The following is a 144,179-nucleotide window of genomic DNA, read 5'->3' on the forward strand; positions in this document are numbered from 1 at the left end:
GCAGTTACTCTTCCGTATTCCTCACATTCCAAGCAAAATTTCTGAGCATGTTACTTAGGTTCTCCTGATGGTTTGTTTGTGGCCCTGGCAATGATTGTATCTGGAATGATCTTCTGAACTATCATGGATATTGATACTGCCAGTATTATCTCATGGAAACCAGAGAATGTTTAATGACTCTTAATCATGGCAGCAGGGTTCTCTACATAGGGGGAAAGTTAACACAGTTTCTGGTAGTTACAATAAGGCGAAAGGAACACTCTTCGCTGCTACTGTTTTCCTTTCTCTCTATTTGCTGCTATTCATGAATGTCTCTTTATTTCTTCTGACCCTCTTGCTATGAGGGATGTCTTTTTGCTTAATCTCATGGTTTGAGGCTCCTTAATAAAAGAACAAGATACCCTGCAATAGAAAAATGATATACTTTATACTCTTCACCTCCAAATCCATAGGGACTTGGATTAAACAAATTAGGGTTTAGTTTGGCTCTTGGGGACTAGAACTGGGTAGAGAGGGGAAGTTACCAGCAAGAGTGAGAAAAGTCAGAGGGTACTTTTGATCCACCATCTTGGGGAGTATGGAGACTTTAAACACTAGCACACTCAAATGCTGCCCTTAAATTCTAGGGCCACCTTTAGGTTGGTGGTTGGAAGGCAAAGTCAAGAGCTAGGAGCTGGGTATACCAAGTGATGTCAGGTCAGGAGCAACAGAAGAAAGTTAGGAACAATAGTAAGACTGAAGCTGGAGTGTGGAACTTGCCTTTAATTGGTCATCAGCTGGAGGAAGTCAGCTTGCTGAGCAATTCAATAATGTTTTGTCTCCATTTTAGAGGTTGGGAGGTGGTAAAATAGATTAAAAGTACAGCAGGGGTGGCGTAGGTCAGATGTATGGCCAGATTGGCCATATGGAAGGGACCTTTGGACAAGGAGCACATCTGCTCTCATATCTCTAGCTATGCACACCACTGAAGTGGACAAGGTACACAACCAGTTTGATCAAGGAAATTCAATGGCAGCAGGTGAATTTACTCTCTCACCTTAGCTTCTGCTCTGTTGGGTGATATGCCCATTTCACATTTGTGACTTTGCATTTACTACCCAATCTGTACACACACCTTGGCCTGCTCTCTCCATAGGCAAAAAGCCAAAGAACCCTGGTTTCACACTCTATTTCAGAGAATTTCAGGCTCCCTTGGGTAGGAAACCTCCTTTTCTTGTTTCCAATACGGTAATTTTTCAGCTCAAAGGCTGGGTAGGGAAGTGCTATTTGGCTAATGTCAAATTTGCTCTGAACTTTGGCAGCTTTGATGTTTGTGTTGTGGAAACTGCAGCTCTTCCCATGGTTTGGATATTTCACATCTACACATTACATTCAGAAAGCCAGAGTTCAGGCTCATGGAAAAAAATAGCTAAATTGATGACTAATTTGACATCAGAAGCTTCCAACCAGAGAAGTAGTGTGCTACACCCTACCTCTGGACCCCACCCTTTGCTTGGAGAGAGGAAATTTTCAAGTGTCTCCTTGAGAGAGGGTGAAGAAACTGCAGAATGGAGGTGCAGCTGCAGGAACCCATGTGGAACACAGTCCACTCAGAACCCAGGCAGCTTGATATTACCATGCACAGGGCACTGCAAGCCAAGGTTGCAGAGTGACAGCCACTTGTCACAGCAAAGAGGATTGTTTGGGAGAAGAACAGGATTTTTTTCCTTAATATATCCTTATTAGAAGGTCACAACCCATTTTCTTATTGTCCATATTTTTAGTTTTACACCATAAGGAAAAATTTCTATCTCACTCTCCCCGACTCCTTTACCAGAACATATCCAAATGTCCATGTTTAAAATGAAAGGCTTTTGTTTTCTTGGCTGAATATCAAGATTTTTCCAGATTGTCAACTCAGTAAGAGGGGAGAAGCATAAAACCCAGCTGTAGAAACCCAGAAGTGACCTAACATGATCCAGGTGTTTCTAGTTTTCTTAGGAAAGGAGGCGAATCTATATGCAATGCCCGATCGACCATGTCTGAAGGACACTGCCTGATAGCATTAGGGGCTGATCGCAGTTTTGATAGTGGGTTGTAAGTGAGCACTATGCAATAGCTATATCTGATTTGTCAAAATTGGTTTTGTAGTGCTATTATGAAAGTTGGTGACCTTGCATTTATCTTACTTCCATCTTGTTCCATGCACATAAAAAGGATTTTAAAGCAGTAAACTTGTAAAGACAACATGGTGGTACAGAAAATGCAGGGAGACAATGCAGAAGGGAAATGGGTTTAGCCTCAGTTCTACCACTTGCTAGCCATGTGTCTGTGGCAAGTCTTCCATCTCTGTGATTCTTATTTTTTGTAAATCCATAAAAGAAAGTATAGGAATGTCTGCTCTTAATGCCTTACCATAAAATTAAAGCATAGGAATGTCTACTCTTAATGCTCTACCATAAAATTAAAGCATTGTGTTGAGACTGATTTATATGAATAATGTGAGCAAAGCTAGAGATACATGTGCATTTAGTGTCTGCAGACTTGCCGGTTAAGTCTGTAGTAACATTCTGACCCCCCATTCATTGACTGGATATAGTCTACCATATTTTTAGGTTGTATTGTTTAGTGAGTTAAAACTGAACTAGTTTGGCAGAATAAAGCAATTTCCTAGAATCAATACCAAGCCACCTGCCAAAATCACATCTACTCTCAAATACCATGTACTTCTCAAAGCACTACCATACCTTCGAACCCAGAACGACTTCCTAGTTCTTTTAACCCGGAATGACTCTCTTTCAGACCCTGTGCTTTTCCAGTGCTGATCATTCCTGTGGCTGCTTGCATGTGAAGTGACGGCTATGGATTATGGCCGGCCTGTGAACATGTCTGTCTTCTCCCAAGGATGGGACCTAGTTTTAGTTGGCTTTGTTTCTTCTGTAGAGTAAGCATTGGGGAAAATGGTAGGGGCTGCAAGGAGCACCTGGTTTTGATGGAGGATGGCATAGGGAGAGGAAATCAAGGAAGAGTAGAGAACTGGGCTTAGTGAATGTTTTGCTACTGTATTGTTGTAAGCAGCCTCAGATATGACACTGAATTCCCTGGGGCTTTGCTGCCTCCTCTTTATAAGGGGGCAATAGGATGAGCTGGCTTTTATGCTCCCCACAGCACTGTTCCTGACATTTCCTGCTTTATGCCATTTTCATCTGAAGTAAGATGCTAAGAAGAATGTCAAGTAAACCAGAAAAAGTTCAAAAATGAGTATCACTTATGTGAGTGATTCCAAGGTAATGAGCATCTATTCTATTTTGAGTGTTAAGGATGGTAAGGATTATTTTATATAAACATGGAATTCAGAAAAAGGAATTTATTAAAATGTATCTGTGCATGTCTCAGAAGATGATTTAAAATTAAAAACCAGCCCAAGAGAAATAATCCACTTAGACTATTGTGGAGATTGCAAAGCACATTATATGAAAAATAAATATAGATTCCAATTTTTAGTCTTTGAATTTTGGTGATTATTATTATTATTATTATTGAAATTTCATCACATTCTTTCTTCATATTTTCATATCAGAACAGTTTGGAGTTATCCCTGAAGAGAAATATCTTAAAATAGTATTATATGAAATGTATTTTGATTATGTAAAAGGCTAGAACTATTTCACATGTGTTGAGCTAGTTTCAGTTCCAAGTGGCAGAGCCTTTTCTTGCAGAGTTAGACCAGAGTTGGCAGGTACCTAATTGTACTCTAGGGTAGGGCAGTCTGCACCAGATTATTTTATTACCGGGTCCTTTGTAAGTTGTTAAGACCATTATGATATGAACTTGCATGATGTTGGTTTATACACATATAAACTTTTCAGTTCTCTCTGTATTGATGGTACCAAACCCACAACATGAATTTAGTGACCCGTCAACTCTGCAATCTATTTTTATTAAGATTGACTTTCCCTCTATCTTCTCGGGGACCAAGAAAGAAATGTAATAAATTTCAAGGCAAGGCTCTTTTTTTCTTGTCTCTTAAATGCAGTGGAATATTTACCAGATGAAGTCACTCCTTAAAGAAACGAACTATTTCCATTGTCCAGTTGTTCAAGTAAATGTAAAGCAGAGAGCATCTTTGATAGCTTTGTTAATGTAACGCTTTTATTTTTTCCCAGCTGGTAATTCAGGTATAATTGAGGGCTAGTGTTGAGCTTTAAATATGTTCTTAAGACTTGCAAGGAAGCTTGGTGAGGCGTGTATTGGAGCATAACCTCTCAATTATTCACACATATCTAGGACTGTAATCACCAGGGTCTCTTGTTGTAAACGTTATGAACACTTTTATAACCAGACATTGATATAAGCTAATAGATGGTGAATTACAACTCAAATGATGAAACTACAACTAGCAATAAGAGTCTGGTCAGGGTCATCAATCATAATTAACATCATTGTGTAGTTCTAAAGTTTCTGATGTTGTATTTCGGTATTAACTAATTTCTAAAAGTTCAACTTGTAAAGGCAGACATGCTTGAGAATAATGCTGGAACCCCAAAACTGCTCACTGCCTTAGGAACACAGCCTTTTTTGTGTCTTCCTATTTTAGACTTAAGTTACTTAGAAGTTCTCTGCCTAGCATACAGCATGATCTAATGGCTGTTTTTAGATTCTAACATAGAATTCTGCTAGTAACCAAAAAAGAAAAATCATGCAAAAATGTGATTAGTAACCTTTACTTTGTCCTTTCTTCCCTTCCTGCCTATCAATAATTAATTGAGTCATTCAAGAAATGTTAATTGAGTCAACCTGTGCCAAGCACTGCACTGCATTCTGGGGAAACAATTCGAGCATGTAATCCCACTGCCTTGCAGAACTTGGGTTCCAATGCTATCAGGGAAATTCTAAGATATTCTCAACTTAGCTTATCCTGAACATAATTTGTAGGTAATTAAAAAGAAAAGAGCAATGGGTTGACATGTATTGTGTTAGAATAAGTCTGGGTGACCCATGTTCTTTTCTTTCACTGGTAGTTTGACAGTAGGGTTGTGAGCTAGAAGACTGCTGTTTATTGTGTTTCTTTATGCCCATGTGCCCATTCTCCATGATGAATGCAATCATTATGTACTGCAAAAAAAATTTTTTTTGGTACCGGAGGTCAAACTTGGGACCTTCCGCTTGCAAGGCAGGTGGTGGCACCACTGAGCTAAATCCCCAGCCCTTAAAAAAAATTTTTTTAAAGATATAGTTGGGAGATGGCTGAAAAATAAGGGACTAGCCAATTACTTAAAGCAATACTTTTAAAGAAAAACTACAGAAAGTCTTGCTGTGCAGTTTTTCTACTTGTCAAAAGCTCTTGGGAGGAGCAGCAACAGAATTATCAATTGATAGCTTAAATGGCCCAGGGAGATATATGTATAGCTTCTGCCATGGAATGAAAACCATATACAGTACAGTTTATTATACATCTAGTTAAAGCATGCATAATTACGGTAACAAATAACCAACAAGAGCATAACCAGGTTTGGACATTCTTTTCTTCTTTCCTCTTCCCTCCCTCCCTCCCCTTCTTGTAGTACTGGGGATGGAACTCAGGGCCTTCACACTGAGCTCCAGCCCCAGGCCTTCTTCTTTAATTTTTTATTTTAAGTTGCTAAGTTTCTTAGCCTGGGCTCAAACTTGTGTTCTTCCCACCTCAACCACCCAGAGTGCTGGGATTACAGGCTGTCATACCTGGTTTTGAATATTCTTTTACAAATTCCTTCTTACTATGGAAGGTTGAAAACCCCAGACTGAGGATGGCTAATGAAAGACTGATACTGATGCTGCAAATAGTAGCTGATACTCTGTTTCCTGACTTTGAGATTCTGTTTGGGTTTCTGTTGGTTGCTGATCCTCTTCTATATCATTCTTACTCTTTTCTGAAATATTCTGCCACAGTCCTTTCCACCTGTTATAGCTCTGAGAGTATTTGCTCCACATTTCTTTGAAGTATGGTTTTGCTCTTTTGCTATCTAGTTTAGCCAATTTTATTTCCAAGGGTACCTTCCTCCAACCACTTCTGTCTGAAGAATGCTTGTCTCTAGTTACTTATTAGCAGGGAATGCATTCCTTTTTTTCTGTGCACTCCTAAAATCCAAGGGTTTTATTTGTTTTAATAAAAGATACAAGGGAGAAGACTTTTTCTTCTGAATTGTTTCCAGATTGAAGTGCAAATGGAGGCCCCTAATGATTGGAAAGACAGCCACCATCCCATGTCTTGTATCTGCTCTGGTGTCCTTGCTGAGAGCAGTGGCTCACTGGTGCCATGGTTGGCTGTTTTCATGCCTGCTGTGTTGTGAGCTGGCTTGGCCACCTTCCCTTTTGGACCTACTGAGTCAATGACTCTATTTTCCAGCAATACCAGAGCAGATTTCTGGGACACACATGATCCCAGGATGGCCTGCCCACAGAGTTGCTGATGGTACCTGAGTGAAAAAGAGGCGATATTCTCTCTTTGCTGTGGTGTTAGAATTTAGAATAGGGAAATTCAGAGAAGGGGAGGTTAGTTTCGGAAAGTGACTCTGGAGACTGCCAGGTAGGCTTGGAGCCAGGGCAGTAATTGCAGGCTGAAATCATGAGAATGTGGACAAAGAGAACGGGAGCAAATAAAGTAGATATGTAGTGAGAATTTGTGAGTAGGTGGTCAGTGCAGTCTCTGAGGGAAAGGGAGAAAGACACCCCCCCACACACACACGTTCATAAGCAGATTCATAACAAAAACCTGGCTGCTTGGTTTTGTAACTTGTTTACCCTTGTCTCTTACCTTGGGACAACCTGAATAGTCTTTTTCTGCCCTCATGACTAAGTGAGTCTTGAAAATATCAGCGAAGTTTGATGAACTTTGGCTGACTATTGTGCTGCTACGATTAATTGTATTGTACCAATTAAAGGAGTTAATGAAAAGTTAGCTAATAGTATCGTTGCCCTCTTACTACCATTTCCCAGGCATCAAGATTTCTTTCAAATGCTTTGACATTAGAATGCAGTTAAAAACCACCATAAATTGATTTCTCCCTTGTTACCAAATTCTTCAAAAACCCAGATACTATCACTATTGGAACTCAAAGGTCCATATTGTTTTTATTATTTTATCTTTATTATTTTATTTTAATAATGCTTTTTGGAACTAGTAAGTTGTTATGATGTATCATATAACAGTTGGCTGTGATGCAGTTTTATACCAAATACATGGGTTGGAAACCACCAGTCACTTGTGTTTCAATGTCATACCTAGTGTGCGAGACGTCATTCAGTTATTCTTGGTATGGAATGCCACGCTCCGATGGTGGCTATCTTCTTGGGTTAGAGGAAAAGAAATATGTTTGAGAGTGTTTACATGTATAAACATCTTACTGTTCATTTGTGTCATTGCTTCTCTGAGGAATATGGTTTGGCAATGGGTGTAACGAAGTTTTCATTTTGGCAAGTGTCGAGTATCACTCCTAAGTAAAGCAGGTCTCCCCAAACAAGTTGCTATATAAAATTTAAAGCATCTGTGTTCACTCCCATGTTTTTCTTACATAGCGTGCTTCTCTTCTTTTATTGGCTGGCCACGCATTTGTCATTGTTGTTCTTTCCTTCTTTGGTGCTCCCCTCAGTTGCCCTGGTAATAGTGGATGACTCAGTTAGGAGTGGAACATAACGCTATCTGTAAGCTAAGATAAATCTTCTAGGAACATAGTGCCTGTGGTCCAGCGGGGGACAGGCATTCCTGTGGGTTACTAATACTTATGTGTTAGGTCTATATTGTTGTCTATTTCCTCTTGGAGCCCTCCACCTAGACACACACACACACACACACACACACACAATTACCCTAATATTAACTGAGTTGGAAACTGAGTTTTGTGTTTAGTCAATGGGAAGGGAAAAGCTCCTGAAGTAGGATAATTCCCATGGTAATTTTTTTCCTTGATATTTTTTCACTATGGTAGGTAGGCAGGCATACTGGATTTGGTGCTAGAGGCAGCCGTCGTACAGTGCTGAGATATTGCTTGAGTCACTAGCACCGTGGGAGTGCCATGAAAGGGTCCATGACCTAGAGCCCATCTTGCTTTAATAATGGCTTAACACTCGTAAAAGATTTTTAATGGCTGCACGAGGCATATTTAAATATTAAACGCCATTCCTCTTTGTTGATTCACAGACCCCAATGAATAGGACTCTGTCGCTTCCAAAGTTGGAGAAATGTGCCTGCTTTCTCACGCTAGTAAGTGAACCAAACAAACGCATGAACGGAAACACCTCAACTCTGCCCTGCTGACCCGTTTGCAAACCTGAGAACTACAGACCTCTTGCTCTTCTTGGCTGCCTGGAGCTCTCTGACTCGAAAACAAAATTTTAATGTGTTTGATACCCGTTTCTAATCTTGTGCTGGGAGAATTAAGAAAATATGGCCACATACATGTAATGAGGCTTTTGCTCTGAACACAGCTTTTGGCTTTCATCATAGTTTAATTCATTTGCTTTGGTCTTTCATTCACAGCATCACTCTACTTAAAGGAGCATCCTGTTCTGATGTTTAAATTTGGACAGACCAATGTTGGCTAGTTCATGGTATATTTAGATTTCAGGAAGGACTCAATGCTGACACCATGACTATTTGCCCAAGCCCTTGTCATAGAGTGTAACATTCCATGAGAACGGATGCTGCTTGTTTAATCAGCCACCCCAGCACCTGGTACCTTATTGCCTAATTGTAGAAAAGTCCTGTGTGGAGGACAGGACCCAAAAGAATTGTATTTACATTCCTTTCTTTCCTTATGCTGTAGATAGCAGGCTGATTTTAGAGATGCTTTTATTTACAGAAGGGAAAATTGAATTAGAGAGGTCCTATCCTGTTGCAAGTAGAGCTGCTTTGGGGGGAAACAGGTATTCTCAAGTATCCTCCACTACAGAGCTAGGATGTGTGAGCCCAGAAGCACTTGGGGTTTGGCAAGTTTTTGTAGTATTTTTGAAATATTTGGGGTTCAGCAGAGCACAAATGTATTTTGCTCAAAGCACCATTTCCATTTAATTTTCTCAAACCATGTACATTGAGGGAAATTTAATCTGCGTATTTTGGAATCATTTAACTCTTATACATCAAAATATTGCATGGTAAACACTAGATCTGGATTCAACAAACCTCTGGAGTGCTTTGGTGTTTTTGGGTTTTTTTGTTGTTGTGGTTATTTTCCCCCTTTGAATATGAGAATGAAAGTTTACTTTGCATGAATCCAGAGTAGTACCTACTTCTCAAGTAGAAGCCTACTTCTCAAGTTATCCTAGCCACTGTGGGGAGATTTACATGTGTCTAGTATAAAACAGTGCTGGGGACAAGGCTTTTGGGGGGCAAGTCTCTCAGGAACAAGCCTTGCCCATTTAAGGGATTTTCCATGAAGGCTTCCAAGCACCCCATTTGGCTTAGACAGGATTCAATCTCTTTTGATGCAGCCACAGCCCAAAGTTAATTCCAGCCCACAAGTCAATCCTAGGTCCAGATGTTTCTGAACCTTATAATCCTGTCTTTGTTTAAAATTAATTTTTTGCTCATCATGGGGCTTTAAGCATTAGTTTTTATGGTAAAGCAGTACATTGAAATCTTATTTATCTTGATTATTGAGGTTTTTGGCATGTTAAGTTTTGTGCCTAAGCAAGTGTCCTGGTGGCCTCACACTTGGGTCCCCTGTCCTCTTTACTCCTGGGTGGGGCATGTGGGCTGAGAACTTCTGCTCTAGTTCAGGTGTGACTTTTGGCTCAGCAGAGCTTTCTTTTCTTGGGCTCAGGTGCCCCATACCCAGTGTGTCTCCTTGTGTGCTTCTTATCCCATGTGTCTCAGAGTTAGTGCTGAGGCCACAATTTGTGAGTTTTTTTCTTGTCACAAACTTACCTGTATGCTGCAGGATAAGAATAAAAATACTCATTTCTAAGACATAACTTTGTTCCATCAAAATGATTATTTTATTTTAATCTCATACAGATTAGAAACAAGAAACATCTCATTCACTCTATTATTCATCCCAGTGGTACCCAAGTGTGGATTTTAAACCAAAGGAAGTGGAAGACATTGCTTGAGGTCACACAGAGCCTTGTCATGATCAGCTTTAAATTCAAGTCCTTGACCAGGGATTTAGCTCAGTGGTGCTGCGCCTGCATTGCAAGTGCAAGGTCCTGAGTTTGATCCCCAGTACTGGAAAAAAAGGCCTTTATGTTCACAGTTCAAGGCTTACTTATAATAGCTATTGCAAGCAATGACTGAATAGCGCCAGAACCTACCTTGAACATCTTCTTCACTACACTGTCATTTAATCCTTACAACAGCCTCATGTTGGAACTATTATGCTTATTTTACAGATTCAAAAATAGGCTTAAAGATGGCAATGTCTCCAAGATTACTCAGCCAGGCAGTAGTGGAACCCAGTACTTTCTAACTCAAAGATATGCTTCTTCTCCATTGTTCTGCATACCTCCTGCCCCACGGTACACATATCGGGAGAAAGTCAGTTTCCATCTTTTATGGAGCATGCTGATAAGAATGTCTTCCACATTAAGACAAAGAAGGAAGAAAATGCAATAATGCTTTCATTAAAATTTTGGCCTCTGTGTCTGTTCAGATTATAATGAAAAAAGTCCTCGGCATCTAAATCAAAGCGCAGCCAGGTTCGTTTCCTTTCCCATGTCTCAGGCTTCATAACGCTTTTCTTCTAGGGTTCAGAAGCCAATGTTCATCAGAACAGCTGCCCCTGCTCTGGTTTCTGCAAGTGTAGATGGAGTAGGACAGATAGCAACGTACTGTAAATGTTTTGGGATGAGTTGATGGATAGGAAGCGCTAAAGAATTCACATTCATTTGGCAATGACAAGAATGTCTGTCTGCTATCCTTAAACCTTGGACCTAGACCTACAGAGCATTCTTTGCTGGCCCCTGTTCTGATCACGCTGAGCACTCTGTGAGGAATTCCTGGCAGATCTGCCCAGTCATTCTCCCCTGGGCAGGCTTTTCACCTGGCCTCCAAAGCTCCATTAAGAACTCTCCCTAGATAACTACTTCACCCAATGCTCAGGTCTATGGATTTGACCTGTTTCTTGGACATCTGATCTATACAACATGGTGCCATGGGCACTGCCAAGTCCTGCCCTGACCTTGGAAGGTTCAAGCAAGGCAGCTTTTTAGGAGGAGCTCTTAGCTAAGGAGGCAGCTTGATGGGCTGAGACTCAAAGCTCTGGGGCCTGTGTCCAGGACTAGTTATATAAGAGAACTTCCAAGAGAGGATAGGACATAGTTTTCAACAAATAAATAAGGCAAAAAGGCTGCTCTCACTAGTGCCACAGCTGGGAAGCAACTATGAGCAATGAATTTCTCATGCTAACAAATCCAAACTCTTTGGAAAACAGATGCTGAGCTCTGGGACTGGCACTGGATCAGAGATGGAAGGGTATCTAGAGACCATTTGTTCATAAACACAGCTGAGGGCCAGCAACCTGCTTTCCTGCCCTGCCTGACGGCTCCCTTCCATGCAGCATTTCCAGGAGGAAGGAAACAGACATGCAAGGCTTCTGCAGCCCACGCTCTAGAGAAATAATTAAACAGTTTTTCTTAACCTCTTGAACTTTTCATTTATTATTGCCATCCATTATGTCTACCTTCTCAAATCACAGAATCCCAAAACTGAGCTCCGGGGTCAAAGGTTTATTGTTTAATGGAGATAGAACATTTTGTAAATTGCACGAAGTCACAATGTTTATAATAGTAGCTTCTGGTGTACTGACTCTTTTCCATTTAACAAACAGTGAGCTTTGACATGTGTTCTTCCTACATAGCAAGAAATCTGGGGTAAGTGCAGTACTGGCATGAATGCGTTACCAAATCCTTCCTGTAAACCAAGTGACATCTGCAGTCAAATAAAAACATTCCTTCCCCCAAATACCAGGAAATGCTAAAAGTATCACTATTCTTCTAAGGTCATGCTAAACTGAAGTTTTGGCTTTTAGAACACAGAGTAAGGATGAAGAAGGCCAACGTTTTTGTCCAATACACATTTGTTGCTACAAGTCCTTGGGGGAAACCTCTTGTTTCAAATGTGAACATGTGTATGGAGAATTTTTCCTTGGATTCAACCTTTGAATGAAAAGTGTAAATATTTTAAGAAAACATACTAATGTTAAAAAATATTCCTGTTGTCTTTGTTTTTACTAGAATTTGTACTTTCAAGTCAGAGACAGATTTGCTTGAAATAAAGCAAACATCCCCCAAAACGTACTCAGCCAAAATAACCAATGTATAAATACCTAAGATTAACAAAATATGAATATTCCTTAGCTAAGAAACTTAACCAGGAATTTTAAGTCCTTGGGACATGATAAAAAAGAATGCCTTAAAACTAAAATTTTTAACCCTTTATGTTGGAGGTCTAATCAATATTTTTAAAGGAAACAAATGTTCATGTAATATTCTCTTATATTTCTTTTTCAGACTTTATTGAGTTAAAGCTACATACATTCTTTTGGGCCATAAGTCTAGTTGATGAAAACCATTGTAAAAGGTGACTTTTCCATGAGTAATTAGCATAACTATTTTCTTGAGTCTTAATAATTGGTTCATAGTACAGAATGTACTTTTGGCTTACTTTTCTGAGATAACAATATGTACAGTGTTTACATTTTATATTAATAGTGATTCAGGCAGGTTTCCCTGCAAAGGTCCTCCCCCTCATAAGCTGCTCACTCCATTCTTCTCACTGTCTAAGTTTCTAAAAGAATTTTATAGTATTTAATATTTGTTTCAATGTGCTCATTTGCTTTCTATGGCTCCCATTGCTGGAACTCAGTCTGGTCATTTATGATTAGCCAGCAGGTGTCACTGTGGGTTTGGGTGGTAACTCAGTTGACCATAGAAAAGAATGACTGATGAGAGGGAGTAAGTGGAGAAAAGGGAAATATAAAAGCAGGTTCTTAGAGAAAGAGAACAAACTAATTAAAAATATCTTGTTTTCACCCCCCTTTTCATTAGGATCTCAGAATTTTTGTAGCACCTTCTCAGCTCCTGTAAGTCCAGAAATGAACTCATATGAGATCTGTCAATGCTGTATTAGTGATGGAAGGAAACTTCACTATATAAAATAGCAAAAGAAATGGGCAAAGCTGAGAAGTGGATTCTCCTAGCCTGTTCCTAATGGCTGAAGCCCCATCCCTGTGCTCTGTAGCTATTCATCTTCTTGAACCATACACGCCTTTGCTTAACCACAAAAATATGCAGCATCTTCCAGTTACTGGTAGGCCATAAACTCATGGCCCAGAAAAAGATTTTGGCTATCCTCAATCTCAGTGATAAAATAAATTCTATTTCATTTCTTGAAGGAGCATCTTGACCTGGAAGTTTTTTCCTTATACCTCCCAAAGATCTGTATGGCTTCTTTTCAATAAGGCTAACTTATGATAAATCTATCTATCTATCTATCTATCTATCTATCTATCTATCTATCATATATATATTCCCTAGTGCATGGGATTTCTTAATAAATAAAATTTTCAATTGGTAAAATTAACACATATTTCTTGAACAACTGTCAATTTTAAAAATGGATGGCCATAAAAATTCCCTGCACATAGAGGAATTCACAGCTGGCCTAATTTGAATAACAGGCTGTAAATTGATTTCTTCTTTGGCTTGATATGTGAAAACAATGTCCATATTGTTGGTGCAGAGAGCAGGGAATTTGTTAAGAAAAGATACATGGCTTGATTTCTCCAAATAAGGCTTAACATGTTTAAAACCTAGTTTAGTCAAGTTCTGAGAAAAAAAAGCAGAGAAGGGTTTTAAAGAAAAATAGAAATACTTCTACATTCTCTGTCTGTCCAGTCTCTACTCTTGTCACTTGTTGCACACCAAGGATCAGCATTTCATCTGGAGATCATAGCCCCTTGTTGCTAGAGGCTGAACCCAAGAGAGTGAAAAACAGAAACAATTTCAGCTTGTGAACATCCTGCAGTTTCTGATTTTGATTCTTTCACCTTTGTATACATTAAATTCTCTAATGACACAATGGCTTATTTTAGTACTGATTCTAATTTTAAAAATAAAATTATGAAGTTCAGAAGAAAGAAATGAATTACATTTTCAGGTTTCAAAACAGAAAATTGATCTACAAATTATGAATACTTAGTTACAATCATTACAACCTATAAGTTGTCTCTTCATGAAGATAAGTAGGTGCAGTGGGCTGATTTGACTCCATGGAAGATACAGTAATCAAAAAGATGGCATATAACTCGTAGTAAAAGTTCTTTGGAAAAGCCATGGATTTATATCATATATGTCCCTTTCCCAATTCCCGAGAAGCCATTTCATTTGTACCTAAGAGTGTGTCATTGATGTAACATCATTTACTCTGGTGTCCAGAGATTAAGATTCGCTTTTGGTTAGGCTTTCTGGCAGAACATGTAGGAATCATAGCAACAGGCACTATAAGCACAAGCAGCTGAAGGGCGTGGGGTGGGGTAAGTAGAAAAAGAAGGAAGAAGGGCGTTAAGGTATGAAAATATTTATCCAGGGTAACAGAGCATCAGCAACATTTTCTTTTCAATTACATATATACATCTGTGAGAAATGGAATTCTTGGCCATTGGTTTATCCTTTGGAATAACCATTTCCATGACAACTTCTTAGACTGTTAAAAATAATAGTGCTCACAATTTCCTCTGAGCCACTCTGCCCTTTGTCTATTGTGACTGCTATTTGGCCCTGATCACATAGGTTTGGGCGGTTAGTTTCTGTATAAGTTTGTGTGTACACATACTTGTGTATCTTCCCAATTGGAGTCTAATTTCTCTGGGACAAGAATGGCATGTTATATATCTCTTATGAATTAAAACTGCTGTCTTACTGCAAAGCATTGGTGGGAGTTCAATGAATCTTTGTTGAATGAATGAAAATTACAAAGGATACTTTTGTTTGGCAAGCATTGGTAATGCTAGATTACTTTTATGTAGTTCATATAAATAATTCACTTCTTGTGGTTCCATATCCTGATGTGAAAATTATGCATTTACTATGATATTAATGGGGGCTTTTAAAGAGAGAAATTGTTTCTAGGTTGGTGGTCTTAGGCCTGGTATTGAATGAAAAAGACTTGAAGTAAATTTTAATTGTGAAAAGAATAAAACTGGAGGCATTAGTCTGTTAAAGTTCAGTAGTTTGTGTGTGTGCATGATATTTTTCTATTATTTCATAAAGAAAAACAAAAAGATGTTGATTTTCTTTAATTTTATTATTCAACACATAGAAGAAAATAGAGTGGAGTATAAAGAGTTAGAAACGGCCAATCTGTGATTGAGATATTTTTCTTCCTTAACATCAACACTGTTTTTGTTTAAGAAGGGCAGCAGCTTGAAAATGAAACTATAAATATGATGATCTAATTAGAAAATTTAAAGAAGAAATATTATATTTATACTTTGGTACATCAGGTTTAGTTATTATGAGCCAGATGGTATTATGTTTCTGTTGGGAAAACATTTTTAGAAGCTATTTAAAGAATTATAGAATGAAGCAAATCAAATCATTACTTACATTATTGTTTTTAGGAGGGGAGGGCAGTGTAAGGAAAATGTGCAGAAAAGACTAATGTTTATGTATAATGATTTCATTATCATATTTCTACTCTCTTTGTCATCCAGGGTAAACTCTAAGGACATGTCATGAATTCCTGAGCCACAATAAATCTGTGAGTGTCAGACTCTGTGTGTGGGTAAAATGGATAATTTTCTGACCTTTAGTAAGCTTTCACTAGAGCAAAGGAAGTCCCTCAACATAATGTTTCCCCGCTACAAAATACTGGCAGGAAGCCAAAGTATGCCCTTTGGCAAACTTCCAGTCTGGATGGCTTTCCTACAGCTAGAAGACATTCATGAATCTGCCCAGCACTGTGATTTTTTCCCCCTCCTTTGGAAAATCTTCTGGAAAGACCTTTCCAATGTGTAACCTGCTGAGGGAGACGCGAGAACACATTAATCATGGTTTTCTTCAAAAGAAACTTGGGACTGTCCTCCTTTAATTTAACAGGCCGATCTTCCTGCTCAGTGTGAGCTGCAAGACTGTCACAAAGATGGTGACAGATAAATTAGAGATGGATCTAGTTGAAAACTGAAGTTATGGTAAGAATAAAATTAGCATGTTCTGATCTTTGGGTGTGAGGTTTGGCCATGGTTAGATTTGCTTCTGAAGAATAAAACTAATAGCTATGAAAATACATGAGTAAATGTGGTTTTCTTCTTTTTTATATGAAAACTAAAATTATTCCCATTACTGTTTATAATTAACCCTGTTTTTGTCTTACATCATTCTAAGCTAGAACTGTCTAGGAGAAGTAACACATGGTTAGCCTCCTTCTTACCAGCTTTGGATGTGAAGTACATTTCCTTTTCATGGTTATTTCATCATCTCTTCTGTTCATTATGTGAACACTTTTGGAGAGCAGTAGAAATTTAGTCACTCATATACCACAAACTTCTCTAAAATTTTTCCTTTCTTAGATGGATATTCATAACGTGACCTTCCCCTTTTAACACACACACACACACACACACACACATTTAGGGATCTCTCAGAAATGCTTAGGTATACTTAACCCTTTTAATGGGCTTTGGGCATTTCACTATCACCTTGGTGTTACAAACCATTATAACTGCCAAGATGATTTTCACACATGTCTATGGATAATCTCTATCTTTTAAAAATGGCAGAATCAAATGAAAAATATGGAGGTCCACCAATAAATAATTGGCCTGAAGTAGAACTACTTTTGGAGAAAATGAAATAAAATTAAGTATTCAAGAATATGATAGTGTTTTTCTTTTAATATGCAGGTGTCTTGGTAGTTGAAATTTGCTAAAACCTTTCCAGAAGCTGACCATGAACCTACCTTTTGGTATTACTTTCACCATTCTACAAATTTACCCTATCAGCCAGCTAATTTTTCTCAGGTTTGAATTTGTTCACTAAGTTTATCTGAGCCCTGTTCATCGCTTGGACCACAGATAATTGCATCTCCTCCCCAAAGCCTTCTGCCCCACCCTGGGTCTAAGAAAGGCTCAAGTGTTCCAACTCTTGGGGTACCTTGGGTGATTCCAACTGTAATGACACCATTTTTCCTTGGACCAGAATTAATTTTTTTGTATGACATCCAATGAGAAGTCAAGTTTCTTGACACTAAAGACTAATTCTCATTTAGGTCTCTATTCCTATGATGTTTAGTACAGTTTGCTCAACTAAAACTTGAGATTAAGATTTGAAATCATCTGGAAGATTGCCAATGAAATCATCAGATTTCTTCTTTAAACATAAGCAGTCCTGTAGAGAATATGATCTATAGTCTTGTTTTTTGCCTTTTTATCACTAACTTTTCATTTTGTTATTCATGTTTCAGTGTATTTGATTGACTTTTAAGAGGGTAGCACCCTAATTAGGGCAAAGTGGAAGTAAATGGAAGAAGACTACAATTAAAATTAATACAATAAAACAAACTATAAATGATGTGAATATTCTAACAACAACAAAGAAGTGAAGCAGATACCGTGCCTGGGGACTGCACTCTGGCTTTTGTTAATTGCTTGTGGCCTTTCTTGGTGAGCCGGTGGCATCAGAGCTCCCTTCTCCTGCCTCCCCACTGTGGGGGATGCTGTGTAGTTTCCCAGGTCTTCCTCGAGGGATAAAGGACTGAGTCTGGATGCTGGGAGGATTGTCAGACCTCTTTCCAGATGGCCTCCATCTAGAGTTTGGTGGTGGATGTACTTTCTTGCCTGATTCAGGGAAAGTCTTAAGGATGGATGCATCCTCAGAACTCACTGCAGGCTTCCCAGCTTCCTACTGTGACTGTGATGCAGCTTGGCTTCTCCCTGGACCCAAGCCTGTCCTGCTCTCCTCTTCCCTTCCACAGTGGTTTCCCCTCAGGAGCACTCCCAGTAACCTCCTGCCTGCTACTCTCCATCTAGGGGTTCACCTCCTCCGGCTGCCCACCTTGGCTCCTCCTCACACTCTCTCAGGAACTGTCATCCTACCACACTGAGCCAAGCTGAATTCCCACCTGTGGCAAGATGCAACTTCCTCTAAACTTACAGGTGGGAACCTGCCACATGTTCTAAGTTAGGAAGGGATGGCAGGAGTGTCCAAGCAGGAACCAGAAACTCAGACCATGAGCAGGCAAGAGAGTGCCAGGTGATGTCAATCACAGAGGGACAGCTTGGGATCAAGCAGGCAAAATAGGTTAGACTAAGGAGGTGGGGAGACAGGCTGTTACCAACAACAGGAGACAGAAAACATGGCGATATTAGTGGTTAAGTGTGGTCTTACAGGAGTGAAGGACTCAATTGATAGGAAAATGATGTTGAAGGTGGCTGTATCTCTTTGTCGTTCTGGGCAAGAATTTGTGGCATTAACCAGGGTTAATTCGTTGTACAAGAAATGATGGCAGGAGTGCTGCCCTATGACATGAAGATGTAAAACCAGAAGCCCCTTGTGGAGATTTGCTTAGAAGCCGGCAGTGTGAAGACTTTTCAGAACATTATACCATCTCAGGTAAAGCGTTAACTACAGTATGAACAATAAGTCATGCTCAGTCAGATTAAATTGCCTATATTTGACCTACAAAAGTGATACATTCCTATACTTCAGCCTAATGTGTTAATTAAGTCTGCCTTCCTCCACCGCAATGCAGATTTTAATTTGTTCACATTGCTGTACCACAGTATCTAGTACAGCATCTAACAAAGTACTGTAGATACTCAATAAAGGTTTTAGATAAATTAATAAATGAATTACTTAGTCCTCAAATATTTTTGGCCATAATTTACTTATTACTTAATATTCTTTTAATTATGAAGAGCAGAATTCCATTTTAGATTAGGTAAGCAAAAAAGAGAATTCATTGGCTCACACAATTAGAAATTCCAAAAGTATCTAGTTTCAGGTATAGCAATATCCAGGAGCTTGAATAATGTCATAATGATTGGATCTCTTGCCATTGTTCAACTTAGTTTTTTTCTCTATTGGCATTGTTCTCAGATATATTTTCTCAATTCCCTGATTCCTAGCATCTCCAGGCTTACTAGCTTAGCAAACTTCAGAGAAAATATAAGTACGTCTTTTCTAATAGTTCAAATCAAAACTCTTAACTTTGAATCTCTCAGAATCTACTTTGGCTATGTGTGAAAAGCCAAGCAGGGTGTCAGGGCCACCTGTCAGCTGGACTGAGAGAGAGGGAGATACTGGTTTCTTGAGGGAGAATCTTGATGCCAAAATAATTATAATAACAGATGGAACTTATTAAACAGTTGTTACCAGGCACTGTTATAAAGGCAAGTCTGTAAGCAAAGCACTACTATTATCTCGATTTTATTATTTTTCTTGTTTTATTAGTACATATTTATAATACATAATACATTCACTGTGAAAGAGTTGGTACATATACATACCACATCATTTTGTTTTTATACATACCACATCTTGGTCTTTTTTATTTATTATTTCCATTTTATACTTAAGTAAACTGAAGTAGAGAGGTGAAGTAACTTACTCCAATGCACATAGCTTGGAAGTTAGAGCCAGTATTGAAACACAGCCAATCCAGCTTGAAAGATAGACAATTACAACCCATTCCTGTAACTCTGCTACTTGTAAAAGAGCTTAGGAAGAATGAAAAATATAGATGCCCACTCTCTTTAGCATGTTCATGTTTAGATCCAATGACCTGGTAGCTCTAAGTCACAATGGCCTAGAGAGAGTTGCTGATTCACTTGTTGTTGGAACATTGGCAAGGACAGTATTCTCTGAGATTCTGCCCCAGAAGTTCTAAGAAAAGAATTCCTCACAGCTACAGCTCTTTCTTTTTGGTTTCCGCCCACATCTTTCTCCACAACTTGATGACTTCCACTAGTTAATTTGATTTAATTCAAAAATGTATTGTTTTAGAGCATCTTCAGGGAACTCAAAGAACACTCTGTGGTTGTTTAACAAATATTATTCAACAATGAGTTGTGTTATATTTTAGTCTCTTCCAGCTTTGACATTAAAGAAGGCTTGGGGTATATTTGTGTCATCCACACTCCGGTTGGTCCTCTGAATGCTGGAGTTGACTTTCTGGTGATGCCAAAGCCACCCTCTATGTTCTCTCATTCCTCAGCCACCTCGAGAGTAATGTAGCATAGGTAACTGCCAACAGCTAAGTAGTCATGGGGGCTTGGGTATTCTACTTTCCCTTTAAAATGGTGGACAGTGCTTGGTTGAAGGATTCTCTGGGGGAACTAGAGAAAACAGAGGCCTAAAAGGCAGCTGGCCCCTTTGTTTGGTGTGGAGGGAACTTGTCTTAGGGTAGAATGTCTGATCAGCTTTACTTTCTGTAGAGTGGGACTAGAGTTAGATGAAGGATTTAGATAAAGATTCTTTCCTGTAAGGCTCCTGCTTGGCTGACCTATGCACATGCAGCTACAAGATGGGTGGATGTGATCACTTTTTCTCTGCGCATGTGTTCCTGTCTCTTCCCTGCATAGAAGGATCCCCTGTCCTTCTGAGTTTCTGTTTTCTCTTGGTATTGGCTCTCGACCAGGTGCTGCCTCTGGCCTAGGCTCTCCTTGACCTGATAGCTCTCATGCTTACCATGTCTAAGTGACCGATCTCAGTTAGTTCAAAGTCTTAAAGCTCTTCTGGTTTTTCCCATAATATGAATGAATTCCATGCTACATCAGTGAGTTCTTCTCGTCCTCCTATCTGTGGCAGAGGCAAGATCATGTGGTACTTAACACAGACCCAGGACTGCTCCTTCTGGCTTGTGAGTGGTGAGTGATTTCAAGAGAGGCTGTATGTGAGCAGGGGTATGGGTGGGTGAGAGTTAAGAGTGTGGAAATATCTCTGCTGTTACATTATCCTAAACTGTCCCTTGTCATAGAACAAAGTAATTTCTTGACTGGAATAGCCATAGGGAAAACACAATGAGAACTGGTTTTCGTAGTGATGATCTGTAGGGCACAGTTAATCCTAAGTGATTTTTGAATTGTCATACTGACTATTCCACATTCTTGGTGATTACTGCTAAAGACCAATACCCTCCTCTGTGGAATCAGCACTCTATGGCACATTGCAGGCTCTGTCATCAGATGGGTTGCTCTTTCCTCAAGGAAGATCCATCTCTCTATTCATGATTACTACAGAAGACCGATTAGTTAGTTTGTTTTCTGCTTTTTTGAAAATGAGGACCTGAATATGACAGATAACTCACTCTCCAGTAACCAGAGCACTGAATTATTCCTAACACCTTTTGAAGCTGTAAAAAAAAAATGATTTTCCTGCATTTGGTCATTACATATAACTTCACAATATAGAAAAGTATAATATAAAAATAGTTTTAGTTGCCAAGGCAAAAGCCTTGTTATTAAAAAGGAGAGATCTCTTGTTGTCCATAATCCATGCTGAAAGGCATACAATACCAAGTGCTAAGTAGGATATGAGAATTCTCCTGTTCTGCAGGTGAGAACATAGATATTCTAGAGAGCAGCATGTGACTAGGTAGTAAAAATAAGGACATAATTTCTGCATGACCTACCAGTCAAATTCTAAAATTAGGTCCAAAATAAATTCCTTCCTTGACTAATGAGGGCCTATATAAGCATGTTCGGGGCAATTTTACTATGGTAGCCGAGAAGGTGACAACCAGATGTCCATCACCGAAAGTAATGGATAAGCAAAAGGTTATGAAGCATTCTACACAATCCTGTGTGCCAGTTGGATACAATAAACTAGAGATACACCAAGAAATATGGATAGAACAGATGGAGAGCTTGGGGCAATATTACTTATGTAAATTAGAAACAGGTATTGCACCAAACAAAACACTAAATTTTTCAAGGACACATTGATATCCAAAGACATGTAGTAACAGATAAAAGGGCTGCTTACAGGAAGGAAGGTAATGGGAGTGCTGATGAAGAGGGGAAAATAATCCAATTTAAAAAGATAGCTGGGGTTGGGGTGGGGGTTTGCACAGCCAGATCATGATGGTGACCACAAACTGAGGGATATGATAATTCCTAGTCTTCTATGCCTGGGGTCCAAAGAAGACAATAAGAAAAGTAGAAAGGAGGAAATGTTTGGCTGGTTAGTAGGGAAACCCACTTATAATTGGGGCATAATTATAAGGTAGGAGTCAGTGCCCTCTGGCTCTAAGATTCCCACCTCCTGCCCCACACCCCACACTCTGATGCTGGAAGCCCTGGGGCACTGGGGACTCGGTTCTTCTTATTCTGTCTTCTAGTTGTTATCAAACAGAGGAGGAAAATGGAAGCCCTGGAGGAGGCTGAGTGCCTAGGAAAGAGGGATCCTGAAATGGTGGAGAAGTAAAGGTAAATCCTGAGCTGCAACCAGGCCTCCATATGAAAACCAGCAGGAAGTGGTTCTGGTTCTGCTCTCCGACTCCTTAGGCCCTGGGTTTCCTCATTGCCAAAGTGAGAAGTCTGATCAAAGCGATGCTCCAGGCCACCTTGTGATCTTCCTTCTCAGAAGCTCCAGTCTGACAAAAGGGTTGTGCTGCCGGGCCGAGATGGAGCTCAGAAAGTACAAACCCTCCTTCACTTGTGGCCTGATGAAGGAAACATCCTGTTGCCTGCCTGACCCACGACAAAGTGCACAAGAGATCGTACCCCAGCCGACTTCCTGTCAGAGAGAGCCAAGCAAACATGCTCGCTTGCTCTGAGCCTTTAAAATATCTCCCCTTAGATTTCTAAGGAAATGTGAGGCGAAGAGATAACAGACAAACCAAGTGTGTTTAAAGATGCCCTTTTGGGGCCGTTTTGTCAGTTTTTGGAAGGGTTGGTTATCCAGGATAATCTGAAGGCTAGGAAATAAAGGAGAGTTAGGGTTTGTACTGGAGCCATCTGAGAGCAAGGCCCTCTTCTAAAAGACTCAAAAAGCAAGAACATTTTAAAAGAAAGTGTTCTTTTCATCAAAGACTATTAGGAAAATACTCGAACTTCCTCTAACCCATTATATCTCCGGAATTTTTCTGTTTTCCCTAGGACTTTTTATCTCTTGCCTTATTATATGAACTGAAGCTAGAAAAGCTGATTACAGTCAATATTAGCATGCATGGCCTCTTCGGATGGGGATGGCCTGAGCGCTAAGCTTCTCCCCAAAGAGATACTGCTCACCTCCGCCATCTGTAGCAGCAGGTTTCACTAGAGTCAGGACTGTGAAGGGTTTGTTTTCAACATGTAGCACAACTTTGTGGCCCCAAGAGGAAAACAATGTCTTTTGAATCCTAACGCTGAATTATGTGTCTGCATGCTGCCTGTCCCTCATTAATTTCTCAGAATGTTTGAGTGGGTTTTGTGCAAAGCGACAGGGATGTCCCATTCCGTGGAATCAGCGCTCTATGGCACATTGCAGGGTCTGTGGTCAAATGGGCTGCTCTTTCCCCAAGGAAGATCCACCTCTCCATTGGTGATTACTGCAAAAGACCAGATGTTTTCCTTTAACCTCCTATTGGTTCTAATCTCCCTCAATCTTTGATCCTAGCCCCACTTGAAAGTAACCCCTCATTTAGCTCCTCTTGGGTGGTCCTGAGTGGAGATTTAGTTAATTCTAACTTCTTGTACAGTCTTTCCCCATGTACTTCCATGGTAAAATTTTACCTTTCTAATTGCTAAGAGGAAAATTGTTAATCCTTTTGATTCAGGGAGCAGCATAATAGCCTTAAAATTGGCGACTTAATTGAAAAACTAAAAAATTGCTGACTCTTTATGGTAGTTCTTTAATAACATTTCCCTCTTCATTCTTTGCTTCATTTTTTAAAAACTAAAATAAAATTTGTTCCCCAAAATGTCCTTTCAAAAGACTATCTACTTGTTATCTTTCTATTCCAAGATTCTGTTTGGATTTCACGAATGGTCTCAAGGATTTTACTGATTGTTACAGATCAGTTTAATGGGTTATTATAGAAATATTCCCTGGAAGATAGAAGGGACATGTGACATTGACTAATGGGAAATAGAAATTCTTCCCCTCCCTCCTCTCCCATTATGTAAGAATAAACAACTTAAATTGCCACTCTTGGATTCCAAGGCTTGTCTAGTCTACATATGTCAAATATCAGTGTGAATTTAGAGACTGGGTTATTCTGAATTACGACTGGTACATATTAGTATTCTCTTGACTTCATTATCAAAAGGTAACCAAACATGCTAGTTTTTCTTGAAAGAGACCTCCAATTTCACTTTGGGTTCATGAAAGCAAATTCCTTTCAAAAATTCTGGGAATAGAAGGGTTTCTGGGTTCTTGGCATATTTCATTGATCTTACTTACGAATAGAGAAAAGGTCAAGGATTTTGCTTATTTGTTTTCCATAGGCACTCTAAATTTTCAAAGATTTGGAGTCTTTTAAGGGGCTTTTAAGAGACACTTAATTTGTTACAGATGCATTAACGTATTGAATTTATGTGAAAGAATGAGGGCCAGGCAAAAGATATTGTGTTCATTATTTATTAGTAGAGCTAGTCAAAACTTCCCTGTTTTAACCAAGTGGTGGTTTGGCCCCTATTCAAGAAGCCATCTCTTAATATTGCTGTCCCCAGCAATTAACATACACCGAGAGGGTGGACTCAACCATGTTGGATGCTAGGCTATGTGGGCCTCTTTCCTTTCTCCACACTGGACATGGCACTTCTGCGTAATTATCTCAAAGTGTGTGCTACTCCTGCTTTCTGTCCAACATGAAACTCATTAGTGAGGCCTACAAATTATGCAGGATCTGAGCCCCTTTCCTTGTCTAGCTTCATTTCCCACCACGTCCCCTGTGCTTTTTTTCCCTGGTGCCTCACCCGGCTGTTTTCCAGCGCCTCCGACTCACCATGCTTCCTCCTCCTTCGTGGAAAACTTTTCTCTCAGAGTCTCAGGAGGACTCTTGCCCCACCCCTGCCTCCTCAGGGAGGACTTCTCTTCCTCATTGTATCACATCCGGTTATAACAATTCCATCTATTGCCTGTTCTTCACATCGGAGCTACAATTTTACATTTGTTTTGTGTTTTATTTAATTCTTTTACTCTGTCTTGAGAGTGCCACGTGGACAGAAACAGGGCTGAGTTTGGTTTACTCCTGTGTCTCCAGTGCTTGAGAACTTGGCTGCCTGGGCATGGTGGAGCACGCCTATAATCTCGGCACTTGAGGCAGCTGAGGCAGGAAGATTGCAAGTTTGAGCCCAGCCTGAGCAATTTAGCAAAATCCTGCCTCAAAAAAATAACAAATAAGAAATGTAGTGGAGATGTAGCTCAGTGCGAAATTCCTGGGTTCAACTTCCAGGACCATAAGACAAAAACAAAACAAAACAAAAACAAAAACAAAAACCCCCCAAAACTTCCCTGGTAGAAAATGTTCAATAAATAACTGTGGAATGAAAGAATGGATGATTTAAGCGAGCGAGCAAATGAGTGAATGAGTGAATGAATGAATGAGTGAATAATATTAAGTTCACTTGAACAGCACTCAATATGTTCATGTGTCAAGTCAAGGTTTTTAATTCTGAAGCCCATATTTTCACTTGTACCTGCATCTCTTCACTGGGGTTGTTAAATTTCCAAAGGATCAAAGTGGCTCTGGGTGTTTTTCTTGTCCAATCCTCAGTGCACTCTCAGACAATTACAGGGGTCAGGATCACATCCATGGGGCTGGGGACAGAGAACACAATTCTGTGTGCCACTCTTTTTGCTGTACAGCTGAAACTTACATGAGTTAAAGAACTGGAGAGAAAGCAGAAATAGTTCAAAAAGGCAAAAATAACCTAAAAGGCATGGGGGAGGCGGTGTGGGCATGTGGACCCTGGTTAGTGACTCATCTGAATCTCCAGGCTGAATTAGTGCATAAAAAGCCTTTGGGTTTCTCTATGCATCAATGGAAGTCCTGTGGCATTAGCTATGCAAATTGCTGAGCATAAGCAATTCTTTCCCGCAATGATACAAATCAAAATGGAAAATCAAACTTCACCACGCCACATTTCAATTACCTATCTTTCCCTTTGTCTCAAAATACAGTCATATGGAACTTCTGCCCCTATGGAGGATTTTTAAATTTTTTTTACCAGATTTCTCAGGCCTCAGTGTAGTCTTTGGAGGCCCCAACTGCACTGGCTGAACCCAAAGAACAGCTTGTGGTGGTAGCCATCAGGGATTCCCATTTCAATAATTGCCCAAAACCCTGGAGTTTCCTATCAGATTAGAGCTGATCGAATCTAAAGTCTTTTGTTCAAAATTGGCTTTTAGAAATAGAAGCTAGAATCTAATATTAATAATAGCTTTGTAAAGTTTTCCACTTATTTCACTATTGTTTGGCATATTTTAATGTGTATTTTTCTTTAAAACTATGTTTTTGGGTGGCTTACTACCAGAATCCAATTTTGACCTGTTTTCTACTCACATTTGCTTGGGTAGTCTTTTTGCTGCTGTATTGCATGAGACAAATATAAGCTTTTCTAATAAGAATGGTTCATCTTTCTGCTGGTTAACTATCAAAGGGAAAACTTAAATTTATCACACTATTTCTTCTCTACTCTATCTATTTCTGACCAAATTTAGGGAAAAATTTGCAAAATCTCACACTTCCAAATGAGTCCCTGTGGTAAGCAGAACCTGAGTTTTTTTTTTTTTTTTTTTTAAACCACCCTGCATATGATAGTGCTTTAAAAAGCATTTAAATATAGGTAATAATGTGTCTCAGAGACTGGAACTATTGATTTATAAAGTTAGGTGTGAATAAAATCTAAAGACAAATGTGTGTCATTAAAAAGTGAAATAATATTATTTTGATTCATACTTGACAATTTTTCACAAGAATGTTAAGCTCTCACATAAATATATGGTCTCCCCAGCTGTTCAAATAGTATGATTAATTAAATGGATTCTGTCTGAAAACCAACACTGGCTCTTGTTCTCAAATTGCAAATATGCCCAATGTAAAGAAAAATGTAAAAGTATTCCTTGTGTATCTACTACATTTGAGGTAAAGAATTTATATTGTTGAAATGCCAATGAATTGCTTAGATGGATGTATGAGTTCATGGGCTGTGTGTGTGTGTGTGTTTTAATGACAGCAAATTCACCTATAAGGAGCTGTGCTATGTAGCAATCTCATGTACAGAAAATAAAGCCAAGAACCTGTTAAAAGTCAGCAAAAAAGACTTCCTAGAAGCCCAGATAGAGATAATCAAAGTCAAAAAAGAAAACTCCCTACAACTCATGCATTTAAATACAGAAATAAAGAAAACACCATAGACTTTGCATAGACCATTGCTGTTTTTATTTTAGTACAAGTTACATAACTTGCATGGAGGATATAAAGCAAGAAACAGTTACTGAAGGAAATTGAAATAGTAAATTAGGAATGGAGATTGGAAGGCCTTAATTCAGTGTAGATTAGTGAGCAGAAGAAAGTTACTAAGTCAGAATTAGACACTATTAGACATATCCCTTAGGAAAATTAATGTGAAGTGTGTGGAATATATTATAGAGGCCGTAAATCAAAGGTAGTTAGTTATCAGACTATTGCATTACTCCTATGGCATTAATCCAAATGAGCAGCAATGAAGTTCTGAACAAGGTTAGGGAGAGGAAAATAACATCTTAGGAGAGTTAAGAGATATAGCAAAAGTTCAAATGGAAAGGGGAACAAGGGAGTGGGAGGGGGAAGGAAGAAAGGGAACAGATAAAAATAAAATAATAGAATGGAAGGAAAACAATAGAAACAAAGTTTTGTAAAGGAAGAGAGAGGAGAAAGATTGAAGGGAAGGGAAGGAAATGGAGAAAAAAGAATCAAAATATAGTAAGTAGGGCCAAGGATTTAGCTCAGTGGTTCGGGAGCCTGACCCGCAAGCGTAGGGTCCCGAGTTCAATCCCCGGTACCACAAAAAAAAAAAAAAAAAAGAAATATAAGTACAGGTACAAAGCCTCTATGATGAAAGAGATCATTGTGTATGTCAAAAGTGTACCAATAAAATTAATTTTAAAAAAGAGACAGAAGTAGAATAAAAAGAACTTGTGAATTGTTTGGGTTGGGGAGAGGCAAAGAGGAGAGATAAATGAAAAAGAAGAGAGAAATCAAAGTGTCTTAAAAAATTCAAGTCCATGACAGTAAATACATAGTGCCACTAGCAGGAATCAGAAACCCAAAAGGAGAAAAAAATGTAGGTGGAGGTGGAGTAAGATGGAAGGATTTTCTAAGAGGAGGGGGAAATGCAGGGTTGGGCTGCCACTAAAATCAAGGATAAAAGCAAACTGCCCAGTAACTAATGTTTATGGAGTGCTTAAAAAATGAGTCATGCTCCTATACATTTTCACATATTTAATATTCACAATTCTCCCATGAGGTAAGCACTAGCTTAATTTTGAAAATTCTTTCCTAATTAGTTAAAAAATGTAAAAATAATATAAAATCACTGAAAAAACTTAAACTATAGGTAAGCATGAAACATCAAAAGAAAGAACAAAGGATGTTAAGCAAATTTGTCTTTGTAAAAATTTTATAGAAAATTAGAAAATTAGAAGCAATTTAGAAGAAAGATGCTTCAAGAGGAAGTTAATAGCTTCAAAGAAAACCTCAAAGCTACAAGAAGTCAGAAAAAAGAATGGGGAATGAGGATAAAATAAGAACCAATATATATCATGTAAAGGTACAAACTCCCCATGATGAATGTCATCATATTGTATACCTAAAAAATGACTTAATGAATAAAAAAAACAATAAGCACAACAAAATTATTACATTCTTGGCCTCTTTAGGAGAGAAATAATCTTTTCCAAATGGCTAAGATATGGGGTTCTCAGTCTATAAAACCCTAGTAGATCATTGATGTTAAAATAATACCAATAAAAAGTGAAATATTTCATGTAACCTTTTATAAAGGCAGAAAAACCTAGATCCTATGGTACTTAAAATCAAAGACCTTTTGCACAACAGACTAAATTGTTATGTAATCAATAAAGTTAGCAAGAAAACATGAATGATCGCATGACAGTCCCCTGCTTTGGCTGTAACAAGCTTGCTGTGATGTTTATAACAAGCTAGGTGGCAGACCTTCCTTCCCAGGCAAGCAGGGACTGGGCCCAAAATAAAATTCTACTAGCAGGGACTGGTATTGGAGTGGGTGTGGTTTTTCCACACTTTGAAGGCTCTAATTAAAGGGAAATTAGAACCAAAGTCTGAAATGTGGGCCAGGGAGGGCCCGATAAGGGAAGTTCCAAAGCATTAGTAATAGAGGGAAAAAATTCAGAGTTAAAGCAATGGATCACATCAGAGAGCTGCAAGCATGATAGCAGAATGGAGTTTATGTAGAAAGTATAAGACTTCTCTAACATAATGAAGGTCAAGTGTAAGGGCAAGGAGGGAATAATTGGTGGCTCAGTTATCTAAGTGAAAAAAATGAAAGTTAGTCTCATAAATACAAAGAAAAGAATATAAAGAGTTTTCAGGGAGTGTGGAAGAATCATTTGTGGAGAGAAACAAGATGAATACACACACACACATATATATATATATACACACACATGTACAAGTATGCATATGTGATATATAATATACATACATATGCACCTATATTACACCTATACATATATATCAGGATATAAAATAGAACAGCAAGTCTAGCCATTGTTCACTGTGATCAAACAAAAGAAAAACAGGGCTTTAATTTTTTAAATAGCTTTTAAAATTGTTAGATACACAAAGAATGGTAAATATTCAATGGGTACACTTTGTTATGCCAATGGGATATAACTAATGAAAAGAGAGTGCTTCTCTCTTAAAAATAATAAAAACAGGAGATTTCTGTTGTCATCATTTAGTATTATATTAGAAGTCTTAGTCTAATAAAGCAAGAAAGTATAAAAGATATTCAGATAGGAAACAAAGAAGAAACTATACTTCACAGAATACATTACTGTCAACATATAAAATCCTGATCCCAGGCTCCTAGGGCAGAGAAGGTGAGCTGGTCCCAGGACCCGGAAGGAAACTCCCTCCCCTCCATGCCAGGCTCCTAGGGCAGAGAAGCTGAGCTGGTCACAGAACCCGGAAGGAAGCTCCTCCACTGCCATCCCAAGCTCCTAGGGCAGAGAAGGTGAGCTGCCTGGGCACCAGAAGCACCCTCTCCTGTGGAAATGAGAAGACACGTAAACAAGCCTCGAAAATAGACTTCTGGATCACCTACAGCAACCCCAAAGGGAAACGAGATGGAACAATCTGATACTCAACCACCTGGACTCTCTGAACTGGCAACAAAAGAGGATCTGGGAAAAATGAAATCAGAAAGAATTACTCAGATAACAGCAAAGATTTTGCTCATGGTGCAAGACATGATTCATAAATCTAGAGAGGACACAGATGAAAAAATAGAGGACCTGAGGAACATGATGGAATCCCAACATACGAAACAAATGGAATCCATAAAACAGATGCAAACAGATTTCCAGGAGATTAAAAACTCCATGGAAAGTCTGCGCAGTAGAATGAACCAATGTGAGGATAGAATTTCACATATAGAAGATAAGATTGCAATTAGTGACCAGGAAAAGAAAAATTGCTTTAAAATTGTAAAGGAATATGAGAAATCAATCCAGCAGCTGCTAGACGATGCAAAGAAGAATAACATAAGACTGATTGGAGTCAATGAAGAAAGAGGAGAGAGTGCAGATGACATAAAAAACTCTTCACAGAAGTGATGGCAGAAAACTTCCCAAGGAGGGGAAAAGAACTTGGCATACAGATAAGTGAGGCATATAGGACTCCAGCTAGCCTTAATAAAAAAAAAATCTACACATATGCATATAATAGTTAGGATTCCAGAAATCCAACAGAAGAACAAAATTCTATAAGCAGTGAGAGAAAAGAAATAAATCACATACAAAGGAAAGTCCATCAGAATCACAGCAGACTTCTCAATGCAAACCCTCAAGGTAAGAAGAGCTTGAAGTGATATATTTCAAGCCCTAAAGGAAAACAGCTTCCAACCCAGATTGAGGTACCCTGAAAAACTATCTTTTAAAATTGATGGAGAAATAAGATACTTTCATGACAAAGAGCACCTCGGGAACTTCATACCAAACCGGCACTCCAAAAAATTTTAGACAATACCCTAGGAAAAGACAATGAGGATCACAACCCCAAGAAACCCAGCAGAATGAATCCAATGGGCATGACAAATTAAATGCAAAGGGAGAAAATCCAACAAAATGAAAAATTCATGACAAGGATTTTAAAACTTTTAACTTCAACTCCCTAATGAGTGTATAATTCAGTCTTTTTATTGTACTGATTAGTATTTTTCTGATTCTAGAGTTGCACACCATTCCTTGTACTATACTGGCTATTTATCATCTTCTTACGTCTACATTTTAATTGGGTTATCTATTAATGAGCTCTAAGAATTCTTTATATATTCTGGTCATAGGTTATATGTATTGTAAATATGGTCTGTTTAAGGACTACTTTTCATTTTAATGATGTCATTTAAAGTTCTAAATTTCGATGGAATCTCATTTATCAATTTTTTTCTTTTATACATCGTGTTTTTTTGTATCTTAGGTAGTTCTTGCCTACCCTGAATTCATAAATATTTTCCCTTATAATTTCTTCTTAAAGTCTTATACTTTTAGGCTTTCTTATTTAGGTTCATAGATCCCTTCAAGTTATTTTCATGTATGGAAAAAAAGGGTTGAGGTTAATTTTTTATATTCGGATACCAGGTGTTCTAGTGCCATTTGCTGAAAACACTATCTCTTCCTTGGCTCTTGAGTTGAGTTTATATTTCATAAAATGCTAATGTTAAATAATCTTTCAAAACTCAGTGGACCATATATGTGTGGTTCTATTTCTAGATTCTGCATTTTATTCCAATGATCTATATGTCTTTCTTTACACCAACACTGCCTTGATTACTGTAGCTTTAGAAGAAGTCTTATAATTAGGTACTAAACGTCTTACAACACTGTTTTCATTTTTATTTTTAACTTTTCTAGGTCCTTTGTACTCCTACACAACATTTAAATTTTAATATCCAATTCTTCATTTATAGCAAGTATACACAGACCTGAATTTTTATATATAGCTTGTGTTTTCTAATCCTGCTAAATTCAAATACAAGTTCTAGGGGCTCCTAGAGATTTCTTAGTATTTTCTCTAGAGATGATCATTTCATCTACATATAAAGATTTTGCTTCTCCCTTGCCAATTCTATCCTAGTTGTGTCATTTTATTGCCAGACTATTTTGGTGGGGACTAGGTTTCAAAGTTTAATGGAGAGATAAAGAGTCAGCATATCTGCCCTTGTTCCCCACCTGAAGGAGAAAGCATTGTATCTTCTCCATTTATGTAAGGCATTCTCGCTGGAAGTATGGAGTACATGTCTTTAATCTGTTGAGAAGGTTCTGTTCTACTTCTAGGCTCCTGATAGCTTTTACCATGAATAGCTGTAGAAGTTAGTCCAATACTTTTTCTCCAACTAGTGACAGGATCATATGGCTTTTTCCTTTCTTCTGTTTAAATGATGACTTTTAGGGGTGGATCTTCCAATGCTGAACCAACACTGCCATCCCTATAACAAAACCACTTTCTACATCCTGCCAGATCTGACTTCTAATAGTTTGTTTTGTTAAACAAATTTCTATCTATGTTCATACTTTTTTTCTTCTATTATCTTTATCCAGTTTTAGGATTAGCACAATGTTGAGTTCCTAAAACGAGGGGAGAAGTGTTCCTTCTTTTTTCTGCTTTAATTGTTTGATATAACTTATCAGTTAAAATGTTTATGAGCCTGCTGTTGTCATATAGGTAGGTTTTCAAGCTAGGAATATACTTGCTTTAATAGGTGCTATTCAAATTTTTTATTTCCTTCAGAGTTAGTTTCATTAATATGTCTTCCAAGTTACTTCTTAGAAGTTGTTAAATTTATTTCAAGAAAGATTTTTGTAATATGCTTTCTATATCCTTTTAAATTCTGTAAAATCTGTGGTAATGTCTCCTAGATCTTAATATTGTAATTAAATAATTACAATATTGATATTGTGCAACAGGAAGAAAAGGTCTAAAAGACCAGGGGAATTGGGAGGGGTAGGGGAAAGGAAAAAAGGGAAAGGAAAAAGTATGAAAAGAGGAAAAAAAATGGAAACAAGGTCTTTGCAAATAGGGAAGGGTGGAGGGGGTGAAGGGAGGGCAACGAAAGGGGAAAAAAATAAGAACCAAGATACTCATGTAAAGGTACAAGATTCCAATGATGAGTGTAATTGTATTTTATACTGAAAATGTACCAATAAACTTAATGGGAAATAAAAGAGAAGAACATATAAATCCTAAGGAATATACAAAATAGCACCTACAAATGAATTTAGCAAGGTTACAAGCTATAAGGTCAACTCCTCCAAATCAATTACTTTCCTGTATTCTAGCAAAGAACAAGTGGAAACTTAAAAACATAGCTTCAAAAATTTAAATATTTAGATATCTATCTAATAAAAACACGAAAGACCTCAACCTATTCTTTACATCTTATATGAAAAGTCACTCAATATAGATATAAATGTAAAATGTAGAACTCCAGATTTTGTGGAAGAAAACACAGAGAGCATTTTGTGATGTTGGGCTGTGAAGAGCTCTTCTAAATTACACCAAAAGCACGACCCAAGAGGAGGAAAAATACCCCAACAAATTGAACTTCAGAAAATTTAAAATTTTTTTTATGTCAAAGGATATTGCCAAGAAGATGAAAGATAAACCTCAAGTTGGGAGAGAATGTTTGCAAATCATATATTTGACAAAGAGTTTGAATCCAAGATATAGAAAGAATTTTCAAAACTCAATAAAATGACCTAATTCAATAAAAGCATAGGCAAATGGCCTGAACCAAAACTTCAACAGCAAATGCAACTGAAACAGCAAATGCAGGTGGAAAACGAGTGCATGAAAAGATGCTCAACATCATTAGTCACTAAGGAAATGCAAATTAAAAGCACACTGAGTTACCACTACATGGCTATTAGAATTACTAATATCCCAAATGAAAATCCCAAATGTTGACAAAGATGTGGGACAATTGTACTTGTACAAGCCCTTGAGTACTGTGCTGGGTATGAAAACTGTACAGCTACTCTGGCATTTTCTTACAAAGCTCTTGCACGTGACCCAGCTGTCTCACTTCTAGTTTAAATGAAAATTTATTTTCAAACAGGAATCTCTGTGTAAATGCTTAAAACAGCATTATTCAAAATCTCCCTAACCTAGAACCAATCTCAAATTACTTCAATAAGTGGGCAATCGATCCAATTGAATTCTACTCAGCAACTACAAGAAAACATGGTTAATACACACAACATGAATGAACCTTCAACTCATTGTGCTAGTTGAAAGAAACCAGTTTCAAATGCTGAATACTATGTGATTCCATTTATAGGACACTGACACAGGCAAAGCTAGTTCAGCGGATAGGTCAGTGGGTGTTGCATCTGGTCGGTGCAGAGTTTCACTATTGATGCTACAAAAAAAGAACTTGGAGGTGTTAAAGTTAGGCTGAATTAATCGCCGGTGGTGATGATAAGGATCTGTGTATGCACTGAAATCCACATAACTGAAAGCCAAGACATAATAATGTTTACTATATGTAACATGCAAAAGATAAGTTCAAAGTGACAATAATCGTTCTGTCACTTTCAGTTTTGTGAGTCATAAAAGGGATGCCATATAGGGCTTTACCTTGAGGTGCATGGGCAGAGAGAGGCTGAAAAGAAGGACGATAGAAACATGGAAATTCTGAGTCTTACAAAGTAGTACTGTGGACACGTGTAACCTGTGCACGTGCAAAGGGAGAGCTAAATATATGGGAGGAAAGATGGAATTAGAAGCGTGTTTGAGGGCATCTTAGGCAAACCCTTTTTAAAAAAATCAAAATCAGCATGATCCATTGAGCATTTATCTACTGAACATTGTCATAAACTCTAGGAAGCAATGAAGAAATATCAGAATAACACTATCTGAAAGAAATGTCATAGGGTGGAGAGCAGGAGATGAGATTCTATGCTCATCTCTAACTTGCTGTGGAAGGTTAGTTATTTGCACCTACGAATTTCTGCTTTCTGATCACACATATTGGTTTTGGCTATGACAGCCCACAATCCTTTCACTCTGTAAGACACACTTTCTAACACTGAATTGACAACCTGCGGTGATTGGAAAGCAAGGATTAGACCGTTGGAACTGAGGAAACATTTCAATTTGATTTTACCAAAGTTTATTGAAATTATTTTCATCTGAAAGTCAAAGTTATGTTGAACTTTGCAGTACAAGGGTGGGTTAAAGTACTCAGAGACTCGCTATTTTATTTTAAAATTCTTTTATTTATATATTTTTATTAGTACATAATGTTTACATTCATTTTAGGGAGTAGGTAAATATATTTAACATGTCTTGATTCTTTTTATTCCCTTTCTTCTCTCCAGCCTTCTCCCTTTCTCAGTCCCTAAATCCCCTTTCCTCATTTTCATCATCATTATTATTATTACTTTAGTTCATTTTTGTGACATATAAATACATTCATTATAAGCATTTTGTACATGTACATAGCACATCTTAAATCTTTTTACATCCCCTTCCCCTCTCCCCCACCCCCTCCTTAGTCTTTTGGTTCTCTTCATTTGCATAAGACCTATCTCCTTGTTTCCTTTTATCAATTTTTATTTTGCTCTTTATTTGTACTTTGGATTACTCAAGTGAGAGAAACTATGCAGTATTTAAACTTGTATGCCTGATTTATTTCACTAACATTATGTTTTTAGGGTGTATCCATCTTTCTACAAGTGTCTTGAATTTATCCTTCTTTATTGTTGAGTAGTATTCCACTATGTACAGATACATTTTTTTTACCTGTTCATCTGTTGATGGACATATAGCCTGATTGCAAGATTTAACTGTAGAGAATTGTGCTGCTATAATCATTGGTGTACATGTATCGCTATAATATGATGCCATTAACTCTTTTGAGAAGATACTTAGAAGGGGACTATCTGGGTTCTAGTTCAGCCAACAAAAATGAAATTTTTGTATTTATAAAATAAAAAGGGTTTTCTTTTTCATTGCAAATTAAAGTTGTTAATTCCAATGTGCAACAAGATCACCGTCTGTCCTTTTTTTTTTTTTTTGCTAGAGGAAAGGATGTATGGCAATTAAAATACAATTACGCATGTAATACTATTATATCTGTTATACTAGTAAGGGAGAATGAATTCACAAGAATGATTTTACTTATAGAATATGAACCGGAAGTTGAGTAAAGGAAAAAACTCAATCTGCCCTACACCCACACTATCATTAGCCCCTGCTGGTTGAAAAATATAGAAGTTCTCTTATTTTTGTGCCTCTTGGCTCATGCTTTCCCAGGTCTTGTTTGTAGCCATACTAAGGTTTGAGATGAATCATATTTTGAATTTATTTTGAAGCTTTCTCCAGGAAGTGGGACATTTCACTTGTTATTCCATTGTATTTTCATACCTGCTTCTACAGCAGCCATTGTAGTCCTGGTGCTGGATTTAGGTTTGAAAATGTCCTTTCCACACCCATGCATGTGTGTATAGAGATCACCTAACTACAGTATAAACACTTAACCTATTAACGGTGTGTGAGGACTGGTGAAGTGTAATGAGTTCGAAAAGCGGGGGTTCTGGCCCTTATGGCTTTTAGGAAGAAAGACCTGATAATGGCCTAGGGAGGAGGAGAGGAACACCAGTCATGTTAGAGGCTGCTTATGAGGGATTTGGGTAGAAGTTAATCCCTAAGCGGTAACTTCTAACTCCTTGGAGTTTCCTGAGTGATGGCAGTATCTAACTTATGGAGCTCCAGGGTTTATGCTAATAAGATGACCTAGATGAGGACTGGCCACTCTGGAACCGTCTGATCAGGACAATCACATGATTAGAACATAGAGGTTTGACCCATGTGATGTCTGTCTGACTTGGGAGGAGAAGGATCCTGGAACTGAGGTCAGTCGTCATGTAGCCAGTGGTTCAATCGATCACGGCTATGTAATGAATCTCCAATCAAAACCAAGGGTACCTGTGCCTCAGGTGAGTTTCCTGGTTAGTGAAATCCTACATTTGGGACCCTTCCAGTGCTAATCCTATGTGTCTCTTCATTGCCCATCCTGATTTGTATCTTTTATATAAAACTTTAATTGTAAGTCTAGTGTTTTCCTGAGCACTGCTCAGTTGCATTATTCAGCCTGGGGGAGTAGTGGGAACCCCATCATTTTTAGCCAGTGAATCAGAAATGCAGGGGGCTTGGTAACTGCAGAGTTGTGGCTGGCATTTGAGATGAGGACAGTCTTGTGGAGGACAATGCTCTTAACCTGTGAAATCTGACCTAACTCTGAGTAGTAAAGAGTTGGAATTGCATTGCAAGGCCAATAAGGGGAAATCCAGTTGTACTGACAAAATTGAGCCAGATTGTGGAAGCCTTGGAAGTCAGACATATTTGGAAAGGGACCATGATATAATTTAATAAAATAATAACAGTTTAAATGTATGAAATACTTGCATGTGTGTTTCCTATACATTACTCTTCTTCCACCCTACAATGTAGGAAGCATTATTAATTACATATTTTATAGATGAATAGTGGAAAAGAATCCAAATCATAAAAAGAACAAAAAGACCTTGGACTCCTCTCTGGTTTGAAATTTGCCATCTCTGTGTTGACCTGGGAAAAGCCATCCCTTTCCTTGAACTTATTTTCCTTCTCAGTATAATAAGAACAGCCCTTCCACTTCTAAGACAATGGTTCCAAATGGCTAAGGTGCATTCTGGGAAGTCATGGTTTACTGAAGTAGTCCCTAACATCCAACTAGACTTTGAACATCCACTTGTATTTTCAACAAATATTCGTTGAACATCTGACAGGTGCCATGCGCTTTGCTTTGGAGAAGGAGGGATAAGCAAGATGGGCACAGTTCTACCAAGAGTAGTCATTGCCTCATTATCTGTAATTTCCCTTTTTATTTCAAATGAGATTACATTGAAATAAGCAAAGGAAGAGAGGCAAAGGAAGGGGAGAGGTGAGACGACAAAAAAGATCACAGATTATCTGTGTGGGGGTGGAGGAGACTGGGAATGCACTTTGCCTGCAATTAGTGGAATGAAAGTTTGACTAGAGGTGGCACATGACAGGTGCACTATGCCCCTGTGAAAGTCAAGCACTTTTAGCATTAGGTAGCGATTTTGTGGAACAAGCCCCAACAGTAATAATGTGGTCTGCGGATTTGTACATGAGTTACAAGGCAAGTAGGAGCGTTACTCTACTTACCTCTTCTCCTCTTGTGTTCAAGGAGTAACACAGCAGGCTCACAGCCTAGAAATAAGAAGAGACCTTGGGATTTGGAGTGGAGAATTCAAGCAGAGAAAGAGATGAGACTTTCTGGGCAAGGCAACATTAAACATTAATAAAGACTATACTAATATTTTGAAGCTTGGTAGCTCTCCAGACTCAGTTAGGGGTACTTTATGAACATACAGATTTTGCCCTGGAAATTTTTATAATCAGAATTTCTAAAGGAGGAGACTTAGGAATAAGGCCTCCAAGAAGATTCAGATGCTCTGCTGGCTTTGAGAAGATCTGGGTAACCTGATTGTCAAATGAGGATGGCTCCTAAAGATCCCGAAGCCTGTCATGGACAGTCATCACTGTAAGCTGCTAATACGGTGTTATTTTTCTGAATAAGTCAGTTCAATTTGTGAAGCTATGGATTTGCAGGGTCTTGTTTTCCTTTGCTTCCATCTGTGTACTTTTATTCTCAGTTCCTTTTGTTAGCATCTGAAATCTTGGGAGGTAAGATGTGTTTTGCTTTGGTTTTTTCAGGGTGGAGAATGAATGCTGCCTTCCATAGTAGAAACTGGTTGGTTGTTTTTGGTGAAATCTCAAGGAAAGAGTGGAAGGTAGGGTTTAGCCATCAAAATCATTTGAACTAACCAAATCAACAATAAATCACAAACTCTAGATTTTTGTTTAAAGGGGAATAGACCAAGGCAGTGGATTGCAAATTAGCCAGGCCACGACTTGCTGGCTCTCCTTCATTTTGTAAACAAAAGCAGGCCTGAATTCAATCAAACATTACTTGTTAAAGTAAACTAGCAAAAGCTGTTGAAAATTAAAGTAGAACAGAAGATGATTTCAATAATTTTATTCTCCAGCTTTTAGCTTAAAACAAAACAAAACAAAAAAACTATCCACCATTCCATTCCAAGGGGCATGTCCTTCCTTTTAAGATACTTTCATGAAAATTAAACAGCATTTTAGTGGAGGTTATGCACATATTGAAGAATGCTACCCATAGCATTGTGTAAATTGCCTTGAGAGCAAAATTCTGAATGTTATATCTGTAGTTTTGACAATATTTTAGGGACCTTTTCATGATCATGTTATCTCCCCTGCCAGGTAAGTATATTAGGGACCTTCACAATGAGAGGGATGGGACTCAAGGTTGGCTAAGCTGAAGGTTTAATGAATCGATGAATACCATGTGTTTGGTATGTTCTACTTGTTCAAAGTGGCATTGAGAGGTTACTTGGTTCTAACCATTTTTTGGTTTAGGTTTTAATCTAGGCAGAGTTGTTGCGTTTCCCCTTAAACTGAACAAAGCCAGAGGGATTTTGCTCTATGAGACTAGAAACAGGACCATTGCTTTTTTCCTGAGGTGATGTGTCCCCTGGGAGTGACAGGGGCAAGTAGGAATATCACCTGAACTCCTAGATGTGCTATGTCCCAATTCTCTAGCCTTAACTTAAATTCTCCTAGTTGTTCAAGTAGAACTGTCATGGGGGGGCGCAGGGATCTAGAGGTTATTTCTAAGAGCTTGGGGAGTAGGAATAGCTGTGCAGTCATGCACCTGGGCCAAAAGTAATCCTGAGTCACGGCTGGAACTCCTTCCACCTGTGAGCTTGCATTATGTTTCAGCAGCCAAAAGAGGTGTTGATTCCTTTCAGGCCTCGTTTGTCTATGATGAAGTTCAACCCACCACAGAAGGACTCGGGGGAGTTTCCCTGCGGGCTCTACGTCTTGATGTATGTTTTCCCCATGCTTTTCTCTGTTTTCCCTGCATTTTTTACAATGAGGTAGACACCATAGATATTTTGCCTGCAAGATAATACACAGTATCTCCTAACAGTGCAGAATTAAGTGAGTAAATTCTGGTAGGCACCAACCAACTGCTGCTGCTGCTGAAAAACAGGGTGAAACTAGAGCAGCGACACACTCAGCTCCAGAATCAGCTTGCAAGGCCCACTCTTTGCAAGGCCCCCTCAAAACCACCCACCATCACCAACCGTGGTTTGGAAGAAATGGGGCTGTGCATCCTGGCTGTGGGTTTGTACTCAAGGCAGCAGCCGTCGTGCAAACTCAGCTTGGGTGGATTCGGAAAGATGCCCTACCACCTGCCTACTCTAAGCTCTCATACACTGCACCGGAAAAAGATCTTTACTGATGAGTTGGATATAAAATAATTTTATTATTTACATATTCATTTTATTTATTGATTTTAAATTACTTTCATTATGGGTCCTCTTGGAGACAAGAAACGGGATGAAATGACCTCTTGTAATTCCTCTCATATGATGCTCAGGATGATTTGTTTCTATGGCCTCATGGGGGTAGAAATCATTTTATCAGTAAGGGAGGGGCCTTTTCTGTTTTAAGGTTCTGTCTTTGCTCTGGAAGTCCATGGTTCTATTTCAAGAAATGTTAAATTGTTGTTTTACATCTATGGAATTGGTCCAATAACCAGCTACAGAAATGTGAGAGTCCTTGAGAGTAAAGGTCCTGGCTCACATTCTTAATAGCGCCCATCAACAAGAGCAGTTTCCTAGTAGCTCTACCTTGATACCCGCCCTCCTGGGGTGATCAGGACCTGTATTTCACTGTTCTACCTCAGCTTTGACTCCTTTGTGTTTATTTCACTGCTGAAAGACTCAGAACATCCCTTTCTCTAGCACACATTGTTTGTCTGAAAATACACCTGGAAGCCGCCCAATTTGGAAATGACTTAAATTACCAAAAAAGCACAGCTGTCTTTAACAGGTCTAGGAGTTCATGCAATGAGCCTACAATTTATTGAGTAGGATTAGATGCTTATTGCCTATGACACTTTAAATACCATTACATTGAAGTTTATACAAGAAAGTCCAAGTTTAAAACTGGAATTTTAGCAATAACAGCTGGGGCATTTGTTTACGTGATAGGCAGGAAAGAAGGACTTCTGTAATCTTTGTCTTTGGCTTTGGGATTCTGAAGGGAAGCAAGAGATAGGGAGCTGGGAGAAAGAAGCTAATTTCGGATTGTTAAGCTGGGCTGAACACCGCTGGCTAGTTTGTCCCTCATGTTAAGACCTCTACCAAGGCTCTTCTTGTATCCTCTTGCTCCCTCACACCTGACAAACCAGCGTTTGAAATACTGTAGCCCGCCTCAAGGACAGCAAGGGGTGTGTTGCTAGCTAGCTTGCAGCTCTCTCCCCCAGGCGGCTCACATTCCGCATTTTGTTTCTAGCATGAAAGACTTTGTTTTAAATCATAATAGCAACCAGGCTGTAATCACATTAGAGCGCACATGGAGAACTTGCAAAAAGTCATGTGTTTTGGATTTGACATTCTGATTTATGGTTGTGTGCTCCAGTTACACAGCTGCGATCTCATTTTCCGACAAAGATGTTTTCTATTTTTCTATTACTTTGCTTCACCCTGTCTTTATGTTGGGGAAAATGAAAGCCACCAGGTGAAATCATAACATAAGTACAAATGTTTTCATGTTTGGGTTGGACAGCGTAATAAATGGTGTATACCGGTATTTCAAACACAGCTTGTTATTTTTGAATAAAAGTGTAAAGGGAATTGCTTACTTAACGTAATAGCAAATTAGAGAGGTACATAGAAATTTGTTTGTAAGACCTAGAATTATCCTACAAACTTTCTATTCCCATCACCTGATATCAATTTCCCAGAAGGGAAACGAATAGCAATGTTCCATTTTGCAGGTATGGGTAAATGGAGCTGCCTACTTATGCTTAATTTCATGAAATTCTGAGAGGTTCAAGGTTGGGAACTTGTAAAAATAATATTTGTGAGCCTGATCATTGTGCAAATGAGGAAGGCAATACAGAGATGTAAAGGGACTTGCCCAAAGTCCTACAGCTGGTTATGAACAGAGCTTAGACTACAACTCAAATTTCTTTCCCCCCAACTCAATATGTTGTTTCCTACCATTTAAGTGCAAGTTGAATGGTAAGCTGACTACCACCACAAAGAATATTCCAAATAAGCTTTCTGTTAATATACAAGAAAAAAAATTCTTTTCACTTTTTGTTGCTTCTTCAAGTGTAAATATTTTTTCTAAGGTTGATGAAAATTAGGATTCAAACCCAGCTCATCAGTACACATGGCACACCGCTCTATTTTAGTCTCATACTTGAGGGCTGTTATTGGCAATAAATGTAACTGTCTTGAACTTACACATATTAAGACAACACATTTCTCTATTTTACAACATGTAAATGATTCCAAATATAATCAACTTTTTGTCAATTCAATAAATTCTTGATGAAGACGTAAAAAGTACTTGTACAAGAAAATTTTAAATGTATAGAATGAAGGAATGCCTGGGTACAAGCAGTCTGATTGACTCAGAAACCTCTATAAAAATGGGAAGAACATTAGAGCTCTATGGTTTGGATCATCATTTGGTGCTTGTTTTCTTCTTGTATAGATTCAGTCCTTAGGGGAGTATTTTAAATGCTATGGTTGGCTCATTATGGTTTTTGCACAGAGGAGAAAAATCCTTATATACAGGAATTAAATACATTAGTATTTATTACTGTATTATTATTTATTACTGTATTAATTATTACTGTATTAATGTATTAAATACATTAGTAGGACTTTCTACGTTGCAGATAATGAGTGAATTGGGTCCTCTTATTCAGGGAGTAGCGAATGGAAGGCCAAGAGGTCTCTTTATTTCACTGAATGCAGGTGAATAGATGTTCACTGAAGTTTTAGATTCTCTCATGTGTATGAGAATAATCCTTCCAAGTAGAGTGGGTGTGTTTTGGGCACCCGCTGCTCAGCCTCTCTTCTCCTCCTTTCCGGCCAACAGCACCAAGATTTTCTGGGACAGTGACTTCTACTCCATGCTCATCCATGAAATGAACATCACGTCATCCCACCCTGAGTCCAAACTGAGCTGAACCTGAAGCCAGTCCCTTATTTCACCTGCTCTCCAGTGGAGGTGATGGATTATGATGGGTATATGGCATTGTGGGCCAATGAAACCGAACCTGAGGATTTATAGAGATGTTGCCATTCAACAGAGAATGTCAGAAATTAGCAAGTAAGTTTTTTCTGTGTCTTCAGTTTCAGAGGGAAAACCCAGAGCTTCTGTGGAAGCTTACATTAAGGAAAGAGAGTGAAGGTCAGACCTCCCAAATTTAAAGACCCAATCCAAAAATGGGCATCTGAAATGAACAGTCGTTTCTCACACAAAGAAGTAGAAATGGCAAATAAACATATGAAAAAATGTTCAACATCACTGGTCTTTCAAGAGATGCAAATGAAAACAACGCTGAGATTTCACTTCACTCCAGAAAGAAGGGCTGCTATGATGAAATCAACCAATAACAAATGCTGGTGGGGCTGGCGGGAAAGAGGAACCCTGCTCCACTGCTGGTGGGAGTGTAGACTGGTGCAACCACTGTGGAAATCACTATGGAGATACCTCAACGAACTAGGACTGGAAGTCCCATTTGACCCCGCTATTCCCCTGCTGAGGATCTTCCCCAAAGAATTAAAAGAATCAAACCACAGCGATATATGTGCACCCATGTTCATAGCAGCACAGTTTGTAATAGCTAAAGCTTGGAAACAGCCCAAACGCCCATCAACTGGAGACTGGATCAAGAAAATGTGGTTTTTAAAAAATAAAATGGAGTACTACTCAGCCATCAAAAATGAGAAATTAGAGACATTTATTGCTGAATGGATGCACATTGAGGTGATACTTTAAGTGAAATAAATAGGACACACATGTGTAAAAACTGAATAGTTTCTCTAGTGTAAGAAACTGAAAGTGTAAATAAGGACTAAAAGGTATAATAGATAATGTGAAATAGGAAGAAAAGGGGCAAAGGGGAAGGGGAAGTGGGAGGGGTAGGGGAAAAGAAAGAAGGGAATGGAATTAATATGAGAAAATGAAAAAAGGGAAACAAAGTCTTTGTAAATAGGGAGGACTGGAGGGGTTGAAGGGAGGGCAGGGGAAGGGGGAAAAATAAGAACCAAGAGAGACTATGTAAAGGTGCAAATTCCCAATGATGAATGTCATTATATTGTACACCTAAAATGTACCAATAAAAGGATATACAAAAAAAAGAAGGAAAGCGAGTGGAGGAGGGAGAAATACACATTACCTGTTGTATGGGTTTCGCTGCTGGCTCAAGCTTCTGCTGTTGACCCGTGCCTTGGTGGGATGTTATCTGTCTCACAGCTGGGATTGGGTGGCCCTGGGAAGTGTTGGGCAGAGCAGCAGCCAGAGTGGGAGCTCCTATAAATTACAGCTCTCAGCATTGTAAGGATCGTAACAATGATTGCTAGAGGGTGAGGGAGAGAAGCTGGTGAGCACAGTGAGATGTTGAGAAATGTATCTTTGGCTGACAAAATAAAATAGAGTAAGATTACTGTCAATTTCATAAGTCTTTTTTTTTTTTTTTTCTGTACTGGGAATTGAACTTAGAACCTTGTACTTGCCAGGTAGGTGCAGCACCACTGAGCTGTATCCCCAGCCTCATATGTCTTATTTTGTTCTCCATTCTTTACCAGAATATTTATACAAAGAATTTAAAAATTTGCCTAAAAGATCCCACCTACTATTAAAAATGAGGTCTGCTGTTAAGCTTTTTTTTTTTTAGACTTACAGCTTCTTTCAGAGGTCTTCAGTGAATGATGTACTCTGTCTCACCTCTATTGCTTTAGGATAAATTTAAGACTCAAGATTCACCTTTTTACAACAAAATACTCTCAAGTACAAGTAGCTTCCCTTAATCAAAGTCCAAAAGCGTGGTTTCTGTTGCCCATACATTTTCAGAAGACTTGCCTGTATGATTTCTGAGAATGTGATATTCTGGGAATGCTGCTAATTTCATTAGCTGCACATCAACATGAGAGAGAAATGTCCATTTTTATAGGCAATCTACCAATTAAACATTTTGCCAACTAAAACACACATACAATTTGTACTGATAATTTTATAAATAAAATTGTGTTTGTCCAAAATAATGTCATAAAGTGGAAACTGCTTGTACAGTTGAGTTTTATGGGTCCTTGAAAGTCACTGGGTTTTTACATTTTTCTTTTCTTTCTCTTTCTTTTTTCTTTCTCTCTTTCTTTCTTTCTTTCTTTCTTTCTTTCTTTCTTTCTTTCTTTCTTTCTTTCTTTCTCTTTCTTCCTTTGAAGCTGCTATAATTAAATACCATAAACTTGGTGGTTTATAAGCAACAGAAATTTATTTCTCACAGTTCTGAAGGCTGGAAGCTCAAAATCAAGGCATTGGCAGGTTTGGTGTCTGGTGAAGCCTCACTGTCTCAGCAGCAACTGTCTCCTCTCATCTAGGAGGTAAATGAGTTCTCTGGAGCCTCTTTTTAAGGGTGCTAGTACCATTCATGAATGCTGCACCCTAATGACCTGATTACTCCCGAAGTCCCCACTTTCTCATGCCATCACATTGGGGTTAAGATTTCAACATAGGGATTTGGTGTATGTGTATGTTGGGGTGTGGGGGAGGGGGTGGCATACATATTTAGCTCACTGCACTTTTAGTATCCTAAAAGGATTTTGTTTCTATTGTCCATGACCTACAACATCGGTCCCCAACCTTTTTGGCACCGTGACTGGTTTTTTGGAAGAAAAGTTTTCAACAGATTGAGGGTGAGCAGTTTATTTTTAGCTTCTTTTGTTTTATTATTACATTTTTTTCAATACATAATAATTACATTGCCCAGAGCTAGCATCACTACCTCAGCTCCACCTCAGATCGTCAGACACTGGGTTCTCATAAGGAGCACGCAACCTCGACCCCTGGAGTGCACAGTTCACAGGAGGGTTCATGCTCCCATGGGAACCTCATGCTGCTACTCTGACAGGAGGTGGATGGGGAGTTGTGGGGAGTGGCTGTAAATACAGATGAAGCTCTCCTCATTGGCCCAGTGCTCACCTCCTGCTACTCTGTAGCCTTGGGTGGGGACCCCTAACCTACAGGATGGAAGTTTCTAGAATGATCCAGGGCAGAATGTGTGCTCATGGAACCTGAATAGCACCATTCTTTTCACCATCGTCACAGGTCCTTACTAACTAAAGAGACCTAGAGGGCTTGTGAGATTCACCTGAAAGTGGGTGTGAAATGATGAAGCTACCCACCTGCTCTTGGCCTCCGTGTACGTTTATCGACATTACTCATGGGTCAGAGGGGACTTTCCAAGAAGCTACTGGAGGCTACGCTTCAGGATCCTTTTACGGTACTTGCATAGCCTTCCAAGCACCTGGGAGGGATCCTAGCAATTTTTACTTGTAACTTTCTATTCTTTTTCCTAAAAAGAGCTTTGTAAAATTGTGTAAGTCCAAGGCTTCACAAAAATGGGGGTATCTTGGTCTCTGTGTTTCTCTTGAAAGGTAGAAGCAAAGAGAAAACAAAATCTACGATTTTAGCTTGAGCCCCTGATCATGATGACTTTACCAGCTACAGGGAGTTTAAAATATTCTCTTCCTCACTACATACAGATAACGGGGCTGGGGATTTAGCTCAATGGTTCAGCCACCTACCTCGCAAGCGCAAGGTCCCAAGTTCGATCCCCGGTACCAAAAAAAAAAAAGAAACTGCTACTACATACAGATAACACAGCCTTCAGAAGCAGCACCTTTGGCCCTTGTGAGGGAGACAGGAGGAACTGCAGGGCTGCGGTTAGTGAAAAGGCAGTGAGTATGTAGATGCAGAAAGTAAGGACTTCTAGTATTTGTTACTGGTCTTTGGATAGGAGTGTGATCACACGGGGCAAGTGCAAGCATGTGGGCATAGGAACACTGAGAAAAGAACCTGAGAAACAAGAAGAAAACAAGCATAGCCAGGTCAAAGGAAGATTCTGTTTTCAAGAGCTTAAGGGTTTGTGTCAGTCTTTTGTAAAAAGGATTGGCAATTAGTCTCAGCAACTCTGCATGTTCTTTGGAAACTGTAGCTTTAACCTGCCTATTTCCATACCACCCATATCTTGGGAAATCGATAGGAGGTGGTGGAGACAGAAAGTTTGTACTTCAACTCTAGATTTTACAAACAAATCTCCACTTACATTCCAAAGATAGGGTAAGGAATAGAGTAAGGAATTCCTTTTACACCTTTATAATCATGTAAACTATACAGTGTCTATATAGTAAGCCAACCATATGCAAAATGTACAGTAGAATGTATTTGTCATCTCATAGTATGTTCTTTATATAAAATATTTCCATAACGTAAGTAATGTATGAATACAAATTCATTTAAAATATGCTCAGACAATAGAAATTAAGGGAAAGTCCACCTCTTTTTGTTCTACATTTACTACACCAATTTCAGTTACCCCTTTGGAGGGGTAATCCATACCCTCAGTTTGTGTCATATTCTTTCATTCCTTTTTATACATGGGTTTTCATTTTCAACTGAAGTTAAATATAAATATTATAAACTTTCAGGGCCGCATTTTTTTTTAACAAAGTAAGTAGTATTCTTCAATATAGGATCTGCACCTTTGGTTTAAACTCCAAATATGTATTAAAGACCCTTTCATATCAGTATGTTTCTTATAATTAATTGCTGCAATTATCCTATAGACTGAACATACCAATATTTATTTACCTATTCTTTTATTGATAGAACTTTTGCTATTGCATTCAAAGCTATAGTGAATATTTTTGTGCTTTTTTCTGTATGTGTGTGTATGTCTTTCTCCAGGAAAGATGTAAAATAGTGGAATTTAGTCTGTACACTTTATATTTTAATAAAAACTATCAGATTGTGATGTATATATGTTGTGGTTTACATTCTCACTAGATCTGAGGGTGCCCAGTTCTCCATTTCCTTAGTAATATACAGTGCTATCTATTTTTAAGTAAATATTTTGGTATGTTTATAAGGTTCCTCATTAAAAGTAATGTTAAATATGTTTATATTTAGATGCTTATATCTTATCTTTTATAGATAGGATTCTGGAGCCCAAAGTTATGAAAACAAGGTATGCAATAGCTACATGATTTCTAGCTAATTAAGCTATATATTACATCCAGGTCAGAGATAGTCTCTACCTCAGCATTCTGAGGGAAGACAAGAGAGATGTGTGCCTAACTTACATTAAATGCATTTAGTGGATATAATTAAAGTAAGTTTACTTTTACACACATTTATATAACATCTACTACAGGCACAGCCTTCTGCCGGATTAAAAGATAAATCACATGTGATTTATACCTTTGAGTATTTCACAGTTTAATAATGAAAGTTGATAGGCTAAATGGTAAGTGTAATGCAAGAAAGAGTTGAACCAGGGACAAGTGACACATAAGCTGGGTGCTCCAGAAACTTCAAGGAGGGAATTCTAAAGGGGAGCTCAGGGAAGACTTCAGAGCAGGTAATGGGAGGAAATCTTAAAAACATACACATTTTACATAGCAGGAGGATGAAGAAGGATTCAAGGCTGAGAAAACAGAAGTGTTCAGAGCTTGGACCTCAGCATGGCTAGAGTGTGTGTACATTTTGAATAGGGGCTAGGGGCTGATAAGCCTTAGAGTTAGTGGGGTCTGGGGTTGCCATTACTCTGCAGGACAGTGTTTCTTCACACGCAGATCACCTACAGCTGGCATTCCCAGCTTCTCCCCAACCAATTGCATTGACACATTCAGTGTGTGGGGCTTAGAGATCTTCATTTTTATGATTTTCCTGAAGTTCGCTTGTTTTTAAATCTTATTGTGGATTAAATTAAAAAATCATTCTTTTAAGCATCAATGAGTCTTTTAAAAACTTTGGATTCTTCTTCTGGGAAGGGAATCAACCATTTAGGGGGCAGTTTGTGGGTGGTTGGAGGGAATGAAAGGGAAGTGGTTCTGAATAAAGCCTATTGGATAGATGCCCTAGGGACATCCTGACCCTGGGTTGCTGTGGCATGGGGATGTATGTTGGTCAGAGCAGCCCAGGTCAAAAGTAGAGCTGCATTTAGGACCATTTAAAACCAATATTAGCCTTAATGCTCTTTGAAAGAGGCATAATTAGGAATGTAAAAGTCGGGTTACCTCTGATTAGTGCAGAAGAGAGTGAAGGGTGAATCCATTAGAAGCTACTTGTAAGACATTCACACTTTAAGAACACTGCTTTGATGACTTTGAAGAGGCCAGAATGAGGGAGAAAGGTAGCAAAACCAGTTTGTACTTCAAAGACCTATTATAGTGCTTATCTCTTCAGGGCAATATTCTGTTTTGAGTAGCACTAAAGTACACTTTTAATTTAAATATGACTGACTGGGCCATTTGCAGGTAAGTTTTGATAAGTTTTTTGTCTGTGAATCATAGACTGTAAGATCGACTCTATATTATGCTTTAATTAATAGTTTTGAAATTATTTGAATTTCCCTTATGCATTTATATTTTCATTTACATAACTCCATATGCTTGTATACACATTCAGTTATACTAAAGACTCCGACCCTTTTTCTGATGTGATCACTGGGACAGGGATCTTATTCCCCATTTGGATGCGAGACAAAATTAAGTGGTTTCCTTCAGTCAATACTAGAATTCAGGTTTTCTAAATCCCTATCCAGGGTGCATCTCTCAAAACTTTTTGAAGAAAATTAGAAGATGGTAGAGAAGCACTTTGACAGGTAAAGAAATAGTTCTCTGAGCTCTGTAGGTGGGAGAAATAACACAATCTGAGAAATAGAGGAGAATCACACCCAAAGGATTTTGAGAGATTTGTCTGCAGAGTTGAACATGGTTAATAGGCAGCCAAGCTGACACACAGCCTTCAGATTCTCCCAACTCAAACTTCAGGAGTTTGAGTTGGATTTTCATCAATGCAGTAAACCACTGAAGCAGAAGAGCCCTCCAAAATATTGTTCAATAATGGAATGATCTTATGTAGAAGATGCTCAAAATAATGAGAGAGAGATACAGAGACAGAGAGAGGGGGAGAGAGAGAGGTGATTGAAAGTGGAGAATGGGCCTAGGAAGAGTTTTGAAGGAGAGTAGATTCTTACATTAGAACCAGGGAATTTGATTTATATGGTGGGCCTACCAAGTGCTGAGTGATAGAATATTTGCACACTTGGAACTAAGAGGTCAGATAGGATCAGTCGAAATAATCTTACCAAAGTTGTGTCATTGTGTCACTGGACAGGGTCCAAGGAGGTTATCAGAGCTGTGATAAGGAACCTAACCTGCTCCACTGATAGAAAAGGATTGCAGTTTCGCTGATTCCCGTCACAGAAAAAATATTTTCAGGTCATATCAGTGAGAGGCTCAGGAAGGGTTTATTAGGCAGAAATTTTAGCACACACTAAGAGAAATAGAGTGCGGGCCCTTGAGAGAGAAAGGTGCATTGTTTCCTGGAATGGGGCACATTTGTGTTTCTCTGGAAGGGGTGGAAATTGTGAAAAAGGTGGTTCACCCCCCAGGAGGGTACGGGCCCATTTTACAGGTATGAGCACAGTTTTTTTGGTTCTTTTTTAGACAGGTAATTTAAACATTCTTTGGATTCTTTCAACCTGTTCCTTTATCTTAGGATCAGGTTCCTGCTCCTTAGTTTCTCAATTAAGCCAATTTATGGACTTTCAGTATTCCCAAGGAATTGGAGGGGGGGGCGGGGGAGGCGGTGGTATGGAAGGAAAGGAGCCTAAATTTAACCAAGGAAATGCAGGTATCTCCTTAGGTGATTTCACCTGGGTTGCAGAAAGTTACAGTCTTTCTAAAAATGGAATTTTTAGTTATAATTTCCTTGTCTTCTTTCTACCTATCATTTATTTCTTCTGTCCTGCCTCAGTTGGAGGTGCTGCAAGAGGTTTCATTAGCAAATAACTTCAAACAACATTCTCAACTAAGAAAGACATCTGAAATCCAGGCCTCATGGTGACAGGTGTGCCACTAGACATTGTACTCATACCGGAGCAATATACGAGGCTGTTTTTTTCAGGACTCCAGTCCTAGAAACCTAGTGTTCTCCTTTATCACCTTTAGCACCTTTGTGTTTAAAAAATCTTCTTGATGCTTCTCTTAAACCCTTCTCTGACTATTCATATAGACATCATGTAAGTGAAACAGGATCCATACTTTGAAGAAACTAGAAGGCAGATATCTGAGGAAAATCTGCTGTAGGAAGTGACTTAATGATTCAACATGTTGATGCTCCCTCTTCTGTCCAGGTGTCCAGCTTTGGTGCTAGCCACTCTTGGAAGGACTGGCTTTGACTGAACTCTAACCTGGAGGTCTTATGTCATCCTGATCATTAAAGATCAGCAACTCTTCATATCCCTTTAGAGATCTAATCTCAATCACTTGGGCAAAATCCCAAGTTGAGTAATCACAAACCTTAACTCCTCCAAAGTTCACCTGGATATGATATAATGGTTTTTTTGCTCTCTTTGCTCCAGAAGATTGTATCACTTTAGATGTCATGAAATAGGCACTGTGTTTCACCACCAGGTTGACTGCAGGAGCAGGTAGCATGATGTAATAGTCCTGCTTTCATCGATGGAACAAAATACCCGACACCAGCAATTTAGAGAACCTGAAGTTTATTTTGGCTTAAGATATTCTAAGTTTGAGTTCACAGTACTGGCTCCACAGCACCAGGACCAGGAGGAAGGGGTACAGCAGAGGAAACTCCAGCAAGGGAGACCCTTCCAAACCCCTCTGCCAGGGACCTACCTCTTCTGAACAGTCCCCCTCTTAACAGCATATTCATGTGTGAACTCATCTGTGGATGAATCCACCGACCAGAGCAACTCATTTATGACCTAGTCACCTTCCAAAAGCCTCAATCTGAGCACATGGGAATTTCAGGGGATATTTTAGATCCAAATCATAACACAAGATAAACATGCTTTGCACTTACCAACACCCTTCAGAAGCCAAGTTTAGCAATCACTTGGCTATTTGAGAAGAATGCAATCCATCCTTCCTCATTTTCTAGCTTTGAATTGGATTTATCCTAAAGGATTCCATATGTATTAAATGGATTTCTATGAAGGGCAATTCAGAATTAAAAAATTAATTTAATTAATTAACTTTTTTTTTTTAGTCTATATGCTGCTGGATCAAGGAAATCAAGGCCAACATAATTAACATCTAAACTTCGTAAGGCAGGAACTCAGCATTTGCTGGCTTTTGAGGTGTGTGTGAATGAACTGTAAAATTTGAAGTGAGATTTCTTTGCGTTAGAATATTTAGAGGGTAGAATTTGAATTTCAAAAATAGATTTAATATATATTTGTACTTAATGACTTACTTCCTTCTGAAGCCAAGTTTATGTCTCAGTGAACTATCTGGCAAAAATGCATCCACAATGAGTTTTTCGTGCCATAAGCACAGTTTTGTTTTAATTTTACAATAAGTTTATTAGAAAATATTTAGAAAATATACAAGTACCAAGAAGAAAATATTGTTCTACTTTATCCCCTGTTGGTATCTGCTGCATTTCCTTCCTGTCTTTCTTTCCTATGTATATACTTTAACCAAGATGTGGTCATGCTGTATATGCAGTTTTGTATCCTACTTTTTCACTTAAGTCCCTAGGTTGACATTTTCTATTTTATCAATTATTCTTAAAAACATTGTTTCTCATGATTGGATCATATCCCATCGTATGAAATCCTTTGCTTATTTCTTGTTATAATTTAGATTAGTTACAGCTTTTCACTATTATATAAAAACTACAATAATTATTTTTCTACATGAAATTTTATAAGATTGTTTATTTTCTTAGACTAGAAGCCAAAGAATGAATGTACTGGGTTAAAAAATATGGATGTCTCTAAAACTCTTAACACTTATTAAAATGATTTCAGAAAAGTTCTACATTTATATCCTTGATAATGATGTTTGAGAATTTCTATATCACTATTTATTCACTAAAATTAGAATATTTTGGCTTCAGTATTTGTGGGGGATTGTTTTTAGGACACTCTTTAGAACCCCAAATCTGCTAAATTTTTTTCTCCATGTTTCATCAAAACATGATTGACAAATAAGAATTGTATATATTTAAGGTATAAAATGTGATATTTTGACATATCAATATATTGTACAATAATTACCACAAACTAATTTAACATTAGTTATCTTCCTTGTCACCATTGTTTTGTGGTTAGAACATTTAAAATCTGCTTTCTTAACAGATTTCAAATACACAATGCAATATCATTAACTATGTTCACCACACTGCATTGTGAACCTTTTCCCTGTTTTGGGGGTTTGTATTTCTCTGTGATAGTTTGTGGGGAGCCCTTGCCCAGTTTGTTTTTGCTGTTATTATCAATCCACATGCACTCTTTACACAGTGCCAAGTTTTTGTCAAGTTATTTCTTTTGTGAAATATGTTTTCCATTCTTTCTTTTTTTTGGTACTGGGATCGAACTCAGGACCTTGCACTTGCGAGGCAGGCACGGTGCCACTGAGCTAAATCCCTGGCCTTATTTTCCATTCTTATGTAGTCAGTTTTCAAAGTTTTTTTTTTTTTTTACTTGCAATTTCCTATGTTGGTTTTAAATTTAGAAAATCTAAAATATTGTTGTTTTCCTTTGGAAACTGCATAAGAAATTACATTTTTATCAAGAAGAGGTAGAAGGCTTTTTTCTTTATCATCCTGCTCCTTCTCCTCCTTCAAAAGAACCTGTATAAGCCAGGTGTGATGGTGTACACCTATAATCCCATCACTTGTGAAGCTGAGGCAGAAAGATCATTGAATTTTTGGGGGCAGCTGGGGCTACCTAGTGAGTTCAAGGCCAGCTTGAACTATGCAGCAGGACCTTATCCCAAAAATCCAAATAAATAATTAAAAAAATCTATGTGAATCAAAGGCAATTCATGGTCAATTTGAGGAAAACATTTTTGACACTTACGAAGTTTCTACCATTGGCTCACACCAGTGTCTTGTAGTGTCTGAGGTAAATGCAATATTTTTGCTACACAGAGAATATTTTTTCATGAGGGAGATAGAAAAAATATCCAATAAATCACAAGACATTGCTTGACAAAGATTAAAACTTCAAAATAACAGTTTTAAAAAATCAGTTTGCTCTCCACTCAGTTTGCTGTGATTGGGAAGAAGCCTCTTTGCTCCTTGCATATTTGCTGTTGGTTACATCCTCTTCCATGCAGAAATCTAATATGCACATCGTCTCCCTCATTTGTTCTCCGGAAGGCTAATTCTTCCCTCTGCTTGCTTCTCTTCAGATCTTTCTTAAAGGAGGAAGAATGAAGGGAGGGTGTGCTTACACAATCATATCTCACAGGAAGTTTGATGTAGAAGAGATTATTTTAGCATTGTTTCCCAGATTATTTTAAATGTCAGTTTAAAAGGCTTTTAAGTTTTTGTGTTTTTTTTTAAATTTTGAACGGAAGTATTAACTAGAACTGCCAGGGGCAGTTAGTTTGAGAAAAACAATACTGTACATCCTAAATTGGGTAGAAATTTTTATGACTCAAATTCTTCATTTATTACACCCAGATGGTGAGAGCAGGCTGCTGTCTCTGATGCCCTGGTGGAAATAAACCACCAAGAGTTCTTTTTCTAAGTTTGAACATCACACCAGGTTTGCCTTTTCTGTAACTTTTGACTGGTACTTCATAATGGAACATCTTTAGTTCCCAAGGTCTAAAGCTCTTCCTTGAAAATTGCATTACTTGTACATTCTTGGGCTAAGAAATTAACTGAAGGGTACGCACCTGAAAAGATGAAGCGGTGTAAATATGCCTATGATAAAGTTTATACATTAGGGACAGTAAGTGATTAACAACAATAAGCAATGACAAAATAGAAAAATTAACCATGTAATACAAATTATATGAATGTAGTATCAAAATATGTTATGTTCATAAATAGAATGAATGTTTGAATTAAAAAATTATTACAGTAAAAGGCACATTGGCACTAATTCCTCTCAGAATACTCCCCTTCACTTTAAATACACTTATCCCATCATTCTTGCTACTTGCTGAAACAGTCTTGGAAGTTCTCTTTCATGTATGTATTAGTTGAACTGTCGTGGCTGCCTGGATGTTCTGAATTGATTCAAAACATTTACCTATCATGGTCATTGTGACTTTGGGGAGGAGCTGGAAGTTGCATGGTGCCAGATCCAGTGAATAAGGTAGATGATAACACACCAGAATATTTTTACTAGCTTGTCTTTCCCTTGGATGGCACTCAACAGCAGCATTCACAGCATTTTTGATCACCCTTTGTAAAATGGCTCAGTTATTTTGGGGGGGACTAGTACTAAGGATCAAACTTGGGATCTTGTGCTTGCAAGGTAGGTGGCAGAACCACTGAGCTAAATCCCCGGCCCTAAAATGGCTGTTTTATCATGCTACTCAATAGGTGTGCATTTAAACCTCCTGAATTGCTTATTTCTGGAAGTTTCTATGTAATATTTTCAGGCCATGGTTGTTAGTAACTGAAACCCAGATATGGGGGAATTCTTATAATACTCAGAGTAAAATAATAAACAACTACATTTGTAGGTATGACATTTTACAGGTGAGGTAACTTTACAGGGTAATCACTGTCACATTTTTCTTTTTTAAATATTAAGGTAAATGAGGAAATTGCTAGAATTTTATCTCTCAGTAGAAGTGAGTGGTTTAAATATAGTACAAATACAAAAAAATTCTCATATTACGTTTAAATAGAGTACCCATTATGATAATTTTTTAGGAGGGAGAAGCCTCAAGTTGTATTTTATCTAGCATTGCATTAGGAGTTCCTTTGTTTTTGTTTTTCACCTAGTTAATTTTATCTTAGAGTTTATCTAGAGATGCAAAGCTGAACTGTTAAACACTTGTACCTGCAGTCACCTACTTGTGCTGCTCTTTTTTTTTTTTTTCATGCTGTTGGTATTTATTGACAACAATACAAAACAAGTTAAGACTAAAGCTGTTATTTTAGAGGAACAGATATCGGTGCAGTTTCCTTCCTGGAGAGAGTGTGCACTCATCTCAGATCATGAGACCTAAGATAAAAACAAAGACTGGTTGTCAAGAACCAAATAAGGACTATGTTTTACATATTAGTAGAAAAAATTCTAAAGGCAAAATGAGCGGTTAAAAAATATTATTGATGCTAAGCTCATGTAAGCAAACAAAAGGATAAAACTAATCCTAAAATTTTGGGACACGGGATATAGACATAACATGACTATTTAAATTTCCGCATCAGTGAAAATCTGTTCTGTACTTTCATTCTTCTTTCCTTTATCCCGAAGTGCTTCTTTCTCTTTTTTAGTTTCTTCTTCTTTTCTTTTATAAGCCTTCTCTTTCTCATAGCGCTCCTTCTGCCTGCGGCGCTCCTCTTCTTGCCGCTTCAGTCTCTCTCTCTCTCTCTCTCTCTCTCTCTCTCTCTCTCTCTCTCTCTCTCTGAGCATGCGCTCCTGCTCCCATTCATAGTCCCTGTCCCACTCCTGTAGTCTCTGCCACTCTCATCTTCAGGTCTCTTCAGCTTTTCGTCTTTAAGCTCGCCATTAGTACGCTTGGGCAGTGTGCAACTCTGCCCACTGGCTCTTTCATCATTCAGATTCTCTTTGTCTAGTTTCTTGGCTTTTTCTCTTTTATCCAATTCTTTATCAACTCCTTTTTCTGGTTTCTTGAGCAGCTTAATCTTTGGTTCATCCTTTAATTTGTCCCTTTCTGGAACTCTATCTATCTTCTTCAACTTTTCTATATCTCTTCTTTTATGTTTCTCTTCTTCTTTCCATTTTCTTCTCTCTTCTTCTCTTTGCCTTTTCCGTTCTATTTCTTGCCTCCTTCTTTCTTCCCTTTTCTCTTCTCTCATTCTCTGCTTGTTTTTCAGGAAGCTCAAAAGTGGGGTTGTCTTTTTTAGCTATTAATTCTCTATTTTTAGCTCCTATTTCTTCTAACAGTGTCTCTGGAGTAGATGTCATTTTCTCCTTATCTGTGGCATAACTCTCCAAAAATTTCCTATATTCTGGATCATCACCGATAGTCCCAACTTTAGTATCTCTTTTCTTAGTCTTCTTTTTTGCAGCTTTTTGAAAAGGTGCAAATTCTACCATAGCAGCATATTCCTGACCTTTATTGTCAAGGAACACATAACCATCAAATCGATCCCTGAACAAAATAATGTCCTCCTGGTTTTTAAAGTTGATATATGCTCTGGCATACATATGAGGATACAGACTAGTATCATTAGGAAAAAACTCAAAATAATCATGCTCAGGCATAGGTTGAAGATGTTCCTGAAGCTGCTCCCTGGTCAAAGTAGAAGGTAATCTTCGAATTACCACCTTGCTCAGCGCCTCTTTCTTCTCCTTGTTGCGATCCTGCTTATTTTGCCCTTTGGCGCTGTCCCTCGAAGGCCCACAGCTACTGCCTAAGGCCCCCGGGGGCGTTAACAGGATTACTCGCTTCTGCTTAGGCCTAGGCTCCTTCTCTTCCTTCATGGCCACGGTACGCTCCTCTCAGGGGCTGCTCAGTCTCAACGCTACGCTGGGCACGTAACGACTCGCGAACAGCTCCCATCGGAGCTCCGCCCCCAACAAAGGCCCTTAATGATAAGCCGGAGCCTGCGTTCCACTGGGCCCCCAAGATCTCGCGAGATTTCAGGGCGCCCGGCTTCCCTCAGTGGGAAGGTTTTAACACCTCATCTTTACTTCCCGGCTGCCGAATCCCCACTTGTGCTGCTCTTTAGCTGGGAAGGGTTTCCTCTCCGCAGAGGATGTGGGTAGACAATGACAAGCTGGGGTGTATGCTGCTGAAACCACTGCTGTGTGTGAAAGAATGAGCAACTGATCCTGAATTTTGGTTGTTAGACTCAGAATGGATCTTTGCTAAACCCAAAGCTTGAGAAAAATGTTAGTCATGGTCCCCTTGCTTGGCGGAAAACAGATGGGAGGAAGACTGTCATCATTTATACTTGGGACACAGTGCAGCATGGAGGCAGACCTCGAAAATAATTGTTTAAAGGTCACAATGACAAGGAACTAGAATATAATCAATTCAACAAATGTTTATCAAATGTCTCCTCTGGATTAGGCACTGTACTGGGACCTGAAACTCTGGAAGAAATCAAGCGACATACTGCCTCTGTAGTCATGGAACTACAGGCTGGGGAAATCCCTGATATGACTCATGTGGTTAAGTATATAAATAATGATGAATGCCTCAAGACTGAAAGAAGACTCCATTGAATCTTTAAAGAATCTTAGCATCAAAAGCAGAAGGATTTAGGAAAGCCAAGATATGATGGTTAATTTTGTCTGTCAGCTTACCTGGACCACGGAGTACCCAGTATTTGGTGAAACATCATTCTGAGTGTGTGTGTTTTGGAGTGAGCATAATTCTTGAATCTGTAGACTGAGTAAAAAAAAAAAACAAAAAAACCCGCCCTCCCTAATGTGGTTGGCCCTCAGCCAATGAGTTGAAGATCCAAATAGAGCAAAATAGCATACTCTCTTTCAGGTAACGACTGCTTGAGTGGGGACATCAGTCCTTTCTGGTCTTATCCACAAACTGAAACATCAGCTTGTCTCATGTCTTGAGCATGTTGACCTTTGGTTTGGAGCTTACAACATGGACTCTACTTTGTCCTCCAGCTTGTGGCTATAGATCTTGGATGTTTATATACACATATAGATTTATATTTAATGATTGATACATATGCACACTTACTCCCACATTTACACATTCTATTTGTTCTATTTCTCCAGGGAACCCTGCCAAATATGCAAGTCATCAAAACAAACCAAATATTACCTCCAGGAATTTTTCTGTGAATCATCAATGGATTCAAGACTTGGTTGAATTCTCCTCTTCTGGACTCCAATAATACCTTGTCAGTTTAGTCCTTTAAAGCTTTAGTCTTTTTTCAAAATTTCAGTTAGTATTATATTCCAGAGATAGCAGCCAATGAGTGTATATTTCTGAATTAAAGCATTCAATACTGTTGAGTCTAAGAAATTGTCCCTCCTTATAGAAAAAGATCCCAAACATGATTTTTATGTATCAAAAATCTGCTTTATTTTCAAGTTTATAGAGAAAAAATATATAATGCTTTTCTAAATAAACAGAGAAGCTTTGTAAGACAGGAATATGTTTAGGCCTGGTAGGGCCAGGGCCAAGAGTTACCCTGTCTGAGTGGAGACACTGGGGTGGAGACCAAGGAGGTGATCAATGTGGACAGGAAACAGGTTACATAGAGAAGGCTCAAGCACATAAGTACAGTAAGTATACTGAAAGCAATGAAAGCCAAATTTCTCTCTGTTACAGAAAGGACCAACCAATATGGAAAGAAATAATACTAAAAACATTCATGTATGAGCTCATGGATTTTGAGATTTTGAGAGCAATACATATTGAAACAAATATAAAATCATGTAGAGAGAGAGAGGCTGAGGAGTAGAAGCAATGATAGCCCAGTGACAGGGAGCACTTCTAGCACCAATATCTTGATTTCTAAATATCATCCTTTACTAAAAAGAAACAGAGCTCCTTAGAGGGATAGGTGATTTCAAGGCTGGATCAGGAAAAGCACAAGATCACAATACTTTGTTCACTGAAAAATTTAAAAGCCCACAAAGAATTAAATGGACAAACCAAAAGGACAGAAGAGCTATTTTTCAGGAATTCTTATTAGCTACACATTTAGGAAATCTTGGGCACTGAAAAAGGAAATGACAGACATGAATGAATGAATGAATGAATGAATGAATTAATACAAAAGAAAATCTATCATTAAGAAATCTAAAAGGTATAATAAAATTAGAAAAATCACCATTTGGAAACAACAACAACAATAATAATTGATGAAGGCAAAAATCATCAATGGATTCTAAACTAGAGGATAAAATTTGATGAGGAATAAGTTATTAACATAGTCTCATGAGATATTTAGTAAATATTATAACTTACAACAGTTTTCTAAATATAATATATCTAAAACATAATTTTAAAGTGGAAAAATCTGGTAAATGCTAAGGTGAAAAAGTTAAATTTATTTTTAATGGGACAGTTGACAAAATGTGTCCTCTGTCATTTTTAAAAATTTATTTCTGTGGTATTCTTGCTAAAAATGGTTGATACAACTCTGGTCATGAAGAAACATTAGGTAAACATAGAAAAGGTATCATTCTACAAAATAACTGTCATATACTCCTCAAAAATATTAAAGTCACAAAAGAGAAAAAATAGATGCTTTTCACACCGAGGAAGACCAGAGAAATGTGGCCAACAAGTACACTGCCAATTCTGGACTTAATCCTGGGCTTAGAAAGGATATTAGAGGGACTATTTGTTTGGAATCTCTGTCATAAATAATACTATGGTATTAATATTAATTTCCTGATTCTACTTGTTTTGCTATACATATGTAAGAAAGTTTCTTTCAAAAATATAAAATAATTAAGAAGTATCTTATCTATAAATACTTTGAAATTATTCAGAAATATATATACTGAGAGATAAAGAGAGTGATAAATGAGAATGAGAATTTAAAATGTTATAATTGGGGAATCTGGGTGAAAATATATATGGAATTTCTTCATATATTCTCCCAACTTTGCTGTAGGTTTGAAATCACTTCAAAATAAAGGTTTAAAAAAATGATTATTCTTAAAAAGTGATTATTTACTAACCTGGTAGTTTAATGAATGTGTTTAAAGAATAAGTTTTAAATGTGTTTGCTTTCTGGAGCTTTTTCCCTCCTTCTCATGTTATTGGATCATACTTTAGAAATAACATAATTTACAAAAAACATGAAGTTATTTAATGTTATGCTAATCATTTGTTAAACATGACAATCAGTGAACTTTAACACTGATTGCATATTGACACTCAGCTGAATGTAAGCCACGCCTATGTTATAAAGTGGATATGGTAGAAAGGATGAGTCCTATAGACTATTATCACTCAGTTGTTTAGGATATGGTAAAAAGGATGAATCCTACAGACAATCAGATAGTTGTTTAGGATGAGTAGGAGCTATCACAGAGCCTACAAACACCAATAAATGTGATTTCCTAATATTGGGAATAGCAACACTGTGACAGAAATGAGAAATAGAAAATGTGGAATTTTCCAAGTAGAATTTACAATCTAACCCTGAACCAGATCAAGTTCCTTGACTACAATGACTTTGAAAACTGAAGAACATTAAAATCATACATGAGAATTTGAGGGCAACCATGCACAGAGTTAGATGGAGTTAATTCATTCAAGACCTTTTTAGTAACAACAAACCAGGAGAAGCATTCTTCTCACCACTGGGGATAAAACAGGGAGTAAGGCAGTGACAGCCCTCCTAGAGTTTAGCTTATGACACAACTGGGAGCTATGAAACACTCACTTCCTAAATTGTTTAGTGACGCTTGTAGTGTCACAAAGGAGAAGTCTGGGTGCTGTGAGGATCTATGAAGAAGGTTAGGAAAGGCTTCTCAGAGGGCATGAAGTTCCCACTTCAACTAGAAGAAGAGAGGAGAGAGCCTTCCTATGGGCAGAGGAAAGACTCCCATTGGGGAGAGATCAACAGATTTGAAGAGCAGAAAGGTGAATGTGTCTGGCTCATGGTGAGCTACAGGGAGAATGAAACAAGGTATGAGAATAGGTGGACCTTGTAGGATCTTAGAAAACACTGCAGAGTGCATTGTAGGAGAGGAAGAAGGGAAACAAGGGTGGAAGGATCCACAGTTAGAAGCAGTTTCAGTGGTGCAGCCATTAGCTAATATTGAGTTTGCCTGAAGTTAGAAAAGGATGTAGAAATACATTTGTTGTACAGGTAGAATCAACAGTGATTAGCTGTGAGGGATTAGATGTGAGGGATGATAAAAAGCCAGAATCAAGATAACTGAAGAATTTTGGCTTGAGTGTCAAAGACAGGAGAGGCCTTTGTTGACCTGAGGAGGAAAAAGAGTTCAGTTTGGAGACCAAGATCATGAGTTTAATGACAGTTCTTGAATGAGTAAGAAATGAGAAAGCACTCCACAAAGGATAGTTGTAAATTGTATGGAAAGGCATGAGGGCAGAAAGAAGACCATCATTAAATGTAGACAAGTGACTAGAGAGAGGGACACTGCTGAAATGGAAGAAAGTAGAGAACAATCTCAAAGGAGAGGCAGATCTATTTAAATGCAACCTTTTGCAGCTCAGAAGAGCAGGTACTGATGACTACTGCCTAGAGGTTAGAAGAAACATTATCTTACTGACTTTATTCAGGCTTGACCATATGGGCAAAGGTAGGAGAAAGGCTATTATTTTTAACACCCCAAAGAGATTTGACAGTGACAAAAAAGTAAAACAACTACTCCTGCATATTCAAGCCTATCCCAATATTGGGATAAGAAAAGGGGTTGTAAGCAGTGGGGTGAAGGGCCCCAGATGATAGAAATCCTTTAACAGCTAGTCTGACAATGAGCACAATAGCAACAATGAGAGCAACAAATGCAACTAGGACTCTTTATGCCTTTAACATGCGCTCAGTGAGCACTTACTAGGCTTGATCTCCTTTAATGAATACAGTAAGTGTGTGAGACAAGTATTGTAAGCCTTCATTTGTAGTTGGAAAAATGGAGATAGAGCGAGTTTACCAAGCATCAAACAATGAAGAAGTAGAGAAGGCATGACACGGGCCTAGATTTGATTCATTCTACAATCCTTGCTCTTTACCACTAATCACTCCAATTCATTTCTGGCCTGGGAAGCCCAAGGTGTCTTACATTTGTGCCCAGAAGAATCTGGAACTGGCTCTGTGAGCCCCCAATCTCTACTATGTTCCAGATTCATCTGGAGTCCTATTGTAGTGGAAGAAGCCACTTTTCCCCCATCTACTGTCATAACCCTGAGCAAAAAGTCTGTGCCTTAATCACTGTTTTTGTTTCTCCTTCTAATCTTTCCTAAGGTAGTAAACATTCTTTGTCCAGGCAGCAATCCCCCACCAGTCTGCATACCTGCTGAGAGGTGGTATTCCTGGGACTGGAACCCGAGTCTGGTAGAATTCCTGTGTATTTGGTCACCTCACAGCCCTTTGTGAGGTGGGGAGGGGTCTGCAGAGGGAGGGGCTTTCAGCTTGAACATTCAAGAGACAGTGGCTTCCAAGGAAGGTTGTGAGGGAAGCTAGGAAGTCTAGACCTTCAACTGAACTGAACTGGCCACAGATAGCAAATGACTTCAGCTCTTTCCTTCTCTATGGAAACCCAGCTTGCTGGACGTATCACAAGAATTTCAGGAATTAGTGTTTCATAGCCTCAGTTATTTCATTGTTAAAAGCCATGTACCAAAGTATAGGGTAGTAATTATGGGGGAAAGGATGGGTTATACCAAGTTTAACTTAACATTGAGTCTTAAAAATCTTGAGTTTCAAACCAATTCCACTCATTGAGGATTCAGATTCACATGTCTTTGCAACACACAGCTTCCTGCCACTACGGAAAAAGGGCTTTAGAAGACTTACAAGGCTTCATAGACTTCAAATAAGTCTTATGAAACATGTTCACGTGTTAAGTGTAAATGAGTCAGAAACATAAGGATTAAATTTTCCTTAAAATACATGGGGGTTTGAAAATGAAGGGAAAAATGCTGAGGGCAAAACGTGTTTTGGATTTTGGCAAACCCAAAACATCAAAAAAATGTTTTGATGTTTGATGAACCCTAAACACCACAGTTTGCTCATCTCTCACTGTGATGAAGACCAATAGACCATTTTGTGTGAAAACACAGAATCCCACTGGCACTGATGTCACTAATTCGCAAGCTTCCTTACTAACATGGTGGTTGGTGGTCTGCCCCACAAGAGTTCTCAGCAAAGACATAATGAGAGAATCCTGGAGAAGATGTCTGGGATTAGAACAGACTTCATTAGTTTTGTAAAATACACTTCAGGGCATAACCAGTGTACAATAAAACATTAACATAAATCACTAAAATGGAACCATGCCTTGTCAAGATAAATAAGAGGTGTGTGTTTCATGTGGCACCGTCCTTATTTCTTTAAATTGGTTTGCTCACTTGGTAATTTGCAAAAGCGAATAGTCAGATATTCTGTGGTATGAATTGAAGCAGTGAGATTCCTCCATTCATTGACTTCCCATTTCCATTGAAGTTTCTAAAGTCTTGGTGATGGAAATAGGGCCATGGCAGTATTAGGAAGTGGAAAAAAAGAGATAAATCTCTTTTATTCTTCTGGAAGTGCTTTCTGAGGGCATATGTAAAGTAACTACTCAAGGGACATTTTGCTCCTTCAGTCTTGAATCTCAAACTGGGTAGTAGCTCTTTGGCTTGCTTATTCTTTTGAATATGTAAGACATCCATGTTTATGAAAATTTAGATCTATATTTTCTTGTGAGAATTTTACACCTTTGGCTCTTTTTCTTTTTTAAATTTTTGTTTTGTTTTGTTTTCTTGTTTTTGCTGGGCTGGGGCCTGAACTCAAGAATCCATGCATGCCAGGCGAGTGCTCTACTACTGAGTTTTATCTCTGGCATCCTCTATTTTGTAGTTTTTAAAAATTTTAAGGTGGAGGGCTTTCTCAATTGTCTAGGTTGGCCTTGAACTTGTGATCCTCTTACCTCAGCCCCCTGAATAGCTGGAATTTCAGGTGTGTGCCACTCGGCCTCACCACTTTTGGCCCTTCTAATTGAATTACTGATACATTTCCAGTTAATTTTTGTGAGGGAATAGTGTGAGATAGAGGTTTAGTTTTATTCTTTTTCATATGGATACCCAGTTGCCCCAGCACCATTTGTTAAAACTATTCTTTCTCCCATTGAATTATCTTGTTACCTTTGTTCAAAAGCAAATGGTCACTGATTGTACAGGCTTAACTCCATGTTCTTAAGTAGAGTTACTTCTCAACTGACAGCACTCCTAAATTTAGTTCCAGATTTTTTTCAGCACATCTTAGGATCTTGCTTAAGCATAAAAACATTGCTTGCAATCGTGCCTCTGATTAAAATCTTAGACAAGAGTAAATTTTTCAACATATTGGGAACAAAGAGAGAAGAAAAAGAAGGAGAAGAAGAAGTTGTTGTCTTTCTTTTTACATAAGAATGAATAATATAATGTAAGACCCAAGAAAATGATCAGCCAGCATAGCAGTAGTGTGACTTGGGACAGTAATTTAACCTCTGTGAACCTCTAGTTTACTTTCTGTGTGTATCTCCTAGTAGTGTTTCCATGTAAAAATTTCTTTGCAGAATTTCTTAGGAAATGTGTATTTTCCTGAATTTTGTATCCCATAAAACCGTATTCAAGAAATCAAGAAGATGGGAAAAACTAACATAAATTTTCTATGAGAATTAAAGCATAATAACAGGCATAGAGACATTGTAAGCTTTAGGACACCCCCAGATGCCACAAGGAAGAAAAATGAGGAACTGTGGACACACAGAGTGGAAGTTAAGGCAGACATTTCTGGAATGGGATGGAACCATGCAGAGGAAGTAAAGCAGCCGTGATTTTATTCCATTTGGTCCCACACAGCATGGATGACCACTGAGTGCTGTAAAAGTGTGGTGGGCCTGAATGAGATGTGCTCTGCTCTAGGGATAAAATATGTGTCAGATTTTAAGACTTAGTTTAAAAATAAAAACCTCTAAAATACCTCATGAATAAGCGATTATATATTGAAGTGATAATGTTTTGGATATATTGGGTTAAACAAAATATATTTTCAGAATTAATTTTCCCTACTTCCTTTCTTTTTTTTTTAAATGTGAACATTAAAATTTTAAATCCCACAGGTGATCAGCATTTGTGACTTTTGGTCATTCCCAACTGTGGTAGACAAAATTCTAAGAGGACTCAGAGTTTCCAGACTTCTGGTATACCCACTTTCCTCTGGTTATTCCGTTAAACACTAAATACTGCCATAAAGGGAATTTGGAGATGCAATTAATGAATCAAATCAGTTGACCTTATGACAGGGAGTTGTTACCACAAACAATCAACAAATGGGATCTCTTCTTATTAAAAAGCTTCTGCACAGCAAGAGAAACCACCAGCAGTGTGAAGAGACAACCCACAATGTGGGAAAAAATCTTCACTTGCTCTTCCTCAGACAAAGGTCTACTATCTTGAATCTATAAAGAACTTAAAAAGATCAGACCTCCCAAATTTAAAGACCCAATCCAAAAATGGGCATCTGAAATGAACAGACATTTCTCAGACAAAGAAGTAGAAATAGCAAATAAATACATGAAAAAATGTTCAACATCACTGGTCATTCGAGAGATGCAAATGAAAACAATGCTGAGATTCCACTTCACTCCAGAAAGAATGGCTGCTATCATGAAATCAACCAATAACCAATGCTGGTGGGGCTGTGGAGAAAGAGGAACCCTGCTCCACTGCTGGTGGGAGTGTAGACTGGTGCAAGCGCTGTGGAAATCAGTATGGAGATACCTCAAAGAACTAGGACTGAAAGTCCCATTTGACCCCACTATTCCACTGCTGGGGATCTTCCTCAAAGAATTAAAAGAATCATACCACAGTGATATATGTGTACCCATGTTCATAGCAGCGCAGTTTGTAATAGCTAAAACTTGGAAACAGCTCAAATGCCCATCAACTGGAGACTGGATAAAGAAAATGCTGTTTTTTTATAAAATGGGGTACTACTCAGCCATAAAAAATGAGAAATCAGAGACATTTATAGCTAAGTGGATGCACATTGAGGCGATACTCTTAAGTGAAATAAATAGGACACACATGTGTAAATACTGAATAGTTTCTCTAGTGTGAGAAACTGAAAGTGTAAATAAGGACTAAATGTATAATAGGTAATGTGAAATAGGAAGAAAAGGGGCAAAGGGGAAGGAAGTGGGAGGGCTAGGGGAAAGGATAGAAGGGAATGGGATTAATATGAGAAAATGGAAAAATAGGAACAAAATCTTTGTAAATAGGGAGGACTGGAGGGGTTGAAGGGAGGGCTGGGCAAGGGTGAAAAATAAGAACCAAGAGAGACTATGTAAAGGTGCAAATTTCCAATGATGACTGTCATTATATTGTATACCTAAAATGTACCAATGATTAGAATGAATAATCGATAATGCAAAATAGGAAGAAAAGGTTCAAAGGGGTAGGGGGTAGTGGGAGGGGCAGGGGAAAGGAAAGAAGGGAAAGGAAAAAATGATGAGAAATGGAAAAAATGGAAATAAAGTCTTTGTAAATAGGGAAGGGTGGAGGGCATGAAGGGAGGGCTAGGAATGGGGAAAAAATAAGAACCAAGATGAATTATGTAAAGGTACAATTCCCAATGAGAAATGTAATTGTGTTGTATACCTACAATGTACCAATAAAAGAATTTAATACAAAAAAAAATGATAGGGAGTTGTCGGGCTGGGGATTTAGCTCATTGGTTTCGCCACCTCCTAAGCAAGCGTGAGGACCTGAGTTCGATCCCCCGTACCAAAAAAACCCCCCCAAAACGATAGGGAGTTGTCTAGATGGGCCTGGCCTAATAACCTAAGCCCTTTGAAAGCTGAGAGTTTTCTCTCCATCCCAAAAGAGGAAAGTAGAGAGTCACACTCCAGGTACCCTGGAAAGTACCTAGGTTGTGGGCTGGCTAGTGGAACCATATAGCAAGAAACTGTGGAGGGCTCCAGGTTGCTGAGAGGGGTTCCAAGCCAACAACTGGCAGGAAAGGGAGGCTTCTACCCTGCTCCTGCGAGGAAATGAATTCTTCCAGCCACCAAAAATCTTGGAGAAGCCCCTAAACCCCCAATGAGAATGGTAGCCTTACTGGACATTTAGATTTCAGCCCAGTGACCCCTCACCTACAGACACTATGACATAATAAATTTGTGTTGTTGCAAGCTGCCAAATTTGTGGTAATTTGTTGCATAGGAATAGAAAACCAATGAACCATGTTGCAAGGGCTTGTTTGTGATCCTCTCTGTGACTAATGGTGAGTCATTCTTGCAAATAAATGTCACAAGTGTGTATGCACACTACACTTTGTACAAATCCTATGAGTGATGTTCCAAGAAATAACATATTTAGAGACAAAATAAGCCCTTAATTTTGCAATTTTGACATATGATTCTGCGTAGTCCTGTTGATCTTGCTAGGGGATACAAATGTTACGGGTATTTTTTAGCATTATTGTATACATTTTGCTGGTAATTTCTGGTTTTTTGGGTATTTATTACAGTCTATGGTTCTTTGTAAATACTACTAAAGTACTAAAAATGCAAAGCAAAACAGACAAAATAGCACCAAACTACTAAACCAAACAAATACTAAAATAGTGAATATTGCCTTTTTAATAAAATACAGAATAACTAATGATTTCAGGAATTTCCAAGAAAATTCCTGGGAATTCTGATTTTGTTTCCAAATCCCAAAGATTAGAATCTGTTGGAAACATTGCTTATAATATTGCTGCAAGAATTAAGTATGTTTATGAATGCAAATGGCTTAGCCCAAGGCTTGTACTTTGGAAAGTGAACAATGCATGGTAGTCTTTATTAATCTCTAGTCTTTCATGTAGAAATAACAGGAACATCAAATTGACTTTGATTATGAGGAGTAAAACTTAAATTTAAATCTGAATTCATGCACCATAGAGGAGGGTGAGGAAATTTACTGGTTTGAAGAAATCCAAAGGATTATTTTGCAAGTAAGCCAACAAGCTGAAGATTTTTTTCATTTGTGTTATTTTTACTTATTATTTATTGAAAAGAATCACTGAAATAGGTAGTAAATGTACTTGTTGAGTCCCAAAGAAAGATGAAATAACAAAACACATAATCTTTCTCCCAAGCCCACATTTATTTTCTTGCCTTATAAGAGTTCTGAGTTCATACAGTTTGATCTGATTTGACTTGCTTGTTATCAATAGAAAAATCTTGCAGTACCTAACAAGCCTAATACTTTCTGTACATGAACTATGGAAGCGCTATCTACTGTCTCTTCACTCACAAGGAGAAGGTATTTGGGTTGCAATTAAGGTTAAAGAAACAGAATAAAGAGATAAAATGGATTGTGATTCAGTGTTTTAATTTTCTTCATTTTTATTGGAAGCACTTTGCTACTTCTTTTCATCTAGCAATGTTACCCTCTCAAATCTGCTTTAAATGTCAGGTTTCCTTATTAAAGGTAGCTCTCAGTTACATGTTTTCATTTCGCAGAGCCATCTCTGAGATCCTGTATGTTCCTGTCACCTGCTGTGCTATTTCCCACCCATTAAATTATGAAGTCTTTATAAATGTGGCAGAATAGCAAGGCAAGTTTCTGGGTTGTGCCTTTAAATTCACATTATTTTATACATAAGTGACATATAAGTGGGCAGTATCTAGTAACTCTGAATGTATTCCTAATGTGGGTTAATGATACATGGTAAAAAGTTAATTTGACAAGCAAGAAGCCTCATTTTCTGTTAGGTCAAGAATCTCACTCGATATGACTCATACTTTTCTGTGCATTTTCTAGTAAGAGCCTTTCCACCTGTAGTCTAAATCTTTGCTGTTTGGTCTTAGACTCCCCATCCTTCATTACTCATTATAGTCTTAATATAAAGGAAAGCTTGATGGGAACATAAATTGATAGAAAACATCCCAATGTGTTCCAACTTTGTTTTAAGAAATAACATAGTTGTCACATTTCATTGAATAAGTGACGGGATTCAAGAACTTTGAAAAGATTCCTTTAATAACTAAGTAATTTTTGAAGTTTAAAATATTGTCATTCTGCTAAACCTCAATTATTGATTGATTGGAATTTCACTGTCTTAGGAGTTTTGGGTTCCAGTAATTCATTATTCTCTTCCCCTCTTGTGTTCTTAGTTTATATTTTAGCAGGTGTTGGCAAGTTCCGTGTATGTGGTTTCTTTTCTCAACATTTTACACTAACAAAATGTATTTCCATTCATATTAATTCAGTCTTGGACTTATTTTAGAAACAGCTGGAAAAAGCTACATTTATCTTTGCTGTTATGCAACCAGCTAAGAATTAAGGAAATCATGTGGTCAGATGATTACTGAAAAGACCCAGATCACTAGAGATGGGCAAACTTTGAAAGGGTTGGTTTGGTTCTGGGAGGGCCCCTGAAGTTTGGCTCTTTCCCTGAAAGTTAATCAAATTAATAACCTGTCCGTGGTGGCACAGGATTTCTCAGGAGGCTACTGCCCCATGAGGTTATCATCCTTTTGCATATAATTGTCTTTCCCAGTGAGGGCTCCGTCATGGGAGAGTTCCGACTAATAGCATTATGCTGTGACCCTGAGTGTCTCTTTCCACATCATCATCCCTTTTTTTTCTGTCTTAGAAGTGTTGGAGTTTTTGTCTGAGCAACAGAAGAAAAGTCAAAGCAGGCAAAAGCCCATAGTGTCAAATCTTTGATGCTACCATGCTAGTGGTATAAGTAAAAAAAAAATAGTAATAATAATGATAAGATAATAGTGAAGATTACTTCTCTGGAGAAAACATCTGGGTGTCTTTTAGAGCAAAGAATTAGGCATGGTCTCTGGTGAGTGGATTTGCTAAGCCTATGGCTGGTGGTAATTTCAAAGGGAGGTCTATGCACAGGGGGAGGCCTTGAGAACACTGGAGACAAAGGGTTACACAACCGCAAATGTTTCTCTGGCTTGCTTTCTCTTTCTCCTTTGAGCCTGACAAGTAGGTTCAGAGAGCCAGTTCCAGGAAGGAAGTTCAAGAACCAATAAATTGGACTTATTAAAGTACTATTTTTCAACATTATTTACTGCCTTCTGTTTCACTCACTCAACATGAGCCCAGAATGGGAAGTAGCCCGGAATGAGAGCCCAGCATGGCAGTCTGCTGGATTGTCCTCTCCTGTCCAGATCTCTCCATGCTGTCATTGTCACCTAAAGCTGCAGGCATTTCTTATTCCGAAAAGTGTATCAGAAATCAAGGAGACTTTCTTTTAGATGAAATTATTTTTAGGTCGCTGATCGGCTTTATTTCCAGTTTATCTCCCTGAGTCCTTTGTTTGTGTAGCCTTTGGGACCATGAAATTTCATGTCTGATTATTATGAAATTCAGTACCTTTTGAAACAAAGGGAATAAAAATAGCAACAATAAAAGCATTGTCCCATTCTATTCGCAGTGACAATATCCCTCAGTAATTATATTTGCAGGAAATGAAAATTATTATCAACAGAATATGCTTTTCAAAAATTTATAATCCTTTAAATGGGCAAATCCTTTCCCTAGGATTAGTAGGGTGGTTTGTGTCCTAGGAGCCAAATCCTATTCTCTGATTCAATCCTCAAATCCTTTATAACAGTGCCCATATTGATTTCAGACCCAGATTTGTTTAGGAATCTGAGGGCAGAACTTAGTCTTGTGAGTAGAGGTCCTTAGTAAGGATTGTTTCTTTTATTTGTTTGGTTTTTGTTCCTTTTTTTGAAATGGAGTTTATCTAAAACCTAGCCTCTAATTCCAAAACTGAAATTCTGATGTTTCATGCATGTAACAGATGTGCTTAATTTCTAGGCCACCCTTTGTTTTCCCATTTCTGGGTGAACTCATACCTCCTGGACCTAGGGGACCAAGCTGGCAGGTTACTGCTGATCCCCAAAGGTGACTGGGCGTCTTCTTAAATCCAAATATTGGCCCTGGATTTGAGGATAGTTGACCCTACTACGTTTTTAGTGTTCTGGGGAATTTGTCTGTTTGAATCCAATCTACATGTAAATCCATGTTACACATATTTGTTTTCCAGAAGTCAGATGTCCTGTGTTATGAGCCATACAATTGGTGTTCTGCATTTCTGCGGGAAGATGAACATAAATGCTCACAATGATGATTCCTAGGGGAAAAAAAGACAGTAAAAATCCTAAATTGACCTTTCGAGCCATTACATGTTTACATGATGAGCAACACAGATTTAGTAAACCTTTTCTTTTTTTTCCTTTTGGTACCAGGGATCGAACTCAGGACCTTGCCCTTGAGAGGGAGGCGCCGGAACCACCAAGCTAAATCCCCGGCCCTAGTAAACCTGTTCTATTATTACATAGTAATTATTTGAAAAATGATTAACTGTGTATAGTACACATGATGACTGTCTATAAAGCAGAATGTTGGTTTAATCAGGGCACATAATCTCCTACTTAGAGGAGGTAACTAAATTTGCTATCCTTGCCTTACAAAGTTTTATCTAAGAAAGACGAATATATACACAAAGGGTCTGAAATGTAATATGGGCTACATTAATTCAAGCAGAGAGCAAGATAGGAGATTAACCAAAACATGGCTATACCATGAATGTCTAAGTTGAAGAGAAATTTAAAAAGAAAGTCAATATCACTGCAATATAGCCATATTATACGTTCGATTTTCACAGTTTAACTTTATTGCATGAGTACTATGAGCCAAGCACTGTACAAAAATATTTATAGGGGTTGTCCTGTTTAATTCTCAGAACGATCTTGTCAAAGTAGGTATTAATATCATTACTATTTTACACCCAAAGAAATAAAGCTTAGTTAATGAGAAATAACTTGCCCAATCTTACATCACTAAGGGACTCAGCCTGGACTTGAATTCATATTCCAAACCCCATCTTCTGTGTGTTCTTTTTAAAAAATCCCTCCTTCCAAGCCCACATTCCTCAGAAATGTGCTCTATATATCCCTAATTCTCCACTCTTCCATAAGTTTCTAACAATCCCTTGATGGATAAATCTAATGATAACCTTTCAGTCTCAATTTTCCTTAAATTCTTACCATCTGCCCTGAAATGTAATAAAGATAATACATGTACATGATACTATATTATCAATAACGATTGCAATAATACAGAAAATGTTTCAGAAATGATTTTCAACTCCTAAAGCAGGAAGTTGTTCAGGGGCAGGGCTAGAAGCTCATTTTGTGCAACTGTGGATAAATTGTTTCATTTTCTCCAACCCAACTTGCCTCATTGGGTCGCTGAGAAAATTGAGTAGCGCAATGCCCATGAAGCTGTTAGTGCTGTGCTTTGTTCAAAACTAGCATTCAACATCATTATTCCGTAACATTGCATATTGTAAGGATTATTATTTACGAAATCAATTCTTTCTTCTTGAAACTCTTTCTCCTTGCTCTCCATTACATGATTCCATTTGTCTTTCTACTTCTCTAATGATTGTCTTCTTGAAGCTTCTGTATTAACTTCCCTTCTTACTTCTCTTTTGCACATTTTAAAGACTTGACTCCTGGTCCTCTTCCCTTTGCCACCTCCAATATTTTATACTCTGTAAATGTTCTAATAATAATTCCTTGTCATCCCATCTCATACTGACCAAACCAACTTACATTCTCTAATTCCTAACTCTATACCCATCTCCCAAATCTGCTAACAACTATGTTTTCACTGTATTGTTTCCCAGGCTGGATTGCTACAGGGTGAAAACCTCTTTCGCCATACTGGGCTCTTCCAAGCCTGCGATCCCTACCTTTACTATTGCAAGCCATTCTGGGAAGTGGATCATTACTGGAAATTGTGTTTGGGTCCATCGCAAATTCCTGCTATCTGATCTCAGATGGGTGTCCAGAGTTAATTGGATATCCTCTTATTCATGTTGTGCTAATGTCTTGTCAAATTCCCCATTGTAGCAGTTCTAAACTTTTCTGTGTTCTTGAGTGCCCAAAGAGATGTCTCTTTCCTTACACCTATTTACTGTTTACCAGGAAAATCAAGACATCAGATCTGAGCTCTCACATTCATTCTTTTCCATCTCACTATTACTGTGCATTTTAAAATTACAATGGAATTAAAATGGAAATCAACAACAAAGAATTCTGGGAAATTTACAAATTGGTTAAAATTAAACAACATGTTCCTAAATAAACAATGGGTCAAAGAAATAAAAAGGGAAATTAGAAAATACTTTGAAATGAGCCGGAGATTTAGCTCAGTGGTTCCACCACCTGTCTCGAAAGCGCAAGGACCCGAGTTCGATCCCCGGTACCAAAAAAAGAAAATACTTTGAAATGAGTGAAAACAAAACTATATATCCAAATATATAGCATGTAGTTAAAGTGGGAAATCAAAGGGAAATGTATAGCTGTAAATATTCTCAGTCACTTGGATTTCTTGTACAGCAGATTTTTTTAAACCCTGCCTGCATCTCCAGGAATCATCTTTCTTATTTCTTTCTTTCAATTTCCCCAGTGAGCAGCCTCCTTCACCTCTAGTAATTCGGCTTCCTTGGTATTTCTACTGAAATGAGGAGACCCCTAACCCATTACATTGTTGTCCTTTTCTTAGCCTGCACCCTCCTTAACTTCCCTGAAGCAGGTGAATTGTCATGTGTCCCTTTTTTTCTATTTTTCCTTCCATGGCACTGCATGGTTCTGTCTTTTTGTTCTTTACTGTAATTTAACTCAAGAGACATTTGTTTATTACTCATTCCTCTCAATGGAGGCTTATTTTTTTAAGCAAGATTTTTTTTTTTTTGCTAATTCTGTCAGTCTGGGATATGACAATGTGACCACCAAATATTAAGCTTTCTTTTCTCTCTAAAATTAATTGACTAAATTGAAATTATGTCCTCTTCAACAGCTGGACTTAAAGATTTGGTTGATTGTCATGATGAAATGGCTTTCAAATAACCTTGCAAAAAATACTTCGTGCACTGTTCTAACCCAAGTGCCAAGAACAGTTTCTGGTATTTCAATTTAACAAACACTGTAGAGTGTGTGCCAGGCAATACTTCAAGTGCTTTATAGACATTAACTCACAGAATGCTGAATACATCCCTATGAGATTAATATTATTATTTATCCCATTTAGAGATGAGAAATCAAGAGGCCATTAAATAGCCCATCATCACACAGGTAACAAGTGACTCAGCTAGTATTCGAGTCCACTAACATGGTTTCAGTGCTTTATAGGTGCTCAGTAAATGATTATAAAAGAAAAAAAAATCATTAATGTTGTTTTCTCTTTTCAAGAGCTGTTTAAATATTTCTGTTCTTATTTAATTTAGTTCTAGTACTTTTTTCCATACCTATGTTGCTTTCAACAATCACTTGAGAAAAAAAATGTTCTAAATACTTGGATATTGAAATGTGTCAGTGGGAGAAGATAACTGGATTTCCAGGTAACAAAACCATCTCAGAATTCCCCACTTACTTGGCTCGGATTTTAAGCAAACCCTGTAGAAGGCTTCAGCTCACAAACTGACCCCCTGCAGGCAGGGCATAAGTCCTGGGTGGCAGTCAGTCCCTTGATCTCCATACTGTCATCTACATAGGCAGTGGAGGCCCTCTCTTGTCAAGTAGTGCTTTTTTCAAACATGCATTCGCTACTGTACCATTTTTCCATCCAGGAAGACTGGTCACAGTGCTTTGGTCATCATCTTTCTGCAGATTGTGCTTATTCTATCCATGTTCCTGCCCTGTGATTCCTTTCTGCATGCACATGCAGCTGTGCAGAAGACATCTGTGCTTGTGATTTCTAAATCAACCCTAGCATCTTCCTATTTATTCCATCAACAAAGAAAACCATTTAACACCATTCTTTCCTACCTTTTCCATTGTATAAATATTTTCTTGATAAAACATTGCAGTTATCACTGTGTGAGGCTCAGAGATTGCTCCGAACCAGATGAAGCAGAAACCCAGTTGAATCCATCCCTAATCCTAAATGCTGTTGAATTTAAAAATAAGACTTAAATTGCTTTTTCTGCCTGTCTAAATGTCTACTGTATGAGATACAGAGAATCACATTCAATAACCGTCACTAGGTTTTTGGGAAGAGCAGAATATAACTCAGGGAAAGTTTATTCAGTAGTGCAATTATTATGAATTACATAATTAAAATTACGTAAAGAGGAGGATTACAACAAATCCATTCTCCATTATTCTGCTTGTACTTTCATTTAAATTTTTCTTAATGTGAAAGTTTTAAAGAGATATAATGTTCTTCTTAATTATCTTGAAAATGTACTTTCTTTTAACATTTGTGTCAGGTGTCAAACTATTCATTTATAGTTACATATTAGAAAGTTATAATTAAATTTTACACAATTACTAGCTATTATAATCATGATTAATTAGTAGAGCACTTCACTTTTGCAATCATAAATATATTTTTGTATTTCAATTGCCTGATACATACTAACCAAATATCAAGGAACTAAAATAGACTGTTATTATATAATAACATTGAATGCAAAAGTAAAACTCTTTAATTATTAATAAAGCAGATTTGTTACGTGCTGGCACATAAAGCAAGCAAGGTGACTTTTTAAAAACTTGAATGACAGAATATTATACTCATCCATACTTGAGAGAGAATATTTGAGATAATAAAATGAAGTCTGATTATGTCTTTTGTATTTGCTTGGGATCAAAATACCTTTTATGAAATGATAGCAATGTTTTATCTTTTGTAATGTGTTTACTTAGCAAAATAAACAATTGGCAACTCTATTAAAATTAATCCATGAGACATGCCCTCATGATCTTCCTAGGTTGTTATGCTCATTAGATAATTTTAACCCATACAGCCGCAGGACCAATGATCACGTACAAGTTCCAGGACATGTGTAACACACTCAGCTACTTGGCTCTATCTGCTTTCTATGAAACACTACACACTCGGAACCATGTTGTCTGGATTTGAATACTAGCTGAGTCACAGAGAAGTGTTGAAGTCATCCTTATGAATGGTCCCAGAGCGTAAGACTAGTGATGCTGGCAATTGAATTGCAGTATATTTTTATAACTGTCCTATGTTATTATTAGTTATTGTTATTAATCATCTAGTGTGCCTAACTTATAAATTAAATCTTATCATAGGTATGTACAAATAGGATGTAATACTCTCCATGATTTCTGGCATTCACTGAGGGTGTTGAAAAATATGCCCTGTGGCTAAGGGAAGACTGTTGTGATAGTTACGCTGAGACCCAAATCTAAACTGGGATGGCCCCAGGCAGCCTTAGATGGCTGAGTATGCTAAAACCAAGGGGGGAACAAACAGTAAGCAAATGCAACAAATGTGGTGTGATAATTGTTTGAAAGAGGCTGAATACGGGACAAAGACAGTTCACCCAGGGACAGAAATCTATGCAGTTCATGGTTTTTTTAAAAAAGATTGGGCAAGTGTGTAGGATGTAGAGAGGCGAGAGAGCCAGGTGGAAGTTGTGTGTGAGGTGAGGAAAAGTCAGGGAACAAGGGAGGCTGAGAATGGAAGAGAAGAGAAGAGGAGAGAAGAGAGCAAGGGTGCCTTCTCATACATCTGGGTTCCGGATATTAAGATGGTTTGCCCCTCACACAAAGGGCCTCCTCTTGCTTTCTGAAATCCAGGTAGTGACACTGACTGTCCTCTGACTCCTCCAGTGCTACTCCATCTCCCTTTAACTTTAGTAGCTGGTGACTCACCCAGGTGGAGACCCTGCCATGGCCCTGAGGAGGCAACGGTAAGTTACCATGGCTTCTCCCTTTGAGCTGGGAGGAGCAGCTTCTGAAACCCCATGCAGCCTCCTCAAGCCTCAGAGGCTTTGCTCTGTCTGGCCGGAAACACAAGACAGAAGGTCTACTTTGGTCTGCTGTAGTACCCAATTGGTCTACTGGGAGAAAAGGGACACCTTTGCCTCTGGGAGTGGCCTGCCAGCCTTTACACCATCAGTCTGGAGCCTTTCTTGCCATAAGGAGCCCCTCACAGGTCAGCACCCAGCTTGGTCAGCCACTAGGTTTGAGCCTGCCTCATGGAGATCTGGAAGCTCGCAGTCTGCGGAACACAGCTGCAAAGCTTTCCTCAGCAATAAAGTGCCGCTCTGGTTATTTTCACCTGGGGAAGCAGTTAGTATAATTAGACAGAATGTCATTGAAATTCGTAACTTGTCACTGAGAGATAGCGGGTCAGCCGAGGAGGAAGGACACACAAACCTAGTGCAGTGGGTCTGTGTAAAGTCACTACCTTTGCTTTGAAACCACTGAGTTGGGTAGAAAAGGGAAACTGGAGCATCCTCTGGTCCCTGAAATGAGTCTTCAGAAAAGAGCCCACTGCCTCTCATTTCAGGCTGTGCTGTTTTTCCTCCGTGGAAAATCCTTGAGTTCTTGAATTTGTTAGTTTGGTAAATATGGTGCTCTTACAGGGACACTGGAGATCCAGTGGTACATAAAACAGAAAATGTCTCACTCTGTGGTTCAGACCTAGTGGGGTAGGCAGACTATAAACAAATCAGCAAATAAATAATAAAACAGCAGATTGTGATGGGTAGTTATAAATTAGGATGGTTGATGGAGAGTTAGTTCTGGGATGGGGAGAATAATTTAGCCTGAAATGTTGGGGACAGGTTCACTGAAGAGGTGACTGAAGAAGTGAACCAGCTACTTGAATAACCAAAAAGAGCCAACCAGGTGATGATCTGGGGACTGGATATTCCCAGAGGGAATCGCCAGTGGAGAAGTCCTAAGTTGGAAGAAGCTTAGTGTTTTGTAGCAAACAGCAGAGAGGTACATGTGGCTGGAGCTGAGGCAGCAAAGAGCCCAGTTTATAAGATGAGGGTGGAAAGGTTGTCAGAGGCCAGATCACTTGGGATCTGTGGACCGGGGACACAGTGAATTCCAAGTGGGCTAAGATGGGATTAGACCCTGGGAGATCATATAATTTGTCCTTCTCACTTCGAACAGGAGCAAAAGTAGAGGTGAATTTTGTCACCTGTGAGTCAGCCAGCCAACTGGATTATTGCTGTGACTGGAGGTAAGATCTTTTGTCATGCATCCCTGCTGGTTTCCACCAAACTCTCCCTGAATGCTAGAAAAGAAAAAGCTGGACTCTTCAATGTCCATAAGCATTTAAATGACTAGTCTTTAGCACATGTCCCATTTATACTGTCTTTTTGACTCACAGTCTTGAACTAGAAAATTATGGAGGCAAAGCCATTCTTGTAAATTTTTATTTTCTATAGAAAAGGATGGTTTGAACATTTGCTTCTGATTAAGAATTAAAGTTCTTTATGGAAAACTTTTTTTTTTTAAAACCAAGACCTTCTATTCAGATACCATACTTGCCATGAAAGCTTTTCATAGAACTACATCTTGGACGTCCTGGGTTTGACCCATACTACTTGACTAGGACTTGAAGAAATAACTGGAGAATATCATCATATGTCTTTCCAGTGTGGGGAGAGCAGCAAAGCCCATGTGGGTAACAGGAAAATATGGGAGAAGACACTTATTAAAGGAATCAGGTAGCATGGCACAGAGGCTGTGCACACAGCTGTGTGAATTGAGACAAATAACCTACTTTTATCCCCAGCTTCTTTGCCTGTGAAATGGCACAGTAATAATATTCCTCATATAGAGAATTAAGATAATATCTGTAAAAGCACTTAGAACAATGCTTGTTTCATAATGAGCGCTATAGAAATGTTTTGAAGATTTGTTTAAAAGGCTTAATAAAGTATAGGATTATGTTTTATTTTTAAGGCTAAGCATCCTTATATACTTAGTTTGACTATTTAAGGCCACAAACCAAATGCATTCTTTTTTTTTTTTTTTTTTTTGTACCAGGGATCAAACTCGGGTCCTTGCCCTTGCGGGGCAGGTGGTTAAATCCCCAGACCAAATGCATTCTTTATGTTCTGGGATTTGGTCACATTCCCACCACAGGACATAAGGTGCAGCTTCCATGTCTGGGAAGAGTTAAACATTCCACTACAACCATTCTACACACAAACATTCGGAGTTAGAAAATTGCACTGTATGTTATGTACACACAGGACACATGTGTGTATTTTTTTGAACAGCATTAACATTGCCTAGGGGAGGAATAGCTTTCACATCCTTCTCTGAGTTGAAAAGGAGGACATATGGAAGGAGATTAATTTTAGATTAGCTGAGACCTTTAGTTACAAAAGGATTTGAGGCTGGCTTGATTAAGTGCAAACTGATAGAAAGAGAGTGTTGGTAAATAGAACCTTCTTGTCACTGTTCTGACCATCATTCAAGATTTGTATCCCAAAGAGCTTCCACCAGTCAAATGCAATGGCAAGTTGTGGCCTCATTCTGGCCTATGGCTCATCCAAATTTCATGTCACTGCCTTTAGATCTCATGATTCCTTTCATTAATTGACCAGTGGACTCATAGAAAACTTTCTGTTTTCTTTCTCTTCTATGTTCTCCTCCTTTCTCACTGTGTCTAGAGAAAGATGTAAGAGAGAAAAATCTCACTCCTTCCACTGCAAGATCTCAAAAGGACAGGAAGAGCATTCTTCTGTCTTTGTCTAGGTAGATGAGAGTAGAAATAAGGCAATGGCCTCAATTCAAGGATGGACAGGTCCGCAGAAACACTTCTGTACTGTTCAGTTTTCATGGTGCGTGTAGAAGGAGTTCATGTTTATACAGTGCTTGAAAGGACACCGAGGAGATTTCTTATAGCTGTGGTTCTTACTTTGGACTCTCCAACTCCTTCAGATCCTTCCTGGTCACCCTGAGAGTCAAGAGGACCCAGATTTGACAGAAATTATGGGATCTTTAAATCTAGCCTGATATATCAAGATCCAGCTAAAAATGAGAGAAAGCAAGCATGGCAGATCATCTAGGATGTTCTATAATCCAGGCCCAATTGCAAAGTACTTTCCTTTGGCCCCTATTTCTTGGACCAAAACTTGTTTCCTGAACATATCTGACTATAAGAAAGGCTAAGAGCTTAGTTTAGCTGTGTATCCAGGACATAGATTTAGTGAACAACTAGCCATTCTCTACCCTAGACAGTATATGACCCATGGTGGTCCAGAGATAGTGGCCAACTAAAGCACACTGCCTGGCCCATAGCACAGTTTCCTCCTTACCGAACCACACTCTGCCATGTCTCTCATGTGTGCCCTACCTTTGGAAAACATTAGCCCACAAAAGTTGTCCAAAAGAGAGAACCAAGAAGAAAGTGGCCGATCCATTTTCTAAGAAAGGTTGGCAAGATATGAAAACACTAGTTACATGAAATATAAAATATGCAGAGCAGCATTAGTCACAAAAACTCAAAAGATCCAAAATTGTACCTGAGGGCCACCATGATCCTGTTTCTGAAATGGACTTTGTTGGTTTGCAGAATGATGGCAGAATTAGAAAATGCAACCTAATTATTGAGGATAGTCAGAACAAAAATTGCCTGACCAACTTCCATGGCAGGGGTCTTATGTATTAAAAAATATCCTCCATAGTAAAAAAAATGACAGAGCATGAGGAATGACTGAGGGTTGTTTCATCTGTACTCTGTTGTTTTTATTCGGGAAAAAGCAATAATCACACTTGAATGACTTCTTACACTTAACCCCTGTAGGTCAGTCAAATCTGAAAGAAGATGATAGAAATCAAAATCGTGGCCCAAGGGGAGAAGACAAAGATCTTGAGAGGAGTGGTCAATGAACTGATTGCAGAAAGTATTGGGAAAGCCATGAAGAAGGCTTGCCTATCTAGTTATCCTCTTCAAGGGCTGTTACTTGTAAAAGGAAAAATGCTGAAGAAGCCTGGGCTTGAAGTGAGAGCTCATGGAGCATCACAGCGAAGAGAGTAGTTCTAGAAAAACTACTGAAGGCGAGACAGGTGCTCAAGTGGAATGAGTGCATGATGTAAGCCACTGATCTGAGAATCTAAAATTCAGGTTTTTAATGGTGACAAGTGAAAAGTCTTATTTATGGGGGAAGAAGCTCAGCCTATTAAGTACAATCCTAATGTACCCTAGGTCAGTTCTACTCACAGGAAAGACTTGGGTGTAACATGTAAGAATCCCACAAAGAAGGGTCAGCCTTGCCTCCCAAATGACAGCAATTTCCACTGTGCCATGAACTCTGTAAGAATCCCCAGCCTCACTCTCCCTTCTTTCAGTCCCTTGCCACTTGGTTGCTTCCTGAGGACCAGGGGGGCAAGATGAGGATATTGCATGGTTCACTGCAAACACCTGTCTCTCAGTGCTACCTCCACATTTGGTTCAGATGTTTGCACTCCCCCCCTTCTTACATTTGGCCCTGTGGTCTGTGTCCCCCTGAGTTAACTTTCATCATTCAACTAGAAACAACACCTTCTTCTTGCTACCATTTCTCTGGGAACTGTAGGGAGTCAACCCCAAGCCTCCTGCACTCCCCACGGGGCCAATAGTGCTTCAAAGGAGTGTGTTGGGGCTGCATCTCACGGCTGGGCTTCCTTTCTGTTTGAACAGCTTCCATTGCTCACTGCTGATCAGTAACTCAATGATTCATTAAACACACAAACAACGAGTGAATCTGTTCCATTAGCGAGGCCACCTGTTCTTCCCAGACATTCTCAGCTGAGCCCAGCAGACACGAACAAGAGAATGCAGACATCAGTCAGTGCCCCGTCCATATTTGATGGCGTGTTAGAGCAGGAAGAGCAGAGTCCAGGCTTCGCTGACGCTTTTATGCTTTTCCTTTCATCTGGGAGCAGAGCTGCGAGGCTGTAATGTAGAGCACAATCCAGTTCTCTGTAATCAACCAGAAAACTCCAAGTCCTTGGCCATGATTGCCTCCTTAGTCTTACAGAAATGGAGAAAGAGAAGACGGGAATCTCTGCATTCTTTAGCTTGCAGATGCAAGGACAACAGAATTAACCAAGCTCTAAACAAAAGCAAACAACACACAGAAAAAGAAAGAGAGAGAAAAGAAGGAAAGAGAAAGAAAAGGAGACAGAGAGAGAGAGAGAGAGAGAGAGAGAGAGAGAGAGAGAGAGAGAGAGAGAGAGAGAGAGAGAGAGAGAAGAGAGAGAAAGAGAAGGAAACAAAAAGAAAAATGTGAGAGAAATGTCATCAGCTGCAATAACATCTTCCCTGCCCTGGCTGCAGCACAATTTTTTTGCTATGCTGCTTCTGGTTCAGCTGCACTGAGGAAGGGGAAGGGGACTGCAATGATCAACATGTGAAATATGTATGTACCGATTCGCCAAGATGAATGTAATTATTATGCATGGCCGACATAAACTAATACTTTTAAAAGAAAATAAATGAAATGTGTTGAGCACTCAAAAAAAGAACTGGTTTACTAGTGTTTATAACCTTTTTATAAATCAAGTCTGCTAACAATCAGATAAAGCTAACTGAGTTAAGCTGATGCTGGTATTACAATCAACAAAAGCTAAAATTTTATTTTGAAAATAGCCTTTTTCTCTTCTCTTCTCTATAACTTCTCTTTCATAAAGGAAAACTTGCATGAAGGGAGCAGTGTTCATTTCGATCCTGAAAGCTGTACCAGACCAGGAATAATGGAACACAGGACCATTTCTCAAGTGAATATTAAATTGCCTCTTGAGGGTGAGTTTAGTGCTTCATACCCGGTCACTAGGATTTGGACTGGGCACTTCATCTTTGTTAGACTTAGATTTCTCTACACTGACATTTGCATTAAAATATTTGATTGCATAGTTTGGTTTTTAAGTCTAGGATGGATTTATGCTAGAATATAAGTAAAAGAAAATTTTTTTGCTCATTGGTTCTTATATAAAATGAAAGATGAAGAGGAAGAAAAAATAATTCTTCAAGGAAAATTACAATTCCTATGGTTTATCTGTAAAATTCATTTAAAAAATGAGTTTTAAATTCCCTGGCAGATTTCAGATATCACTGTTGCTAGTGGTTAGTTTACTTTCATTTTTGTGGCACTGGAAATGACAAAATGCCAGGTGAGGAATTCAGTTTTTGCCTCCTTCGTAAATATTATTTTGATTTTAGAGGATGTGCTGTGAGCTGCACATATTCAGGATGAGTAAGGTAAACAGAGTGAGGCAGGCAGGCCCTGCTGCTCAGATTTGCTAGGCAGGTGCGAATGTATCTCCCTTACCCAGCACATAAAAGGCCACGTGCATTTTCAAAGGGGTTTCTGCAGTCCTGGTCTTTTGACAACCACTACTACGATTTGCTTGTCAAGTCCAGGTGTTTGTACAGCCGCTGGTTTTGTAATCAAAAGAATCCTCAGATTCTTTTGTATATAAAAAAAGAACGGCACGAGAGAAGTGACTTTTTGAAAAAGACTAAGAGGGAAACAGCCATGTAAGATGAACAATTAGCCAGGAGAATGCCAGCTACCCACTCATGTGACAGACTACCACCATCCCAGAACTTTCTGCACTGATACCAGGATTGTGAACCTGCACTGTTCAGTATAACGGCCGATAGTCACCTGTGGCTACTGGCATTTGCATTGCGGCTGGTGGGCCTGGGAAAATACATTTTAATCTTGGGTAACTGAAATTTAGGCATATGCATTTAGGGGTCTTCATTGCTATACTGCCTAATACCTAGGTTGGTTTCCTAGCTTCATTGTAAGTTCTTCATAAAAGTTTGCCATATGCTTTGAATGAGGACACAGTGAAGCTGGGAGCCAGTGATCTTGTTTTGAGGGTAAATGACCTAGGATGAGCTGCCTGAGAAGGATGAGAAAACAGTTTGTAGTTGAAAGGCCCTGATTCAGGGGGCCTGTGGTGATGCAGTGCATCATGGTGGGAATGATGGCAGAAGAAGCTGTTCATCTCATGGAAACTCGGAGCAAGGAAAGAAAAAGTGGCTCGAGTCCCAGTATCCCCTCCACGTGCAAGCCCACAGGTTCCCAGCTCCCTTCAACTAGAATGTCTGCTGTGATGTGTTAAATACAGCAAGAAATAGCGAGATCCAGTTAAAGAGTCAAACACATCTTCTTGTTTAATTTTTCACCCTTCCTGCCTTCTGGGTAAAAGGCAGAGAAAAAAAAGAAAACTAACTCTCTCATCTATTCTGCATCAAGCAGTATTTATAGCTTCAGACTTTGGTGTGAATTCCAAAATGTTGTTTTGAGCCATAAGGTTTGTTACAATTAGTTTTACATCAGTGGAAAACTAATACAAACAGGTATTTCACCTTAAAAAAAAAAGGAAAAAAAGTTTGCCATATGAAAATTAAAAATATGGTCATGTTCCATCTCCCTTAATACTCCTAGGTGCTTCTCGCCCAAGGGCTCGTACTCTTGGGGGTTCCTGCTTCTATCCTCTGCTCCAGTGGATCCAATTTGTTTCTCCACCCTTGATTGCCCTCGGCCTTCCCAGCTCTGTGATGTCCACGCAGTCTTCTCTGACTGGAACGCTCTTTCTCACTTGTCCACCTCAGCAGACCTCTGTTTATCTTACCCATAGGAAGGACTTTGGAAAGTGTCCCCAACTGCCCCACATAGATGAGAGTTCATGCTCTCTTCTGTTGGTTTCCAGAGTGGTATAGCATAAATGTCAGGTCTCAGGGAGATCCTCAGATCTGTGTGCAAACGTTTACAAGAAAATTCCCAGAAGAATTAATGGGTGGAAGGAAAGTAGTGGGTAGAAGCCAGAGAAGTGCACAGTGGCTGGCAAAGCTTTGCCCAAGTTTGTAGGCAGGCTTATTACCTCTATAAATCAAGCCTCACAACTGTCCTGCCCCGAGACGAAGTGGAGTGTTCATACTCTTACATCCAGTAGGCAGTGGGGAAGAGCCACCCCAGGGGGCTAGCAGGAGGCACTTTGATTTCACTGCTGCTGCTATGGGCAAAGGCTGGTTCTCCAAGAAAGAGTGCGGGCCTGGCTATGGAAGGGAAGCCAAGGGTGTGGGAATGGCCTTAAGGAGGGGGGGCGGGCACAACACAAAAGTAGTGAAGAAGAATCCTGCGGGATCTGGGCAGGACATGAGCACGAGCTATTTGACATTATTCACCCAGGGGAAATGTTAGAATTGGATCGCTGTGGTTTATAAAACCCTTTTCTTGGGAAAGTGACTTAATTGTATTCAGCTTTGGAGTTTCCTCCTCAATGAAATTTAGAAAATAATTGCATTTACTTCTCTGGGTAAAGGTAAAGATTACTGTGTATAAAGTATTTAGCATTGTGTGGGGTACATAATTAAAAAATTTTAATGCAGCTATCATCTTAATATGACATTTTATTGCAATGGCACAGCTGAGTTTTTTGTTGACCTTGAGATTTCCCAGGCCAGTAAACTACTCTTTAAGTCACTGACCCTAAGCCTATTCCTGGCCCAGAACAGAGATCCAATCAGTATTTTTGAGACTTTTAAAGCAGTGTAATTTAATAGAGGGGACAGGGGGAATTGGGTACTATGGGAATCAGAATTTCAAATTGGTCCCTCAAAGATGTTTCACTCTAATCCCAGAAGCTGTGAATATGCTGATATATCACTCCTGTAGTTATGAGATATTATATGGCACAGTTTGTTTTAAGAAAGGATTATCTGGTGGGCCCTTGAAAGCAAGGATTTTTCTGTGACAGAAGGCAGAAAATCAAATCAGAGTCACAGTATTCGAGGGTTTGGCATGAGCGACCTTGAGCTGGCTGGGATGTGAGAAGCTAAGTATCCTGTCTCTGGTTTGTAGGTGAGGGAGGCCACATGTGCAGGAAGGTGGATGGCTTTGGGGAGGTGAGGGGACCCTGCTTGGGAGCCAGCAAAGAAATGGGAGCCTCGGTCCTAACACCAGGAGGAAATGGATTCTACAGACAGCGTGACTGAGTTTAGAAGTAGATCCATTCTGGAGATGGAGCTCACTTTTGTCTGACCCCTTGATTTCAGCCTAGTGAGGCCCTGGCATGAACACAGTTGAGCTCACTCGACCTACAGAAGTGTAAGATAATAAACAAGTAATGTCACTTAAGACAGTATGTTTGTGTTGATTTGCTACACAGAGGTAGAAACAAGTAACAATGCTTACTACATTGTGGAAAAGCCTAGAATCTAGAAAGGAAGGTGAGAAACACCTAGCTTTCAGGTTATACCACAGTGGCTGCCACCTGAGACCAGGAAGATGCAGGAAATGACATTGGCCCAGAGCCCTGCAGATGGTGCCTAGAGGGGAAGTGTGGATACCAGCTAGCTGTGACCCTGGTCACATCGATGGAGGGTCACAGTGACCACCATCATCACCACTATTGACAGAGGAAGAGGTACCTTTTGCTCCCTTGCATATTAAAAATATCCCACAAATGAATCTTATTGTCCAACATAATTTGTATCCAGAAGCTTGCCAAGAAAGCATGTCTGCGATATGTAGTTCCCAGGCTTCCAGTGCCCAAGATAAAAAGGTATGAAGAGAAGGGGCTTGAGATAATGTTGATTGACAAAGAGTTACATCCGGTATGGATGGCTCTTCAGACCTTCAAGATGCCCTTATGACAGCCTGCTCATGGGAGTTATTTTCATTTTACAGATTGGAAAACTGAAATCTGATCTGGTAAGGCATCTTGCTTCAGTTTCATCAGCCTCCACTCCCAGCCTTCAGATGAGGTGTATCACTGGCTGCCAGGTGAGTCATGGAGACTCAGCTGAAGATGCCATGGAAATTGCAGCAATTTGATTTTTTAAAGGAGTTTTCCTTAGGTTCTGGGTAAAGGGACGGTGTTAGACTCTTGTTGGAGCCCCGTCTGGCTCATCCAAGCCTCCTCCTGGCCCACATTCCCTGACTTTGGCCGCAGACCTTGCAATCGTGCGCTCTGATTTCTGGGTTGACTGTGGCGAAGTGCCCTGCCCTCGTTCACTGGGCAGCCCCTGCTGTTCTTTTATCCTGGGAGTGCAGAGGACCTGTCCTCCTCTTCTGTGATCCAGTTGACCCTGCCTCTCCCTGGTGGGAGCTGGTGTGGGGCGGAGGGGAAGCATCAGGAGGAGGGTGCGCTCCGAAAGGGAGTCAGGCAGCATTTCCTGCAGACAGCTCTATCTGCCCCGCATACCAATCCCCTTACACACGGATTGGCCCATAGGCTCAAGCACAAGAACAATTTGGCCTTCTCTCTTCTCTTGCTGACGGTAAGAACGCAATTCTGGGAGGAGATTTTAGCACTCAAGCTCAAGACAGGTGGCATGCTGTTATTCTAACTAAAAGTGCAGGGAAACTTAGAGGAAGAGCTCTGGATAATATTCTATGGGTTCTCTGGGATCTCGCTGTGACTGCGGGTTAAAGGCCTAGAGGCGGATCTTTGTCAGTCTGCTGGAGACTGGGCTCTCTGGGTTCCCCTCTCCTTCCTGGCTGGCTGCCCCTGTTTCCCCTGGACTTGGCCTTAGTGGTGAGGAATTCATTCCTAGGTTTCTGGAGGGGGAGAAAGAAAGAATGTTTCAACTGTCTTTACTATGCCTTAAAAGACATAAATTTTAAGTGAAACATATGCTCATAGTTTGATACAGCTGAATGCTAATAAAACAGCACCTGTGCCTGGGATGAGACATGGACAAACCACCTATATAGAAATCTAGGATCAGCCAGGCTTTCTTCATGTGGGGATGCCATGCGAAAACCATCAGGGACATGTGTGAAAAAATCTGCTTCTTCTGCTCCTTTAAAATTCCACTTAAATGTACTTTAAATTGAAAACCCAACTTAACTAGAAAGAAAAACAGATATACCGTAAGTCTGTACATGTAATTTTTTTTTGGTCAAAAAATCTTAAGCCTGGGTTTTCCTGAAGCCATATTGTTCTGGATTGGTCATTGACACTGGTTGAGCCAAGGGTAATCTATCAGTGGCCTCTTTTTCCTTTGACTTCTTGAGGGAAAGATCATTTGCCTTTCCCTATCATCACACCAGCCACACTTCCTGTGTGAAGGCCCACAGGAATTGGAACCTGACTTCCTGGAGTGAGGGGCTTGGCTAAGGACACTCCTTCCCCACCCCAGGTCCAGCAGGTAAGACCCTCCTGCACAAAGTAAGCCCCTCCTGGCCCCTGAAGCCCATAGTGGCTCCAAGGGTTATTCTGAAGACCTTACTGAGATGCATAGAGAGACATGAAGGAGTGGATGCACCTAGAGATGAGCAGTCTGATACATAGCAGGGGATACACTGTTGAATGGGGTAGGTGCATTCTCTGCTCCTATGGAGTCAAGAGAACAGAGGGGGAAAGCAGACAGGTCCAGGATGTTACAGGCAGAGAGGGAAGTGTTGGAATGGGCAGAAGGATGTTACAGGTGCACAAAGCAGGGCTATGAAAATGCCTTAGCAGGAAGAGCTCCTAGAAACAACAGTGATCAGGCCTAAGAGTGTTAATGATAATGCTTTGGTCTCTGTGATGAGCTGTCAGAAACTGACTTGAGAGGTAACAGAGGTATTCATCGCTAGGTAAATGTGTCCAGGGAGTATCTCTATTAAGTCCACTTGGATGGTGTGCAGTCGTGTTATTGCCGTACTGATGGATTCTGCAGCTGCACTGTGATGGCCTTTGACTCTCCATCATTTAGTCAGTCAAGGGGCCAGGGCTCCTCCTTCATTATTTCCTGTCTCTCTTCAACAACAGCTGTGTAATTCAGCGTCTCTTGAAGAGAAAATTTTGAACAGTGGATTGGAGTCCCTAGTGGTATGTGTGGTAAGAGAAGTGGGAGATGCTGTTCCCTCTACACAGTTATGGCACCTGCCTCCCATCATCTGAGCTTGCAGCCCTCAGATTGTGATGAAAAAGAAGACACCAGGGTCTTCCTGTCAAACTGTCAAATTTGAGGCTGAATGAAATATCCACCGGGGATCTCCAAGCAGCCAGACAAACTCATCTTTACTTTCAACTAGGGAGAATTTGAACCGATGTCTCCAGCTTTGAACGTCCAGGATATTAATTCATTCTGACATCTGTTCTTTCTCTTTGATATTTTAAAAACAGTCTAGAAACAGAATTGTAAATCCATGCTCCAAAAGAGCTACTTCGGATTCTGGGAAAGAGTGCAGTTCTGAGTTTATCTTGTTTATCCGAGTAGTCTCTGGTCATTTTGTAACATGATATTTTATCCACTGGACGCTCCATACCAATGTCTAGCACCAGATTTTGATTTTGGTTTAATCATCCATCACAGAAAAAACTGTGGTAATATCTGTCTTGCCATCTTCAAGAACTGTGGTGATACTGGTAGCTGGCTGCTGGCTTCCAGTCTTTGTTGTAGCCATCGGGGAATGTGGCTCTCAAAATCCCAGAATTTTGGAGCCAGAAAGAAAATTTAGGGGTCTCTATCAAGAACCATAACAATGCTCATAATTTTTGTCCCGATGAATCCCCTCCCAAGAATGTCAGAGTAATGTCACTCAAACATACATCGTTGAAGGTGTTCCCTCTAGTATTCTTTCTTGTAAAGGTGTAAAAACACAACTCAACAAAATATCTAACATTATGGACCTTATTTTAAAAATTGGACACATTGCCTTACGAGAATATTATGCAGTTCTAAAATAATTATGAACTATGTACATGTAAAGTGTGCAAATAGATAAATGTTTATTGAATTATTTTCAGGTGCCAATGATCTAGTATAATAAAGGAATATGTAGATTGCATAACTATGCACTTTGTGATATTAGGTATGTAAAACACACATGCTTATTGAAGAAAATTTGCAGAAACATTAATTGACAGGATTATGATAGTTCTATTTCATTTAAAATGTTGTTACATCATCCTAAGTGTGAATGTATGTAAAAATTATTATAAGTGTATGGAAGAAATATTTGAGAAATATTTCTAAGAGTTTTTAAGTGTAAGAGTGACCACTTGTTCATTCTTGGTTCATGTTACTTATAGAGTAATTGCTACATTCGGCAAAACACAACAGTGGTTAAGACAAAAATGTAATGCTTTAAATTTTTAGTCAGATCTGTTTTATTTGATAAATGTTTGAATTAAAACAGTCGCCTTTATAATAATCTCTGCTAATCTCCCTCTTTCCAATCTCCTTTTTCTTATCCTTCCTCCACAAACATTATAAAAGTGGAATTTAAATCACGTAGAGAGTACCTTGCCTGAGGATAGACCACTTACTTGCAGCAAACTTGATACTAGAATCTGAGCTTTAATTTTTCTCCTACCCTATGGAACTTCTCCCCAATAACCCCCACATCTCTTTTAAATATAAATTGTTGGAACAATAATGGAGGATAAGATAAGTTTTATGTAGAGCCATGATGAATAATACAGGACAGGAGAAGAGAATTATCCACATGAATATTTCTGAAGCTATTCGCACACAAGAACCACACAAAGATCTTGTCCAGATGCAGATTTTGATCTGCTGTGTAGAATGGGACTTGTGATTCTGCTTTTCTCATGAATTCCCTTTACTTGAGTTGCAAGAATCTAAAGGTTAGAAGCTGTCTGAATACAGAAGATATAAGAATTTAAGTTTTTAGTTTTGTCACTGGGGAATAACAATGTCAATATTTGATAAAGTGTAAACTTTCTTCATTCAGTGATCATGCATTTTCTCTTCCCTTCCCAGCACTTACTGCAGATCCAGGTCTTCCGCTAGTTGTGGCCATGAATGACAAGAGAATGTTCTAGAGCACACCACCCAGAGAGAAGAGGCCCAGGTGTGCACCAGACTCCCAGGCTCTTGCTTTGTCCCAATGTGATGTGTGGTCTTCACCCGGCACCCTGTCACCAAGTGGTCCCAGACAGGATACTTGGAGTCGAGATCAAACCTGAGCTGGAAGCCTAACTAGGCCCTGTAGACTAGAGGCAAGTTTGTTCGAGTTTTCATTTCTTTGTCTATAGAGTTGAATAATTATAGCATTGAACTCATTGGATAGTTGCATAGATTAAATGAGGTGTACATAAATCATTTAGCTCAGTGTCCAGAATGGAGTAAAAGTTCAATAAATAAATATATGTGATTATTATATCTAGCTGAACCTGAATCTTCTAAATTCTTGACCTAGAAGACTTCATGGTCCAGTAACTTAAGTTGACAAGAAATTAAATATTTATATTTATTTTACATTTAACTAAATATACTCTAGATATAATAAATCTAAATAAATAAATAAACAAGTATTAATAATAACCATGTATGTGTATGATATATTCACATTTATGTAAACATATTTAAATATTTAATATATTTTTTGTTTTTTCTTTGTTTTGTTTTTACTGGGGATCAAATTCATGACCTTGCCCTTGCAAGGCAAGCGTGGTGCCACTGAGCTAAATCCCAGGCATATTTAATATATTGAAGTAATTAACATACTTCCTCAATAATTACATAGACAAATATAAATTAGAGAAATAAATAAGTATATATTTCTCTATAAAAGTATATCAGTATAAATAGATATAACAAAAATGTAATAAACTTATACAATTTAAATGTATATACTAACAATTTAAATATTATTTTATATGTGTCCTATGCACATTTCAGCTATGCACATGTGCAGGAATGTATATGAGTGTAACAGTTGCTTAGGCGCACTGTGGGAACCCAGAACATGGCCTAATGCTCTGGGACAGTGACAGAGGATTTTTGAGACAAGTCTTGAAGGATTGCATTGGGATTGGAGAAACAAGCTTTTGGGGTGAGGATTTGGAGTGCAGGAGCCAATATGCAGTAAGTAATAACTGTTCACGGATTGCAAAGAGCCCCCAAATGGTGACCTTCATCTATGGGCTGTGGAGGGCACGGGAGAGGCTCTGACTGGATGCGTGTGTGCATAAGCTGGGAATTCAGTGGGGCGGTTAACTATTAGCAGTGCTTTTATCTGCTTTCTGCTCCCTTCAGGAGACTACACTCTTTTCCAAGCACCATCAAATCCTGCAACAGTCTTTACAAATTCTTAATCACTGAAAATGTAGGGCTGGGGATTTAGCTTAGTGGTTCCACCGTCTGCCTTGAAAGTGCAAGGTCCCAAGTTCAATCCCTGGTACCAAAAAAAAAAAAAGAAAATGTAAGGAGACAGTTGCCATATAGAAAGGTATTTCACATTCAGTGATGAGGTTTGTGGCAATTTCCTTCAAGAGGAAAAAAGATGTTTTTTTGTTTTTTTTTTCTCTTTCTTCCATTACGTTTATTGGTACGTTTTTGGTATAAAATACAGTTACATTCATCATTGGGATCTTGTACCATTGCATGAGTCTCTTGGTTCTTATTTTTTTCCCCTTCCCTTGCCCTCCCTTCATCCCCTCCACCCTTCCCTATTTGCAAAGACTTTGTTTCCATTTTTTTTCCTCTTCTCATATTTTTTCTTTTCCCTTTTTTCCTTTCCCCTACCCCTCCCACTTCCCCTCCTCCTTTAGACCTTTTCTTCCTGTTACACAATATCAATTATACATTTTTAAAATTACAATATCAAGATCTAGGAGACATTATCACAGATTTTACAGAATTTAAAAGGATATAGAAAGCATATTTCAAAAATCTGTTTTGAAATAAATTTGACAACTTCTAAGAAGTACCTTGGAAGACAAATTAATGAAACTAACTCTGGAGGAAATATAAAATTTGAATAGCACCTATTAAAGAAAGTATATTCCTAGCTTGAAAACCTACCTATATGACAACAGCAGGCTCATAAACATTTTAACTGATAAATTATATCAAACAATTAAAGCAGAAAAAAGAAGGAACACTTCTCCCCTCATTTTAGGAACTCAACATTGTGCTAATTCTAAAACTGGATAAAGATAATAGAAGAAAAACATATAAACATAGATAGAAATTTGTTTAACAAAGCAAACTATTAGAAGTCAGATCTGGCAGGATGTAGAAAGTGGTTTTGTTATAGGGATGGCAGTGTTGGTTCAGCACTGGAAGATCCACCTCCAAAAGTCATCATTTAAACAGAGGAAAGGGAAAAGCCATATGATCCTGTCAGTAGTTGGAGAAAAAGTATTGGACTAACTTCTACAGCTGTTCATGGTAAAAGCTATCAGGAGACTAGAAGTAGAACAGAACCTTCTCAACAGATTAAAGACATGTACTCCATACTTCCAGCGAGAACGCCTTATATGAATGGAGAAGATACAATGCTTTCTCCTTCAGGTGGGGAACAAGGGCAGATATGCTTACTCTTTATCTGTCCATTAAACTTTGAAACCTAGGCCCCACCAAAATAGTCTGGCAATAAAATGACACAACTAGGATAGGATTGGCAAGGGAGAAGCAAAATCTTTATATGTAGATGAAATGATCATCTCTAGAGAAAATACTAAGAAATCTCTAGGAGCCCCTAGAACTTGTACTTGAATTTAGCAGGATTAGAAAACACAAGGTATATATAAAAATTCAGGTCTGTGTATACTTGCTATAAATGAAGAATTGGATATTGAAGTTAAAAAGTTATGTAGGAATACAAAGGACCTAGAAAAGTTAAAACAAAAACAAAAACAAAAACAGTGTTGGAAGATGTTTAGTACCTAATTTTAAGACTTCTTCTAAAGCTGCAGTAATCAAGGTAGTGTTGGTGTAAGGAAAGACATATAGATCATTGGAATAAAACAGAGAATCTAGAAATAGAACCACATATATATGGTCCACTGAGTTTTGAAAGATTATTTAACATTAACATTTTATAGAATATAAACTCAATTCGAGAGCTGAGGAAGAGATAGTGTTTTCAGCAAATGGCACTAGAACACCTGGTATCCATATATAAAAAATTAACCTCGACTCTTTATTTCCATACATGAACATAACTTGAAGGGATCTATGAACCTAAATAAGAAAACCTAAAACTATAAAACTTTAAGAAGAAATTATAAGGGAAAATATTTATGAATTCAGGGTAGGCAAGAACTACCTAGGATACAAAAAACATGATGTATAAAAGAAAAAAATTGATAAATGAGAGTCCATCAAAATTTAGAACTTTAAATGACATCATTAAAATGAAAAGAAGTCCTTAAACAGACCATATTTACAATGCATATAACCTGTGAGCAGAATGTCTAAAGAATTCTTAGAGCTCATTAATAGACAACCCAATTAAAATGTAGACGTAAGGAGATGATAGTCAGTATAGCACAAGGAAAGGTGGGCAACTCTAGAATCAGAAAAATACTAATCAGTACAATAACAAGATTGAATTATACACTCACTAGGGAGTTGAAGTTAAAAGTTTTAAAAGCCTTGTCATGACTTTTTCGTTTTGTTGGATTCTCTCCCTTTGCATTTAATTTGTCATGCCCAGTGGATTCATTCTACTGGCTTTCTTGGGGTTGTGATCCTCATTGTCTTTTCCTAGGGTATTGTCTAAAATTTTTTGGAGTGCCGGTTTGGTATTCATGAAGTTCCTGAGGTGGTCTTTATCATGAAAGTATCTTATTTCTCCATCAATTTTGAAAGATAGTTTTGCAGGGTACATGAATCTGGGTTGGAGGCTGTTTTCCTTTAGGGCTTGAAATACATCACTCCAAGCTCTTCTTGCCTTGAGGGTTTGCATTGAGAAGTCTGCTGTGATTCTGATGGGCTTTCCTTTGTATGTGATTTGTTTCTTTTCTCTCACTGCTTGTAGAATTTTATTCTTCTGTTGGATTTCTGGAATCCTAACTATTATATGCATATGTGTAGATTTTTTTTGATCACGGCTTTTTGGAGTCCTAGATGCCTCACTTATCTGTATGCCAAGTTCTTTTCCCCTCCTTGGGAAATTTTCTGCCATCACTTCTGTGAAGAGTTTTTTTTATGTCATCTGCACTCTCTCCTCTTTCTTCATTGAGTCAAATCAGTCTTATGTTATTCTTCTTTGCATCGTCTAGCAGCTGCTGGATTGATTTCTCATGTTCCCTTACAATTTTAAAGCAATTTTTCTTTTCCTGGTCACTAATTGCAATCTTATCTTCTATATGTGAAATTCTATCCTCACATTAGTTCATTCTGCTGCACAGACTTTCGATGGAGTTTTTAATCTCTTGGAAATCTGTTTTTATCTGTTTTATGGATTCCATTTGTTTCCTATGTTGGGATTCCATCATGTTCCTCAGATCCTCTATTTTTTAATCTGTGTCCTCTCTAGATTTATGAATCATGTCTTGCACCATGAGCAAAATCTTTGCTGTTATCTGAGTAATTCTTTCTGATTTCATTTTTCCCAGATCCTCTTTTGTTGCCAGTTCAGAGAGTCCAGGTGGTTGAGTATCAGATTGTTCCATCTCGTTTCCCTTTGGGGTTGCTGTAGGTGATCCAGAAGTCTATTTTTGAGGCTTGTTTACATGTCTTCTCATTTCCATGGGGGGGAGAGGTGCTTCTGGCACCCACGGGGCTCACCTTCTGTGCCCTAGGAGCTTGGGATGGCAGTGGGGGAGCTTCCTTCAGGGTGCTGGGACAGGCTCAGCTTCTCTGCCCTAGGAGCTTGGGATGGCGATGGGGGAGCTCCATTTCAGAAATGTTGAACTCAAGAAGACTTGAATGTTGCCAGGTCAGGCTAACATTTCCTCACATTGTAGACATGGGACTGAGTTCCAGGGAGGATATTCTATAATAAAGATAACAATTAAATTCTCAAATTCATACCTGATCAACCCTCTCAGGAGCATGGAGCTTCCATCTACCTGCCTGTAACTATGTAGATCTTGCTTTGAATTCAAAGAATAGAATAAATTCAGAATGAGGCAGATGGTCCTTAATAGTTGCTATTGTAGAAACTTTCCAAAGGAATTTTAGTTAACTTAAAATTGACATGAAGCCCATCCTTTACTGCATAGAAATCAAGGGATTCTGGCAGGCTTGAGCAGCCCAGGGCCTTCTCTGGCAACTCAGGTCCACAAATTTGCACTACTCCAGGATCTCGAGATAAGGACAGGAAGAGTCAGGAAACCACAAAGAAGTACTTTGCAGATCCCTCTGGTGGCTTCATGGATGGAAAATCTCAGTCGCTGGGAGGACTCAGTGCTTCCAAGACTGAGCTGCATAAGTGGGGTCAGTGATTTGCTGGAGCCGCGGGTTGTCACCTACAGGAATCAGCACCTACTCAGGGATCTTGCCCATCCCAGGGGTGCTTGGGCCACTTCCGGAAAGGTGGAATGGTGAAAGATGGGTTGTTGATGCAAAAGGTGTATGAAAGGCGAGGAAAAAAATCAAACATAAAAAGAAGAGGTGAATACAGATATGTCTCTGTCAAGTTCCTGTGGTTAACTGATGTCCTTACAGGTCCATCCCCTGAACATGACCTTGGGAAGACTAAACTCTGACTGCAGCAGGAGCATCTATGGTCAAGTGACAAAGACTGAAGCTAAAATGCTGCAATGATGGAAGAGATTTTTAATTTTCTTCCCTCATCGCTAGTTAACTCATGCAGCTGGAGATTCTAAACTTAGAATCTGATGAAAACCTTCATGCCATTTCCAAAGGGAATCAGTTTATAGGCTGCTGGCCATCAGATGCATAGGTCTTTATTGGCCTTTGTCATAGCAATAGCATCTTGAATTCTTGTTCCATAGCATATCATGTGAAAAATAAAATGATAATTATACTTTACTGCTCCTTTCATCTAAGGATCTTAATTCTCTTAATATTAATTAATGAAGATTCCCAACACCCTGTGAAGTAAACAAATATTACTGTGCTGTTTTATGGATGGGGAAGATGATTAACAAGAAGATTAAGCAACTTGCCCATAAGAAAATGAGTTTGTAGATATCATAGATAGGGGAGTCAAATTTCTACCCCCCTGAGACAGGCACCATAATTGCCAAACCAAGATAAAAAGCCTTTACTCATTCCTTTAAAATGATTGTGAGAGAGTGAATTGTGGCTTCTCACTCCCAAGTTACCCAAGAATGTACAGATCATCCAAAATAAAAATTATTTTTCAGAAAGGGAACATTTTATGTTTACTTGCATAACATTTTCTATTTAATAGAACCTCAGGACATAGTGTTTGCTCCTTAACCAATTTATAACCGGCTCATACTCTTCAAAAAAGGCAGGAACTGTCGCTATTTAGAATATTCTCTGTATTCTAAATCAATCCTGTATTTAGAGATCTGTCTTATAGTATGCTCTAGATTCAGTACTTTGCTGTCTTAGATGAGAATAATTTCATAACAGTTGGTAGGTTGTAGGGCTCTCGTGTATTTTGCTAGTAATACCAACTTTATTTTACTGAGTATTTATCATATTACACACAACTTGCAAAAGACTCATCATAATTCTCATTTATGCCTTTTCCTGTGAAACAGTAATGTCCCCATTTGACAGTTGAGAAATCTGAAGATTAAATAGGTAAAGGAGCTTTATTAGTAGGGATAGCGCAGTTGGGAAATGATACCACCTGAAAGCTGCCCCAAGGTTGTCTGATCCCAGAGACCAACTACTATTTTGAATATTGTACTCTAAGCACAAACACCAGCTCATTAGAATTCCTTCCTTGGGAATAATAGAAGTTTAATCTCCATCTTTTTCTGTAATTAATCCTCCATTGAAATGAGGTTAAAACCACTGGCATCATTTTTAACCTGCTCAACATGACACTGGTTTGTCAGATCATTCTTGCTTTCCATCCAGATACACGATTTGTAAAAGGGCTGGAAATGACTGTGGCAAAACATTAATCTTTAGAACATTTCTCTGGTCCCTGGAGTTCTCATTTTTCTTCACAGAATGAAGTATTCTGCTGTTACCTGGTGACTTCTAGCTCCCCAACTATACCCAGCATCTCTCCCAGGATGCATACTTGTTGGTAGTGTCAAAAGTTATTCTGTTGTTTTAAGCATTTTTCTGTCTAATATTCAACTGTAGCTTCCTTCCCTTTTTTGACTTCTCTACAAAATGTTGGCAAGAGCTGAAGCTCCATTCTCTCCTGATTTTGATGACATTCCAACTCTTATTACTCTTCACCTCTTTGGTTCCATGGGGGACTTTTCTAAGGATTGTTTGTTTTGCTGAAGGACTGATAAATGGTGTGTTTCAGAAGTGACATTTTGACTTGTAGAGGCCAGGCAATCTGGACATGGAGAGAATTCTATAAATCCCACATGTTTTTCTGTATTTCAATGCTGTCATCTTAAATGCAGCATCTGAAGCATAAAACTGCCAAAGAGAGTCATATTTTTATTTTTACCAATAATTCTAGGCGACTGGCTATTGCCTAGATCCAACAACTTGGATTATTTACTGAGTTTTCTATTAAATTGAGCCATTCTTTGTGAACACCAAAGATTTGATGTAGTATAAAATATCTCTTTGGCGCTGCCACATAAAAAATGTATACATGTGCTACTCCAAAGAATAGTCTCTTAGAAGAACAAGATGAAAATTTAATGGCAGCTTTAATTTTAACTTAAGACGTGATAGTACACCAGCAAAAAAGAATTCGCCACCAGCTGCATGACTGAGAGACCAAGGGACTGATTAAATTTGTCACATGGACAACATCTAATTCTTCGAGTGGTAGATAGGTATACACTACAGCTTTCAGTAAGTCTGTTACCAGATGAGCCAACTTCAAAGATAGTGGTGGGCGGTACAGACGACAGTGGGAGGTAGGGAAGCATCAAAAGCTTCAAAGAACATTGAGGTTAGTTTTTTTTTTAAATCACTGAACAGAAAGATATTTTGAGATATGTTGACAATGACCTAATATTTATTTTCTGTTTTTGTGACATTAGTATGCAAAGACAGATTACATAAATAATGTGAATTAATTGTATTTATGTTTTAAATAGAAGACTATTTCAAATTAAAATAGGAGACACCCTGTCTACAAGGCTATTTAGCCAATTGCTTGATACATGTGGCTGCGAAGAGGATTGAGTATTGTCCAAGAGACACAGATGGGATGACTTAGGCACAAACAACTTTTATCTTGTTACTTCTGTGCAAACTCTTGGCCATACCTTTATACAAATTGCATTTTTGATGTACATATGAAAGCCTTAAATATATATCAAAAAATTGGATATAAAGCAGTTTCTTGGCTAATATCTAGGGTTGTTCATCTTTAATATATTACACATTTCTATTCTTTACAGATTTGTAGTTTAGGAGCTAAATGTTGACAGTTTGTAGTTACAGAATTTTTATTGAAGATTTCTGTTAAAATAACATTTCCCACCTGGTTTGAAGCAGCAGTTTCCAGGAATATTTCTTTTCTTTCTTTTTCTTTCTGCACACATTGTGACTGTACTGGATGAGAGAATCATCTTCAAGTACCTTAAGTACTATGGAACTTGTGTGCTTGACATATTTTTAAAACGTCTTCTTTAGTCTTCCAACCGCCCACTCAATATTTGTCTCTTGTAAGTGGGCTACTCGAAGAGCTGAGCCAAGTTGGTGGGCCACCTCCAGGAAGACAGAATTTCATGATGTGCATATTTGTACGCTAGCCTCACTCTTGCTTTAAATTTATTTTCCTATCCCATTCCTCTATAAATTTTTTTAAAAATATAATATTAAAATTTTAAATTTTAGTTTTTTGAAAAAATTGACCCAATTTTAGCAGACTATGTAAGCCATTTGAAAAAGCTTTCTACAACCAAGTAGGGATGAAATAAATGAAATTTAAAAATGGATGTTCTGACACCTATAATTAACTCGTGCTATAAATACCAAAGCTTTAACTCTGCATTTCTGCGTGGGCAATGTACAGAGTTGTCTGGGTTCCTTAAGGGAGAAGGTGGAATTAGAAATATTATAAATAATTAACTCATCCAGGTCATAATGAGGGTAATTATTTTTGTGTATCTTTATCCCTCTAGGATATGCAATAATTACATCAGTTCTTTGCCAAGTAGTATTTAAATATAGTTATTAGTTGAAACAAAATGCAAACCTTTGGTCTCATCTGACATATCAAAAAGTAAAGAAAGATTCAAGAGAAGGTAACACCTAGACTCACACTTACTATGGGATTGCAAGTAATGCCCTAAATGACTCTTTTGGAGCTCAGTTACATGCAGGTGGTAGGAGGATTTATGCTGTGAATGCCTAAAATACTTTCTCCACCAAGAGCAGATTATTAAGTCCTAGTGAGTCTGAGTGTTTGGTGCCAATACTAACCATTAGCTCTTGGCTCTGAGCCACGACTGTCTACTCTGCAGTGGATTCTGCCACCAAGGGGAAGGTCATTAAGGGCTGTTCTTTATTCTCGTTAGTATGTTCCAACATAATTAACAGAAGTTGTTCACCAGATGGTTTCCTTCCTGTCAGCAAGTACCTCCAACTTAATGGCCTATGCAGGATTCTTTACTTTAAGTGGGTGAGGCGGGAAACAAATTTAAAATATATCATCTTTGATCCTCCCACTTCTAATTAGTTCTAAAAGTTTTAGATAATAATGTAAAGGGGGCAGGGAAATGGAATTATTCTAAAAATAAAAGACTCACAGAAGGCCAATAGGAGGTTTACACTTACCAGGGGGTGTTTCTTCACCCAGGCCAAGTGAAAAAGTGCAAAAACGATTCTCAGCCTACCATTAGAGTCTTGGGACTAAAATCAATTTCAAATCCTGTCAGAAAATTCAGCAAGTGCTTACTGAGTCTGCATGGGTTTCAGAAATTGTACTGGGTGCTGGTGGTGAGAGGTCACCACACTTGTCTTGGGCGTTAGGGGGTTTGGGGGATTCCAACATGCAAACAGGCTGTGTACGGGGAAGTTTGATAAGTGCTGTGCCAGACTCTGGTGTTCCTCAACTGCAGCACCATTCTTCTTTCTTGAGAATAAACCTTGGTCGTGGCCTCCCCTGCACATGGCACTGGGTGCTGGCAGGTCTGCTCTGAACTCTCCTCAGCTCTCTCACAGTCCTTGCCAGTGTTTGGTTTAATAGTTGGACATGTGAGCCATTTCTTGCCAGCAGGGAAGATTGGGTTCTTGTGAGAAAGGCTTTCTTGCTCCTAAGAAGGCACTACGTGATGTGGCCCCAGCTCTGTCATCCATTGTTACCATCACAGTATTAGGAACGCTCTAGCTAAATGGTAGAAAGCAATGAGAAGAAATCCAAGTAGTTCAAACCAAGTGGTTTCTCTACAAACTAGTTACATTTGGGAAATTATTTTATAAGAAAAATAATAAAAAGATCCCACTTATATTCATTATCTCAGTGATTTCCACAACAAACTTGTGAATCTTGAGACAGAAACTACCCCTTTTGTACAGATGGGGAAACTGAGATTCAGAGAGACTAATGTGACAAGCCTTGTGACAAGTCAAAGCTGGTAGGTTCTGAAATCCAAAGGTCTTTTGACCACATCTTCTTGTTTCTTCCTTAAATAGTCTAAGCAAAAAATTTAAGTGCACAGGCCAGAAATGCAATGTAATAATGAAACTCTTTCTTTTCCTCAAAAATACCATCTGCTTTTTTTTTTTTTTTTTGAGATTTTATCCCAGGATATTAAATTCAGTTGCTTTTCCTCCACACATGAAGAAAAAAAATGAAGTCAAGTAAAGTAAAAGGCTTCCTAATGGGACAAAATATCATTAAAAATCTGCCTAGGCTACTACTGATTTGAAATTATTTTAAAAGGTGTTTAAAATAAAATGGCCTAGTGACATAGGTTGCTTGCCATGGCGCCCCCTAGGCAGGGTTTCAAAAGTGATGTGCTGAACCTGAAGACTGCACTGTTCAGTGCTGCCCAGGGTAGGCACGGGCTTACTATCATGTACCATAGCTCAGCTCTGAAGACAATTTCGCTCATTCATTACAGCTATTAGGACTCCTTTGTCTGCCAATGATAGAAAGCCCAACTCAATCAGTTTAAGCCAAAAGGGGGTGTACAGGCTCACATAACTGAATAGTATTCTGCAGTTACCCTGACTTCATTGAAGTGGAGCTTGAATCAGGCTCATCCGATAGGCTCTCCTTTCTGTGGCGTGGCTCAGTTCTGCCTGTAACTGGTGGCCCCATACTTTAGGCTTACTTCATCCTTGTATCCTGTCCATTGGAAACAGAATTTGCTTCTTGCAAAGCTAAAGTGACGTCCAGAGTGAATTCCATTGGTCTGTCTGTGCTGCTGTGGAATGTCGTTTCCTGGTCAGAAATCTGTACTGTCTTGTAGCAGGATGATGCATCTGCCTTCCTGTGGTGGCCTCATGGTAGACAGGGTGATCCCTTCCTCTTGGCCATGGGCTTAACTATGTAACTTGTTTGGTGAATAAGATGCTAGTAAATGCAGTACAGAAAGAATCTCTATGAATATAGGCGAGTTTGCCCTTTTGCTACACCCTTCCCTTTCATCCTAAGAAGAACATGACTTGCATAGAAGAATGTTGTGCAAAGAAGATGACAGAAACATGGAGCATCCCTGGGCATTATTGTTGGCTTGGAGTTGATGCCATCCAAGCCAAACTTTATTAGTCAAATATCCGCCACCTACAAAATTGTGAATAAGAATTAAATGCTTGTTGTTATAAGCCACTGAGTTTTGAAATAATTTGTTACATAGCATTATTAGAACAATGGCTGACTAATACAGTCACTAGTCTGGGTTGTCCATTTCCATATCAATCACAAAGGCAGGAGGTTGGAATGGAATTGGATAAGTTTGGATTGTGAATTGTGTCACTGAAACCCAGTATGGAATCTGGATTGCCTTTGAAATAAAGGCTGAAAGAGCAAAGGAATAAGAACACTGTTACCAGAAAGAAGTTCTGATGAGCAGAAAATGACAGATGTTTGCCACACTTACCACCAGCAAAACCTACACTTAGAATCATTGATGGACATGAGCAAAGTGGCACACGCCTGTAATCTCAGCACTCTGAGAAACTGAGGCAGGAGGATCACAAGTTCAAGCCCAACATGGAAAGGGCTCGGATGTAGCTCAGTTGGAAGGCCCTGGATTCAAACCCCCAGTACGGAGACAAAAGAGCATTGCAGAAAATTTTAAAAAGAAAAAGTTATTAGCAAGGCAGATATGGGGAGGATAGAATAAGACTTAGGGTTAGCAAAAGAAGAGAGAAGAGTTGACAATTATTTCAAATATCATAAGTGTTGATGTACAGAAGACAGATTGCCTTAGACTATATTTCTCCAAGGGCAAATTACTCTGACATGCAGAGATGTGTTGTTGGACAAAGAATATGGGGTTTGGGAATAGGAAGACAGAATCTAGTTCAAATTCTGTTCTATTTATTAGTGATATGTCCTTGCTAATAACTCCCTCCCAATGACCACTGCCTCATCTGTAAAGGCAAGCTAAATAAATATGTTGGAGAGTTTCAAAAATAATGCACGTAAACCCTGGTGTTTTTTCGGTGCTCAGTAAATGTTAGCTATTTTAATATTGGTGATATCATTATTACAAGAACTATCATGAGTACCAATATGTGGAGTCTATGGGGAAGCCAATTTTATCTAAGTATGAAGAGGAATATTTACATTGTCCAGAAATAGACTGGGCTTCTCAATATCAGAGTTGATCTCCTGAACTGGGGCTGTTCCAGCAGATGCTTGGATGTGGGGAAGGCAATGGAGAGGACTTTCTGGGATCACTGAGAAACTACATTTTCTAGATTTCCAGGCTACCCTCTAACTCTGAGATCCCAAGATTCAATGAAATATGAGCCAGCTTCATTTAACACTTGCCCCCAAATGAATGGAAACTGAAAGATGTTATAGACAGGGACACCAAACATCTGGATATACTTGGAATAATCTTGGGTTAGACTTGTCCTGGTACAATCATGAAAGCATCTATTTTTTCTTAATGGTGTCCCAGTTTGAATGATAACATCATATGGTCATCCTAGTTATAACTAATACAGCAAATAGAAGCCACACAGATTCTTGTTCTTTTTAAAATAAGTTATCTCTGGGCTGGGGACTTAGCTCAGTGGTTCCAGTGCCTGCCTCGAAAGCGCAAGGTCCCAAGTTCGATCCCTGGTACCAAAAAATAAAAAATAAAATAAAATAAGTTATCTCCTCCAAGAATTGCTGTTCTTCTTGGGTTTCCCTTCCGGGGAGATGGTATCATCATGTGCAGTAACTCAGCCTCACACCTTGGAAAGCCAGCATTCCGCTTTGCTCTCCTCAGTCAGCTGCCAAACTCCTGATCCTGCCTGCCAAATGCCTTCTGTATCTTCCCCTTCCTTTAAGTCTTCCTGCTTTAGTTCAAGCTCATGTTACCTCTTGCCTGGACAGAGCACTAAAATCCTCCCAGCAGCCCAGACCCATCCTATTATCCGTAAAGCTCCGTGGCACTGGTATGTGGCCTGTAGAGCATGCCAGCAAGGCTGCCGACTGTTTCTATTCACCTACAGAAATGAAATGAAGGTTTTGTTGTCTGAGTCTCACTGCATCATACAAAAATGGATGGAAGGATTTTCATTAAATGTAAAAACTGTTTAGGACAGTAGGATTTGCAATGTGGCCTTATAGAGTCTATACAAAATCCCCCTGGAGACTCTCAGGAGGGCATCTCCATGGTGTTAAGGTCATTAACCTTCCCAACAGCTGGAAGGGAAGTGTGAGGGTCTTCGAGGCTCCCACTTGAAAGTGACACGGCTAGGAAAATCCACAGTGCACAAAGAAAACAGCATGGTTTCCAATTCAAGTCCAAATCCAATGTCTAAGGGCAGGTTCTCCCCGGCGCAGAGGCTGATTTGCAGTAGGTGTTGATTCTTCTGTGGAGTTGTTTTTCTCAGGGGCAACTTGAGGTAGTGTTACCTGGGGTTTCTCTGCTCACACCAAGTTGGTGAATGATCCCCTGGAGTGATACTGAGAGAGCAGCTCAGCTAGGAAAACGGCCAGCTTCTCAGACAGGAGCTCACTGTACTCCCAACTGGCCGCTAACCTTGTGCTCGCACCACATTTTGTCTCTTACCTGGGTCTACATCCCCTTCTTTAACTAGGGATCAGGTGTCTTCCTCATGGGACACTTTCTCCCATCACCCCTAATTATGGGTGTGCTCTGCTGCCACGGCTGTCAGATTCCGGATTCAGCTCAAAAGCCACTTCCTCTATAAGACTTTGCCAGAGGCCCCTGGGGTTTTTAGTTTCCTCCTACACTACTTTCTACTGTTTGTTATCTATTTATAATGTAGCTATTTGCCCGTGTGTGTGTGTGTGTGTGTGTGTGTGTGTGTGTGTGTGTGTGTGTGTTTAACCCTGTAGGGACCAGAGAAACAATGTCTTCGCCATCTTGGTATCTCCTCAGTGCTTTGCACATAGAGTAAATGATGTTTTACAAGAGGATCTTAATTTAGTTGAGCCACTTCTCCCATGAGGAATCAAAGTGTCTTTTAGAAGGATCATAAATGCCATACTGTACTATGAATCGCCCAGGATGGGACAGCACTCCTCTTTGCTGGATAAATCTGTTTGCTTTGCAGTTAGCAAATGATTAGAAGACTATATCCACCTTTTAAATTTGAATGTTCAGGAATTTTTGAAAAGCTACGAAATGCCAGGAAATACTGGGTATAAAAACTAATCCTAATTCTTAATTCTTGGTTTTCTTAATACTTAAATTCTTTGGTTATCCTAATACTTAAATTCTTAAATTTGGCTCTAGTATATGAAAGAAGAACTGCTGTAGTAACTTGTTACACTACTCACCTATTTTGGGCAATATCTCCTGGAGAGTATCAAATCTTCAGCAAAGTTGTTGGCCTCCATCGAAGCAATTTTGAATTACCATATAGGCTCCAGTCAGTAGGATATCAGGTTGCTTCCTGTGTAGTATGCAGCTTTAAACCAACAACCACAAGGGCCTATCTTTGAAGCATAAAACATTTGGACATTAAAACTTCTTTCGGGCACCATGCCGGAGGTCAGAAATCTGCATTTTCAACACACCTCGCCTGGGATTTCTCTACACACATGGCCTGACCTCCTTACCGTCACTCACTTCCAAGTCTGCTGGAAAGAGAACTTGGTTTTGAAATCTACTGGAAAGCAAGTCAAAAACCAGGACCTTGACCTAGGCAGCCCATTGGGAACAAAGAGCCTATGACATCGTTTTCAGGAGACATTTGTACTTCTCACAGTGAAACTGAGAAGGGTATTTGTGTCTAGATGGGCACAAACCCAGAGGAGCTGTTTTTTTGAAGTGTGGGAAGATCAGATGCCTAGAAAATGTCACAAGGACAGAATAAAAAGAGCTGTTCTCAATTGGTTAAATATTGGCATTGATTCCCTGGGGGGTGGGGAGGAACCCCTCCTAAAGCAACTATCTCCTTAATTTGGAGCTGATAGAATTAAAAAGAAGAAATAATTAAGTGAACATTCAGCCCTTAAGGAGTTGAGGAAGTAAGTGATTGAACAAAATATTGATCTTTTTAAAAGAAGATGTTGAGGCACTACCATATGCCCTTTGTAAGGAGTCTGAAATAGAAGGTGGGAGAGTGTGCGACATCAAGCAACAAGTGGCAGAGCAAGGAACCTGAAGGCAGTGCCCAGAGGACCCAGAAGAGGGCTGTGTGCACAGGAAGCCATACCCACCTGTGACCCTTGGCTGGAATGCCCACCATTGCCACCTTATCCTGCCCTGAGATAGTCCATCAAGAAGGTCCTAGAAGAGTCCCCAGAGATGATATGATCCAACACTGTCATTTGCAGAGATGGAAGCTAACACAGAGTTGAAGAGTCTGATCACCCAGTTTACAGAGTGGAGTCTAAAATTTAATTGTTAGGTTCCTCCCCCATGCTTTTCTTTGAGGGGATGCACCTTCAAATCTTATAACATCCTTTTTTTTTTTTTAAGAGTAGGAAAAATTTATTGAGAGAAAGAAAGCTTCTGCCTAAGAGAGACAGAAGGGGGACCGGAAAGTGGGTTGCCCACCCACCTCACATTTCAAAGATGTTTTATACAGCAAAGCCATGTGGTGAGGTGGGTACAAAGTGGGACAAAACTATAAGACCCAATGGAAAATTGATTACTGCTATTCATCCTACATGGGTGTGGTAGTTTCTCTTCTTTTACAATTTTGGCCTTCAGTCAATGTATCTTCACTGTCCTCCATGTTGGCTCCTTGTGGGCTGGCACCTTAAGGGAGGCCCTGTCCTGACAACAAGATATCTAACTAACTTACCTATCTGCAATATTCCCCCCTCTGAAGAAGGACCCCTAACTGCTGTGAGGGGGCAAAGGGCAAAGATTGTTCTGGCTACTTCCAGCTGAAGAGGGTTATAGTTGTGATCAGTGGTTACAGTTACTCTACAGAGTCTGTCTAAAGGCCCTCAATAGGTGCCAGGCATTGTCATCTTGGGTAGCCATATAGCTTTGAGTCTGGAGGAGACAAAGCCAAAGAAACAGTTAATATATGGGCTAAATAATAAGGTCAGCAGGACTGCTATGAATATAGCCAACAAGGGTCTCCACCAGGAGGTATTAGTAAATAGCCTCCCGCAAAGAGAATAAGGAGAAGGTCCAGGGAACTTCAGAATCCAGCATAGAAGTCGTATCATATAGTTTAGCAGTTATGAGCTGTTTACAAGGTCCATCTGGTGAATCCTAGTAAAAGAAGTCTAGCACATTTGTCACTGGTTCCATTTCTATGACTGCTTGGAGTTTGGCAGCCTCTAGGCAAGAATAAACAAAACTTTAGAAATTGGAGCATAATCTAAGCATGAGCACCCTAAATGGAAGGGCAGGCTGGGAAGAAAGTCACACTTAGAAATTGAAATAATGATTCTAACCTGCTGGCTCTTAGATTCTTTTACTGATAAGAGGTTATCTATAAGCCTGACACTTTGTCATAAGTCTCTCTAGTTTTAGTAGTTAAGAAGATAAGAGACAACCCTACAGAGGTCCCAAGTCACATGGAACATGCCGAATCAGCCCGCGCCCCAGCAACAATCCACTGGACCCCCACCCCTGCTCCTCTGTACAGCCACCTGGTTCCACACTACAAAGATGCAGAGGACACCGGACCACCAGACCACGGTACTGAGTCCCGCTGCTCCTGGCCCAGAGATAGGGGCTTCTGAGCCACCGTCCCACTGTTCCTGGTCCAGAGGAAGGGGCTTCCTGGCCACCATCCCTCCCGCTGCTCCCAGCCCAGAGGAAAGCGCCATTGGGCCACCTTCTATCCCGACACTCCTGGCCCAGTGGAAGGGGCTTCTGGGTCACCATCCCTCCCACCACTCCTGGCCCAGAGGTAGGGGCTTCTGAGCCACCATCCCACTGCTCTTGGACCACAGGAAAGGGCTTTTGGGCCACCATCCCTACCACTGCTCCCAGCCCCTGTCCCACCTCTCCCAGCTCAGAGGAGGTAATCCATGCAGGCGCCAACAGCACCCCCCAAGTCGAAATGAGAAAACATGTAAATAAGTCTCAAAACCAGACTTCCAGATCACCTACAGCAACCCCAAAGAGAAATGAGATGGAACACTCTGATACTCAACCACCTGGACCCACTGAACTGGCAACAAAAGGGGATCTGGAAAAAATGAAATCAGAAATAATTTTGCAGATAACAGGAGAAATTGTGCCCCTAGTGCAAGACATGATTAATAAATCTAGAGAGGAGCTCAGGAACATGATGGAATCCCAATATAGGAAACAAATGGAATCCATAAAACAGATGCAAATAGATTTCCAGGAGATTAAAAACTCCACTGAAAGTCTACACAGCAGAATGAGAGAATGTGAGGACAGAATTTCAGATACAGAAGATAAGATTGCAATTAGTGACCATGAAAAGAAAAATTGCTTCAAAATTATAAGGGAACATGAGAAATCAATCCAGCAGCTGCTAGATGATGCAAAGAAGAATAACATAAGACTGATTGGAGTCAATGAAGAAACAGGAGAGAGTGCAGATGACATAAAAAAATCTCTTCACAGAAATAATGGCAGAAAACTTCCCAAGGAGGGGAAAAGAGCTTGACATACAGATAAGTGAGGCATATAGGACTCCAAATAGCCTTGATCAAAAAAAAAATCTACACATAGGCATATAATTGTTAAGATTCCAGAAACTCAACAGAAGAACAAAGTTCTACAAGCAGTTAGAGAAAAGAAACAAATCACATACAAAGGAAAGCCCATCAGAATCACAGCAGACTTCTCATCACAAACAATCAAGGCAAGAAGAGCTTGGAGTGACATATTCCAAGCCCTAAAAGAAAACAGCCTCCAACCAAGATTGATGTACCCTGCAAAACTATCTTTCAAAATGGATGGCGAAATAAAATACTTTCATGACAAAGAGCACCTGAGGAACTTCATGAATATCAAACAGGCACTCCAAAAAATTTTAGACAGTACCCTAGGAAAAGACAATGAGGATCACAACCCCAGGAAGCCTAGCTGAATGAATCCATTGGGAGTGACAAATTAAACGCAAAGGGGGAGAATCCAACAAAAAGAAAAAGTCATGACAAGGCTTTTAAAACTTTTGACTTCATTCCCTAATGAGTGTATAATTCAATCTTGTTATTGTACTGATTAGTATTTTTCTGATTCTAGAGTTGCCCACCATTCCTTGTGCTATACTGGCTATTTATCATCTTATCTCTACATTTTAATTGGGTTGTCTATTAATGAGCTCTAAGAATTCTTTAGATATTCTGCTCATAGGTTATGTGCATTGTAAATATGGTCTGTTTAAGGACGACTTTTCATTTTAATGATGTCATTTAAAGTTCTAAATTTTGATGGAATCTCATTTATCAATTTTTTTCTTTTATAGATCATGTCTTTTGTATCCTAGGTAGTTCTTGCCTACCCTGAATTCATAAATATTTTCCCTTATAATTTCTTCTTAAAGTTTTATACTTTTAGGTTTTCTTATTTAGGTTCATAGATCCCTTCAAGTTATTTTCATGTATGGAAATAAAGGGTTGGGGTTAATTTTTTATATATGGATACCAGGTGTTCTAGTGCCGTTTGCTGAAGACACTGTCTCTTCCTCGGCTCTTGAATCGAGTGTATATTCTATAAAATGCTAATGTTAAATAATCTTTCAAAACTCAGTGGACCATATATGTGTGGTTCTGTTTCTAGATTCCCTGTTTTATTCCAATGATCTATATGTCTTTCCTTACACCAACACTTATTGTAGCTTTAGAAGAAGTCTTAAAATTGGGTACTAAACGTCTTCCAAAACTGTTTTTGTTTTTGTTTTTGGCTTTTCTGGGTCCTTCGTACTCCTACATAACTTTTAAAGTTCAATATCCAATTCTTCATTTATAGCAAGTATACACAGACCTGAATTTTTATATATAGCTTGTGTTTTCTAATCCTGCTAAATTCAAGTACAAGTTCTAGGGGCTCCTAGAGATTTCTTAGTATTTTCTCTAGAGATGATCATTTCATCTACATATAAAGATTTTGCTTCTCCCTTGCCAATCCTATCCTAGTTGTGTCATTTTATTGCCAGACTATTTTGGTGGGGCCTAGGTTTCAAAGTTTAATGGACAGATAAAGAGTAAGCATATCTGCCCTTGTTCCTCACCTTAAGGAGAAAGCATTGTATCTTCTCCATTCATAAAAGGCATTCTCACTGGAAGTATGGAGTACATGTCTTTAATTTGTTGAGAAGTTTCTGTTCTACTTCTAGTCTCCTGATAGCTTTTACCATGAACAGCTGTAGAAGTTAGTCCAATACTTTTTCTCCAACTACTGACAGGATCATATGGCTTTTTCCTTTCCTCTGTTAAAATGATGACTTTTGGGGGTGGATCTTCCAATGCTGAACCAATACTGCCATCCCTATAACAAAACCGCTTTCTACATCCTGCCAGACCTGACTTCTAATAGTTTGTTTTGTTAAATAAGTTTCTGTCTATGTTCATACTTTTTTCTTCTATTATCTTTATCCAGTTTTAGAATTAGCACAATGTTGTGTTCCTAAAATGAGGGGAGAAGTGTTCCTTCTTTTTTCTGCTTTAATTGTTTGATATAATTTATCAGTTAAAATGTTTATGAGCCTGCTGTTGTCATATAGTTAGGTTTTCAAGCTAGGAATATGCTTTTTTTAATAGGTGCTATTCAAATTTTATATTTCCTCCAGAGTTAGTTTCATTAATTTGTCTTCCAAAGTACTTCTTAGAAGTTGTCAAATTTATTTCAAAACAGATTTTTGAAATATGCTTTCTATATCCTTTTAAATTCTGTAACATCTGTGGTAATGTCTCCTAGATCTTGATATTGTAATTTCAAAAATGTATAATTGATATTGTGTAACAGGAAGAAAAGGTCTAAAAGAGCAGGGGAATTGGAAGGGGTAGGGGAAAGGAAAAAAGGGAAAGGAAAAAGTATGAGAAGAGGAAAAAAAATGGAAACAAGGTCTTTGCAAATAGGGAAGGGTGGAGGGGGTTAAGGGAGGCCAAGGGAAGGGGAAAAAAATAAGAACCAAGATACTCATGCAATGGTACAAGATCCCAATGATGAATGTAACTGTATTGTATACCTAAAATGTATCAATAAAGTTAATGGGGAAAAAAAAAAGAAGATAAGAGACAATTTTTTTTTTAGCCCTCCCTTCACCCCCTCCACCCTTCCCTATTTACAAAGACTTTATTTCCATTTTTTCCATTTCTCATCATTTTTCCTTTCCCTTTTTTCCTTTCCCCTGCACCTCCCACTACCCCTACCCCTTTGGATCTTTTCTTCCTATTTTGCACATAAGAGACAATTTGAAGAACAAATTTCACTAAGAAATATAAAACTCTAGCTGAGTTCTTATAGATTTTACCACAGTTTTTTTCCTAATGATCCATTTTCATGGTCAGCTACTGGTAGAGCTGGAAACTGCTAGTGACTGGAGCCCCTTTTTATATCTAGCTTTATTACTAGGGATTATTTTATACCTCTTTTGGTTATTCTTTTTGGCTGGGTGTTTAAGATCAAGTTAAAGTGAGACCTGTCAATCAATATGAACCTCTTGCTATCTATCAAGGTCAGTTAAGTCTCCTCTGGCATTACTTTGGAACCATGTATAGAGCCTCTCTGTTCCTCTGTCAATGTCAGCTGTCAGGATGGGTCATGGCCTTCCTTGACCATGGTGCTTTTAGTGAAAATGTGGGAGACTTTTCCCTCTTCGTGACCTGCCTTTGGCACACGGTACATTTGTCCTCTGGTGCCCAGCAATCTCCCTGCTCAGGAGGTTGAGTGACTTACCAAAGATGGAGGATCCTGTAGGAAAGGTTCCTTTGTGTCCTGGATCTTTGTTGACCTTGAGGGGCCAGGGCCAAAATATTGGCTGTCCTCTTAGCCCAGTTACCTTTCTAGTTTTGGTCTCCAAACTTTAGTTGTTGAACACCCAGAAGAGAAGATCAGTAACATAAGTATTTCAGTAGGAGCAGTGAGCTTAACTAATATAGTAGTTAAGACCTCAAGCACTTTTGAAGTATAAAGCACAGTTAGAGGGCTGTTATTTTACCAACCATGGTCATTTAGTTGAATCCCTGCAGAATGTTAATAGACAACAGTTATATATTATAGAGAAACTTAAGATCAAGAGCTACACATAGTATTTTAGCATGACAATCATGACGACATTTTCTTTGTAACACATGTCCATTTAAGTACAGAATAGTCTTTCAGTCAAACACCTCCATCTGATCACAAGATGTTAAATGACAAAAAGAAAACTCTTATTTGTTATCCTTTAGTAGGATGCCATCTAAAGAGAACATACTTATTGGCCTATAAATGTACCTTAGGAGTTCTAGCCTCTAATTTTAGTGTGTGACATTGTTTCAACTGTTTGGCGACTGAAGATCCTTAAGTTTGGTGACACATATCACATACATCACATAAGATTTTTTTGGGTACTGGGGATTGAACCTGGAACCTTGCACTGGCTTGGCAGGTGCCGGAACCACTGAGCTAAATCCCCGGCCCCATCACCTAAGTTTTTAAGAAGACTATTATTTGGCTGGTTTTCTCATGCTGGCTTGACAGCTACCTCTTATCACAAGCAGCTGGAGTGCAAGAGAAAGGCAGATACCTGAGTCAAAAAAGCTCATTACCATAAACACTATCCTAGAAGACTTGTACACCTGGAACGCATGAACATATATACCATGAAATAACAACGAGTATCAGTTACACAAAACCCTTTGTCCCTTAATTTTGTTTTGTACCAAGAACATTTTAAATAAAGCCTTGTTTTCCCACAGAAAACTTAGACCATGACCAATGTACACATATCACAATGATATGTTTAGTGATGTATTTCCCACAAGGCTATGGAAATTATTGGGGTCCCCTTTGTGAGCAAAGGCTGGAATAAATTTTTTCCAAGCAATATAGCATTCTAACACAAGACTCCAGCCTCCTCTCATGTGCAGGGTACCCCTGCGTGGTTGTAGATTTCACACAAGGAGAAGAGAGCAGAGGATCCTGAAAAGTGTCACAGATGAAGGAGGTTAGATTAGATGCTTTAGATGCTTTGTCTCCATTATCTTCAAAACATCATAGTAGCCACAGTTAATAACAATGCGCTGTATATTTATTTCAAAATCACTAAGAGTAGACTTGATCTATATTCATCACTTTTCCATTGTGGGGACAAAATACCTGACAGCCACAATTTAAGGAGGAGAGGTTTAATTTTTTGCTCATTGTTTCAGAGGGTTTAGTCCATGGTAAGCTGGTTTCAAGGCAGGATCAGCATGACTGAAGGGTCTGGGGGAGGAAGACTGCTCGCCTCACAGCATCAGAAAGCAGAGCACAGGGAAAGAACGCCACTGAGAAATACCAGGGCCCTACCTCCAGCTGGGCCTCACCTCCTAACAGCACATCCAACTGTGAACTCATGAGTGTAGCACCTCCATGATCCAACCACCCCTCCAGGAGTCTCTTAATCTAGTCCAGTCAACAATTAAACCTAACCATCACACAAAATATGATAAATATGGTAAAGTAGTGGATATATTGACTTGATTTAGTCTTTCTACAATGTATGAACATATAAAAACATTACATTGTACCCCATGTACAAATGCAATTAATATTTATAAAGTCAAAAAAATTTCAAAATAACCCTAGGTGGTAGTGATCACTGACCCCATTCCACAGGAAGGGAAAGTTAAGAATCTTGTCAAAGGTAACAAAGCTGGTCAGTTTGGAAGGAGAACAAGGAATCCAGTCATAGCTTCCTTCACACTCATGGTGAAGCCACTCTGGCTTCCACCCCTAAGCCAGTGCCTGAATAGATTCTATGTAGCTACCAAGAGTACACTTTTCCCTATCCCTTACTCTGGCCACAACTCCCCAGAACCTCAGCTTCCATGGGGTTCGTGACACCCCTTGCTCAACAGGTAGGTTCAGTCACACTGGACCCTTATTTCTCAGCTGAGAAGCCTCCCTTTGAAAGCCCAGGTTTGGACACCTGCAGCGTCTTTCTTGGGACACGATAATGTCAGGGACGACTGGACACAGGGCAGCTCAGGAAGTAGGTCTGCATACACCAGAGATAGAAAAACTCAATGAGAATGGAAATCACTAGGTGAGACTGGAAAGTGACAATGGGGTACAGTCCTGTCTTTGTCCCTTTTTCCTAAGAACTAAATCACAGGAAGAAGACCAAAGTACAGCTTGAGGGATGGACACAAGGATAAAACTTGAAAAGCACGTAGCTCATCTACAAGTTTCCCCATCATGACCCTAGGCAAACTTCACACGGAGGGTTTTATAATGAGGATGAATCTCACCATAAACCTAGATAGCTAGTGACATGGATCACCGGTGTATGGACCATGAGCGGTGTGGGGAGATGGAGCTGAAGAAAGGCTGGGCTGGAAATGAGGCGTCTGCAACTGGACTGTTAGAGTTAGGAGTCCTGGGTCCTGGGTGGGTGCAGTGGAGGCTGGAGAGGTAGGATTCTTTGGAAGGATTTTTCTGAATCATTTTGCATTAGAATGTTTTCAGCTGTGAGAAGAAGAAAAACCAACTCAAACTGGCTTATACCACATGGGTTTCCTTTAGTTTATGCATGAGAAGAAAGCAAGAAGGAGGGGTGGGCTTCAGCATTAGTGGATCCAGAAGTTCAGTGATGTCAGCAAGGACTTAGCATCTTTTCATCTTCCACGCTGCTGTCTGCAGTGTCAGTTGAATCCAAGGCAGGTCCTCTCAGGACTGTGGGATGCCTGCCAGTAGCAATCGGCATGGGAGTGTCTGTTTTCCCGTTGTTCTCTGAAGAGTGAGAAAGCACTTCCTCAGAAGCCTCCAGAAAAATCTCTGTTTGGTCATATGCCCGTTCCGAAACCAGTCACTGTCATGAGGGACAGAATAATCCTTTAGATACATCAAGTCTACCCATTGAGCTACAGGCATTTCCCCAAACAGCTTTAGTACCATCTCCTGGGATCTGAAGGCTTGGGTCCCCCACACCCACATTTTGAAGTCTAATCTCAGGGTCATGGTAGTAAGAGGTGGGGCCATTGGAAAGGGTTGAGTGAGTGCAATTAGTACCTGTATAAAAGAGGCCCAGTGGGGCTTGTTTGCTCCTTCTATCCTTTGAGGGACACAGCAAGAAGGCACTGGGGAGGGAGAAAGACCTTACCAGACACTGAATATGTTAGCACCTTGATCTTGGACATCCCGGCCTCTAGATCTGTAAGAAATGTTTGTTAATAAGATGCCCAATTTATGGTATATTTGCTATCACATCTCAAACAGACTAAGATACCATTTAAGAGAGGAGGGATGGAATGAGTGTTGCCTAGGCAACTGTGAGGTTTCCCTATGTCCTCCACCTAGTAGCTCGCATAGTGAATGTCACCAAGTGTTTGTTGATTGAGGGCAAGACTAAATTGTGAAGTAAATTTCCTATTGATAGACCTGGGTTCAGAAAGTCACCAAAGAAATGTTAAGGCTACACAGGGCATGGTAGTGCCTGTGTGTAATCCCAGCACTCTGGGAGACTGAGGGAGGAAGATTGAAGGTTCAAGGCCAGCCCGGACAACCTAGCAAGTAAGTTAGTGAGACCCTGTCACGAATTTAAAAAATAAAATAAAATACAATGATTGAGGATGTGGGTAAGCGCAAGCCTCAGTCCTGGGAAGGAAAGAAAGGCCAAGACTAAGAAAGGGCACTTAGACTGGCAGCTGGAGAACCTACATTCTGTTCTCAACCATTTTTCTACTCACAAACCTTGAGTGTTACATATGCCATTGTATGTAATTCCCTCCTTCCCATACCTCCAAGGGGTTGTTTGGAGATTAAATAAGATATATGTCAAAATACCGCTTAAGCTTCTCTGGAAGAAAGGAAATGTGCCATCTATTAATTCATAACATTTTGTAACAAGATGGGAAGTTTCCAAGTACATGAAAATCTTCTCTTGTTGAGATGAAAATCTCCTGCTTATGACAGGTGACCAGAAGTGCTGCTTTTTGAGCTCAGCCAAGAAAATAACGAAACTTAAGGCAGCATGTGGGGAGCCACCCATGTCCCTGCACTGATAAGTCCCTCCTGGGCTTGGCCTTCTCTTTTGATGGGGGTAGGGTGGTGGTGGATGGGATTTAGATCGTCATTCTTCAGCATCATTGCTCTTGGAACATTTGAGCTTGTTGGAGCAGCAAGATTAGAAAACGCCCCATTTTTATGAAGGTCATCAAACAGATGACTCCTTCCTAGGGGCCAGAATGTGTGGATCTGTGATGGCTGTGTTCCAGTTCTTCTCAGAGCAGCTGTTTTCAAACACATTCATGGGCTCATATTTGCAGTGTGATGTTAATCCATTTGCTCACTCAATTATCTGTTATGTGTCATTGTAATCACTATCAAAATCCGACATCTTTAGTAGGCTTGGGTCCAACAATAGCACCCAGCCGTGCTTTGTTCAGAAGGAATTACTCAGATGCGTGGCCTCTGTCTGTGATCCTCAGGCACCCAAGGAAGCTCGCCCCGAGCTCCATTCTCTCCTGCTATGGATGCCACCTGCAACTCTATGGTGATGACATAGACCTCCAGTTTGGACTTTAGCATTCAGCTGCCCCATTGGGCCCTTGATAGAGGATGACCGGTAAGCACTCTGGAAACATCATAGAGTAAGAAGAACCTAAACCCAGGAGTAAAGAATCCAGTGTTTGGGCCAGGATCTGCCTCTTGTTCACTTGCTTTCATTCAGCTACTGTGTTCAGCAACAAGCCTGCTCTCTGTTCTGCCATCATTCTGGGTGCACACCATGTAACTTGTAAAGAACCAGGTGTTTTCAACAAATTTACTCTATATAAGAGGGAGAAAAGAGAGGACAAGAAAAATTATTTTGAAAATAGATATGTATACATAATGTAACAAGGAAAAAATAAAATGCAGTCTATGTTCTAGGCTGCATTATCTGCAATAGTGTTTGTGTTTTCCTTAGTCTATTGTTTATATTGTGTTTTCTTCACTTTCAGGCAGTTTTTCATTCAGTGAGTTAAGCTCCACCTTGACACTTGGGAATTTGGAGACCTTGATGATTCTGCTTATTTAGGATTGTTGTCATAATTTCCTAAATGTTAGAATTCATTAGGGATGATATCTGGACCTGGAGGGGTTTTGTCTGCAAAATTTTAGCATATAGATTCTATTTCTTCAGTATATAGAGAACTATTCATATTTTTGAAATTCTTCTTGGGTTAAGGAGAGTAACTTTTTCCCTAGGAAACTGTGTTTATTCAGTTTTCCAATGGATTGTCAAATAGTTGCTTATAATAACATATTTTTTTGTTTGTTTTTTTGGCATCTGGGATCAAACTCGGGTCCTTGTGCTTGTGCAGCAGGAGGTGAAACCACTGAACTAAATCCCCGGCCCAACATATTATCTTTTCAATGTTCCTAGTACCATATTTGTAGGCTAAGCCAATATGAAGATTGTAAGTTTCATTTAGTTAACATGATACTACATGTTTTGGTACACTGTACTCCCACTATTTTGTGGAAATTAGCATTTTGAACTAAATAAAAAAATTTTATCTATAGATTATTTGCAAGTATATCGCTCAACTTTCAAACATTTGTTACTGATTTTTAACTTAATTTCCTGTTATCTTGTTCTTACTGATTTATAACTTAATTCCAATTAAGAATTAGTCTAAGAATATATTCCGTTGATTTCAGTCTTTCAAAATATGTTAAGACTTGTTTTGTGGTCACAGATGTCAGTGTTGGTAAATGTTTCACATGTTTTTAACGAAAAGTATATTCTGATCTATGAGGTGTGATATTATATGTGTTAATTAGATCAAATTTGTTCTGGGTTTTCTATATTTTTAATAATCTTTACTCTCTGTTCTCTTAGAGAGCTACATTAGAATATACCACTCTGATTGTGGATGTGTCTATTTCTCCTTTTAATCTTAGGATATTCTCCTTTACACGTTTTGTAGCTGTGGTCTTCTGTACAAATAAATCTAGAACTCTTATATCTTCCTTGATGTTGTTGTTTAGACCTAGAATGCCTCCCAGAAGCTGTATGTGTTCAGAAGTTGCAATTTTGTAAGGTGATTGGATGGGGGTGGTGGGTATTATGCTTATCAGTGGATTCATCCAGGGAAATATTCAGAGCTAACCACTATAAGGAGGCAGGGCCTGGATGGAAGAGGTGGTCACTGGGGACCTGAGCTGTAAGAGTTCATCTCCCCTCCTGGCTCCTCACTTCTCTCTGCCTCCTGACCACCATGATATGACCAGCTTTCCTCACTGGACCTTCCACCATTCCTTTCCAGCCTTGGAGCCAGCTGACTATGGACTCAATCCTCTAAAATCTGTGAGCTGAAATAAACCTTTCTTCCCTTAATTTGTGGGTGTCAAGTATTTTGTCCCAATGACAAGAAAGTGACTAAGACACTTGTGGATCTATTCTATTATATACTGAGTTATCCACTTTATCTATATAATCATTATTCATTTTTCTTAAGTCTATTTCCTGAGTGTTATAGCTATAGCAGCTTTCTTTAATGTTACCATTATATCTCTATTTTTCATTCTTTTACTTTCAATTTTGCTTATATTTTAGATATATTTTAAAAAGTAACATATGGTTGGGCTTTATTGATTTAATATAATCTTAACATCTTTAATTAGATTATTGAGTTACTTTACTTTTAATGCAATTACTTGTATATTAGGATTTATATCTACCACTGTACTATTTGTCTTCTAGTCTGTCCATTCCATAATCTTTTTTCCCTTTTTTCCATCTTTGATTAGTAAAACATTTTTAAAAATTTATTTTACTTTACTACTAGTTTGTTGGTTATGGCTTGAAAGAGTCAATATTGAATTTAGATTTACCAACATAATTTCTCCATTTCTTGCTCTTTACTTCTTTCCATATTCCCAAGCATTTTGCTTTTCTCAATTTTCTTTTACTTAAAAAATCCATTTTATTTTATTTGTTTGGAAGTCTGCTAGTGATAAATTCTTGGATCTTTTGTTTTCTGAAACTTTTTATTTCATCTTCAATTTTGAAGAACATCCTCCTTATGCATAGAATTCCTGCATTATGGCTATTCCTTCAACACTTTTCAAAATGTCATTCCTTCGTTTTCTGGCTTTTAGTCTTTCTGTTTCTTTTGCTCTTTGTAGTAAATACAGCTTCTCTTCCTTCTTTGGCTTTTTGGAAGATTTCCTTATCTTTGGATTATTTTTTAGCAGTTTTACCATAATTTGTCTACTTGTGATTTTTCTTTGTATTTATCCGATTTGAATTTCTTAGGGAATCTGAATCTGTGACTTTTGTTCAGTTGGAAAATTCCTTACTGCTAATTAAATATTTCATCTGCAACACTTTCTCTTTCTTCTCATAACTTTAAGTGCACATATGTTAGACCTTTCTGCCCTCTCCTATATTGTTCATTCTTTCTTATACTCTGTTTCAGTGTGGATAGTATCTTAAATGATCTATTCACTAGATATTACTTTTCCTTAATTCCTGAATTTTATCTGCTGATAATATTCGTAATTTCAGTTGTTTGTACTTGTTAATTCCATTTTCTTTTTTTTTAAATAAATATGGATCTGGGTAAAAGTTTGCCTCTTGCCTTTTATCCTCTACAACATATTAGTCACAATTTGCTTAAAGTCAGTATTTCATAACTTTAATATGCAGGCCCTCTGTCCATCTATATTTTTCTGCTTGATTCTATTTCGTGATAATTTTTATTGGATTTGAATATTGTTTAAAATGTGGATTTGTATGAAAAAGACAGTTTTCTTTAGCTTTGGAAGGCAGTTTCAATAACAACAAATAGCTTAAATCTATCAGGGACTAAAATGATTGAAGCCTGGGTTTTAGTCATTGCAAGGTTTGATATTTTACATTAGCAGAATGATGGCAAGGATTATCCCAACTGATACAGAAAAATTCAACACGTTTTTGTGATTTAAAAAACTTAAATTGGGAATAGAAGGAGACTACTTCAACATAATAAAAGCTACAAACAAAAAACTATAGGAAAGATCATACTCAGTGATAGTAACTGAAAGCATTCCCTCTATACTCAGAAGTGAAAGTCCTCACTTTCATCTTGTATATTCAATACAGTACTGGAATATAGTTCTAGCCACAGCAATTAGGCAAGATAAAGAAATAGAAAGTATACAAATTGGAAAGGAAAAAAAAAGTAAAATTTTATCCTTTTGCAGATGAGATGATTTTATAAGTAGAAGATGCTAAAGATTCTACAAAACAATGTAGCACCAATAAGTTTGGTAAATAGGATATACAATCACTACACAGAAATCAGTTGTATTCCTGCAAATTATTGTAATTGAAAACAATTCCATTTACAATAGCATCAAAAAGAATAAAATACTTAGTAATTAATGAAGGAGGTGAAAGATTTGTACAATGAAAACTATAAAACATTGTTAAAAGTAACTAATAAAGAGGTAGATTAACAAAGTACATCTGTTCATGAACTGGAAGACTTAGTATTGATAAGATGCCAAAACTACCCAAAACAATCTACAGATTTGACACAGCACCATCAAAATTCCAATCATTTGTTTGCAAATTAAAAAAAAAATTATCCTAACATTCTTATTGGAATTTCAAAGGACTTCAAACAGCCAAAACAATTTTGAAATATAAGACCAAAGACCACTCACACTTCCTTATTCAAAAGTTACTACAAAGCTACATGAATCAAAACAGCATGGTACTGACATAAAGAAAGACATATACACCAATGGAATAGAGTGGAGGGCTCAGAAGGAAACCTTCGCATGTGTGGTCAAATGATTTTAAACAAAAAACTAAGACCATTCAATGGGGAAAGGAGTCTTTTCAACAAATAATGCTGGGGAAACTTGACATCTGCACACAAAAGAATAAAGTTGAACTGGAACACACAGAAAGTATGAGGGTACAATGTCTCTGTCTTTCTCTCAGTAGTCATTTCAAGGCAGGCTGATTGGTATACTAGGCAGGTTGCAGCCCAATAAAAAGATGGCTTAAAATGCACCAATAAAGTAAAATTTTTTTTAAAAGATGGCTTAGTTCTGACTCTGCTACCTATATAAATTCTCTCATTGGACTGATATGACTCTATATCATAATGATCATTTAGTTGAGTACATTGTGTGCTGAATACTCCTAAGATGTTCTAATTTCATAAAAATGTTACAGTCTATCTTGAGCTTGATACTTTTAATCGAAGAGCTTACATGCTACATCATAGATTATACCTGGAAAAAAGTTGACAGTTTTTCCTATAGCTACTGAAAAGGGACACATCGTTTTTTGGCAGTGAAAGAAGAGCAGCCATCCTTGCATCTGAGAAAGAAATAGCTCAGATCCTTGTAACACAAAAGAAGGACAGAATGAAATACGTATATGTGACAGAGCCACACTAGGAGACTTCCTCACCGAGAAAAATCCTTGGATGCAGCTCTCCAAAACTTGCAGCTACCTTAAATCTAATTCACTACTGCACTGGGCCTGCTATCCCCCATCAGAGGCCTCTGATCACTATTTAATCACCACCATATTTAAACCTTACTGAAATGGAAACAGGAGCAGATACCCCAGGGTCTGCACTTCCCATGCAAATCCCCTACCAACATCTCTGAATATCTTCTGCACCTATATCGCAGTGCCATTGCTCATTCTTTCTGTGGGGTGGTTGAATGCTACCTGCTGGTGATGTGAATACATAGGACAGGCTGAATTTACTTCCCTCAGTCAGTCTCTCCAAAATCAAGAATTGGACTTCATATTAGAGCTAACCTAGGATTCCTAAGGCATAGTAACTGACTTGGAGACTATGCTGGACCCAGCCAATCTATATCCAGATAGATGCAGGTCCCACTTGCCCAAACCATAGGTAATTGTAGACATTTATGTAGACTTCAGGGCTCCACATATGTCCTACGACTATATTCTTTTGTGGAAGTTAGTTATTACTTTGACTTCTTCCTCAAAACAGTAGGTTGCATTTATTTTAGGAGTAACTTAAAAGGCCTTCAAGCATTTAAGAAAATCCTATCTGTAGATTGTGTAGCCCTTATCTAACTGCAAAGATCTCTCTTTGAGGGATGAGGCTACATTTGTTTAATCAAGAGGAACTTCCCAGAAGGATAATTGAGTCACTGTTTATTCACACTCCATGGGGAATTATTCCTAGGACAGGAGTCATCTAATGAGGAAAGGTGATACAAGATTGGTACTTGAATTTAACTGGTCAGTGACATGACTTGTGGAAAACTGTGGAAAAATGTATTCAGGGCAGCCCCAACTTAGGCCAGTGTCTTTATGGATAATAAAATTACCTTTTATCCCCTGCTTGTGGTCAAGACAGAGGCAGTGCAATTGCTAATAATGTACCTGGATTAATTCCTCAAATCTAGTAGAAAAGTCAACATAGAAACTTAAGAAGAAAGATATCTGATTTTCTAAACTAGTCCCTGATAGTTTATGGGATTCCCCTCCCCAGGTCTGGTTGGGTTCAGGATAATGGAGGACATGATTGAGATCAGCCCTATAGGTTCACCTCATCCTGCTGCTTGGAGTCCTGTTTATAGTAAGTAGAGTTATTCAATAGGTATATATGTAGGAGTCCACTCTGAAGTAACAAGTATAGAATAATAAATTGATAAACTAGTAACATAGTCATTTATTATCAATTTTTATCTACTGTAGATAATACTATGTGGTTTTCTTTCATACAACTGGCAGTGCAGTAAGTTTGTTTACCCCACCATCACCACAAACACATGATAACACATTGTGCTATCATGTTACAACAGCTGTGGTAATAGGTAATAGGAATTTTTAAACTACATTATCATCTCCTAAGACCATCACCATATATATGGTGCACCACCAACCAAAATGTCTTCATGCAGTGCCTGAGTAACTGCTGATGCTTATGCTGCTTGCTCTACCATGAATAAAAATGTCCCTTGTCTTTGACTTAGGACTCTCATGTCTTCCCCTTGTATCCAAGAAACTATAGCCAGCTGATGTGCTAACCTGTTAACTCATAAGTAGAGGAAAATTCAAACCATATGAGCTCTTGACACCTGCTGAAATCAAGAACTCACTTCAGTATCTCCCACCAGCCTATGCAGCCCACAGAAAACAGCCCCAATAACACTTTTCAAAGATCCATCCACATAGTTCTCAACATCTTGCTGAAATAATACTCTCCTGAGTCCTCTCAGAGGGCATATTTAAAAAGAGAGTGAGGAGATAGTCCACGGTAAGTTCCCTCCATACATCTTTGAATTTCTTTCTCTACATTGCTCTGAGGAACTTTTGCCATTTCAAGAACTTTTATTCACAGCCATCACCAAATCCACATTTATGTCCTTCAATGATAAAAACAGTTTCACCATAGCAAGTCACTCTAACACATTGTGCCTCTGATAGAATCTACATATCTATAAATTTGGTTCATTAGAGAATTATATAGCCATCCTTACACATCATTCCATGTTTTAACCCATATATTAACAATACTTTCCATCTCTCTCTGGATTTCACTGATAATTGGCCTTCTGACCCAATCTTAGAAACTTCCTAGGTCCTATAGGAAGAGCAGCTTCCTTCAGCTTTCTGTACGTACCTTGAGTTTGAGCTTGTTTCTCTCTGGTTAGTCACAAAGTAAAAGCCTGTTTACCTTCTGCCTTCCAGAAATTTTTCAAATATTTGAAATGCTAGTGACAGCTCCTCCCTATTCATAACTATTATGGAGTTATTTCCTTTTGCAGCTCCTCCTGTCATCTCAGGAGGAGGGGCAGGAAGCTCACTCTACCATTTTGAACTGGAGTCCTCCATTCAGTTTTCAACCCAATACTCACAGATGAAAGTCATCTGTGCTACACAGCTTGCCAGATTCACCCAGTCCATTCTGAGGAGTTTTTACTTAACGGTTCTACATTTTAATGTGTTTGATCATTCTCTTCCTGAAAATCTTTCATGTGTTGTCATCAAATATTTGATACTCTCCTCATTCTTTTTTTTTTTTTTGGTACCAGGGTTCAAACTTGGGTCCTTGTGTCTGCAAGGCAGGTGGTGGAACCACTGAGCTAAATCCCCAGCCCTCTCCTCATTCTTTAACTTCTTTTCCCCAGGATGTTTCATAAAATTCTGTGTTATTTCCCTAACCCCCAAAATGCTGGTGTTACTAAGTTGTCTTATTTGTTCTTCTCTTTTGTGTTTTTAGGGCTCTCCCTGAAGTGTGAGAAAAATCAAGTTGGCTATAAAGACTAAAATAGAAATTGGACAACTCATTGACAAGCTTGTGTGTTAGAACACAGCCCAAATACTTATAAATAATTTCCATTTAGAGTCTTAGGCTCAACCAAATTATTGTTTGTAATATGCGGACTGTTCAAGCATGCAAAGGCTGCCACAGACGGCACAGTCCGCATGCTATTATCTCCAAGTCTATATATTCAGCCCAGACTTTGGCTCTGAGATCTTCACCACTTCAAATACCTCCTGTATTACTGTCTGGATATTTCAAATTGTTTAAACTTTGTATATTAGAGACCGAAATAAACAACTTGCCTGAAAAAAAAAAAACCTGTTCCTCTTATGGTACACTTTTCCTCAGCAAATGACACCCTTATCCACCAACCAAAATTTTCATCATTAAATTCTTTCTTTCCTTCATCCCCAATACTAATAAATAATCAAATCTTCTCAGTTCTGTTTACTAATAGTAACTTATAGCCACCTCCTCCTTTTACCTCATAATTGCTTCCTTAATATGTTTTCTCTTCATTTTCTGTTTAGCATCCCTGTTTCTAGTCTTGACAACTTAATATTTTTATTCCCACTGTTCTCACTGGCAAAAATGTTCTTTCCTACTGTTTATGATAGCCCAATCATCCCTCAAGACTTAACTGGAGCATCAGCATTTCTAAGAAAAGTTTACTGAATCCTTATATAAATTTACCATTCTGTACAGATATCTATTCACATTTTTTATGTCTCTAGCACACCCTGGAAATACCTACCAACATGCCCACTCTTTACTAGAGTAGCAATTCCTTAAAATCATGAACTGCATCTTGCTTATATTTAAATGTTTACAGTGTTTAGCACAGACAATATTTTAAATGAATTGATAAACAATTGAACCACTAAAACATTTTTTTCATTATCCTCTATTCTAGATAATTGTTTTCCTGATTCATCTACTATCCTTAAGCTATTGCCAAATTGTCTTCATTCCTTTTGTACCCCATCGATTTGGAAGGAATCTGAGAATATCAGGACTTATCCTGGGTTTTCTTTGAAAATTTGCAAGCCATTCAGAGGAATGCAACCCATTAGATCAGAGTGGTAAAATAGTGCCTTAGGAAGTTCCTCAGAGGTAGGTCTAGATAGTCTCCCCAGACTCACTATATAGACTCACTATATACCCGTAGTGAAAAGCAGCTGAAAATTCTCAGGCCCAGAAGGAGGGCAGGGATACAAAGGAGTAAGTGGTCCAGAAACAGTGTGAGACAGGACTCCTGAGCCACTGAGACAGGCAAGAGGTAATGGAAAAGCCTAGATGGCAGGGCGAGCCTCCAAAGGCCAGGTTGCATCTGAATGGCAGGGCCATGGTGCTACTCAGGGACCAAGCAAGATGAGGGACCAAGCCAGGGGCTATGTGGTACTAGACATTTGCTCCTCAGTGCCAGGCAGTGTGCAAGTCTGCCGGGAAGTCAGATGGCCTCCGAGGAGATGGACAGGAGAAAAGAAAGGGTAAAGACCTTGCTTAGCTGTAACCAAATGCTACAGATAGTGCCTGATATCATCATTTCCAGATTTGGCTAATACTCTTTAGGTCAGACCGTGTGTCCGAGTGGTATAGGAACATATTCTGGGCCAATGAGAAAAGGTATTTGAGAGAAAAGTTGCCAGTTACAGAACAAAGAAATTAGGTCTCTTCACATATGAGTCCTAAGGTACTCCTTCAGATCTCCCCACTTTCAATCCCAGCTACACGTGGGTGGGTTGGAAATTGGGAAAGGAGGAGATTGGAAACCATACACTCTAACCACTGCAGAAGAGCCTTCATTTCCAATATTCTGCTCCTCTGTGGGTCTGACTGCATCAGTTCTTCAGACCATGGTGCCACACTGTGTTTTAAAAACATGAGGCACTTTCCTTAGCTCTTGAGTTGCCCCAACCCATACCCACACAGGAGTGTTTGTGTTGGAGGCAGCAGAGGGGGAGTGAGTGGTAAGTTACATTTAGATGTCAAGTTTCTTTAGTTGTGATCCTTGCGATGTTAGGAATTTTATATGCCATATGCACTGATGTTTGAAAATGGAGATACTTTCAAGTCTGCACAGTAGCATTTTGGGAGAAACCAGGCTGCACAACTTCTCAGCTTTAAAAAAATCATTTAATTAGTAATTATGCACAACATATGTGACCCTCCAGTGAAAAATGATGATAAGGATAGAAACATATTATTAATCATTTAAGGGAAACTTAGTAAAGTCACGGTTAGTGTCTTCAGTTAAATTAGCTCCTGTAAGTTTACATATAAATGGAAACAAATAGGGAAGCTCTCAATCTGCCTGGGAATTGGAAGGGGGAGAGGGAAATTGTAATTAAGTTTCCTTTGTCGTCAACCACTTCCCGGACAAAACAATCATAAATTCCTAGAATATGTTTTAACTGAAGTAATAGGAAGCCATAAAGAAGCTTGATCTCTTAACTTGCTTCAGAAATTTGGTTTAAATAGTTGAAAAAGTAGGAGATTCCCAGGTTCAAACCTCTGGCCTTCTTAGACTTATTAATGAAACTTCTAAATTAATCAGAGAAGATATTTCAGCCTTCAGGCGTCCCTGGTATCTGTGTCATTTTGGCTGGAAGGAGAAAATATTTTCAACATCATATTTGACTTCATTAGCTAGTGTTGCTCTTTCGGAATCTACTTGTAACACAGGAAGATAAATATTCTCCCTGTGATAAGGTTGTGTTTATGAACTGGATTTAGGATGAAAGAAACCCTTAAACTGATACGTTTTCATTATGGGGTTAATGTTGCTTTACTAATCCCCTTTCTGTGGGCTAGCAAGGCTCACACATCTGAGCATTTCTGGTGACTCTCTCGTATTGGCTTCCTGAACACTGTAATGGGAGCGAATCCTTTCCCTTGCACAAAATGTGAAGAAATGATGCGCCCTCCTCCTGGCATGGAAATTCTGTGCAGAGAAAGAGACTTTTCCAAGCCTACTGCAGAGAGGAGAATGGAAGTTGTTTGTTTCTTTAACAGTTAAATATTTTATGCAAGGTTCTCCCCTTTTCTTTTTACCTCCTTGCTGTGGATGTGGGTTCCTTCCCTATTGATGAGGGCGAATGAGTCTTCTTTGGTAGGAAAGGGTCAGTGCCAAAGAACTGAAGACTTTAAAAAATGTGTTGCTAAATATTTCAAAGCTACAGGCCAGTTTAAGGGATAGTGAATAGCCATGTAGAGTACCTGATAATTGAAATAAGTCATTTCAAATATGGTTGAAGTCCTTATATAGATCCCATTGTGTTTCCTTCCTACCCATACCCCAACCTCCCTTTCCCTTCCAGGTAATTTTAGGTTTTGTTATACATTAATGTGTCCCTTCCTTAATTCTATTGTACTTTCTCTTATATGTATGCTAGGGTGTATTTGCACAACTGAGTTCACTCTTTCTACATATCACATTATTTCAAATGCTGAAATAAAAAACCTTTATCACATGCTAATATTCTCTGTGGACTTAAACTTTTCAGTAGGTGAAAGGATTCTTCAGTGTTTGTTTTACTACCTGCAGAGTCTTAGAGGAGACGTGGCCAGGTGAACAGGGTAGAGTGAAGACAGAAGAAGCCTGCTTTATAAAGTGCCAAGTTCCAAAGAATTCCAGAAAGGCTGCTATTGACAAGGGAGGGGACTCTCTTTTCTTTGGATTTTAAACTTCTAATGCAATGGCAGAATGCAAGAAATGAGGTGAGTTTCCATAATGGGGAGGCATCTCTTGATTTTAAGGAATGAATTAACAAGTGCCCTGGGCAAGGTCATGGGGTGCTGACTTCAGGCCTGGCTTCTATTTCCTAGGCCCTCTATCTTTTGCTTCTTCTACAAGTGTTAGTCATTTTCTTATCTCTTCTGTTGGGTTCTGGCCTCAGTAAGCCTGGAGATTTTGATCTACTGAAAAGTGTTTATTGAATCCTCCTGAGTATTCCTTTGAAATGCCTCTTATGCACATTCCCTCCTTTCAGTCACTCTCCAGCCCGACATCACTTCACACCTGGGGATCACAGCTGTACTAGGTGAGACCACCGCCTTCTCCTTCCTGAGCCATCCTTCTGCCACTCATCTTTCTCAGACACTCATTCCACAGCTCACTGGCCCCCAAACCTCCAGAGACCCCCACTTTCTAGGCCTTCAAATCCAAGCTTCTGAGTTTTCCATCCTGTTGATCTCTACTTCTTGTTATTTCATGCTACCTAACTTCAACTCCACTTTGCCTAAATTTCTCGAATCCATCAGTCTGCATTCTCTTTTCTGATGTTGTTTTTCTCTCCTATAGTCCTTAATGACTTCAAACCCTTCACTCACTCATTGATTCATCCATTCAATCATAACATATATATTGAGGGCCTCCCATGTGCCAATTCCTTGCATTCTAAGATCAAGATGTTTTATCTTAATTTTTTTTGCTACCTCATCTTTATTGATCTCTTATTTATCTTAATCACTTTAAATATATAATATTTATTATATAATGTAATCTAATAATGCCAACAAAATGCACAGTGCAAAACAATAACATCAAGTGTGAAGTTTAGCCTTCACTTCTTAAACAGCATCCACTTATGTAGCAAGAAGAATGTGTAAGGGAGTTGTGAGGAGTAAATAGAATGGAATATCATTAACTGAGCAATGCTTTATTTTGTTTACTCTTGTTTCTAATGTGTTTTGTCCTTAGCTTTTAGTTAGACAATCGGCTGTTGGAGGGTAGGGGCTAAGCCTTCTGCTTTGAATTACCCCATGTCTTAAACACACTCCTGAGCTTTGACCAATGTTCTATTGCTTCTGACTTCCACGAAATGAAATGATCCATTGCCTATATTCCTGGGAGCAATCCTGATAAAAGGAACAGTTCAGGGAGCAGCCACCTTCTTAAACTTACCCTCAATTATGTTTCCTAGAAAAAAGGGAAGGGTTGGGTAAGAAGAGAAGACAGCAATGCAATAAAAGCAGGTAGAGCCTGGGGACCCACTGTCTTGGTAGTGCATCTCCTCTCCCAGATCAGCAAGGAAATATCATTATATTTCTCCCAAAAGATTTGTCTGCACACTCACATCTTTTGATGTGGTTCCTTTTACATGCACTTCTGCTGCTTAATCATTTCTAAGACACATCAGGAAATTTTTTTCCGTTCTCCTACCCACAAATCCTGCTGAATCTGCAAGACTAAGTCCAAGGAATGAAGAGGCATTCCTCAAACTACTGTAGAAGAACCTAAATTCATTTGAGATTGGAGCTGAATTTTAGTCCAAGTTACCCTGCTACTTGTTCAAACCCCTGTTCAGGGCAGTGGCATGCAGATATTTGGATGTCTCAATAACTTTCATTTCTGCAGTGAAAGTTTAGCAAAATCCCACTGTGGATTATATTTGGATTCAAGCAGAGTCCTGAGCTCATGTGAGCCATCACCCTAGTGTATTTATTCTCTTTCCCCCTCCTGCAGGACCTAAGCTGAGATGCTTAAATTTAGAACACTGGGATCGAACAAATGCCACAAAGGATGACCTTTCAGAAAACCTGATGAAACCAGTTTTTACTGGAAGGGAAGCAAACCTTAAATGCTAACGAAGCTGGTGATTTATGATGCAATTTTTTATTGGAGAACTAACAATAAACAGGAAGTCATCGAAGGATGCTGCAACAGTATGGTCTCATGCAACCCAAATAATTCTGTCACAGCACAAGGTAAGAATTACTTAGTGATCAGTACAAATAAATGAATTAAAGGAAAGGACTCCTTTTGAATGTTTCTTAAAACTTGGAGGGAGGTAATTCTATTTGTTCTCACTTTGGAAAAACACTGATAATTTAATATACACTTAGAAATTGAAACAGAGGGAGAGGGGAAGACCATGCTAATTGATAAATACCTAGATTTTCTACACAATTTCTTGGCTTTAAAAGAGGCAGGTTGTATCCTTCTTTTCCCTACACCCTTCCTTCTTGTTGCTACAATTCATGTTTGGCCTAACAGGACATATTGTAATATCCATTTTCTGGGTAAGGAAACTGAGGCACAGTGGTACAAGGATACAAATTCAAAACACCATCTGGGGACTAGTAGTAGAAATTGTCCCACAGCAGATTCATACTCAGTTCAGAAGAACTGGATGTCAGCCTGATTGAGAATGTCATTGTTTGGGTGCATCTTTATAATCTGAGCCAATTCTTTCACAGGACCACCATGCATGGATTGGAACAGAAGTTTTCCTCTAATTTCCTTCAAGAACAAACCTGCCTCTGGCTGCACTTAGATGACAACTACCAGTTGCAGGGCCTGTAAAATCTGCTGGAGCATTTCCCCAAACACCACCCTCTCCATGGGAAGTGCTCTCCAATAAATGACCATGGTCCCAGCAAACAGGTCATTTCTGCCCAATGCAGGACTCCTGTGAGGGCAGTCTTTGCACTGGGGCTCCCCATTAGGCTCCCTGAGGATCACTACAGCTCCAGCACAATGTGGGCCTACTCTTACTGAGTACTTCCTGCCCTATCTTCATTCCTAGCCCTCAAAACAGACTGTCACTGATGATATAAAAAAAACTGTTCACAGAAGTAATGGCAGAAAACTTCCTGAAGAGGGGAAAAGAACTTGATATAGCGATAAGTGAGGAATATAGGACTCCAACTGGCCATGATCAAAAAAATCTACACATAGGCATATAATAGTTAGGACTCCAGAAACCCAACAGAAGAACAAAATTCTATGAGCAGTGAGACAGAAAAAACAAACCACATACAATGGAAAGCCCATCAGAATCACAGCAGACTTCTCAACACAAACCCACAAGGCAAGAAGAGCATGGAGCAATGTATTTCAAGCCTTAAAGGAAAACACCTTCCAACCCAGATTGATGCACCCCGCAAAACTATTTTTCAAAATTGATGGAGAAATAGGATACTTTCATGACAAAGAGCACCTTAGGAACTTCATGAATACCAAACCAGCACTCCAAAAATTATTAAACAATATCCTAGGAAAAGACAATGAGGATCATAACCCCAGGAAGCCTTGCAGAATGAATCCATCAGGCATGACAAGAAATTAAATGTAAAAGGGGAGAATCCAACAAAAAAAATTCATGACAAGGATAAGTCAATACATATTAATTATTTTTTTTGTATTAAATTCTTTTATTGGTACATTGTAGGTATACAACACAATTACATTTCTCTTTGGGAATTGTACCTTTACATAATGCATCTTGGTTCTTATTTTTTCCCCATTCCTAGCCCTCCCTTCATGCCCTCCATCCTTCCCTATTTACAAAGACTTTATTTCCATTTTTTCCATTTCTCATCATTTTTTCCTTTCCCTTCTTTCCTTTCCCCTGCCCCTCCCACTACCCCTACCCCTTTGGACCTTTTCTTCCTATTTTACATTATCAATTATTCATTCTAATCATTGGTACATTTTAGGTATACAACATAATGACATTCATCATGGGAAATTTGTACCTTTACATAGTCTCTCTTGGTTCTTATTTTTCACCCTTGCCCAGCCCTCCCTTCAACCCCTCCAGTCCTCCCTATTTACAAAGATTTTGTTCCTATTTTTCTATTTTCTCATATTAAGCCCATTCGCTTCTATCCTTTCCCTTAGCCCTCCCACTTCCTTCCCCTTTGCCCCTTTTCTTCCTATTTCATATGACCTAATATACATTTAGTCCTTATTTACACTTTCAGTTTCTCACACCAGAGAAACTATTCAGTATTTACACATGTGTGTCCTATTTATTTCACTTAAGAGTATTGCCTCAATGTGCATCCACTTAGCTATAAATGTCTCTAATTTCTCATTTTTTATGGCTGAGTAGTACTCCATTTTATTAAAAAAAACACATTTTCTTTATCCAGTCTCCAGCTGATGGGCATTTGGGCTGTTTCTAAGTTTTAGCTATTACAAACTGCACTGCTATGAACATGGGTGCACATATATCACTGTGGTATGATTCTTTTAATTCTTTGAGGAAGATTCCCAGCAGTGGAATAGCAGGGTCAAACGGGACTTCCAGTCCTAGTTCTTTGAGGTATCTCCATACTGATTTCCACAGCGCTTGCACCAGTCTACACTCCCACCAGCAGTGGAGCAGGGTTCCTTTTTCCCCACAGCCCCACCAGCATTGGTTATTGGTTGATTTCATGATAGCATCCATTCTTTCTGGAGTGAAGTGGAATCTCAGCATTGTTTTCATTTGCATCTCTCAAATGACCAGTGATGTTGAGCATTTTTTCATGTATTTATTTGCTATTTCTACTTCTTTGTCTGAGAAATGTCTGTTCATTTCAGATGCCCATTTTTGGGTTGGGTCTTTAAATTTGGGAGGTCTGATCTTTTTAAGTTCTTTATAGATTCAAGATAGTAGACCTTTGTCTGAGGAAGAGCAGGTGAAGATTTTTTCCCACATTGTGGGTTGTCTCTTCACACTGCTGGTGGTTTCTCTTGCTGTGAAGAAGCTTTTTAATAAGAAGAGATCCCATTTGTTGATTGTTTGTGCTAGTTCACAGGCAACTGACGTTTTGTTCATAAAATCTTTTCCTACACCAATGTCTTCAAGGGTTCTACCTAACCTCTGTTCCAACTGGTTCAGAGTTTCTATTTTAATATTTAGATCTTTAATCCATTTTGATTTTAGTTTAGTGCATGGTGAGAGATATAGGTCTAGTTTTAATCTTTGGCAAGTTGAAGCCCAATTTTTCCAGCACCATTAATTAAAGAGGCTATCTTTCCTCCAGTGAGGGTGTTTGGCTCCTTTGTCAAAGATGAGATGGCTGAGTGTGTCTGGCGTTGTTTCTGCATCTTCTAATCTGTTCCACTGGTCCTCAGGTATGTTTCTTTGCCAGTACCATGCTGTTTTTATCACAGTAGCTTTGTAGTAGAGTTGCAGGTTGAGGATTGTGATACCCCCTGCCATGTCTCTGTTACCTAGAATTGCTTTTGCTATTCTAGGTCTCTTCTTGCTCCAAATGAATTTTTGGATTGTTTTCTCGAGGTCTATGAAGTATGCTGCTGGGATCTCAATTGGAATTGCATTAAATCTATATAGCATTTTTGGAAGTATGGCCATTTTCACTCTATTAATCCTTCCTACCCAGGATCAGGGGATGTCGGTCCATTTTCTGATATCATCTTCAATCTCTCTTTTCAGAGTGCCATAGTTTTCAGAGAAGAGGTCTTTGATTTCTTTCGTTAGGATGATTCCTAGGCATTTCAGTTTTTTGGATGCTATTGTGAAAGGAATTCTTTGCCCTATTTCTCTCTCAGTGAGTCTGTCATTGGTGTAGAGGAAAGCTATTGATTTTTGTGTGTTGACCTTGTAACCAGCTACTTGACTGAATTTGGTTATTAAGTCTAGAAGACTTTTGGTGGAGTTCTTGGGGTCTTCTATATAGAGTATCATGTCATCTGCAAATAATGACAATTTGACTTCTTCATTTCCTATCTTTATTCCTTTTCTTTCTTTCTCTTGTCTAATTGCCGTGGCTAATGTTTCCAGAACTATATTGAACAAGAGTGGTGATAGTGGACATCCTTGTCTTGTTCCTGATTTTAGTGTGAAGGATTTCAGCTTTTGACCATTTAGTAGGATATTGGCTGTTGGTTTTTCATAGATGGCTTCTATCAGTTTGAGGTAGAGACCATCTCTTCCAATTTTTTGTAGGGTTTTTATCATAAATGCATGTTGGATTTTGTCAAATGCTTTTTCTGCATCTATGGAGATAATCATATGGTTTTTGTCCTTGGCTCTATTGATATAGTGTATTACATTAATTGATTTTCGTATATTGAACCATCCCTGCATTCCTGGGATGAATCCCACTTGATCAGGGTGTATGATCTTCTTGATGATCTTCTGCATTCTGTTTGCCAGTATCTTATTAAGGATTTTTGCATCTATGTTCATTAGTGAGATTGGCCTATAGTTCTCTTTTTCAATTGGGTCTTTCTCTGCTTTGGGGATCAAGGTGATGCTTGCTTCCAGGAATGAATTTGGGAGTATTGCTTCCCTTTCAATTTCACTGAAGAGTTTAAACAGTAGTGGCAGCAGTTCCTCTCTAAATGTCTTGTAGAATTCAGCAGTGAAGCCATGAGGGCCCGGGCTTTCCTTAGTTGATAAGTTTTTAATTACATTTTCAATTTCATTGGTTGATATTGGGTTGTTCAGAATTTTTAGGTCTTCTTCGTTCAACTTTGGTAATTCATATGTATCTAGGAATCTGTCCATTTCTTCTGTGTAGTCCATTGTATTGGCGTATAGGTTCTGGAAGTAGGTATTGATGATCCTCTGGATTTCTGCTGGGTCTGTTGTAATTTCACCCTTTTCATTCCTAATTGCATGGATTTGGGCCTTTTCTTTCCTTTTTTCTGACAAGATTGGCTAAAGGTTTGTCAATTTTGTTGATTCTTTTTAAGAACCAACTCTTGGCTTCATTGATTTTTTGTATCATTCTCTTAGTCTCCATTGCATTGATTTCTTCTCTGATCTTCATAATTTCCTCCCTTGTATGAGCTTTGGGGTTGTCCTGCTCTTCTTTTTCTAGAAGCTTGAGGTTCAGCATCAGGTTGTTTAATTGGGCTCATTCTGTTTTCCTAATATGTGTATTCACTGCTATGAATTTCCCTCGTAAGACTGCTTTCATTGTGTCCCATAGATTCCAATATGTTGTATTGTCATTGTCATTTAATTGAAGGAACTGATTTCTTCTTTAATTTCCTCTGTGACCCATTGGTTATTCAGAAGTGTGTTGTTCAATTTCCACATGTTTATGAAATTTTTTGAGTTTCTTTTGCTATGGATCTCCAATTTCATCCCACTATGGTCTGATAATGTACAAGGGACAACTTCAATTCCTTTGCACTTACTTAAACATGTTCTATGTGTGAGTATGTGGTCTATTTTTGAGAATGACCCATGTGCAGCTGAGAAGAATGTGTATTCTGATTTTGTGGGGTGGAACACTATGTAAACATCTGTTAAGTTCATTTGTTCAAGAGTTCGATTGAGTTCCAGTATTTCATTACTTATTTTTAGTCTAGTTGATCTATCTATTTGTGACAGTGGGGTGTTGAGGTCCCCCACTACAATTGTTTTAGTGCATATATGACTTTTCATGTCCATTAGTATTTTTTTTATCTAGTTGGGTGCACTAGTGTTTGGTGCATAGATATTTGTGATTGTCATCTCTTCCTCTTGGATTCTTCCCTTTGCAAGGATGTAATGTCCTTCTTCATCTCTCTTAATCAGTGTTGGTTTGAAATCTACTTGATCTGCCAAGAGGATAGCTACTCCTGATTTTTTTCGGGTTCCTGTCACATGCAGTATTGTTTTCTACCCTTTAACTTTCAGTCTATGAGTTTCCTTTTGAATTAAGTGTGTTTCTTGTATGCAGCATATTGTTGGAATTTGCTTCTTTACCCATTCTGCCAGTCTATTTCTTTTGATTGGTGAATTGAGACCATTAACATTAATGGTTATAACTGAAATGTATTGACCTGTCATTGCCATGACTTTTTCTTTTTGTTGGGTTCTCCCCTTTCAATCCATATTAATTATAACCATCAATGTTAATGGTCTCAATTCACCAATCAAAAGAAATAGACTGGGGCTGGGGATTTAGCTCAGTGGTTCCACCACCTGCCTCACAAGAAGGACCTGAGTTAGATCCCTGGTACCAAAAAAAAAAAAAAAGAAAGAAAAGAAAAGAAATAGACTGGAAGAATGAGTCAAGAAGCAAAATCCAACAATATGCTGCATATAAGAAACACACTTAATTAAAAAAGAAACTCATAGATTGAAAGTGAAAGAGTGGAAAACAATACTCCATGTGACAGAAACCATAAAAAAAGCAGGAGTAGCTATCCTCTTTACAGATCAAGTAGATTTCAAACCAACACTGATTAAGAGAGATGCAGAAGGACATTACATCCTTGCAAAGGGAAGAATCCAAGAGGAAGAGATGACAATCACAAATATCTATGCACCAAACACTAGTGCACCCAACTAGATAAAAAAAATACTAATGGACATAAAAAGTCATATATGCACTAAAACAATTGTAGTGGGGGACCTCAACACCCCACTGTCACAAATAGATAGATCAACTAGACTAAAAATAAGTAATAAAATACTAGAACTCAACCAAACTCTTGAACAAATGAACTTAACAGATGTTTACATAGTGTTCCACCCCACAAAATCAGAATACACATTCTTTTCAGCTGCACATGGGTCGTGCTCTAAAATAGATCACATACTCACTCATAGAACATGTTTAAGTAAGTGCAAAGGAATTGAAGTTATCCCCTGTATATTGTCAGACCATAGTGTGAGGCAATTGGAGATCAATAGCAAAAGAAACCACGAAAATTTCATAAACACATAGAAACTGCACAACACATTTCTGAATAACTAATGGATCACAGAGGAAATTAAAGAAGAAATCAGACAGTTCCTACAACTAAATGACAATGCCAGTACAACATATCGGAATCCATGGGACACAATGGAAGCAGTCTTATGAGGGAAATTCATGGCAGTGAATACTCACATTAGGACAACAGAGCGAGCTCAATTACAGAACCTGGTGCTGAACCTCAAGCTTCTAGAAAAAGAAGAGGAGGACAAACCCAAAGCTCATACAAGGGAGGAAATTATAAAGATCAGGGCAGAAATCAATGCAATGGAAACTAAAAGAACAATACAAAATATCAATGAAGCCAAGAGTTGGTTCTTCAAAAGAATAAACAAAATTGACAAACCCTTAGCCCACCTTATCAAAAAAAGGAAAGAAAAGGCCCAAATCCATGCAATTAGGAATGAAAGGGGTGAAATTACAATGGATCCAGAGGATCATCAATACCTACTTCAAAAACCTATATGCCAATAAGATGGAAAATACAGAAGAATTGGACAGATTCCTAGATACGTGTAAATTACAAAAGTTGAACGAAGAAGACCTAAAAATTCTGGTGACTTTCTTTTTTTTTTGGTACCAGTGATTGAACTTAGGTCCTTGCACTTGCAAGGCAGGTGGCAGAACCACTGAGCTAAATCCCCAGCCCCTAAAAATTCCAAACAACCCAATACCAACCAATGAAATTGAAAATGTAATTAAAAACTTACCAACTAAGAAAAGCCTAGGTCCTGATGGCTTCACTGCTGAATTCTACAAGAAGTTTAGAGAGGAACTACTGCCACTACTGTTTAAACTCTTCAATCAAATTGAAAGGGAAGCAGTACTCCCAAATTCATTTCTGGAAGCAAGCATCACCTTGATCCCCAAAGCAGAGAAAGATCCAACTGAAAAAGAGAACTATAGGCCAATCTCACTAATGGACATAGATGCAAAAATCCTTAATAAGATACTGGCAAATAGAATGCAGAAGATGATTATGAAGATCATACACCCTGACCAAGTGGGATTTATCCCAGAGATCCAGGGATGGTTCAACATAGGCAAATCAATAAATGTAATGCACTATATTAATAGAACCAAGGACCAAAACCATATGATCATCTCAATAGATGCAGAAAAAGTGTTTGACAAAATCCAACACCTATTCATGATAAAACCCTACAGACAACTGGAATAGACAGTCTTTATCTCAACCTAATAAAAGTCACCTACAAAAAACCAACAGCCAATATCATACTAAATGGTCAAAACTGAAATCCTTCATGCTAAAATCAGGAACAAGAAAAGGATGTCCACTATCACCACTCCTGCTCAGTATAGTTTGGAAACATTAGCCATGGCAATTAGACAAGAGAAAGAAATAAAAGGAATAAAGGTAGGAAATTAAGAAGTCAAATTGTCATTACTTGCAGATGACATGATACTCTATATAGAAGACCCTATGAACTCCAACAAATGTCTTCTAGACTTAATAGCCTCATTCAGTAAAGTAGCTGGATACAAGGTCAACACATAAAACTCAATAGCTTTTCTGTACACAAAAGACTCATTGAGAGAGAAATGGAGCAATCAATTCCTTTCACAATAGCATCCAAAAAATTGAAATACCTAGGAATCAACCTAATGAAAGAAATCAAAGACCTCTATTCTGAAAACTATAGCACTTTAGAAAAAGAGACTGAAGAAGATATCAGAAAGTTGAAAGACAACCCTTGCTCCTGGGTAGGAAGAATCAACATAGTAAAAATGGCCATACTTCCAAAACTGCTATATAGATTCAATGCGATCCCAATTGAAATCCCAGCAGCACATTTCACAGATATGGAGAAAACAATCCAAAAATTCATTTGGAACAAGAAGAGACCTAGAATAGCAAAAGCGATACTAGGCAATACAGACAAAGTAGGGGGTATCCCAATCCCCAACTTGAAACTATACTACAAAGCTACTGTGATAAAAACAACATGGTACTGGCAAAGAAACAGACCTGAGGACCAGTGGAACAGATTACAAGATGCAGAAACAACTCCAGACACACTCAGCCACCTCATCTTCAACAAAGGAGCCAACTACCCTTACTGGAGGAAGGGTAAGGCTCTTTAATAAATGGTGCTGGAAAAATTGGGTTTCAACTTGCCAAAGACTAAAACTAGACCTATATCTCTCACCATGCACTAAACTACAATTGAAATGGATTACAGATCTGAACATTAAGGGCTAAGCATATATCTCAGTGGTTCTGCCGTGTGCCTCACAAGCTCACAGACCCAAGTTCGATCCCTGGTACCAAAAAAAAAAAAAGATCTAAACATTAAAACAGAAACACTAAACCGGCTGGAAGAGAGGTTAGGAAGAACTCTTGAAGACATCGGTGTAGGAAAAGATTTTATGAACAAAACCCCAGTTGCCCACAAACTAGCACAAACAATCAACAAGTGGGATCGCTTCTTACTAAAAAGCTTCTGCACAACAAGAGAACCACCAGCAGTGTGAAGAGACAATCCACAAGGTGGGAAAAAATCTTCACTTGCTGTTCCTCAGACAAAGGCCCATTACCTAGAATACATAAAGAACTTACAAAAATCAGACCTCTCAAATTTAAAGACCCAATCCAAAAATGGGCATCTGAAATGAACAGACATTTTTCATACAAAGAAGTAGAAATAGCAAATAAACATATGAAAAAATGTTCAACATCACTGATCTTTCGAGAGATGCAGATGAAAACAACACTGAGATTCCATCTCACCCCAGAAAGAATGGCTGCTGTCATGAAATCAACCAATAACGAATGCTGGTGGGGCTGTGGGGAAAAAGGAACCTTGCTCCACTGCTGGTGGGAGTGTAGACTGGTGCAAGTACTGTGGAAATCACTATGGAGATACCTCAAAGAACTAGGACTAGAAGTCCCATTTGACCCAGCTATTCCCTTGCTGGGGTTCTTCCCAAAAGAATGAAAAGAATCATACCACAGTGATATATGTGCACCCATGTTCATAGTAGCACAGTGTGTGATAGCTAAAACTTGGAAACAGCCCAAATGCCCATCAACTGGAGACTGGATAAAGGAAATGTGTTTTTTTATAAAATGCAGTACTACTCAGTCATAAAAAATGAGAAATTAGAGATATTTATTGCTGAATCGATGCACACTGAGGCCATACTCTTAAGTGAAATAAATAGGACACACATGTGTAAATACCGAATAGTTTCTCTAGTGTGAGAAACTGAAAGTCTCAATAAGGACTAAAAGGTATAATAGATAATGTGAAATAGGAAGAAAAGGGTCAAAAGGGAAGGGGAAGTGGGAGAAGTAGGGGAAAGGAAAGAAGGGAATGGAATTAATATGAGAAAATGGAAACAAAGTCTTTGTAAATAGGGAGGGATGGAGGAGTTTAAGGGAGGGCAGGGAAAGGGGGAAAAATTAAGAACCAAGAGAGATTATGTAAAGGTGCAAATTTTCAATGATGAATGTCATTATATTGTATACCTAAAATGTACCAATAAAATATAATTAATAAAAAAATACACACTGTCACCTTTCCCTGCCTGCTCCTGTGGACACTCTCTTTATCCTTTGTGATTCTCCCTCTCCAAAATCTCTTGTACTCTTAACTCAGCCTTGGTGTCTGCCTCCTGGGGAACCCAATCTGACAAAAAAAAAAAAAAGGCCTATTTATGCTGTTCATTGGCAGAAGCCTGACTGTAGCAGTTACTTTTATATCATTTTTATATATCTGGAGAGCGGAAGGAAGACTTTGTTATGGTTTATATCCAAAGTGGCCCCCAGGCTTTGTGTTTGGAAAGTGACTGGATTATGGGGTGCTATAGCTGACTTGCTGTTACAGGATAAGATCTGGCTGGAAGAGGCAGGTGACTGGGCTTGGACAGGTTCCTCTCCTTTCCTGCTTCTCCCTTAATCTTTCTGCTTTCTGTCTGCCATGAGGTGAGCAGCTTCACCCCACCTAGGCCTTCCACCATGCCTTCTTAACTTGGAGCCTGACAATTATGAACTAAACATGAGCCAAAACAAAGCTGTTGTCCTCCTTTAAGTTGAAAGTGTTGGATATTTTCTCTCAGCAACAAGGAAAATGACTAAACAGACTTCATGGTGTCCATCTTGACCAAACGTTGATAAACTGACACTGCCAATTTCCTCTGTCCTGTTATCTTTTTCAGTCTTTATATGGGTGTGATTGTGATTTAAGACTGTGGGGCAAAAGAGTTTTTAATTTCACGACCAACTAAAATAAACAAGCAAAATATTAAATAATTTTATAATGTTTTCAGTATTTTGTTTCACCACATAAAATATTAAATATCCTCTCCATATACTGTCACTGTTGTTTCAGGAAGATAACTTTTAAAAAAAGGAATAATACATTCTGAGAATCCAAGATGTTTTTAAGGGTTTTTTTTTCAATGAATAGTTTTAGATTTGTAGGAGAGTTGAGAGTTAGGTATAGAGATGTCTCACGTACCTGCTGCCTTACCCACATATAGCTTCTTTATCAAAAGCCCCTACTAGAGAGGTTCATCTGTTATAACTGGTGAACCTCCAGTGACATATTATTATCCACAGTCCAGAGGTTACACCAGAGTTCACACTTGTACATTCTATGGGTTTAGATAAATCTGTGACATGTATCCACCATTATAGTGTCATACAGAGTATTTTCACTGCCCTAAGAGTCCTGTGCTCCACTTACTTATTCTCCTCTGTCCTCTAACTCCGGGAACTACTGACCTTTTTATTATCACCATGTTTTGTCTTTTTCAGAATGTTATATACTTGGAATCATACAGCATGTACCCTTTTCACGTTGGCTTTTTCACTTAGTAATACGCATTTATGCTTTCTTCGTATCTTTTCATGGCTAGATTGCTCATTTCTCTTGAACAATGAGTAAAATTCTATTATGTGCACTTACTGCTGTTTATCCATTTACCTCTTGAAGGGCATCAAGTTTGATTTCAAATGCTGTAAATTGAGAATAAAGCCATTATATTGTGGACATTTTTGTATGGAAACACGTTTCAGCTTCTTTGAGTGAATACGAGGAATGTGATTCCCAGGCTGCATGATAAGAATATGTTTAGTTTTCAAGAAACCATCAAATTGCCTCCCAAAGTAGCTGTGTCATTTTGCATTCCCACCAAAAATGAATGAAAGCTCCTGTTACTTTATATCCTTGTCAGCATTTGGTATCACCAGAATTCTGGATTTAGGCCACTCTTACAGGGGTGTGGTGGTAGCTCATTAGTGTCTTAATTCTTATTTTTTGATGATAACTGATGTAAAATATCATTTCATATGTATATTTATTATCTGTATAACTTCTTTGATGGAGTGCCTTTTATGGCTTTTGGCCTATTTTTTAATCTAGGTGGTTATTTTTTAAATTTGGAGTTATAAGGGTTCATTGTGCATTTATAAGAGTCTTTTATCAGATGTGTCTTTAGTAAATATTTTTCCTCAGTGTGTGCCTTGCCTTTCCATTTCTTGACAGTGTCATTCACAAAAGATAAAGATAAAGATATTTTCTCCTCATTGTTTATCTCATTGAAATACAATTTAAAATGTAAAGCAAAATAATAAAAATATATCATGGCAGAATATGTCATGTAGCATTAAAATAACTAATAATGCTATGTTTAGAATATGGAAATTGGAAGTATATTTTGTAAAATTGTTATACTAGATAAAATAGTATATTATTTGCACTTAATTGTGCTTTGTTAGTAATAAATACTATATAATATATATCATTTTATATAATATAAAATTATTATTTTAATATATAATATAACTTAATTTGTAGAATTAAACAGTATAATGTAATATTAAGCAACATATCAAAACACAACATATGAAAAAATGTTGAAGGACTGGTGTACTACACTGAGAGAAAATGTATCACATTAAGTGATCACATTATTACCGAGAAAAAGTTATAAAATCAATCATCAAGTTATGTACCTAAGAAACTAGGTAGGAAAAGAACATCAGTAACCAATATAAGTAGAGAGACAAACATAAAGAAAGTTACAGAAGTATAAGAAATGCAAAACAGCCATAAATAGGAGAAAATTAATAAACCAAAAGTTGGATATTTGAGATCTGTAAAATTTATAAAAACTCTAGATATAGGCTAATTAATAAAGAGAAGTCAAATTATAACTATCAAAATAAAGATGGAAAGGCTGCTAAGCACTTATAGATGTTAAAAGAACTAGAAGTCAATAC

General features: G+C 38.7%; 3 long non-coding RNA genes and 1 pseudogene across 9 annotated transcripts in view; 3 read left to right on the forward strand and 1 right to left on the reverse strand.

Moving 5' to 3' along the window:
• Window positions 1–16,176, forward strand: part of LOC101712638 (uncharacterized) — a 313,187-nt gene extending 297,011 nt beyond the window's left edge. For all 6 annotated transcript variants that reach the window (XR_015450049.1, XR_015450050.1, XR_015450053.1 and 3 more), the window contains one exon: window positions 8,156–16,176. This is a non-coding gene — a long non-coding RNA (uncharacterized LOC101712638). The remainder of the gene's footprint in view (window positions 1–8,155) is intronic.
• A 21,112-nt stretch (window positions 16,177–37,288) lies between these two features.
• Window positions 37,289–60,924, forward strand: LOC106009949 (uncharacterized). Its single transcript, XR_002396607.2, has 2 exons — window positions 37,289–38,729; window positions 59,031–60,924. It is a non-coding gene; the product is annotated as an uncharacterized LOC106009949 (long non-coding RNA).
• LOC101712075 (regulator of nonsense transcripts 3B pseudogene) lies at window positions 56,403–57,842 on the reverse strand (annotated as a pseudogene).
• A 15,405-nt stretch (window positions 60,925–76,329) lies between the features above and the next one.
• Window positions 76,330–92,001, forward strand: LOC106009950 (uncharacterized). Of its 2 annotated transcripts, XR_015450095.1 has the most exons (5): window positions 76,330–78,969; window positions 81,550–83,146; window positions 83,418–83,529; window positions 87,431–87,526; window positions 91,462–92,001. It is a non-coding gene; the product is annotated as an uncharacterized LOC106009950 (long non-coding RNA). The 2 variants fall into 2 exon arrangements; XR_015450094.1 differs by having other exon boundaries at window positions 76,330–83,146.
• Window positions 92,002–144,179: the final 52,178 nt, after the last annotated feature.

Source organism: Heterocephalus glaber, unplaced genomic scaffold (assembly GCF_053883595.1).
Source record: "Heterocephalus glaber isolate CG9 unplaced genomic scaffold, H.glaber_assembly_v1.0 deba00000901, whole genome shotgun sequence".
In the NCBI taxonomy this organism is placed as follows: Eukaryota; Metazoa; Chordata; class Mammalia; order Rodentia; family Bathyergidae; genus Heterocephalus; species Heterocephalus glaber.